At 44.0% G+C, this 121896-nt stretch overlaps 4 protein-coding genes across 5 annotated transcripts; 2 read left to right on the top strand and 2 right to left on the bottom strand.

Annotated features, from left to right (window-relative positions):
- Nucleotides 1–771: 771 nt before the first annotated feature.
- Nucleotides 772–45171, top strand: RHOQ (ras homolog family member Q). Of its 2 annotated transcripts, none has more exons than XM_006125483.4 (5): nucleotides 772–1370; nucleotides 1900–1958; nucleotides 33123–33287; nucleotides 37610–37705; nucleotides 38337–45171. In XM_006125483.4, the coding sequence occupies exons 1-5, from the start codon at nucleotides 1229–1231 to the stop codon at nucleotides 38367–38369; spliced, it is 495 nt and encodes a 164-aa protein (XP_006125545.1). In that variant the 5' UTR covers nucleotides 772–1228; the 3' UTR covers nucleotides 38370–45171. The 2 variants fall into 2 exon arrangements, with proteins under 2 accessions (XP_006125545.1, XP_006125544.1); XM_006125482.4 differs by having other exon boundaries at nucleotides 776–1370; nucleotides 38333–45171.
- On the bottom strand, nucleotides 38667–75503 carry PIGF (phosphatidylinositol glycan anchor biosynthesis class F). The gene is made up of 6 exons (XM_006125480.4): nucleotides 75367–75503; nucleotides 73945–74196; nucleotides 70001–70092; nucleotides 68777–68893; nucleotides 56344–56452; nucleotides 38667–38995 (listed from the first exon to the last, which is right to left on the bottom strand). Exons 2-6 carry the CDS (start codon nucleotides 74170–74172, stop codon nucleotides 38882–38884), a joined length of 660 nt encoding a protein of 219 aa, XP_006125542.2. The 5' UTR covers nucleotides 74173–74196; nucleotides 75367–75503; the 3' UTR covers nucleotides 38667–38881.
- Nucleotide 75504: 1 nt separating this feature from the next.
- CRIPT (CXXC repeat containing interactor of PDZ3 domain) lies at nucleotides 75505–83428 on the top strand. The gene is made up of 5 exons (XM_006125478.4): nucleotides 75505–75714; nucleotides 77301–77366; nucleotides 79374–79428; nucleotides 80848–80951; nucleotides 82586–83428. The coding sequence occupies exons 1-5, from the start codon at nucleotides 75699–75701 to the stop codon at nucleotides 82648–82650; spliced, it is 306 nt and encodes a 101-aa protein (XP_006125540.1). The 5' UTR covers nucleotides 75505–75698; the 3' UTR covers nucleotides 82651–83428.
- Nucleotides 83429–92420: 8992 nt separating this feature from the next.
- Nucleotides 92421–108178, bottom strand: LOC102458456 (GTP cyclohydrolase 1-like). The gene is made up of 6 exons (XM_075925409.1): nucleotides 107826–108178; nucleotides 104694–104803; nucleotides 99599–99654; nucleotides 97939–97970; nucleotides 95975–96059; nucleotides 92421–93258 (listed from the first exon to the last, which is right to left on the bottom strand). Exons 1-6 carry the CDS (start codon nucleotides 108112–108114, stop codon nucleotides 93132–93134), a joined length of 699 nt encoding a protein of 232 aa, XP_075781524.1. The 5' UTR covers nucleotides 108115–108178; the 3' UTR covers nucleotides 92421–93131.
- Nucleotides 108179–121896: the final 13718 nt, after the last annotated feature.

The raw sequence follows: 121896 nt of genomic DNA, 5'->3' as shown, positions 1-121896 counted from the left end.
AGCATATGAACATGAAATTCAGACCCAAGAAAATATTTGTCTCCCTATGAAGACATCTTTAAAATATGTCCAATGCTGGGGGGAAAGGAGGGAAGAGTCATTTTCTGTCCTACTCTTTTCATACTGGTCTCAGCAATTAAGCCACATTTCAACCTGACACCATTTTGTTTTGAAAAGGCTTCTTATTCATAATAGATTATTTTATGGAGGGAAGGGGGAAGGCGGTCCCAGCAAGTCTTCACAGTAGGAAAATTAATTGGTATTAATTTCTAACCAGCCCAAATCAGAGTCAAGAGGCAAGGAGGCTCCCTAAATTCTAATGTCATTTTTAATAAAATCTACCCCTTTTGGATGAAGGGTTTTGTGGAGTGTTTGGTGGAAAAGAAAGCAACTGAGCCACTAGTAACTTATGTTGGAGATGACGTTTTATTGTGCATCGGTGTGTGTGTTTAATATAGGTACGTGTTGTGTGCATATCAGCATCGCTCTCCTGCTAGCTAATCCCTCTAGTTTAAAACTCCCTCTTTCCGATACACAGCTCGTCTAGAAGACGATCGGCTCCAAATCAGCGGGCATGTGATGCTGGGTTTATTTGAGGAAGGGATTTATTTCCCCTTTTCTTTTTCTTTCCAGAAGGAAGCCCTGGGAGCACCTCTAACGCCCTGCACGTTTCTGAGAGCGGCTGGCTCTTTGGAGAGGAGCCCTCCGTTGCTCTTTAGCAATTTGGCTTTGCTCCTCCTTTCGCCTCCGAGTAAAGCTAGTCTGAGATTGCAGGGTTTCCGAAGTGGTGGCAGAAGCCTGGACAAGTTGGGGGCGGGGGCGGGCAGGAAAGTAAAGTGGCAGAAGACTTGCTTGCGGGCGCCCTGCGCTGCAGCCCCTCTGCGGGGCGTTTGTCTCTGCAGCCGGGAGGGAGTGGGGGGGTGGCTTGCCCCTGGGGCAGCGCGGGCCAGAGGCGGCGAGCGCCGCGCTTCGGGTACGGCTGTGCCTGCCCAAAGTTCCCGTTTTCTCGGGGCTGCACGTCTTATGATCCATTGTGTCATCGCGCTCCGCTGGAGCGAGGGGAAGGCAAACCCCTCGCAGCCAAATTTGGCACTGCCCGGGGGAGACATGTCAGCGCCGGCGAGCTGCGGCGCCTGCTGAGCGACCCGCGGCGGGGGGGGCGGCGAAGATGCGGACTCGCCCTTCGGCGCGGCGCTGAGCCCGTGACCATGCCGACTGGCCGCGCAGCATGGCCAATGGGACGGGGGCGCTCATGCTGAAGTGCGTGGTGGTGGGAGACGGGGCCGTGGGCAAGACGTGCTTGCTGATGAGCTACGCCAACGACGCCTTCCCCGAGGAGTATGTGCCCACCGTGTTTGACCACTATGCAGGTAAGCGGGCGGGCGGGCTCAGAAGTGCTGAGTAAGAGGCTCCTCCCCTGCCCCCGGAGAACTTTAGAGCAACTTTGCCATTTTCCCACCCGGAGCCTCTCTCCTCCTGCCGTGACCTTCTTCACAAAGTCTGGGTGTTGTACCCCGGCCGCTCCGGCCTCCCGCTCCCAGCCGGGAAGGAGCCTCCCGAGGACAGGACATAGGAAGGATCCTGCCCAGTGTGTGAAACTGCCTGGGGGAGGGGTAGTGCCGCCTATAGAAATGTCTGGACTAGATGGGTTTTTTTTTAATGCAAGTACCCGGAATGGTAGAAACGGGACTTCCAGTGGTGGCGGGTGTCTGGCGAGGGCGACATAACTATGAAACCCATTCTTTCCAAATCGCCAAGTGCACTGCAGATGTGTTCTTGCGCTAGCTTTTTAGACCTGCTTTTTTTTAATCTGCTTGTGTAATTGAAAACATTCCTCTGAGCCTGTATGCCCTTTCGCTACAGTATTAGCCATGCCTGTATTTTTTTTTCCTTTTACAGTCACTGTTACAGTTGGGGGAAAGCAGTATCTGTTGGGGCTCTATGACACAGCAGGACAGGTGAGTACTTTCAGACTCAGCCAGAACTCGAATCCAGCACCTGCAGGTTTTTATTATTCCAGCCGAAAGCATTTTCCTGTGTAATGGAGGGGTGTTTGCATCTGTTGGGCTGTCTCACTTTAGTACATACGCAACCATGAAAATAACCAAGCCTGGAAGACAATTCAGGCTGGACTCATTGGGGGGTGAGGGAGGGAAATCCGCCCCTGATTCAGTCTAACTCAGGATATTTGTTTATGTCGAACTGCCTCACTATGCTTTAGGGGGTAGCCGAGTTAAGCTGTTACAGAAAAAACCAACAAATGGTCTGGTATCACTTTATAGACTAACAAAACATGTAGATGGTATCATGAGCTTTCGTGGGCACAGCCCACTTTAACTCCGGTCATCTGAAGAAGTGGGCTATGCCCACGAAAGCTCATGATACCATCTATATGTTTTGTTAGTCTATAAAGTGCTACCAGACTATTTGTTGTTGTTTTTGCCTCACTATGGTGATTTGTAGTAATTGCCCACTTTCATGTGCTGCCTTCAGAAAAACATGATGTTGGGTTTTTAAAAAATTATTCAAACTCTTATTCCACTCAGCTGTGATAGACTTTTTTAGTTTTAAATGGCCAGTTTCTCTTGAGTTCTCTGTCTGGTCCCTTATTGGTGACTGAAGTACATGACTGAAGGGTTCTGATTGGTGGCTAATGGCATCATCTTATATTATGGGAAGGCATTTTGTCTGGTTAGGTTTATTACAGCATCACATCACTTGAATTCCTGAAATCATCATTCTGAGTCCAAACAATTGCAATGACTTCTGTAGCCTGTCTAGATTTGAAACCCTCTTTTGATTTGTATTTTGCTGTGTAAGACTTGTTTCTTTTTTGTTTCAAGCGCACCACATTAGACAGAATCCCATATTAATGGCAGTCTCTCTTCATCATGCTTAATTAAGAAAATTTTAAATAACTAGAAGGCGTTTCCAGCTTATAAAAAGGACATTGTAAAATGAGGCAGTGTCACTTCTTGCCACCTCATTTTATAATGATTTAATTGGTGCCTTAACAAAACAAACTGAATTATTTGTGCTTGAAAGCTTCCAACTACAAATCCTATTGTGAAAGGTGCTTTATCTACCTGTGGTTTTAAAAAACTGTTTATGGCAAACACAGTCTGCCTGAAGTGCAAGGGATCTCCAATATTATTGTATTGCTTTTGGATGACTATGCAAATAAAATGCTACCATTCCTTCAAAAGTTTGTGAATGGGTTTGCTGGTGTCTGGTACAAAAAAGGTTGGGAACCACTGCTTTGGAGGATAGGGTCATAATTCAAACTGGTCTGGACAAACTAGAGAAATGGTCTGTGGTAAATAGGATGAAGTTTAAAAAGGACAAATGCAGAGTACTCCACTTAAGATGGAGCTATCAGTTCCACATACAAAATAGGAAATGACTGTCTAGGAAGGAGTACTGCAGAAAGGGATCTAGGGGTCAGAGTGGACCACAAGCTAAATATGAGTCAACAATGTGACAGTGTTGCAAAAAAAACCAACCCATGATGCTGGAATGCACTGACAGGAGTGTTGTGAGCAAGACACAAGTAGTAATTCTTCTGGTTCTGGGCACATTTCAAAAAAGATGTGGAGAAATTGGAGAGAGTCCAGAGAAGAGCAACAAAAATGATTAAAGGCCTAGAAAACATGACCTATGAGGGAAGACTGGAAGAATTAGGTTGTTTAGTTTGGAAAAGGGAAGATTGAGAGGGGACATAACAGCTTTCAAATACCTAAAAGGGTGTTACAAGGAGGAGGAAGAATAATTGTTCTCCTTGACCTCTGATGATGGGACAAGAAGCTTAAATTGCAGCAAGGGAGATTTAGATTGGACATTAATCATTTGACAGGAAGTTTTTCCTAAACACTGGAATAAATTGCCTCAGGAGGTTGTCGAATCTTCATAACTGGAGATATTTAAGAGCAGGTTAGATAGACATCTGTCAGGGATGATCTAGATCTGTGGTCACCAACAGGTCGATCGCAAGGCGTCCTGTCTGCCCTGCCCCCATTTCCCTCCCACCCCCAAGAAGCCCCACTACCTACCTCAAGTGAAAATGGAGGTAGTGTTGGGGACGGACAGAAGTCCCGCAGCTTAGTGCCACTTCCGGCGATTCCGGAAGTGTGCTAGGTGCTCTGCCGGGTATACTGTGGGAGGGAGCATCGGCTCCCTGCACCACACAGGAGGGGTGAGTCAGCCCTGGAGCAGGTGAACGTGGGGCGGGTCGGCCCTGGGGCAGGCGCGTGCGCGGGGCTTCCCTGCTCAGGGAGGGGGGTCGGCCCCAGGGCAGGCATGCACGGGGCTTCCCTGCACTGGGGTGGGGGGGTTGGCGCCGGGGCAAGCACGCGTGGGGATTCCCTGCGCTGGGAGGGTTGGCCCCCTGAACCAGCATGCGCTCAGGGCTTCCCTATGCGGGGGTGGGGCACGTGCGTGGGGCTTCCCTGCGCTGCGGGGTGGGGGGGGGTTGGCCCCGGGGCAGGCACGTGCTGGTTTCCCTCTGGGGGGGAGAATCCTGGGAGGAGGGAGATGAAGGGGACTCTCTGCCTCCACTAGCACCCCGCTCCCCAGCCCCCACTCCCCAGCCACAGAACTCTGTCCCAACTCCCCTGTCCCCAGCTACAGAATTCTGTCCCCACTCCCCTGTTCCCAGCTACAGAACGCTGTCCCCACTCCCGTCCCCACTCCCCGAACTCTGTCCCCACTCCCCTGTAGCTGTCCCCAACTACAGAATTCTGTCCCTACTCCCCTGTTCTCAGCTACAGAACTCTATCCTTATTCCCGTCCCCACTCCCCGAACTCTGTCTCCACTGGCACCCCGTCCCCAGCTGCAGAAACCTGTCCCCACTGGCACTCTGTCCCCTGCTGCAGAACCCTGTCCTCTGCCCTCCCAGCACCCTGTTCCCTCTCCTCTGCCCCCAGCTGCAGAACTCTGTCCTCACAACATGTATAATTATAAATGCTTCATTTTAGATTTAAATAGCAATGAATAAAAAACAGACCATTTATTTCATAACTATAAACACGTGATTTTAATTTTATACATCGCATAATTTAAAAATAAACTGTTTATCAGAGTGTGTAAGTAAGGGCTGGGGATAGCAAGTGATGGACAGGAGGAGAATAGAGAGGGTGGGGCTTCAAGGAAGGGGCCTGGCGGTAGATCTTCACCTGTTCTGAGATTTAAAAAGTGATCTTGGGTGTAAAAAGGTTGGAGACCACTGATCTAGATGGTGTTTGGTCCTGCCAGGAGGGCAGGGGACTGGACTTGATGAGCTCTCGAGTTCCCTTCCAGTTCTAATATTCTATTATTCTGTTAAGATGTCAAAAGTTTTCAATAGCTATTGAGTTTACACTTAAAACACCTACTTCCTGCAAATCTTCAGATGAAGAAACTGTATCACAAGTTAAATTATATGGAGCTGGTTTGGATGACTTATCTAAAGCAAAATAATTTATAAAAGGCCTGACAGTGCAATGTCTTGAACTTCTCACAAGGAGGCACTGTGCATACTGCAGAACTAAGGTCAAATTTCCTATTTAGATGGTCCATAATTTCCCGTTGCAAGGCCTTTTGAAACATGACTATGTGCTTTTTCATTTCAAATATACATAAACTTTTGTTTATTATGATAATTTAGTCTGATCTGCATAATACAAGCCATAGACATAGCCCAGTAACTAGTGTTTGAACTACAGCAGGGTTGGGGAAATACCGGCCCATGGGCCAGATCTGGTCTGCCAAGATGGGCTGCTACTGCTATATTTACCTATGCCTTGGCAGGTATTGGCAGTTGTACCTCCTGTTAGCTGTGGATCGCTGTTCCCAGGCAATGGAGCTGTGGGAAGTGGTGTTCTAGTCCGTGCCACTTCTTGCTGCTCACATTAGCTGGGAACGGTGGTCAACGGGAGCTGCAACGGGAGCAATCACTGGTACCTGTGGAAGGTGCAGGTAAATATAGTAGCGGTGGCCTGCCAGGGCTAACCCTGGCAAACTGCTGCAGTTTTATTGCCCTCCCCTGAACTAGAGTCTGTTTCACACAGATATCCATCTGAAGCAAAGTAAACAACATTCACCCAGTTATTTCATGCCCAGTGAAAGCATATTTTGTGTGAGTGGCAAAACTCCTACTAGCAGAGGCAACAGAAATCAGTATCTGACCTGGTCTCATTTCCAGCAAGACAAAATCATTTATGAAGGGTTTTTATTTTTCTTTTGTTTTGTAGATCAGAAAGTCATATTTTATGACTGATGTCATTGATGTAAATACAGGCGAGTAGTGTAAAAATAAAAGGAAAGTTATTTAGTGTTTCCTTTACCAATCCTATTGTGAGACTCAAATTAAGTCTTTCCTATAATGTCAAAAATGTAATATATGGAATATTTTAAAAAATATATTCATGAAAATAGGTCATTTGACTTAATAAAATATTTATTAACATTCTAAAACCTCTTTTAAGTACAGTAAATATAAAACTGCACGTTTTTGATAGAGCTTAGTGTTAGGTGACATCTGAAACCACTCTCTCTGTTTGTTTCTATTGTAGGGCGCTGACAGTGTACAGCTTTGTCTCAGTATTCTGTACATTTCTGTGTTGCAAGTATGGCAGTATAGAACCTGAGCACCCTATGTCTTCCTGTGTAACTGGTGCAGCATTGGGGAACCTTTTTTTTCATCAGGGTCCATTGACCACAGAAAAATCAGAGGCCACACAAGTAAAAAGCAAACAACCCCCCCAACCAACCAAACCCCCTCATTCTCACCTGCTCCCAAGTGAGAAACCAACAACATCATCAACCAAAACTACCTCATTCTCACTCAACTCAGGGCGCTGTGGCTTGCCCAGTTGTGGCCAGCCAATGCTCTCACTTCATCCCAATGGGGGGAGGTGCTGAGGCTTGAGGTTTCCCCCCACAGCAGGGTGAGCTGCTTGCATTCCAGCCTCAGTGGGGTAGGCAAGACTTCGGGCTTTTAGCCTGTGGCTCAGACTTGCCATGGACTGGATCAAATTAATCAGGGGGTTGGATCTGACCTGCAAGCTGGAATTCCCCACCACTGAACTACTGGGATGCACCACTTAATACGTGGCAAGGAGATAAAGTGAGTTACTCATGATTTATCTCAGGCAAAGGTAGTTAGTGTTAGGAGTCTGGATCTGAGTACCAATTCAAAGAAACTGGTAACGTTTTTTAGTCCTCCGAATTTAAACTTTGAAACTGTTATCTGTTGGAATTCCTCTGGAATCAGAGGACCAGTTCCTGCAGCGTTTACTCAAGCATGATGATTCACTTGACTTAGGGTCAGTGAATCTAAAAAATAGGGGTTAAAAAATGAGGAGAGGTTAAAGCAACTGGGACTTTTCAGTTTAGAAAAGAGGAGACTGAGGGGGATGTGATAGAGGTATATAAAATCATGAGTGGTGTGGAGAGGGCAGATAAAGAAAAGTTATTTATTAGTTCCCTAATAGAAGAACTAGAGGACACCAAATGAAATTAATGGGTAGCAGGTTTAAAACTAATAAAAGAAAGTTCTTCACACAGCGTGTAGTCAACCTGTGGAACTCCTTGCCAGAGGAGGCTGTGAAGGCTAGGACTATAATAGATTTTAAAGAGAAGCTAGATAATTTCATGGAGGTTAGGTCCATAAAAGGCTATTAGCCAGGGGATAAAATGGTGTCCTTGGCCTCTGTTTGTCAGAGGCTGGAGAGGGATGGCAGGAGACAAATCGCTTGATCATTGTCTTCAGTCCACCCTCTCTGGGGCACCTGGTGCTGGCCACTGTTGGCAGACAGGATACTGGGCTAGATGGACCTCTGGTCTGACCCAGTACGGCCGTTCTTATGTTCTTATAAGTGGGCTGTAGAATTTTTATGGTATGTTTATGGGGGGGGTGTCTCAGAAGGAAAGATTGAGAACCTTGTGGTAACAGAAATGTTCCTTTAAAGCTTCTAAAACAATATTAAAATAGAAAAGTTTAAAGCACTATAGATACTGCTTTTGGGTGTTTCCATGTTGGTTACTCCAGGCTACTTCCTAAATATTTCTGCTGCTGACTGATAGTTTAATAATATACTTCATAGGCCAATTATAAAACTATCTCCACTGAAATTTCTCTGATTTACACCAGCTCACAATTAGGGATGTAAGTGACTAGTTGACAGTCCGATAAGCAGAAGCTTATTGGATAGTCGACTAGTCCCTCAACTAGTCACTTCCCCCTTCACTGCCTCTAGCAGAGGCAGTGGAGGGGCAGCAGGAGCCGGTGCTGGGGAGTCTCCGCAGGGGACAGGGAGGTAGCAGGGACCAGGTGCAAGCCACGAATCAGCTGATTCCCAGCTCACGCCCAGTCCCAGACGTTGTGCCTCTGCAGCGGGGGAACCTGGCATGAGCTGGGACAGCTGATTCCTGGCTTGTGCCAGGTCCCCCCCCCCCCCCCCGCTGCGTTCCCCCCTTTTTCACATTTAAGGCCGGTGAACAGCTGGGGGGACCCAGCGTGAGCCAGGAATCCATCTCATGCCGGGTCCCCCACTGTGCTTCAGCCTTTTAAATGTGGCTCTTAATACATTTAAAAGGCAGAGGTGCAGCGTCTGGAAATGGACGCGAGCCAGTGGAAGCTGATTTCCATCTTGCGCCCGGTCCCTGCTACCTTCCCGCCCCCCGCGGATACAGTGTTGGGGGAAGCTAACATCACACTTGTAGCTCCCCCACTTATTGACTAATCGAACTACATTTAACATCCCTACTTACAATCCATCCTTACATTTTGACTTAGTGGAGCGGGTGATTTCCTGTCCCTCCCACTCCAAATTGGCTTGCCATAAAATACTGTCAGCCCTGTAGCTAGGGTTGCTAATCCTCCCGGCTTGGCCAGGAGTCTCTCTTATCCAGTTCAGATAATGATGGGGATTTGTATTCCAGTAGCACCCAGCAGCATCAGTCAGTATCTGGGTGCTGTTGGACAAGGTGTATAAGCTAATATAGAGAGGGCCCTTCTTGCAAACACTTAGGCACATACTGTACTTAACTTTGAGTATTCGCACTGAAGTCAAAGGCATTTATTAAGGTCTTAATGTAGGCCTTGTAATGGAAATCCTTTCTTGAAATCAATGTGATCAGGTTGTTAACAGTTGAGCACATGTTTTTGCAAGATTTGAGCCTACATTACATAAGGCGCAAAAAGAAGTTACTAAGAAGCGAATTTAACTAAGATGCTAATTACCTTACCCATTACAAAGATAGCTTCCCCAATTATCACCCCAGTATCATTATCTCATAGATACTAACTCTCTCCCTACCCCCCCCCCCTTCTGTTCTAAATCTGATTGTCAGTTTTATAATGTGTTCACTTTTTTTCATTGTATTCCTTTGGTATATATGGTCATAACAATTCTCTTCCAGAATTTGATCTGAGGAAGTGGGACTGGCCCACGAAAGCTCATCACCTAATAAACCATCTTGTTAGTCTTAAAAGTGCTGCATAGTCCTCTCTCTTGTTTCAGGAAGAAGCTAGGGGCATGCATGAAGGAGAATGGTAATGGTGACATAAAGGCATGGTTACCTAGTGAAGCTGTGTACACAATCTGCTAAATGAGATTTTTGTTGTTGTTGCTATAAATAGAGATAGTAGTGATTTCTATAATCCCTGTTAGTGACTTCTCTAGCCATTATCAGATGGTCCATATCAGCCATTATTTTTCTTTTCAGTGTTGCATTGATTAGATAATGCAATACATCTTTTCTGGTTAGGACACTTTTGTGTGTTGGAAGATGGCTTTCCTCCCTTACAATCCATTTACTCTTAGCTGGCCCTGAAATGGAGTCTTGGGCAAAATACAACCCTGGAACATGCAAGTGTAACTCTCTCGAACACTGGGCCATAACAGTTAACAACTGGCATCTCTATTATTGTCAAACTTGAAGAAAACTGGCTATTTTAGTAGACGAATTATAGCAATTATCACTTCTTTCTCTAGTTAGCTTCTGAGCTGCAGCTGGCTTATGTACCCATTGTTGGGCACACATTGCCCCATGGGTATTTTGTCTCCTCAATCTGCGTATAGCACGTGATATGCTCCCTCAAATGGTTGGTGTGTGCAGGGAAGCAATTAGCGTGTGGAAATGTGTGTAGAGATTACATTAAAATGAAAATGTGCCAAATGTGTGGTTTGCAATTTAAGCCTTGCAGTATCTACAGGGCAACAAACAAATGTCATTTTGTGAATTCTTTTGCTGGATCAGGCTGAGAATTATAGGGGAGATAGTGAAAGCCAGATATCCTCTGTTTTAGTTCAGGGAATAATAAAAACTGTAGGTTGATTTTAAAAATGCTTTTTGAAGAATAATTCTTATGCTGTGTTTTCCATCTAATAATTTCAAACATCAGTTCAACAAGAATCCCAACACCCTGTCCTCAGAAGGGGAAAATTTGAGGATCAGAAATAATAAGGCCTTCATTTTCAAAAGTGCCTATTAAATTTATATGGTATATTTGAGACACCTGAAGCATTTCTGCCTCTCCCCCACCCCTCAGTTTGTGCAAAGAGGTAGCAGTTCTTTTTGAAAATCTGGTTGTGGGTATCTTTTAATTGAGTACAGAAATATAATGGATGTTTTTGAAAACTACAGATCGAAATTATTTTCTCTAAAGTCACAAAATAAGGGGCAGACCTGAGTAATGACCACAGAGCCAGTTAACCCAGTGTGAGAGGCCCTTCTGTAAAACCCTGATAGCTAAAGAATACAAATTAAATGTTTGAAATACATTTCTGGAATCTCTGATTGAGAGACCCTACTACTTAACAGACTGTTTCATTCTCACTATACAGTCAAGTACAAATTCTACTTTTTAGATTAAAAGTAACTAGATGTCCTTGAATTTGAGATCAAGGTCTATCTGAGCTCCATTCTTAGGTCATACAGGTTTTTGTGATGCCGAGCTAATACACTGTGCACCTACCATAAATTTAAAAGACAGTATTGAACACAGTAATTATTGATCTGTCAGTACAACACTTCCACCTGTTTTTTTATTTCTGAATTGATTTTAACTCATCACATCTACACTCATTTAATAAAGGATAATATGCAGCTATATCATATATCAAATAAAAGGGCCAATTTCATCCCTCTTATCTCCTTGAGTTAAGGTGGTTTAAAAGTTCAGCCAATTGTGGTTGAGATTATACCAAACTTTGAGAATTTCATGCAGGTTTGTAACTTACTCGTATGATCTGAATCTCTGGTTCTAAAATAAAAAGTAATCCATTTTCTGGAGCCAATTTTCAATCCCAGCCAAAACCTGATCTGGACCTGAATACATCTCTTTCAGCTCAGGTCCACTTTCCATAGTTAGATCACATTACTTGTGAGATTCTGTGGCCTGCACTGTGCAGGGGGTCAGACTAGATGATCATAATGGTCCCTTCTGACCTTAAAGTCTATGAGTCTTCTTAGTGTATATATAAAGGGCTGACCCAAATTTCTTTGAAGTCAACCGGATTCTTTCCATTGTGTTCAGCATCAGGCCCTACATCAAGATCAAAATGGCAGTCAGTTTAATTTGACAAAATATTAATAACTGATAATTGTAAACATTCAAAAATCATGAGTCAGCTCCATGCCTTTTCCAATTCATGATCCTTTTGGGGAAAAAAATCCACCTTGGAATTCTTTTTGTCTTCTGATTTTGAGTCTTTAGGGTTAATGTTGTCAATGTTTTTCCTCCACATCTATGAGGGCTAGAAATTCACCTTCACCTTTAATTTACAGCTGTGATTCTTATGTAATCATAAGTCCAGCAGCTGGGGCTTTAAGAATAATATTAGGTCTCATGAGACTTGCAATAACAATCACAAGAGTTAGCAACACTTATGAATATTACTATTTCTAGAATGCATATTTTGTAGTGAGCCTCAAGCATTACTTTTTCTAACTCAATTTTTTTGACACACATACAAAACCCTAAAAAAACAAGCCCACCATCACCACTTCTTTTTGTAATCTTATTGAGAAACTGGAAAGAATGAGAGAGCCCATTTCATATTAGTTGGAGTTTGGAATTGAATGACCTGTTTCTGTTATAAGTATTATTTTTCATAAAGATTGTTGTTTGACTCATGTTGCTACTAGAGTAATAAATTCTTCAGTTGTGCTATGCTGCCTATTCTGTTGCAGTAAATGCAGTAACTCTTTTTGCGATAGCCAGCACTTGGTGATTTGCATATAACAGTAATGGGCAACCTACACTAGTGAGTGGGTCACAGGAGTGACTCTCCTTCATCTCAGTGGGCTACAAGATTGTCGTTACAAAGACAGTCTCCTGGGAGAGGGTAGATTTACTAATTGCACTTGTGTATCCAGAATTTTCAAGGGGTCCCAAATGAATCGTGGTAGCACTTTGATTGGATGCAGAGGGAGCACACAACTCTCATAGTGTTGTGTGCAATCAGCACGCACTTCCCTTCACGTGTCCTTGCTTTACTTGTGTGTCATTTTAGTAGCACCAATTGGAAAAACAAGACTGATGGAAACCAGTGGAATTGGGCAACTCTGTAGGTGGACAACAGTGAACAAAATGTCTTGTGGGCCGCACATAGAGCCCTGGTGGCCTGCATGCAGTCTGCAGACCACAGGTTGCTCACTGGCATATAACAAAACACTGTTTATCTTCCAGAGCAAAGGTATATGAGCATCAAAGGTAAACTTGGTGCTTTATAGGCAAAGCACAAACAGAATCCTGCCTCAAGTAACTTGCAATCTAAATTACATAGCACGGCCAGAGATAAGAGTGAATGCTGAGGGATCATCATCATTTAAACTGCAGAGCTGCAGCGGAGTTAGCTCCCAGGGCTGGCGTGAGCTGGGACTAAGCAGTCCCAGTTTGTACCAGCTCTGGGACACTACCCAGCAGGTTCTTACTACATTTAAAAGGCAGAGCCACAGCGGGGTTAGCTCCTGGGCTGGTGCGAGCTGAGACTGCTTAGTCCTGGCTCACACCGGCCCCGGGAGCTAACCCCACTGTGGCTCTGCAGTTTAAATGTAGCAGGAGCCAGAAATTCCATTGACTACTCAATTAGCTGATTAATTGCAATTTAATATCCCTTGCATGAATATCTGCATTCCTTTTCCTGGTTTGTAGTTCTGCAGGAACAGATTCCTGCCCCCACACAGCCATGACATCCAGGATGCTCCATGCTGGTGCTTGTCTGCAACCCTGGAAACTAATGGAGCTCATGAAACTTGAACTCAGGGTCAAGTGTGCTGCCCACTCTGAGGTCTGCTCACCACACTGGCCATGCAGGAAATGAAATTCATATTTTCCCAGGGCTTTTCCTGTTCACCTGGAGAGCAGTAGAGTTCTAAGTCATGGCCAGACCAGTCCATGCAGGGCACTGTGGGACACGTCTGGGAAGCCAAGGACATCTGTTTTCGCAGCACTGTGTCTGCACTACTGGAAAGTTGACCATACAAGATTCAATTTAGCTGTTACTCCTTGTGAAAGCAGGAGTACAGAAATCAACTTTAACAGCCCTTAAAATCGAGGGGATGGGCTTGGTAGTGTGGACTCATTGTTTAGAAAATCAACCTAATGCAGCTAAATTCAGCCTAAACTCCCAGTGTAGACCAGCCTTAGATCCATTTATCTTATAACTGGTTTTAAATGGCTTAGTGTTGGAATGATTGATTTTGTCTTTATTGGTAATAGGGTCTTTCCCTGTGCCAGACCTATTAGATCACTGAGTCTGTCTCCCAGCATGAGTTAGATATAGTTCCTAAAGAGAATGCTTGTCTGGTATTGGATAATACACTACTGCAGCACACTTCTTTTGTTCCACACCCTCTAGAAAAGGTTGCTTAGCCCCCAGGCCCTATGGCTATGTCTACACTCGCGGCTTCTTGCGCAAGTACAGCCGTTCTTGCGCAGGAATCTGCAGAGCGTCCACACTGCCCGCCCGCTCTTGCGCAAGTAAATTTACAGTACGGCGTGGTAAGAGAGGGCTCCTTGCGCAAGAGCTACGCTCTTTTTTGACAGGTTTAAGCCCTCTTGCGCAAGAGCTCTTGTGCAAGAGGGCAGTGTGGATGCTCAGCAGGGATTTCTTGCGCAAGAAAGCCCTATTGCTAAAATGGCCACCAGAGCTTTCTTGCGCAAGAAAGTGTCCACACTGCCATGGGTGAGCTGTGCTTTTGTGCAAAAGTTCTTTCACAAGAACCCTTGCACAAGATGTTCCTGCACAAGAAGCAGCGAGTGTAGACTTAGCCTTTGAGTGCAGGTACAGTAGCTGTCAGAGATGTCTATAGTGCACCCAACCTCCCAGGAGACAAGAACTGAGTTGAAAGATAAAGTTCTGACCATCCTGTTGTTCTTAGAGTATAGCATTTTTTACGTTACTGTTGAACAACTCAGTGAGTGTCATGTATTTATATTCAAAGTCCAAGAGAGTGATAGTTGCTAGTTAGAATGAGGTTCTTCAAAGGGCTGTCAGAGCTCAGTGGATCTCACTGCTTCTCCTTTCTTAAAAAAATTCTCTGCTGAGTAGTTGAATGAATTTAGCTAGCATTGACCCTTGAGTTGCAAATTTTGGTTGGATGTATTCCTGGAGGATACATCATGTGATAGTCTTCAATTAAAAAGATCAATTTTTGAATCCTGGAGACTCCAGGACAATCCTGGAGGGTTGGCAATCATGGATTGACCCCATGCATAACACTTCCTTCCTTCTTCTCCTTCCCTTGTATTTGTCCTAGGACAGTCTCCATTTTGTTGGCAAGGCTGTAGGCTCAAACATAACATGAACCATGCAGTGCTGGTCAAGAGGATACTGAGCATCATTGAGGCTCAGAGCTTGTTTTAGAAAGCCGCAGACTAATTCATTCTGTGACAGATCCGCACCCGAGTAAACTGTTCCCCACCATTATAGTACTGGAGTATCTTAGTATAGGTTTGAAACTCAGAAGTAGCTCCTCACATGAGGTACTTGCTGGGGTGTTAACCAGCCATAGTGTGGAACGTCTAGAACAGCAGTTCTCAAACTTCATTGCTCCATAACCTCCTCCTCGCAACAAAAATTAGTACATGACCCAGGTGGGGGCAGGGGGAGGCAAGGCTTCAGTCTAAAGGCTTCTGCCTTGGGACGAGGGCATGTAACCTTAACCCTGGGCGGGCCCCGGGGGTGGCTCTTGGGCTTCATTCCTGAGTGGTGGGTCTTGGGCTTCAGGCTTTGCTGGGGCCCAGGGCCAACGGATTGCGACTAGGAATGTTAGACAGCACGTAATGGAATAGTCATGTAACTGCATGGCAACCCGGATAGAGGCAGCAGCACGGGGTGCAGGGGCAAATGGCACCGCGGAACTGGTGCTCAGGGGAACCAGCTTTTAAGCCGGCTCCCCCCAAGCACTAGCTCCTGCCCAGCCCCACCGCCCCCTCCACTGCCTCTGTAGGAGGCAGCAAGGGGGAACAGGTGGACCTGTGGAGCTGGCATATACGGAGAGCTGGCTCCCCACACGTATCGGCTCCTGCCTGTTCCCCTCACCTTCCACACTGCTGCTTCTCTATCAGAGGCAGTAGCAGGGGGTGGGGTTGGGGTGGAGAGCAGGCGGGGGAGATCCAGCTCTTAAGCCAATTTCTTACAGGCACTGGCTCCAGCTCCTCCCTCCCCCATGTTACTGCTTCTGATACAAAGGCAGCGGGAGAGGGGATGCATGTAGTCGACAAATTAACTGATAGGACAAGGCTTATTGGTTAAGGGTGTAGTTGCCTACACGTTGACATCCCTGATTATGACCCACTTTGGGATCCCAACCGACAGTTTGAGAACCCCTTGTCTATAGAAACATTAAACTGAGCTCCTCTCTCAGCTATCTTCTTAAGGTTGAACAATAACAATAAGAGTTGCTCCATCAGTTCTAGCTCTCAAATAATGTAAGAGCTATTTTCATGGGTCATGATCCTCAAGTAGTGAACATGGCTCTAGCTCTTCTGGGCCAGATTCTCAGATTTCAGTTTGGTGCATTGTGTTGCAGACTCCAACACATTTAAAAAAATCTGCCACTGTGGATTTCTATGATTGTTAGTGGCTGTCTATAATTAACAGTGGCGGCATTACACACCATGTAAGTGACATTCACAAGAGATTGTATGGTATGGACCAAACCCTGAGTCCAGCCTCTGCTCAGGCTGAGCAGAAGAAATCCTCCAATGCTCTAATGACTGCAGTGCCATAGATGCTGTATCGAATCTGCTTTACACTGAAGTAGATTTCACTGGCCTTTCTGTATATCCCCACATGATGAAGGGCTGGAAAATTCATGCAAGAATAGATTGTTTGAGTCCCTCCACCCCTGCTAAGCAGGAAACTCAGGCAGAATGATGTTCTGTGTCATGCAGGGAGGTCAGACCTCCACCCCAGCATCCATTTCCCATCCATGCCCAGGGAAGTCATAGAATCATAGAGCTGGAAGGGACCTTAGAAGACCATCAAGTCCAGGCCCCTGCCCAAGGCAAGAGCAATCCCAATTAAATCAACCCAGCCAGGGCTTTGTCAAGCCGAGACTTAAGTCACACCAGTTTAACTTCCAGGGGACCTCTCTGACTACAGAGGAGGTGGCTGGACTTCGTCCGAAGGCTTAAATTTACCTCCCCAAACAACCCTTCTAGTCAGAGTCCAAAGAAAAAGCAAGGTTTGTTCTGGGGACTCTCATGGTGGCTGGGGTAGGGGTAGTTCTACAAACTACTCTGCCAACTCATAGACTGGAATAGCAGCTGTGACCCTTGCACGATGCCTATGTGGGGCTACAGCGGCTGCATAATGGTGAGTGCAGGGAGCGTGCCCCATCCTTGTGGTCCATCCCAGTTCTTTCAGTGGTGAGCCATGCACAGCGGATAGAGAGGTCTGCCACATCGCATATCAAGGGGAACAGAGAGTTGCTGGGTTCCTGATTCATGGCCACCACACCCTCTTCCCAAGCTGTGCATAGATAGGCCTGTAAGTTTCACCCAATGTGATTATTATAAATGCCACTGGTCTCTTCCAGTTGTGTTAGTTTCAATAAATTTAAGCTTAACAGGCAGCTTCTTCCAGCTGCATGTGTCTTTTATAGAGAAACTACTCAGACATGTAAATAATCCCACTCTTACAAATGCTTCAGAATAAAATTGTATCAAATCATAAATCAAATGGGTTTTTTTCATTGTATAATTCATCCCACTTTGGAGGTGGATTTTGGGTATTCTTATTTCCTTCTATAATACAGTAAAGGAGCACTTACCCTGTGCTCTGTGTCATTGCCATACATTAAAAATACATGACTGCCACAAATTGGCAGCTTTTCGGCTTCCCCGTGAATCTAATATTAACCAATCCTAATCTGGGCAAACAGATCACTTGCTCCACAAACACAACCAGGAACCTGAGAAAACAGGTGGGATTTGCTGTGTGCTCTTTCCCTAAATACTTGTCATAGGTCAAAAGAACTTGTTTTGCATGCGGAGAAAATAAACTTTAAATAAAGAAAATAAAGTCTCCACGCTGAGGCTCAGAGACTTGCTGTGGGGCTGGAGTGGAAGCACTGGCTCGCCACGCTGCAGGAGGAAGCCCAAAGCCTCAATGGGATGGATCCAGGGGGCTGGATTTGGCATATGGACTGTAGGTTCCTCATTCCTGAAATAAAATGTGAAGATTTCAGGAAGCAGGAATATTAAATGCAACAGCCAGCATGATGGGCGGGAGGGGGGCAGCCTTGAGCCAAACTGGTGCATCTGAACACTGCTAGAATAGGAGTAACACAGAGTACTGTCAGATAAATTCTGCTTTCATTTAGCGATTGGGGCCTGCTTCATGAGTTCCACATTTGGCTGCTCTCCCTCTGGTGGTGCCTCTTGTGACAGTTTATCCCCATTCCATGCAAGTGGTTGGGGACTAGATAGAGCCAAAGCTGAACGTGTCCAAGCCAGGTCTATACTAGACCTAACAGCTCAGCTTAAGGTACACAACTCCAGCTATGCAGAATATGTAGTTGGAGTTAGCTTACCTTACGCCAAGCTTGGCGGTGTCCCTACAGCGGGAGGCTGATGGGAGGAAACACTCCCGTTGGTTTCCTTTACTCCTCAGAAGAGCAGGAATGCCAGATGCTGGTGAGAGCACCTTCTGAGTTTGACTAGACTCGCTAAATTGAACTCTGGAAGATTGATCCCAGCAGCATCAATCTTCCTCAGAGTGAAGACGTAGCCTCAGTGAGCCTGTGCACCAGGGAAGTAATTTGTACTAGAGAAAGACTGCTCACAGAGTGCTTTCCCACCCCTTCAGAGCAAGTGAGGAAACAGAAAGCAGACTGTGACTGAAACACAATCTTGCTCCTGGGACAGCATAAATACACTCTGACCCTTGATCAGGGTTTATAGCAAAGCTGCAACTTAGCCTTTTATTCTGGGTAACTCTGTTGAAGCCAGTGGAACTATCCTGGACTTGTCCTGGTGTAACTACAGTCCTGTTTAGCTATCTGACATGCACACCAGACACTAGAGATAATACTGTCCACTTATTGTTGAACAGATCTAAAAATATCACACTACCCCTTTTTAAATGAAAATGTTCTTACACAGGAAGACAACTATTGGTGGTATAATCTTTCCTTAACTCTTCAGAGATAGCTTTGAAATAAACTCTGAATGATAAAAATAAAACAAAGTGACTCATCTCAAGTGAGGATTTCTAGATGTTCAGTGCCAACCACTACTAGGGAAATGGATTATAGTTTAGATTTGCAGCTGGGGTTTCTCTTCAGGAGCCAGCACTTATAAGTGTATGTGCTTCACTGATACTCTTTGAACAGCAGTAACAGTTACCCTTCACTAGATGAAGGTTGGATTCCTCCAGCAGCTTTGCCTGATATCTATTTTTGGTTTGCCTTCTAAAAACAGCTGGTTCTGATTTGAGAGCCTCCTCTTATGATTGCTGCCATAAGCCACGAAAGCAACAGATGGTTACTAACAGATCACAAAACCAGAACTGCTAAGTTGCTGTGTTTCTCCACCATAATGGAAGTTTTATTCTTAGAAAACATTTACTCTACACTGTATACATTCCCACGGCATAAAAGAGATAGTTGAGAGAGACCCTGCATTAATGTTATATAATTTGATCGGAGACTTTAAATTCCTCCCCTAGACTGTAATATAGAGGAAGTGTAACGGTGCACACTCATCTCTCATGAGTGCCTCCTGTCCGGTGAGTGCAAATCTTCTGTTTCTACTCATGGTGCCCCAGGTCTACAGATGCCCTTGTCATTCAGGTTCTCAGTGGCTCAGCCCTCCAGCTAAGTCATCCATATTCCAAACACATGAAGGAATCCCTCTGGGGTAAAAGGTGCAGCAGGGCCTTTTCTTGTGCCCTTGGTAATATCTGCAGCCCTTAATTCTCAGCCCCTTTCTGGGCCAGCTTTTTAAGTTCATGTCTGCCCTGATGTAGCATGCTGCCTCCAGGGCTTCCTCCCTGGAGGCTCTTTAAGTCCAGTCCTTCACTTGGGCTTCTAAACAACTGTATTGCCTTCTCGGAGGTTAGGCCTTTCCCCCAGTGGCCGAGGGTGGGGATGTAGACCCACCACTACCCCAAGTCCCAAGCAAGGGGCCCTACAGGTAGCAGTAACATGGTGATTTCTTTAACAATTGTCCCTTCTATTCCCGGGGCTGTGTCCCTTTTAATTGAGCCTATGGTGTTCTGATTGGCTGCTTCCCTGCAGCCTCTCTAGGCAGGTCTGGAGGAATTCTCTTTACTGCTCCTTTTCTGGGGCAGAGTATGACAGGACTGCAAGATCTCTAGGAGGAGTACTCAAAGGGCCTGGTACCCCCTGTCATAGGAAGGTATTTGCTTTTTATTTTCAGTGCCAAAAAAGACCCAGTAGATTGGATTAATCCAGAATTGCTCATAGGTCTGTGCCTAGGACCCTACTTCCTGGACTCACGTAATTACAACAGACTGTCAGTTTTCATTTAAAATAAAGTTTTTAGCCCTCATCATTGTAAAGAAAAGCTTGAAAAAGTGACTCAAGTATAACTAGTTCAGTGACATCTGAAACAATAGCTCTGGGGGGGGGGGTGAACTACTCCATGTATGTCAGTGGCAGACTGCTCAGGAAGGTTCCCACGATACATGGGACAGAAGGAGATGAGAGCAGTGTAGACCAGACTCACCTACTCAAATGGATAAACCTTATTCGTTGGGGGAAACTACTGGAGGGAGGAGAAGAGGCTTCCAGGGGACTGCTGCTCTCAGCTTTTCTGACCACGAAAGGAGGAGGACCTTAAATAGCACATGTGAGAAGAGGGTATTGTGCCCTTGCCTCTTCAAAAGGTGAATGGGGCCCATTGCCACTATCATTTCAAGTTGAGGACTGGTGCCATGGCCCAGGGAAGCCACAAGGGCCCAATGTCTTGGTGGCCTCAGGCCCGATTCTCAGTCCGGCTGTGTAGCAGGTACTGGGAAACACAATTTACTGCAGTCTTAGAGGGGTTTCCAGGTGAGGGTTAGAGGGTTTAACTTAATAAAAATAAAATCTTCCAGTAAATATGTAACCTGTTAATGAAATGTGTATTTGTGCTGCTCCTTTCTTCAAAGGACTTCTGAGCATTTCACAAACCCTGATTCACTGAGCCTTATGACCCCTGTGAGGCTCCGCAGAGCCAGCACATGCAGAGAGCCAGCTTAAAAGCTGCCCCTCCATGCATATTAGCTTCTGCCTGCTCCTGTCCTTTCCTGCTGCTGCCTCTGGTGGAGAGGCAGCAGCACAGATGGACAGGTAGGCTCTGCAGGAGCCAATTTATGCAGGCAGCTGGGTTGAAACCCAGATTCCTGTGTGTACTGACTCCAGCCTGCCCCTTCCCCACTGCTTCCTCTCTATTAGAGGCAGCAGCATGGGGGTGGGGAGGTAGGTGGTTCCATGAGATCTGGGCCATATTGTATTCCACTGTGGGGTCACACATGTGCCCTGAGTCAGATAATTGAAAGTAATGCCCATTGATTTGTGCATGCCCCCTGCTTCACTTCATACCTAATAAAAGGTGGGGCAGACTCACCATGTCTTCAGCTCTCACTTGCCACTACATGGGATGGGTTGGCATCATTAGCATCTTCAGGTCTGATGTTCTGCAAAACCATATTAATCCACTTGTAAATAGTCCATAATTTTAATACGATGCATCCCTGCTAGGTTGGGGAGCACATATAAGCATCTGCATGGCAGAAAGAACATGGATATCTTCAGAACATATCAACGTTGTGAAATTACCTGCAGTAAGGAAAGTATGGGAGTCTCCCATTCATCTGATGCCATCATGTCATCTTATAGTCAGACCATAGTACAGCAGTCTTTTACATCAGCAAGGGGCAGTCCCACTAGTTTCAGAGACTATCTGCAATCAGCTAACCCTATCTGCAGCTTACCTTCCAGAGTTACAAAATGTACTCTTAGGTGTCTTTGGCTGTCACTTCAGATCAGCCACAAGTGGAAAGCTCACAAGATGGTATTTTCAAATAAAGAACTATGTGTATGTAACACTGACAGATGGAACTGAACCTGGGACAGCTGGATTTTAGTGCATGAGCCTTTTCTACTTGAGCTGAAAGCCAGCCAGCTCTCAGCTAAGGCTGTAGACCTCACTCATTCTTATCTCTCTGTAGGTAGTTTTAGTGCCACCAGTTAGGTCAGTATACCACCTCCATTTGTATGTAATTACATGTACACACATTTGTCAGCATCAAAAACCATGTCTATAGTTGAGCTGCTGAGACAGACTATAAGCAGTTCCTTATATCTCTGCCTCTTTATTCCCTTCTCTTCCTATTGGAAGCCACTTTCTCTGGTTACTTACCAGAGTGACACTTTGCAAGTGATGGTCAGTGTCTTACTGCAGTTAATAACATAACATACTTGTGTCTTCTATTGGATGTGTTGAAAACATTTTATAGACATTAAAAATAGAATGCAACTGTATTGGCTTAGTTAAAGGAACTATTATTCTTATTTTCCTATCCCGTTTCTCCTTTTGTATTTGGCTGCTATTGATTTTTTAGTTTTGTTGTTTTTTGGGGGGAGAGGAAGGAGTTAAAGCTCATAATATAACTCTCTCCATTTTGAATGTTAAGTACTCTGAATTGAACCATGTTGGTCCTTATTCACCTTTCTTCTCATGTCCTTGGTTCTTAAAATATTCCAGTCAAATTCTTCAATTGTTCTTAATGCCTATATATACCCCCACACACAGATTAAAATGAAAGTTTAATTGCTGTAGAGTGGGAATGAATGTACTCAAACTGGAATTTATATTGACTTTTCACAAGTATAATTAGATTTTTGCCATTGCACTTAATATTTGAATAAAGTAAATTTCTCTCCTGTACACTGATTAATTAAAAATAATTACATTATACTGTGGCACACTGATTATTCCAGGCTTCTCAAATGATCAGTCTAACTATTGACCATATTTCTAGCTGTTTATATGGAATTCAGACATTTTTAGGCCTGCATATATCAGAAAAAAATGCTTCGGATTTCCTACCGTTACTAACCTGAGTGTGTTAGTAATATTGGGGCTGCTAACAACAAATTAAGCACCATGTCTGTGATGCTATGGCTCCATATTTTTATGGGAATATGTTTTAATATGAATATACATTACTGAAATCTCCTTTTTGAAAAACAAGTCAAGTTAACATCTCATTCAAGAGCCTGTGATTCCCTGTATGTGTATATTCTGTTTGTGTGCATCTATCTTTCTTGTATTTGAAGTTATAAATATGAAGTGTAAACCTGCTTATTAATCTAGAATTTCTAGTAAAAGCTATTAGTGGTATTTAATGCCTGGTGCTCAAAGAAATTATATGTAAATGGTTTTGTTTTTCCTGTAAGCCTAAACTGGTTGATCCTACAGAGAAACGTAACCATGCCACTTGGTGCTGGAATCCATCTTGATATTTTTGGATCCATTTGGTATTTTTCCATAGAGATGGGGAGATTTAAACAAAGGATTCCCACCTGGGGGAAATTCTATTTAAGGGATGGAACACAATCAGTGATCATCTTCACTGACTTTTGAAACTGCCTCCTCACCCTAAGAGGATACATACAAGAAGCTGTTAGAACCAGGACAGAGAAAATATCAGCTCTGACTTGAAGGATTTTACAAGAAATAAGGACTAGGGTGAGAAATATGATCTGTAACAATCTCTCTTAGGCTACGTCTACACTGTAGCCTTCTTCTGCAAAAGCTTATGCAAATGAAGCGTGGAGTGGAATATCGCTATGCTTCATTTACATAATTAATTAGAAGCCACTTTTGCGCAAGAGGCTTTTGCACAAAAAGGAGCTGTGTAGATGGCTTCTTTTTGTGCAAAAATCCCCTCTTGTGCAAGAGCCGTTCTTCCTGAAAAAATTAGGAGGAACGGCTCTTGTGCAAGAGGGGTTTTTTGCACAAAAAGGAGCCATCTACACAGCTCCTTTTTGCACAAAAGCCTCTTGCGGAAAAGCGGCTGCTAATTAATTATGCAAATGAAGTGTGGCGATATTCCACTCCGTGCTTCATTTGCATAAGCTTTTGTGGAAGAAGGCTACAGTGTAGACGTAGCCTTGAGGTGCGTCTGCACAGCAGGGCTTAACTTGAAATAAGCTATGCAAATTGAGCTATGTTAGTTGCATGGCTTATTTTGAAATTGGGAGCGTCTACACAGCACTTATTTCGAAATAGAGCACTCTTCCTCTGACTTCCTCTTACAATGAGGGTTACAGGAGTCGGAGTAAGAAGTCCTCCAGCTTTGACAGTATTTCGACGTTATTTTGAAATAACTGCCTGCTATGTAGACGTGGACTAAGTTATTTCGAAATAACACTAGTTATTTCAAAATAATCTTAATGTGTAGACATCCCCTTAGTTTATTAGGCTTAGCTGGCATGTTTGTTTTGTTGTTGTTGTTGTTGTTTTTAGATTAGCAACTTGCCTTGATCTGTCTGTTTTCATTCGCAATCACTTAAATCCTACATTTTATATTAAAAACACTTGTTTATTATTAAAACCAATGTAAATCATTGTTACTGAGGGGTAGGAGAGCAACAGCTGTGTATCTCTCTCTTTCATTGATAAAGAGCACACTCTATGAGCTTTCTCTGTGTGAAACTTTTATACAGAGTAAGATGGATTTTTTGGGGGGTTTGATCCCTTTTGAGGACTATGCTCCTGGATGCTGTCAAGTCACTGTAGCTGAGCCCTCCCAGAGCAGTTATCGGCATCTGTGTTACTCCACTGGGGGGCTGTTACCCCAACTCTGTGCCTCTGCTGGGGGACACAAGAGTTTCTGGCCAAGCAGGACAGGATGGATAGGTGCCCCAGTGGACAGGTAGCAGGCTCAGTGGTATGATCAGTACCATGGGTAACAATCTCAAGAGGACCTTTGTGATCCAACCCATCACAGTGTTCTCTTGGCTTGCTTAGAGCTTCTCTAAGGGTATGTCTACATTGCATGGTTATAGGTATCCCGAAATAGTTACCACACATCTACACAAGCTGCCCATTATTTTGAAATAACGGGCGCGCTATTTTGCCATCCTGGTAAACCTCTTTGCTCGAGGGATAAGGGATGTCTCGAAATTGCATGTTATTTCAAAATGTGGTGCTGTGTAGACACACCAAATTTCAAAATAAGCTATTTCCAAATAGATTCGAGATAAGATATGCAATTTGTATAGCGCAAATTGCATATCTTATTTTGAGTTTAGGGTGCCCTAATTGACATAGTGCTGAAACTGGTGGAAGCAGCTGGCCAATTGTCTACATTTAGGCTATCCATGGTGCTAATACTGCTGGAATTGAACCACTGTTAGCCACAGTGGCACATTTTTAAAGAATTTCCCTAGCATAGACAAGGTTCTAATATGAGAAACATAATATTGACTGTTTCAAGTGGAGTAATGTGTATACATAAAACCAAATTCCCTCTAGAAGTTGATGGAGTTGATGCTTTGTAGTTTAGGAGACAATTTGATTGTGATGCATAAAATATTCAAATAAATGTTATTTGTCTTTCAGTCTAACACTTTAATTATACAGCATAGCTTGAGACACATAGGCCTCTGTTGTAGAAGATGCAGAGAATACAGTTATATAAATAGATTTGGAGAGCAGAAAGAAGTTTATTCACATAGGCTACTAAAGGAACAACAATAATGCTCCCTTCTAAAACAATGGCTAGCCAGCCAGTTGGGAAGAAAATAAGGTACCAAGATGTATCTAACTGTAAAAAAAATAATGTCTAAGACAGAAAGAGAGAGCCTAAATTCCATGCACACTTCAAGTTTTCCAACAAAGTATACAAGTATAAGATAACTTTGTAATTAGAAAATAAATAGTGTTCATTGTCTGGAAATAGACCTCTAGAATTCATACCAATTGAGAGGCACTTAAGGTCATTGAACTAATTTAATTTTGTGAGTGAGAGTGTATGTTTACCTTGTTAATAGTTAATGGAGTATTTTATTGCTCTTTAAGACACATTGTCATGTGCTTAATGTTATGCTGAATACGAGTAAAGTGATTTCTTGGTGACTTGATTTTCAATTAAAAAAAAAAGGTTTTCCTTATTCCCGAATCTGACTAATCTGCTTATCTGGTTTTTTTATGTACTATCTTGAAGATCCTACACTCCAGGGCCCAGTTTAATTTGTAGTTGGGAAGTTTATTTAAGGATTTTGATCTCCATCCAGTAACTGTGGTTCCTTCCCTGAATAGAATTTAACTGCATACAGTAGAAGTAGAGAAGTAAAATGTACGTTTACAATGAGAATGGATGTTGTAAAAAGGGACATTAACTTCAGTTAACATTTTTGCCTCAAAATTTGGTACCCACTACAGTTACAAATAAATTATTAAAACTGAAAGAAGTCTATTAGGAGGAATAGTCTCTGTATTTTCATTTTGTTTAATCTCTACATTTGGAAACATTTTGGACACAGTCAGCTTACATGCATGGGAATAGTGGTACAGTAAAACTCCAATAGTCCGGCATCCAATAGTCCGGCACTCCTGATAGTCCGGCATCAAAATGGCAAGAGCCTAGTGAATGAGCTTCGGCAAAAAATGAGTCACAAGGTAACAGCGGCAGCAGCTGAACTGAGCAAAAAGGGTAAAAAAGGCTTAAAAAAACTAAAACATTACAGTATACTGTATACACTATGTACAATAAAAAGGGTTTAGAACACTTTATATACAGTATATAATGTATACAGTGTATATATATAACCATCTTATAGTACCTCCTGATAGTCCGTCATATCTGATAATCCGGCACCACGTAGGTCCCATAGGTTCCGGATTATTGGAAGTCTACTGTACTTAGTTTCTCTTCTGCCCCTATAAAAAACATCAAGAAGCACGACAAATATCTCTTACACAGGGTAGGGTGAAAGAAAGTGTGTCCATACCCACTTTAAATAGAATGCCCTATCAGAAACTGAAGGAGGTTTTACATAATTCATGGTAACAGTACCTCTTTTTCTCTCTTCCTAGTAATTTCAAACATTTGAATCTTGATTTTTTTCTCCACAAACTGTGACTTGAGATCCACACCTAATTTTTGCACACATGTGCATGGTTTCTGTTGCACATTTATTTACTACGGTTGTGTATGCAGTGAAAAGAACTGGCATGCTCTCACATGCCCTGATTTGAAAATGCATGTGTGCGCATATGCATTTAATTTGCATAAGTAAAAAAAATAAAATTAAGTAAATCAATCCTAAGTGATCAGAAATCATGGCAACTCAATTATTATTTATTATTGCATTGCAGTAGTGCTGTAGCGGGGATGGACAACTAGTAGCCCAGGGTTGCACTAGCCCCCCAACCAGGGTCATAGCGATAGGTGTGGATGGGCAATGGATCACGCAGCATTCAGCCCCATCCAGATTGGGGCCTGAAACGAGGCAGCTCAGGCAGCCCCAAAGTGAGGGAACGTATACGAAGCTGTCACTGCAGAGCAGAGAGCAGCAAAAGGAGGCAAGATGCAGCTTTTTCTACTGTCTGAGGAGGAGAGGAGGCTGTTCCCTGCTGGAGTAAGGGCAGGAGGCAGCGGCTCCCTGGTTGTAGTGGGCTTGCTTAGGGATAGCTTTCATGGAGAGCACCTGGGATTACTGAACAGGCACTGCCAAGAGCTAGGATGAATGAGGACCAACCACATGGGCTAAACAGTGGCTAGTGGGTCCCGTCCACACAGCAGTAAATGCTAACAGAGTAACAGCAGCCTCGGCCACTAAACATTGTTAGATCCTATGGTCACTGAAGGGCAGAGTTAAGCATACATGAGGGCTGTGTCTAGACTGGCAAGTTTTTCCGGAAAATCAGCAGCTTTTCCGGAAAAACTTGCCAGCTGTCTACACTGGCCACTTGAATTTCTGGAAAAGCACTGACGATCTCATGTAAAATAATCAGTGCTTTTCCAGAAAAACTATGCTACTCCCGTTCGGGCAAAAGTCTTTTTCTGAAAGACTTTTGCCCAAAAGGGCCAGTGTAGACAGCATAGTACTGTTTTCCGCAAAAAAGCCACGATCGCGAAAATGGCGATCGGGGCTTTTTTGTGGAAAACCGCGTCTAGATTGGCCACAGACACTTTTCCACAAAAAGTGCTTTTAAGGAAAAGCATCCTGCCAATCTAGACACGCTTTTCCGAAAATGCTTTTAACATAAAACTTTTCTGTTAAAAGCATTTTCGGAAATTCATGCCAGTGTAGACGTAGCCGAGCTGTTTAGAATGCTGAGTAGAAGTTGTAGTGTATGCTGTATATAGATCTGTGACAGACCTTGTTATCTGCACAGTGAGAGAACCATTCTCAATCAGTAAGAGAACATGCATGGGAAACTATATGTGAAACATAGCTTTTTAGGTGTGGGAAAAACTAGTCTCATGATAGAAATCCACTTATGACCTTAACCCCAGCAACTGACTCAGATCAACTGGACAAACTTGATAAATGGTCTGAGGTATATAGGATGAAATACCATAAGGGCAAATGCAAAATGCTCCACTTAGGAAGGAACAATCAGTTTCACACACAAAGAACAGGAAATGACTGTGTGGGAAATTATTGCAGAAAGGGACCACAAAATAAATATGACACAACAGTATGACACTAAGTCAGTATGAACGTGAGTCTTGTCTGCACAGCTCCATGAAGCTGTCACATAGGAACTCTTTGAGCCTTCTCACAAGGTTTTTGGGGAGGCCAGCCTTATGCCGTCCTCCATGGTAGGACACCTTCCCATGTCCAGCCACCAGTGAGTGGTCTGGTGTCATGGAACCACAAAGCAGAGCAGTATTAGCCCCAGATTGATGGCCATATTCACTTAGCATTCATTCCTGAAAACTCCTGGTGATTTGGAGTAGACTTGATATCTCACATGGCAACCTACAGGGAGGCGGAGGGAAACCGATTAGTACTCTCTCCGGGAGGCTGCATGTGCCAGACATCCCCCCATACACTCCTCCGGGCAGGAAAAGAAGCACTCCCCCGAGGAAGCTGCATTTGCCAGTCCTGGCATGTGCCAGGTAGAGTGGGAAGGCCTTTCACCCCACCCCCACCCCCGCCTGCAGGCTGCTGTCCTGATTGAGAAAAGAGCAGTTTCCCTGGCAAGCCACATGTGCTAGACCCGGCATGTGCTGGACAAAGTGGGAAGCCGCCTTCTGCCTCCACTCCCCTCCCGCCTGCAGGCTCCTGGCCTGGCAGGTCCCTCACACTGACTGCCAGCTTCCGGACAGAGTGTTTCCCAATGCTCCCCTGAGATGTCTGGGCACCTGCTGTAAAGTGCCTGCTTTTAAGCTAACATTTGGTCTTGCACAGAACATTGAAGATTAGGACAGAATAGGGGCAGGCGTCACACAATGTAGCTGCAACGTCTGCCTTTGTAACTTTTCTTTGCAGCTGGGCTGTCTGCCAGCTCTATGTGTCCCCCACCTCCCACTGCATCTGCCCTTCTGGCTGGAATCCACAGGCGAAAGTGGACAAGGGTAGAGATGTTCCATGAGCAGCTGGACTGCATGCATGCCCTCGCGCAAGGGATCTGAGCCAAGCACCTGGATTGGACTGAAGAACGGCTGGAGAAGAGAGCTGCCAGGGATCAGCTCTCGAGGCAGCATGAGACTTATGGTCCCTACCCTGATCTCTGTCATGGAGCGCATGGTGATCTGCTTGAATGGGCCACCACCCAGAACCCCTCCTGCCTCAATGACAACCCTACTTCCACCTGCAGGGTCCCCAGGACACTGTGGGGAGGGAATTCATGGGGAGCTGGAGCCACCAGGAATCGGGAGGCATAAAGCAGTTCCACTGCCATTCCTGAGCACTCCACCCTCCCACTTCCATTTCCCAGTTTATTCCTTTCCCTGTTGTTTTTCCCCAAATAAATACTCCTGTTCATTGCACAATCATCTTTTAATTGCTTGAACTGTATGGGGGAGGGTTAGGGGATTAAAAAGAAACACAGGGGCTGTGTCTAGACTGGCCAGTTTTTCCGGAAAATCAGCCACTTTTCCAGAAAAACTTGCCAGCTGTCTACACTGGCCGCTTGAATTTCCGCAAAAGCACTAAAAATCTCATGTAAGATTGTCAGTGTTCTTGTGGAAATACTATGCTGCTCCCATTCGGGCAAAAGTCCTTTTGCGCAAAACTTTTGCCAAAAGGGCCAGTGTAGACAGTCCAGATTTGTTTTCCGCAAAAAAGCCCCGATTGCGAAAATGGCGATTGGGGCTTTTTTGCGGAAAAGTGTGTCTAGATTGGCACAAACGCTTTTCCGCAAAAAGTGCTTTTGCGGAAAGCGTCCGTGCCAATCTAGACGCTCTGTTCCGAAAATGCTTTTAATGGAAAACTTTTCTGTTAAAAGCATTTGCGGAAAATCATGCCAGTCTAGACGTAGCCAGGGAATGCAGGAGCAACTTGCGGAGAGCCACATGGAAGAGTCTAAAAGAGGCCTTGAATAAAACTGTCCTTCAATGCCTCTCTGATGCACACTGCCCCTTGCTGTGCTGTCCTTTTGGTGCTGGTGTCTGACTGCTCGAACTCTCTGGCTAGGCGCTTTGCCTCAGACCCGCCACCCAGCCAGAAAAGTCTCCCCTCCCCCACTTGTTCTCACACAGGTTGTGGAGCACACAACAGGCTGCCACCACGAAGGCAAAGTTGCATTCACTGAGGCCCAGATGAGTCAGGAGATTCCTGAACCTTGCCTTTAAATGTCCGAACGTACATTCCACCAACATTCTGCACCTCCTCAGCCTATTGTTGAACTCCTCCTTGCTGGGGTCCAGGCTGCCCATGTAGAGGCTGGGTCGCCCAGGATCATGATGGGTATGTCCACCTCTCGGATTCTGATGTTCTCGTAGGGGAAGAAAGTTTCTTTCGTGCATCTTTTGGAAGAGGCAGGAGTTATGAAAGATGTGAGCATCATGCATCTTTCCTGACCATCCCACATTGATATTGGTGAAGTAGCCCCTATGATCCACAAGCACCTGCTGCACCATGGAGAAGTACCCCATGAGGTTGATGTACTCCGAGGCCTGGTGTTCAGGGCCCAGGATGGGGATGTGTGTGCTGTCTATGGCATCCCTGCAATTAGGGAAGCCTATTGCAGTAAAGTCCTCCATGATGGTATCCACATCCCCCAGAGTTACAACTCTCCATAGCAGGATGTTATTGATGGCCTTGGCTACATGTATGAGAACAGCCCTGACTAGTTTTCCTCACCCCAAACTGGTTCCTGATGCCTGCTAGCTGTCTGGCATGACAAGCTTCCATAGAGCAATTGCCATGCACTTCTCCACAGTCAGAGCGGGTGTCATATGGAATCTGGCGCCTCATGGCAGGGGCGAGCCATTTGCAGAGTTCCAGGAATGTGGCCTTCTGCATGCTGAGGTTCTGCAGCCAGTGCTGCTTGTCCCATGTCTGCATCACAATGCGGTCCCATCACTCCGAGCTTGTCTCCCAACACTACAACCAGCATTGCACTATGTCCAGCTGATTGACCTGTGTCTGCACTAGCATGAACATTAGGGCTTGCCTAAGCAGAGCCTCTGTGCCACACTGAGCTTCATCCTTCTCCTCTTCTTGGTGGAGCAACATGCATATGTTCTCAAAGAACAGCACCAGGAGGCGCACCATGACATCCAGGAGCAGGACAGTTCTCTCCGGTACACTGTGCTTCATGGTCACAGACATCCATGTGGGCAACCAGGCCACAAAAGGCACAAGTACACTGTGTCCCCTTTACCTCATGCGAGGGGGGAGAGACTAGAGGAGACCCTTATGGGACACAGCTGATCTGAGCCCCTCTAACCAGTCGCTGCTGATTTTTTGATCCAGTGGACGCCAGAAACATAGGCCAGACTGCCGAGCTACCCATGATGCCTTGCAATCTGAGTCGATGGCAAGCTCCATAATGTGGATGTGCTACTTTGGGCAACATTCGGTGCTTGCCATTAGTAAGGACATGACCCTTCAACTTCTCAAACTCGAGTGGTAATACATTGACCATACTAGATTTGACCTTATCTCGAAACGTAGACATACCCTTCCATTTCTAGTATTCTGTGATCACTGATTGGGGACCCAGAACTAATTTCTGGCAGATATGTGGCCAGACTTGCATGCAGTATGGCCAGTCAAATACACCAGCTTACAATACAGATGCTCCAACAAGTTCAGTACATACACCTACCTGCATCTGAATTTTTCTGAGTTTTTGCGAAATTATGTAGCAGTATATGACAGGAGTGAAGTGCCAAAATCCCTTAGCTGTTCATTTCCAGACTTCTGAAGGAGACATGGTTGGTATAAATCTTCTGTGGAAATTCTCACATTTTCTGGGATTCTACTGACACACTTTCAATTATAACTGTTTACTAATAAAGTTTTTTATTTACAAGTAATGTGCACAACCTAGCAGTTCCAATTGCCAGGGAAAAGCTGTGGCTGAATTTCCCAATGTGTTGAATTACAGCAGGGATTTTAACAGTTCTAATATTTGTGGGACTTAATGTAGCTGAGAATTTGTAGAACAATGTAGTTAGCCCTGCCTTACTGCCCATTGTTGAGGAGAGGGAACCAACAGCTTTCCCTATGCTATGTGGGCAAAATGCCCACATCAGGGCAAAAGCTCTGCGGCTAGTGATTCGTGTTAAACTCTCTAAAATAGGAATGGCACCAGCATGGCCAGCTTCCTTCAGTGTCATCCAGCAAAACAAACCTCACAGGGATGGGGGAGAGGCATGCTGCAACCTATAAAAGTGCTTATGTGCACCTTCCCAATATGGCCAAGTGATTTTGATGCTGTGGCACTAAAAAACTAACCCTGAGTGATTTCTCTATCCACACTGAAAATTCCTCAGGGAGCTTCAGTGTCTTTTGGGTAGTCATTTGCTTTAGAAAATGTCAGTGCTCTTTCGTGCCAAGTCTTCCCCACTGTTTGGTGCACTGGGGTAACATAGACTGTGAATAAAGGAGCTCTGATCCCATGCTATCCTCTAGCAGGATGAGATCATCAATAACAGGACACAATTCCCTGCTGCAACTTTAAAATGCTAGGAGAGGGCTCAGCTACCACTCACATCTGAGGTCCAAGAGGGAATGGTTTCTTGGGTCAGTAGATAATCAGAAGCAGCACTATGGACATCTCAGATTTGCCCTACCTATTTTGCTTTGTATAGGTAGAATGGCTGTGGAATCAGCATGTCTCTGCTTATTTCCACTCATCATGCCAGGGCAAAAGCTAGCCCTTAGGTTGTAGATATGCAAAGGATGCTTAAAATAAGGTTTTAAAGAAGTTTAGTTTCCATACTTATAATATTTAATAGATAACAGTGAATAGCTAACTACTGGTAGCAACATTGCCATGGTATTCACTTGCATTCAGGTATGTATTTACTTCCTATGCCATGTTAGTTGACAGGGCATATCTGTAAAGCAGCCAAGTAAACTGAGTGTGTTTAAATTAGTTTTCTATTTGACATATTTGAGCATAGTCCCTGAATGTAACTGTTAACAATGAACAAAATAGGAGCTTCAGTTCAAGACTGCTGATAACATTTTTCTTCCTCAGGAAGACTATGATCGTCTGAGACCTTTATCTTATCCTATGACAGATGTCTTCCTTATCTGCTTCTCAGTGGTAAATCCAGCCTCATTTCAAAATGTGAAGGAGGAGTGGGTACCAGAGCTAAAAGAATATGCACCTAATGTGCCATTTTTATTAGTAGGAACCCAGGTATGTCTGGCTTCATTTTATTTTGTTTTTTATTTAAATAATTCAGGTTGTCTAATGTTTGTGCTTTTGTTGTCCTAAGTCCCATGTAGCAGGATCCAAATAGCTTTCTTGCTCTGACTTCAGCTGGAAGAGTTAGACCTAACCCACACTTATAACTTAGGTAGACCTAGCTACATTACTCAGGGCTGTGAAATATTTCACGCCCTGAGCACGGTAGTTAGGATATAAGTACTTGAGAATGGTCTGACCCAGTTTGGCCAATGATCCTACTAGCCTGGTGTCCTGCCTTTTGATTGTGGCTGGTCTGATGCTCCAAAGGAATGAACAGCACAGGGCTTTTATTGAGTGATCCATCCCATTGCCCAGTCCCACCTTCTGGCAGTCAGACGTTTGGGGACACCCAGATGATCTTGTCCCTGATGATCTTGACTAAAAGTCATGGATGGATCTATCCTCCTTGATCTTATATAATTCTTTCTGAACTCTCCTCTCACCCCCGGTAAGTTCCACAGGTTGACTGTGCATTGTGTGAAGAAGTTTTTCAATAGTTTTGTTAGTTTAAACCTGCTGCCTCTTAATTGTATAGAGTGACCCTGATTTTTGTGTTATATGAAGGGATAAATAACACTTCTCTATTCACTGTTTTATTCATAACACTGATGATTTTATAGATCTGTCATCTCAGCCCCTTAGGACTATGCAGCTTAAAAAAGAGACAGCTAGGCTACATCTAGACTGGCATGATTTTTCGCAAATGTTTTTAACGGAAAAGTTTTTCCGTTAAAAGCATTTGCGGAAAAGAGCATCTAGATTCACACGGACGCTTTTCCGCAAAAACACTTTTTGCGGAAAAGCGTCCGTGCCAATCTAGACACGGTTTTGCACAAGAAAGCCCCGATCGCCATTTTTGCCATCGGGGCTTTTTTGCGCAAAACAGTTTTTAGCTGTTTACACTGGCCATTTTGCACAAAAACATTTCCAGAAAAGGGCTTTTGCCCGAACAGGAACGTCAAAGCATTTGCGTAAGAAGCACTGATTTCAGACAGTAGAACGTCAGTGTTTTTGTGCAAAATCAAGCGGCCAGTGTAGACAGCTTACAAGTTTTTGCGCAAAAGCAGTTGCTTTTGCGGAAAAACTTGCCAGTCTAGACACAGCCCTAATGTTTAACTTATCTGCATACATAAGATGTTCCATACCCCTAATTATTTTGTTGTCCTTCTGTCCTTTCTCCCATTCTAGTACAGTATATCTTTTATGAGATGGGGCATCCAGAACTGCGCGCAGTATTCAATGTTTAGTTGTACCATACATTTATCTAGGGGCATTATGCTATTTTCTGTTAGATCTTCTCTCTTACCAGACAGTCTAACTCCTAATGCAGAAAAAGGGTGAATGGACTAATTCGTCCTTTGACCTTCGTGCTGCCATCCAGAGAGGTGGATCAATTCCATCAGTGGAAAACTCCCTTCCATTTACTATGCTGCTGTAGTGTAGACATGACCTTGGGCACGTCTAACAGTAGGAAAATAGAATCACTTGTATTCTAAATACTCCGTGCAAATAACCAATTCTTCACTTTTTATACCGAAAAAATTAAAATTACATTTTGGGTACACCTAAAATTATTTTTTTTCTAAATTGTTGAACTGAAAAGTTGAAGAAAATCATTGTTTAGTGGCATGCAAAATATTTTGTTTGACATTTTAATTTTTTTTAAATAAGTAAATTTCAAAATAAATTTGTTTGTATAGTCTTTGTTTAAAAATGTCAAAACAAAGTGTTTCGAATTGATGAAATATTTTTAGGGTTTTTAATTTCAAACTCAATCAATTTGGTGAATTCCTCATGAATTTGCAAAATGTTTCCAAACTGAATCTGCATTTTTCAGTGAAAAGTTTTGGCCAAAAAAACTTCACTCATCTCCAGAGTTACCTTCATTCTTTTAAAACATAATGTACCATGTTACATAAACAGTTAGAGATGTTGGGCAGGGATATTGGTTTCCAAGCATTACTTTTCCAGATAACTCACTGAAATCAGTAACATTACCAGTCCTGGACTGGACTGCAGGATTGGGGCCATGCCTAACAGTCCTATCCAGTACACATTGAAACTCATAAATTAGGATTAGAAGACACCTCAGGGGGTCATGTAGTCCAACCCTCCCACTCAAAGACGGACCAACCTCAATGGAAGACTTCTCTTAATTTCAAAAGATATCAGATTTAAGGGAACCAGTTACGGCTGAGCTGGTGTCCATATGTCAAAGATGGCCATGAAGAGAAGGAGAGTCAGAGAGAAGGATCAGAGTAGTCAGTACAGCTGGTACAAACAGGAAATAGTTAGGCTGGGGTTGGAGGCCAGAGATTAGAAAACAAGGTAAGAGGTGGAGTCTCAGCATGCCAGAAGAGTGCATGACTGCCTAGACAACTTCCTGTGGACCAATCAGAAGGCCTCAGGGTACTGTTGCTCTGGGCCCCATGGGCTGGCCCAGATCAACTCTTCTGGTGGCTAGGGGCTATTTGATTTTGTAGGGCCCCCTAAGCTTCAGGGTGAGGCCAAAAATGAGGGGTTCAGAGTGTGGGAAGGCACCATCTGGGGGGTGCAGGCTTTGGAGTGGGGCTGGAGCATTTTGAGAGTAGAAGAGGGCTCCAGGCTGGGATGAAGGTATTTTTAGTATAGAAGGGGCCTCAGGGTAGGAGACTAGGGTGGGAATGCAGAGTCTGGGCAGATGCGTGGGGGAGGCAGGAACCATTTTCCATGGGTAGCCAGCTTTTAAGCCTGTTCCCCCCTGCTGCCTCCCACAGTAGAGGGCAAGTGTGAGCCAGTGAAAAGCCGGCTCCCCACGGGCACTGGCTTCCGCAGAGATACCTGTCCTCTCTCCGCGCCCCAGCGCTGCTGCCTCTGATAGAGAACTTTCTGGGTGTCTGGCTGATGAGTCTTGCCCACATGCTCAGGGTTTAGCTGATCACCATATTTGGGGTCGGGAAGGAATTTTCCTCCAGGATAGATTGGCAGAGGCCCTGGAGGTTTTTTGCCTTCCTCTGTAGCATGGGGTACAGATCACGGCTAGAGGATTCTCTGCATCTTGGGGTCTTCAAAGTATTTGAAGGCTTCAATAGCTGAGATATAAGTGAGAGGATTATTCTGGGAGGGGTGGGTGAGATTCTGTGGCCTGCACTGTGCAGGGGGTCAGACTAGATGATCATAATGGTCCCTTCTGACCTTAAAGTCTATGAGTCTATGATAGAGAGGCAGCGGCGGGGGGGTGGGCAGAAGCCAGTACACATGGGACATGGCTTTCAACCCAACTCCCCACGCATATCCGCTCCTGTGGAGCTGCCTGCTCCCTGCACTGCTGCCTCTTTCTCAGACACAGCAGAGGGGGGCAGGTGGGAGCCAGTACATGCAGGGAGCAAGCATTTAAGCTGGCTTTTAGTGTGTGCTGGCTCTGTGGAGCCTCCTGCCCCCTTCCCCACCTCCTACAGAGGCAGCAGTGCAGGGGGAGCAGGAGGGAGCCGTTCTCCCCCATGCTGCTGCCTCAGTAGTAGTGTGGGGGGGGGGGAGCAGCTGGGATCTAGTACACGTGGGAAGCAGCTTTCAGGCCGGCTCCCTGAGCGTATTGGCTCCTGCAGAGCTGTCTGCTTCCTGCACTGTTGCCTCTTTATCAGAGGCAGCAGGGGAGGGAAGGCAGGCAGCAGCTGGTGCTCGTGTTTACACATTCACACAATTACACACTAGTTAACATCCCCAGGAGGAACAGCAGCATGTGGAGTTGCATTCTCCTTCCAGGCAGAGTCAGAATGCAGGGACTTTAGTGGCTGCAACTCAGGGCTCTGGAAAAGATCTGCAGTTTGGTGGCCTGGAGATCTTTTTTGTGGGGACCCCATTAGCCTGGGGCCCTGGTCTGTAACCCCTAAAACTCCTTTCTTAATTTGGCCCTTCCTGGCAGCAGTACTTTCTGAGGTCCCTATCTCCACAGTGCTCCTTGGATGTAGTGCTGAATGGCCTCTTAATAGCAACCTAAAGTCCTGAGTACCAGGTTCTAGTCCCATGGATTCTTACAGGATTATAGTCTAAACAGAAGCAGCTCAAGCTTCCCCAATATGTATTGATTAATTCTACCATTGCTGTGTTAATTGGTGATTCTGGAGCAGTCACACTTAAGTTAAGGAAAAATAGCTGGGAATAAATAACCCATCTTTTTGGATAATCAGGATTTGGGAACCTGATGTATGTCTTCAGTGTTAAGGCCTCATCCAAATTCCCCATGAAGGCATGATATGGCTCAATTTCTATCTATCTACCATCTTTCCTACTAGATTGATCTTCGTGATGATCCAAAAACTTTAGCAAGATTGAATGATATGAAGGAGAAGCCTATATCTGCGGAGCAGGGACAGAAGTTAGCAAAAGAGGTAAAGGGGACACTCGGGTGAGGGGAGAGAAGTGCTCTGTCTTGACTGCAGTTTTTCTCTTTATTAGCTAGTATCATACTTATTTTATAAAACCGCTATGTTAAATACTGTGAACAAGCAGACTCACTTAGGTGTTTTCCTTTCAATAACTGTGTAAATCTTTTCAATATGGAAGTGAATAATTATTATGAATTGGATAATTAATTAAAATAGGGAGGGGATGTACTAGATGACCTTTAATCATTACAAAATACTAACTTTTTTAAGTCAGGTAGATGTTACACATTTTTATTTACAGCCCATTTTCAGAAATGAATCTACAAGTTGGCCATGTAATTTTTTCTTCTTGTTAGGTTATTTAGCTGAAGTGTTTAAGAGTATACAGTCAATTCAAAACAAGTGCTCGTAACATGCTTTTTTCAGAAACAGAACCTAACTAAATGAATTCAAAAACTATTGCCAAAAGACCAAGGAAAGGAGTAATTTTCTTTCCAGAATAAGAAAAATATTGGGATAACTTTTCTAGGTCAAACATGACTTTGGGAGTGTTTCAATATGCAAACAAAAAAACCTCAAGAGCTAATGAATAAATCTGAATATACAGCTATTAATTTTTTTTTTTGACAGATAGGAGCCTGCTGCTATGTGGAGTGTTCAGCTTTAACGCAAAAAGGACTGAAGACTGTTTTTGATGAAGCTATAATAGCCATTTTAACTCCAAAGAAACATACAGTGAAAAAAAGAATAGGATCAAGATGCATTAACTGCTGTTTGATCACGTGAGAGACATTTGACAATGGCCATGCCTACTGTGAATTTCTATCAAAATGTAAATGATATAATACATAAGGGTGCAGAACATAGAAGTTTGTAAGCTAAACTTGGGTATTTAACCTCTGAAATCAATGAAATCCAGAGGAAGAAAACTAAAACCAACCAAACTCTAGTAAGAAGCAGCCACCATCTTTTACAAATACTTTATTTGAACTGTAAGGTACAATTTCTCAGGGGTTAAGAAGTTTAGCACAGGCAACAACAGCAGCATATAATGCTGTAAGTGGAAATACTCGACCTAAAAACATTGAATTGATTTCAGTAGTCTCTTGGTCTGACCACAAACATTTCTGTCCAGTCTTTATGGAATCTGCACAAAGAAATACTTTCTCTTTGCCCCAGTTATCTGCTCTTATATGTAAGCTGCTTCCGATTCCAGTATATCCACAGAGGTGCAATAATGAGGCCAGCCACGTAGCCAAAGGTAGCTCCGAGGGAACAGGAAATGGGCCATATCTGAGGGCAGAAAACATGGTAAAAATAGAGAAACAAGGAAAACATTGTTTGAGCACAAGTGCAGTGCAATTTAAATACTGAAATGTGGTACATCTTCTAAAGAGAAGCCGGATGTGCTTTCTTAATGAATGCAAAAAGTGTAACAATCATACATGCATTTATCATGAACACTAAGTATTGTACAGTTTTTAACTAATATTCATTAAAATGTAACCAGCATTCTGGCTACTGAAGATTTAGTGTGATACTCCTAAAGCCATCTGAGAAACTTAAATGTTTGTGTTACATGAAGTTTGGGTCAGATTTATTGAAAAATGATTCAATTTTTCTGTATACCTTTTGAGACTTTATATCTGCTTTAAGTCGCAGATAACCATATCCAGATGGAAATGTGGATATCCATGGCTCAGTTTTTTACAAATACGGATGTGGATGCAGATACAAATTTTGTATCTAGAACCTGCAAATTTGCAGATTTCCACTTTACATCCACATCTGCAAATGTGGATTCAGATAACCATGGATCATTTTGCAGATGTGAATACAAATGTTTTATCCATGCAGAGCTCTACACATTTTACACATAGCTCATCAATCAAAAAGCAGGCCCAGTTAAATGCAGTTCCCCCAAAGGTTTAGTGCTTAGAAATTCATTTAATTCCCTAGTACAACAAGAATTGGCTCAATATGGTCAAAACTCATTCTCACACTGCCTCCGGTAACAGGGAAGCAGTAGAGAGGATTTTTATTTGGAGCTGCGGGGTAGGGGGAATCAAAAAAGTATTTAAATTAAAGACTTAATTTGGCTATGATGTGGTGGCTAGAGTATAATTACTGCCCAATAACATCCAGTCAAATGAAGAGCCTCACTGTATTGGCGACAGATACAAGTTAATTCCTTTTGCCGTTACAATGGTCACTCTAGGTTTTGCCAGGATAACCTTTATTGTGCCTACTGAACAATGGTCTCCACTGAGGCAAGTATACCTTGCACTGTTGTTCTCCTGTCTTGAAGCTGGAGAAGACAATTGGGCATCATAGGAACTACCAGTGCCTCACTCCCTAGCTTTTTACTCCAGATTTTGGCTTGTGATTCAGGAGTAGGGTCCTGCCAAATTCAGAACCATGGAAAAATATGCCATGGACTATGGAATCTGGTTTCCTACTGTGAAATTTGTAGAGCTCTGCACAAATTCAAATCTGTATTCATGGATGCAGATACCAATGGATATAAATTAGCATCTGCAGAACTACAGTGGCAAAAGGAGCAGAAGATGGGGCCACTGCTCCCAGGAACCAGTGCCCCATGCTGGTAACTCCTCTGGCACAGCTATACCATCATCAGCCCTGCCTCAGTTCTTTCCACACAGCTTTATATGCTCCTGTCCAGAGGCATATGCACAGGGCTGGGGGCAGTACAGCCACACTAAAGAATCTACCAGTGCTGGCTCATGGGAGCAGCAACTGCCTATTTTGCTCCTTTCAATTCCTGGGACAGCCCTGAGGTTCTATGGATACTAATTTATATCTGCAGATATCTGTATCTGCAGATCCACATTTGTATTCATGCAGGGCATGAGAAATCTGGTCTTTTGTGTCCTTTTACCGTATATTACATAGATTTCATGGGAGAGACCAGCATTTCTCAAATTGGGGGTCCTGACCCAAAAAGGAACTGCAGAGGAGGGGGAGGGGTCACAAAGTTATTTAAAGGGAGTCACAGTATTGCCATCTTTTCTTCTATGCTGACTTCTGAGAAGCGTGGCTGGAAAGTGGTGGCTGTTGGCGAATGCCCAGCTCTGAAAGCAGTGCCCCACCAGCAGGTGGCAATAACAAACTATGCCATCCTTCTGCATTGCTGCTCATGGCAGTTCTGCCTTTAGAGCTGGAACCCAGGCCAGAAGCTATCGCTCTCTAGCAGCCCAGCTTTGAAGGCAGTGCCATCACCAGCAACAGTGCAGAAGTAAAGGTAGCAGTACCACCCCTTCACTCCAAAATAACTTTGCAACCCCACAGAATTCCTTTTGGGTCCAGACCCCTCCAATTACACCACTATGAAATTTCAGACTTAAATAGCTGAAATCATGACATTTACAACGTTAAGGTCATAGGATGTTTAGCACTCTTCTGAAGTCAGCTTTTTCCTAGCTCTGTCCATTACATCCTTCTGGTTTGGGAAAGCATATTTCCCTCCTAACATCAGATGGGAAATTTAACTGCGAATAAGTATGCTTTGGTCCTTCGCTGTTTCACCTTCACATTCCTTATTGTGTGCAGTTTTATAAGTATTACTTGGAAGCCTTTAGGAGTGTAGCAAAGATGACTATAAAAGAAAGAGGTGCCTTAGGTACTGTTTTACTGACCCTGTTTCACTTTCCATTCATGGACTCAGTTTCTTCTATTTGGTACTTTTCTTCAATAGTGTCATGGCTGCTGCCTCTTTTAAACCAAAGACTCGCTCATTTTCATTAACAGCATTGCATCTCTCTTGTATAAAGCCTTGATGTGTTCACATTTGGTAATTACATATATTTAAAAATAGTGTGCTGCATTTTGTAACCATGAATAAGACCATGCTTCAACTGGATCTTTGCATTCCCATTTTAAGGTTGGAATGAACTTCAACATGACATGTTCCAGGATTTCACAGGTCATTCTACATGTTTACTAAGCAAAGATTTCTGCAATGTCTTACCTTCTGTAGGAAAGCGCCTCTTGCAGTACCTTTAGTGGTAAGAAGAAACCATTTGTATCTCAGCCAAGTCGACATTTTCTTGATTAACTGGGCATTTTTTCTGCGTCCAGTTCACCAACTGAGGCTATGTCTACACTATGGGTTTTTTCCAGGATACCAGAGGTATCCCAGAAAAACTCCGCTACATCCAGGGAATACGTCTGCTCTTCTTTTTTTTTTTGTGGAAGAGCAGATGCGCTCTTTCAAAGTCCTGTCTTCCTCCTCCCACGAAGAAGAAGGGCTCTTCTGAAAGAAGAGGATTTTCCAAAATTTGGCCCAGTGTAGATGGGCCAAATTTCAGAAAAGCCTCTTCCGAAAAAACTATCGGAAAAAGGTACGCAAATTGCAGAGTGCAATTTGCATACTTTTTTCTGATAGATCATTGTAGTATAGACATAGCCTGAGTCATTTGTGACCCCTTAATTACAAGTCTTACCTACATTAGGTAAATTCAAGTCCATAAGGCCTCATCAGCTTTTCACAAGTACAGGTTTGATGTTCCTGGTGCATTTTGAAATCTTTAATATTTTCCCTTAGGGTATGTCTACACTACCACCCTAGTTCGAACTAGGGTGGTAATGTAGGCAACCGGAGTTGCAAATGAAGCCCGGGATTTGAATTTCCCGGGCTTCATTTGCATATTGCCGGGCGCCGCCATTTTTAAATGTCCGCTAGTGCGGACTCCGTGCCGCGCGGCTACACGCGGCACGGACTAGGTAGTTCGGATTAGGCTTCCTATTCCAAACTACTGTTACTCCTCTTGATATTGTATTGCAGAAGTTTATATAATCCATACTATTAATGTTTAAACCGGGGCTCTTTGACCTCTGGAATCCTTCTCTGGCATTTAGCAACTGGCAGAAATGAGAGGGAGAAAAGTAAAAAAATGCACACACTTTTCCTAGCAGCTAAGTGGAAGGGGGCAAAAAAGATAAAGAAATGCCACCCTGCCAGTAGCACAAAGGGAAGGATAATGGGCCAAATCCTCACCCTGATACAACCTTTGCACCAGGCATAAAGGAACTGTAAAGACAGCTTTACTTAGCCTCCTGAGGATTCCCCAAACGGGGAAATAATCAGCATGTACAGATTGAGCATAAGTACGTTGTACTCATCTTCCTCAGAGCCTCTTGGATAAGGAGTGCAAATGGGGTTAAGAATATTGCCAAAGCCCTTCTGCATGCACCCTCCTGACCCTAATCTTCTGGAACGGCCCCTGAAATTGTCTTGGGAGCCAGGTTCAATTTACAGGTGCCCAAAGGCTCTTCTAAGTTGAATTAGCTGCTAGTTGGCCCTAGGATTGAGAAATTGTAAAGATGGCAAAGTGGATCTGTACACCCTGAATACTGCATTAACTGGAGCCATTAAACAATTATAGCAGAACTTCCTCCAATTGTGATATCTGTGTCATGGCATAAATGACTCATAAAAACACTGTCATGACACAACAAGCAGCAACTCTAACTTCATTGAGTCCATAAGGGCTCTCCTGATCTTCAAGGCTAAGTATCACTGCTCTCGATTATCTCTTGGAACCCCATTCTCATGGGTTCCAATCATTTTCTGCTTTGCCTGTTTGAATCAACTTAATTGTCTTGGTCAGGCTGGATTCTCTCTAGTTTATTCATATACCTTCTGTATTTGATAGGGTTGCCAAGTGATTTCAGAAAAAAATACCGACCAAAAATAATTAAAAAAAAAAAACCCACGCCAGGAAAAATTTGTTGGGGGAAAAAAAAAGGACCCCAAGAGTTGTTAAGCAACACCATGGTCCCTTTAAAAACCACAGGGGAACTGTCTGGCCAGGCACAGGGAGGCAAGATGGCAGGCGAAAAAGCCTCACCACTTGATTTTTAAAGCGGCCACGGTGTTTTGTTTTGTTTTGCTTAACAACTCTCGGGGCTGAGTGATCATGCAAAACAAACTTAATTAGACTTTATAACAGGTGTGTGGGGGAGTTTCCAGTTAAATAGCAGGGGGTTAAATACGTTTTTATAAATACACTGTCTTTGCTGAAAATACCCCAAGCTCCCAGAGCCTGCACCCCCTCCTGTCGCCAAATTCCCACCCCAGTCTCTTGCCTCAGCCCAGATCCTGCCTCCAAACTCCCTCCCAGAGCCTTAGGCAGGTAGAGGTGGATGGTCTCCAACGTGCCCCCCCCCCAGCTGGGAACCGCTCCAACCCCGGGCAGGGAGTCCCCCACCCTGCTCTGCACTCGCTAGGACCCAGGAGGCGCTGGGGATGGGAGTCACGGCTGGAAGTCCTGCCGTCTCAGCAGATACGAGGAGAGCAATCTCTGGCTCCAGCCCAGTCGCAGGAATCGACTTGCCACCGCTGCTTGCGGGGACTCTGGGGCCAGGCTCCAGGCCGGATCCCCAAAGCCCGGCGGGGGCTGCTGTGGGGCCCCAGAGCCTGGGCTGCAGCCAGGAGGGGGAATCTCCGGTAGGGCCAGTCCCGCTGCTCCCCAGGAGCCTCTCCCAGGGCACTACCCCCAGCCTGCCCAAGCCCTGCCTGGCCCAGCCCCTGCCCCAAGGTGGGCAGCACTTGCAGGGGGCAGGTAAGAGAGACGACCCCCCCCCCCCGGGAGCAGTGTCCCGGTGCCCCCAGGCTGCAGGGGAAGGGTTTGGCTCTAGGCTGCTCCTAGGCCTCCCAGTCTGCAGGGATTTTGGCTGCCTTGGTTGAGTGGGAGATTAGTAATCTCCACCCTTCTGGGTTGCCAGTCTGTTTCCATATTGATCCAGACAGCCCAGCATTTTCGCCTTCTGGCCGGGAAAAAAAGCAGAAAGTACCAGACATTTTAGGTATCCGGTATTTTCTGAATTATTTTTTACTGGACAGAAGGCGAAAATACCAGATTGTCTGGTTCAAAACCAGACACCTGGCCAGCCAAGTATTTGAGTTAGTTTCCCTTTGCTTCCCCATACCATGTATCAAATATCTTGTTGGATACATGCGAAAAAAATCTAAGCAGTAAGTACAATAAGTCTAATTAAAATATATGTGAGTATTAAGATCATACAGATTGCAGTTCCCCCTCAAAACTTCTTCTAGTCCTCGGAATTGTAGAGGATTGGACACAACTTAGTTTATTTTCTATTCACTGCTCAACAGGAGTTAGGCAGCTGTCTCTGCAGCCTCTATCTTCACTGGTTTCCTTATGAAGGTTGGGTAGGCACAGGTAAATAGGAAGGTAGGCTGTATCACGGCTTCAGGTCAAAGAGAGGGGGAAACTGCTTGTTGTGAGGTGGGAAAAGCTGGGCCCTCCTTCAGACAACTATCAAAAACTGTCCTGCTTCTGAACTGCCAGAATAAGTATCATCCAGCATTACCACAAAAACCCAAGAAAACACCCAAATCCCATAAGATCTATGGAAGATGGACAATTCTAAGGTGTGTGAGATTATGAATCTGAATTGAACAGCTGCTTGAAAAAAAACCCTAACATCCAGCCACCAATTATCAGCACAAAAGCACCATTTTAAGGGAAAGAGCATTGTCCAGTGGCTAGAACACAAGACAGGCATTCCTGATTCTATTCCTTGCTTGGCTACTGACTTATTCTGTGACTATGGGCAAGTATCAGTTTCTTTGTGCCTCTACTTTACCATCTATAAAATACATATAGCCAGTGCTTTTTTTGTAAGAAAAACGGTGCTAGTATTCCTGGGGCAACGTTGTTGAGAAAAACAAAACCAAAAAAGGAAGCTTGCTGAGCAAAAAAAAAAAAAAACTGCCTCTTTGAAAGCCAAAATGCCACGCTGGGAGCCGGTAAGAAAAGCGCCAAGCATCCAGGCTTCCGTCAGGAGCCAAGCCGCCCCAGGAAAATAGGTGCCAGTACACGAGAGAAATGCCATTCCTTTTCTTTGTGCTGGGAAGATAGGTGACGGTATGCCGTTCTGGGCTGTACCATCAGAAAAAAAGCACTATATTTAACACTTGTCCTTCTATTCAGTTAAGACTCAAGAAACCCTTGTGAGAAGGCATTATAAAAATGCAGGTTACTATTGGTTTTCGCTTCCAGGGGCTATTAGCAGTCCATAAATGGCTGCTCTGACTTATATTGGGTATCTGGCCCTGCACTCAGAAGCCTCTGTATTTGGGGAAGGTAAAGATAAACACTGCTCCCATCATGCACTTGGCTTGCATTGCATGCTTGTTGTCTGCAGCTGGGAAGATCTGGACGAAGATGACAGAAGGGGTAAATATTTTATATTGGTTATGAACTTTTATTCCATAAAAGCACGCAAACATTCAAATTCTGAGTGAGGGTCCTTTGTAGTGTCCTGGACACCTATCAACTCCCACTGCCTTCAGTGAGAAAGGAGTATGTTCAGTATATCTCACAGGCAATTCTTAGTAGTTTGTAGGATTACATCGAAGTAAATAGCTCCACAGAACCATATACCTGGATAACAACACTGGAATTCATAATAACTGCATGATTATTTTGCCATTTAGGAAATGGAAGTTGCATACAGGCAATGCTGGCAGCAACAGCTATCGTTAAAATTGCTTAGTGTAGTGCATATAAAACAGGCAGTTATGTACTAGGAAAACAGGGGGTTATTTTTAAAGATGCAAACAGTAGATAAAGTGAGCAACTGTTAAGTGGTACTTACAATTTTTAATAAACTAAGTCCATTCTTTAGACTTTGGAAAGTGCACTTCTTTGATTCCTGAATTATAACTTTAATTTTTGTGCTTATTACTTGACAAGATCAAGCTACAGCTATCAATTAGGGAGCTATGTAATACAATTACATAAAATTCAGTTAGAAACTGACTGAATTACACAGTGATTTTTTTCCCCTTGGCACTTATTATGCCTCATAGGTTTACATGTTTAACTTGTAGTGTTATTTCAATATATGCTTTAACTTTTTTTTTTGGAAGGGGGAATGGTTTGTATGCATTTCTTCACTAAACTTTGTGTGGTCACTGTTTAAACTGGCTTTTGCAAGATACCCATTTCCCATTATTAAAGACTGACATTAACTAAGGAAAAAACCATTAAAAAACATACCCCATAAAAGGAAAAGGTGGTCCACACCTCCTACTGCATCTCAAAGCACATTTGGGTCCAGTTTTTCACTTTTTCTATCCAATACCCTTTTAAAAAAGCCTTTATACTAATTAATAAACCCAGGAGTGAATACAAACTCAGCAATATTGTGCTAAGAATAGCACTACGAAGGCAATTTCCCATACCTTTTGATATTCATATTTCCATATCAAATAGTGTGTATGAGACTCATCCAGCCTGACTTAATTTTCTTCATTTAATGCTGATCCTACAATTGATTGGTAACTGCTTTTTACTATTACATATACCCATTTCTACTTCATCTCATTTGATTAATTTGTTTTTACCCATGAAAGCTCATGATCTAATATAGTTGTTAATCTCTAAGGTGCCACAAGAATTAGAGTATGTCTAGACTAGAGTTGGTGGTCCAATTTTAACTCTACTTGATTGATTGCTTCAATTTTAGTTAACACATAGATTTACTTGAGATGCTTCACTGATGTTTGTTCCAGAGTGTATCTAGGCTAGTATTTACAGTTAAAGGAGTTAAATGAAGCTTGATGGCAATCCATTCACTTGAATGAAAGCAGAATCACAAACTCTACGGCTGCGTCTAGACTGGCATGATTTTGCGCAAATACTTTTAACGGAAAAGTTTTTCCGTTAAAAGTATTTGCACAAGAGAGCGTCTATACTGGCATGTGCCTTTGCACAAAAGATTTGCTTTTGTGCAAAAGCATCCGTGCCAATGTAGACGCTCTCTTGCGCAAGAAAGCTCCGATGGCCGTTTTAGCCATTGGGCTTTCTTGCACAAGAAATTAACTTGGCTGTCTACACTGGCCCTCTTGCACAAGAATACTTGCGCAAGAGGGCTTATCCCTGAGCAGGAGCATCAGAGTATTTGCGCAAGAACCACTGATTTTGTACAGTATAAAGTCAGTGTTCTTGCACAAATACTCGCGGCCATTGTAGACAGGCAGCAGGATTTTGCGCAAAAGCGGCCCAAAAACTATATGTATTTTAGAAAATGTGTCTGAATATGTATGTGTCTGTTCAAGAACTCCTCCTAAACAATAAGATATAGGACCACCAAATTTGGTATACAACTTCCTCTTATAACAAAGCAAGGTAAGGGGTTGATTGTGCCAGGAAAATGGGATTGCTTCTCATAAAACCATATAGAAAAGAGACAGAATCAGGCAGGTGAAAGGGGCTGGTTGGGAGTCCCCCAACCCTGAGCCTCCCCTCTGCGCCCTTTAGGGAGGGCAGGGGAGTTAAAGCCCTCCTTCCCTGTTTTATATGGTCACATTGCTGGCTGTTCCCCAGGGGGAGAGTGCACAGTTTTTTCCATTCCTCACTCTGGCTGCGGAGTGCAGGGAACAGAGGAACCTGGAGAGGCGCTTCTCACCTGGCCCCAAGGTGCTGTGGTGAGAGAGCAGGCTAGAGTAGTCTTTTTGCCCCAGGGCAGCCTGTATCAGGGATGTTAACTAGTGTGTAATTATGTAAACATGTAACCTCTGGAATTTTTAGCAGACAGACATGGGGAGGGAGAGTAGGTGGGAGCTGGTGCTTGTGGGGAGCCAGTTTTTAAGCCTGCTCCCTACAAGCACTGGCTCCCGCTTGCCTTCCCCTGCCGCCTCTGAAGAGGGGCAGGCAGTTCCAGGTGAGCCAATACGCATGGGGAGCCGCTTGAAAACCACTTTCTGTGTTTAGCAGCTCCTACCTGCCTTCCCCCTCAAGAACTGGCTCCCATCTGCTGCCCCACACTGCTGCTTCTGTGAGAGGCAGTAAAGGGGGAGGGGACAGGCAGCTCTGTGGAGTCAGCATGCACAGAGGCACTGGCTCCTGCTCCCCCTCCCGCTTCTAATACAGAGCCAGCAAGGGTGCATGTGTAGTCGTTAAGATTAACCGATAAGCTTGGCCTTATTGGTTAATTGTATAAATGACTACACACTGACATCCCTAGCCCACATACTGAATCTCTCATCCCCAACCCCACCTCAGACCAATGATTTAAATGAAGAAAACCAAAAATTAATTAAGGACCTGAGCAACACTCAGTAAATCTTCTAGTACTGTATAAATAGGAGTAGCACGAGGGTCTCTTCATTCCTTTCTGATGTTTTTATGAGAGAAGTTACCACAGTAAGTGAAATATCGGTTTCCAGATCTATTAGATGCTAACAATGATGATGTCTAAAGACTGCACTAAGTTACGTATGTTAACTTAGGAACAGACCTAATAACTTATCAGTTTGGTGTTGAAAAATATAATAAAACCAAGACGGTCACTTTGATAATCCAATCTCTGTCAGAATCTCTCTGCTTAGGACTAGTCTACATGATAAAGTTATGTTGGCTTAGCTATTTTGATCAGAGGTATGAAAAATCTAGTCTCCTGAGTGGCGTAGTTAAGTCCACGTCTCAGGGAAAGTGGATTACTTACACTGATGGAAAAAACCCTCCCTCAGCCTTGGTAACATCTACAGTGTAATGTTTCAAATATAGATGAGCCTTATAAAACATTAGAGCTGTTGCTGCTGTAGCACTTCAGAAAAGACACTCCACGACAGTGATGGGAAAGGCTAATCCATTATAGTTAATTCAACCCCTCGAAAAGCAGTAGCTATGTCATTGGAACTGAGCTAGCACTGCCTTCAATAGGGGTTAAGTTAGCATAGCTACGTCTGTCAGGGATATGGATTTTTCCCACTTCAGAGAGAGATTATGCTCATTTAAATCAATGAAGAATGGGTTGCTGGGAATACTAATTGTGCCTATGGTGTTGGTTTGTAGCTATGCCACCTTGTGGTGCAACTACTGGGTCTCAAGCTCTTCAGTATGGAGGTGGTTCAGTAACCTTGCTGCGGCAAGAACTTATGCTGGTGATTGAAGTAGAACTCTTGCCTTTGAGTCAGTACCGACCTGTGTGCAGGCTGCCCCGGGGAGAGAGAACTACCCCAGCCCTCTCACACTGCAGCAGCTTGAGGCCTGGTCACAGTGTTAAAAGGCACTGTGCTCCGCTTTCAAGTGAAACATAAAACAGAAGTCTTACCATCTATGGAAGTGGTAGGCAATAAACGGCCCATAGGCCAGATGCAGTTTACTGGGGATATACCCTGGAAGGCTTCCAGACCTTTTATTTACTTAGGAGGCCAGGCGCTAACTCTAGCAAACTGCATCTGGGCCATGGGCCTAGCTTATTATCCACACCTAATTTATGGCATCCTTCTAAATAACAAGTAACCTGAAACACAGTAAATTTTGAAAGAATGTGCAAGTACTAAATCTTCCTACTTTTTTATTGTTTGTAATCCCATTTTCCTATTTTAAAATGTTTTCTCCCCCTCTCTCCAGTTGCTGTGTAAGACCGCAGACTGACTGTATCCACAGTGCTATCCAAGTAAATAAACTGAGAAAATACTGAAGTAATTTTGTCTCTAGGTTTAAGTACTACTTTAACAGGTACAAAAAAATCCAGACACCAGTGAGAATTTTAAGATGACTGTATTCTTTTAAAGGTCTCACAGCACTTTGTCAGACTAGAGATATTAAAACCAATGTCTGGCCAATTTCCAACTTCAATAATTATTTTGCCTATTTAAATTCTACAGGTACCAATAGTCTACGTTATCCATCACCATGCATGACTCTTATATCAAGCAACTATGTGCTATCACATTCTGCCTCAATAGTAATATTTCCATAGTGGATAAAAATTATTTCCTGTACCTATCCAGGAGGATTTTGTGAAGCTCACAGTAATTAACTAGTATATATAACATGAAATTCTGACATGGAAAATATTGAGAGAGTCCTGAAACTTATCAACACCTGCAGAAAAGGAAGTTTTTCTGTGTGTTAGATCTATCACAACATTACCATTGTGTATCATGGAGTTAGAGGCACCTAGATTTTGCATACAACATTCTTTGGATATTTTCAAAACCTATGGTAGCTTTATTTAAAAAAAAATACAATTCTCAGAAAAACAATGCATCCTATAAATCTTACTTAACAAAATCTTGTGATGTGTATCAAATCCTTATTTTACTATTCAGGTAATATTGTAATGTGCTGAAATATTTATCTTGGGAAACATACCGCAGATATCTCTGGATTTTACAGAAATGAAATTTACAATACTGATGTGCAAATCCTTACTTTTATACAAATTTTACCTGAGTTAAGATGGCAAGATTGGTCCCTGTGCCCATCAAACATTGTAAGCCTATGCCTATGTCTTGCCATTTACACACTTATAGGAAGATGAGGTATTGTTTATTTGTTGCAAATATTGGAAAGGCACTAAATCATACAAGAATTTGGTTACATTACATATTTCTGATTAACAGAGGGTCTAATAGAAAGACACAATCATTAAGACCCCACTTTTGATTTTCTGTCTGTAGTTTAGAAGTGCTTTACATGAATCATTTAAAAAAATCATTTCCATTTGAAAAGATTGTTCAGACAGTGAAAGAATGTTAACATTTTATTTTTAAAACTATATTTTGTTCCTGTTAGTAAAGCTGATGATTGTTTATAATGTAGGCTTTTAAAAATCAATGTATGTAATTTTTTTCAGATATAAACAGGCCCACTAGTCTGTATATCCCCTTGTATGCGATACTTTTTCAAAATTTAACTCTAAAAAATAAAGTGCAGATTTTTGGAGACATTTGTATTCTGTTTTTATTTTAAAACCTTGGTTTTTCTGTTTAGATGACATATGTGGTTCATGACGAGGTAATGTGTCCAAGATTAGTGGTGTGTCCAGCTTTCTACGTTTTTTGAGACTACAAATCCTTCCTATTTAAATGCAGAGCATGTAAAAGTTTGTAGCATTTAAAAAAAGTTAATTATGGTGCAAAACACTAAAATATCTCATCTTAATTTTAAAATTGCTCAGTCATGGTCTGCCTTTGTGATTAGAGGCAAATGGTTTAGATTTTCTGCACTTCCGTTCCCCAATTGTACACTGGAGATACTGCATAAGGATATTGAGGATAAATACACTAGAAAATATGATGCACTTTTGGAGATCTATTGATGGAAAAGCACTATAACAAATATAGACATTTTTAAAATTAAATCTTAACCATTGGTGATGAAGCTCCTAGATCCTATGCTTCTGGTAGCGGTAGGTTGAATATTATCTCACCCCATCTGGAGGATACAGCAACTTTCTGTCTAATTGCTCACCTCAGTGGTTCACTATAGCACTAAATCAGGGCTTCTCAACATGCGGCCCATGACCTGTTTGCAGCCCATGGTGCAGTTTGGATTTACGCAGGACTCAGCACATGGCCCGCGGGTGGGATCCTTTGAACATGGCCTCCACTAGGAACACACTCTATAACGGTCAATATAATGGTCGTCTGATGTGTGTTTTAATAGGTAAATTCTTAGACTATCATTGCTCATTAAAAGTGCTGTCGGATGGATAGAAATGGGGTAAATATTGCATTTTATTAATATTAGCAGAACTGACTTAAATGGGGCCTGCGTGTTGTGAAGTCTTGCCGTAATCTTTGTATTCATACCCATCAGTGTGAAAGAAGCTATTTGCAAATATATTTGCCTGTACATGCAACCACACTAAAGTTGCGGCTCTCAGCATGTGTTGCTGTGAGTATCATTGTGGCCTTTGGGGCTTCCAAAGTTGGGTAGCCGTGGTCTAAAACCTTTACTTCAGGGGCAAGACATAGTCTGATTTAGCCACTCATATCATTGCCATAGCAGAGGAAAAGGGAGTTGAAAAATCTCCTGAGCAGTAGTAGCCTCTCTGGACAGATAGGCAAAAGATAGTATCTGTCTTTTATTACATTCTGGTAGCCATCTGACTTCTTCCCATCACACACTGAACAAGGTATAAAAACAGTTGAACTGTAAACTTTATCCACACAGCCACTGGCAACATATCTGAAAGAAAACTTTCTTGCCATTCATTCCTCAGTCTTTCTACTGAGATTATTAATCAGGGTGCCAGATGATGTGAACTAGTGTCCACAAAGAATTAAACTAACAACTCATTTAACATAGTCACTTAAAATTACTTTTAAAACGGGACCTCAGAAAGATGGAAGTGGCAGCATGAGTATTCCCGTGTTAACTGCAGAAGCACACTCATTCACCTGACAGAGAGAAAGCTAGGAGAGAGTACTCTATTCAAATTAGTACACTGGAAACTTCTACTTCAACAATGAGAAGAAAGAAGGGGAAAAGATGGCAGTAATTGTCAATTGATACTAACTTTACTTGGGGCCACTTTTGTTGGAAAATGCCTAATGAGAACTTCAGAGGTAGATCTAGAGATGACTTATTCTGACTCTCACATCCAGATAGTCTGGAAAAGGATTTTGGATTTGGTGAAGTATTTGCTAAATCCTGAGCTAATGAAAATACACATCTGTCAGTTATACAAAGCTTGTTTTGAGATATACATCTGCTTATATGTAACTGCTCTAACTTTGATAAATAGATACCATTTAATACTTATTTTAAATCAGAGCAGTACATTTGTGCACTTGCTGAACTTCAGAGACTGTAGCAGTTTTGAGGTTACCTAATCCCAGGATTTGTAACAGAGCCAAAGGTCAGCACTTAAATTCTGCTTGTGATGCTTCTCCACACACATGGTTAAACATAATGCACTATTAAATTAGAGTTAGACCCTTCCTGCAACATTCATTAAAGCCGTGGTGTCCAACCGGTTCTGAAGCAGTAACCATTGTAGTGGCCACTGCTATAGCCAACTAGCCACATTCAACCAGCCAAACAGCCATATTGTTCAAGCCAACTAACCACACTCAACTGGCAAAATAGTCCACACGTGGCCAGTGGCTAGCGTTTGTACACCATGTCATTAAAGAAAGAATGGCCTGATTTCTAATGCAAGACCAAAGTCCTGTAAGCCATTTTATAACACAGCAAAGCTTCAGCTACACTAGCCAATGAATATCTGTTAGCTCCTCCTTTTGCAACAATTTAGTTTAAATATAATCCATTGGAAAAACACTAGAAGTGTTTCGAATCTTGCTGTGCACAAGCCAAATAAGTAATGTTTCTGATAAATTCAGTTCATTATTAGGGTTAAAGTGAGCAGAATGCAATGAATTTTGTATGAGGGTCACAGAATGGCCGTTTCCACACAAGTGTTTCACAACCAACATTCTCAAAGCAAATAAAGGTCTCTGGTTTTCTCCTTTAGTCCTAACAATCACAATTTCATAATGCTGAAGTACACAGTCTAGATGTGAGTATTAGTTGAGGAACAGCTTTTAAACATAAAATTATGGAAAACAGATTGTGATTTTTAGTATGATACATCTTTATGAGGAAAATTATTTTTTGCTGATTTCATTTTATTATCACTTACTTCATAGCTCATCTCCATAGAAAATGCTCTTTATTTAAGACTGCATTTTTAAAGATATTTGTATGGGGAAAGAGGTTTGTTCCATTTGTGGATTTCATGGCTTAACTTTTTACATAAAAAAAAGAAAGTTAACAGATTAATACTAAGCAATGGAGGAAAAGAAGGTGTGGGCCAGTGCTAGTGGCACACAATTCTGATCAATTTTCGAAACACTGATTTCTATTACCCCTATAAATTCAATCTTTGTAATCTGATTACAATAGAGTTGCATCAGAAACTACAACAACATTGTTTAAAATGTGTTTTTACCATGCTCGTGAATTGTGCTAAAGCCTCTAAGAAGTATAAAACCCATACAAATCCTTGCTCATAACAAGAATTTAAATAATCACTAATCTCCTGCACTGAAGCAAAGGAGCTCCCATAGCACAGAGATCTGTGACCACTGAGTTACAGCAATAAAATTCCAGATACTAAGCCAATTTCAGTGTAATTAAAGGAAGTTTGGCATAGAAAGTAATGCAAATTAATAAAGAGTTGCCCTAATTCTGCCCATATTAGGTCTTATCCACTATCCAAAACAACTAAGGCAACAACTGGTCTACCATATGAATTTAGGTCGAATTTAACCACAGATTGAATTTGTAAAGAATGAGTCCATGCCACCAAGCCCATTTCATTTATTTTAAGAGCCATTAAAGTCAATTTCAGTACTCCTGCATTTCATGAGAAATAATGCTAAATTCGACCTTGCATGGTCAATTTTACAGTATTGAAGACGCAGTGCTTTGAAAGTCAAACTTCTTGGCCTCTGGGAGGTGTCCCACAATGCTCCACAATGACCACTTTGGACAAGACTGTACTGTATACTACTGTAAAGTTGGCCATGCAATACTAAAATAGATTTTAAAGGTCCTTAAAGTCAATGAAATGCGGTTAGTGGTGCGGACTCATTGTTTATAAATTCAACATAATGCGGCTTCACATCAATTCCCAGTGAAGTAAGCAAAGGAGGATGCCCAGAATAAAGTACAAGTTACAGGACTGAGCGCACTGATTTTAAGCTTTCATCAAAGGAACCCCATAAATTATATAATAAATGATGCTACCAAGCACCTACCCTCATGAGGAGGGAAAGGAGGAACATGCTCTAAGGTTTAGAATATGTAGTTGCAGGGAGTCAAGTCAAACTTCATTCTTAAGCTACTAAATCGCACATCTGTTACTCTAATTTCTTAGGACATTTATGACATTTTAGTAAAGATGTAATTATACTAATATAAAGAAAGGCTTTTGACACAAAGGTAACCTATTCGGCTGCTGCTGGAAAAAAACTGAGGATAAATCACTAGGCTTCAGGAGAATGAAAGAGATTTGAACACTGGCTGCCCTATTAGATTCTGGAAGAGGAGATTTCTGACCTCCATCTGTTTAATTGCTGAAGGATTTAGTGAAAACAGCACCTTACTAGTATGGAATGCAGCAGCATTTTCTTTCTAATTATACCAATAGATATTACTAAGAATCATCTCAGAGCATTTACATAACAGCTCAAGAGATCATTTCGTCATGTCAATTTAAGTCAAATGGTATCATGCAGACTGCTGAATTTACAGATTTTTCTGCAGTGCCAGCTTCCCATTTTTTTACTATGCAACAAAGTAGCTGTTATTTGCCAGTGTTTCCTTTGAAATCTTAAGGTACATTTTCAGCAGAGGTATTTGGCCACACGAACTCCACCAATCAATATTAAGCCAATAACAAAATGCATTTAAAATTGCTAAGTGCTTTAATGGAAGTATTTCCCTGCTAAAACACTTGGAAAGTACCTCTCTTCTCTTCCCCATAAATAAAAGCAGTGCTTTCTATCCACAAAGTGAGCATGGATATACTCTCTGCTCTTCTCTCCCTGCTTGTGGCACTCCCCAATATCAAACTCTTAATATTAGCTTTCAGTGTTATCTTCAAGCATCTACTGGTAATATCAGCGCACGCACACTTCAGAACCTACTGAAAAAAGTAGTAAAAATACATAGATACTGAAAAAAGATATGTATTGCAGAGTTCTTAAATGGGATTTGACTACATTAACAGTTTCATGCTATCACCTCTGATGTACTTTTATTGTCTCCCTAATGTACTTCTATGATCTCTCACACTGCAACAAACAAGCGTATACATTTATAATAAAAGGTATGAAGACTAACCTGCCAAGGCCGGTCCCAATCCAGGGGAATAGGAAATGCTCCAAACCATGCTCCCACTATGCTACACATTGTTGTAATCTGTAGACTATTATCCCAGATGGACATAGCTCTGTAAGATTAGCACATATTACAAGGTTTTAACAGCACAGAAGTCATACTTTCACAGTTTCAGAACAACTGATCTGATCTTTGCCAGCTCTGCACGTCAAAAAAGATATAAAAAAAAGTCTACTATTTTTGTATATAATGGTCAGATTTGATGGATTGGGGTGATGTCTACCTCCCTCCACTCACCCCCGCTTCCCTTGCTTTCTTCACTGTTTTCAAGAGGGTTTGTTAGGAAGGAGCATTTTTCATTTCTCCCTTTTCCTGCTTTAACCATACACCATGCACAAAGGGGTAGAATGTACTATTTCCATATTTCTATCAGCTCCTGACAACACAAGAATTACAGATCAGGCACCAAATCTGGAGCTGCAGCATGCAAAAGTTTAAGTTTTGTATACTGTATTTAAAATTATAAAAACTGCTATAATGTTTCAACTAACAATTCTACTAATGCTACTTCCTACATTCAACTCCAATCCCTACGGAAACGTCACAGACAAAAGCATTCAAATCACTAACAGATGCTGCTGGATACTGTGACTTTTAGCCTTCTGATGGAGGCATAACAATTAAATACAAAAGTTATTTAATAAAACTTTATGGACCTAAAACAAGTTTTATTTTTGCTAAAGGATACTTAATTACTCTTTACAGGACTATGTAGCACTTTAAAGACTAACAAGATGGTTTATTAGATGATGAGCTTTCGTGGGCCAGACCCACTTCCTCAGATCAAATAGTGGAAGAAAATAGTCACAACCATATATACCAAAGGATACAATTAAAAAAAATGAACACATATGAAAAGGACAAATCACATTTCAGAACAGAAGGGGGATGCGGGGGGGGGGGGAGGAAAGGAAGGTAAATGTCTGTGAGTTAATGATATTAGAGGTGGGGAAAGGTAGATGTCTGTGAGCTAATGGTATTAGAGGTGATAATTGGGGAAGCTATCTTTGTAATGGGTAAGGTAGTTGGTGTCTTTGTTGAGCCCCCCGCGGTGAGTGTTGAATTTTAGCATGAATGACAGTTCAGAGGATTCCCTTTCAAGTGCAGATTTGAAAGTCTTCTGGAGTAGGGTACAGGTGATTAGGTCGTTGAGACAGTGTCCTTTCTGGTTGAAATGGCAAGAAACTGTTTTTTCTTTGTGATCCTGTCTAATATCTGTTTTGTGGGCATTGTATTATTGTATTTTATACAAGAAACAGAAAAACATCAAGAGGGGATGTTTTGGGAGGGGTGGGGAAGAGGATGGTTTTGGTTAAACCATCTGGCAACTCTACAGCCTACATCTCTCCTTAGCAGACTCAGATATTTCACTCTTTTGTTAATGTATCAAACATAGATACCTCTTCTGCAGTTGTTGTCTCTGAAATTATGGAAGACCAGCTGTATGTAAAAGCTGTGATGAGAAAGGCCTCCATGTGCCAAAAATTGTTACCACCACCTTTGGAGCCTTAACCATGACCGGCTGACACAATGTTAAATATAACAGTCCTTGTGTGCACTATTTCACACTATATTACTTGCCACAATTTCTCAGGGTTGTAAACTAACATGATATAATTTCCCAGGCTAGAAAAGCCATTCGGAAGGTTATTTTTTAACCCAAACGGAGACACGAACAGAAGAAAGTTGAGAATATTTTGTATGGCGTTTATCAGAGCATATACAAAGGACTTTTCACAACAGTCAAAGTTTTCCCGCTTGTAAGTGTAAATCTTTCCAGTATGCAATTTCCAATCAACTAGGATGACTCAGGTTACTACCACTTTATCACATCAATAGGTGTGCTAATGTGGAAGGAGAATCCAGTTAGTCAGTTCTGGTCCAGTTATAGCAGTATCAACAACTGGTTTCTCAAAGGTTTGAGGTAAGAATGAGCTGGTTGTATTTTCTGTCATAGAAACAAAGAAGCATAGGCCTTGAAGGGACCTTAACAGGCCATCCACTCTAGTCCTCTGCCCTCAAGACAGGAGGAAAAAAATGACTAGACCATATTACAAATATTTGAATTGTAAAAATGATAAAGCTTTTTTCAATTTACCTTTACAAGTCCTGGGGTGAAATCTCTTCTTTGTGAAAACAGAACTTAGAAATGTAGATTGTCACAACTGCATTCAACAACACAATAAAAACTTTAGAGATTACAGGTCCAATCAGTCTTCACTAAGAGAAACAAGTTTGTTTACATTTGCAGGAGATAATGTAGTCAGCTGAAAGTGACAAGGGCTGTTTTATAACCAGAATTACAAAGTATTTACATATCAGATATACTTAATATTGGTATGTCTTTTGTGTGATGGCCACCATGCCAGAGGATATGCTTCCATGCTAATGATGCTTGTTAAAAAAAAATGCATGAATTAAATTTGTGACCGAACTCCTTGGGGGAGAGTTGTATGTTTCCTGCTCTGAGTTTTATCTGCATTCTGCCATATATTTCATGTTATAGCAGTCTCAGATGACATAGCACATATTGTTCATCTCAAGAATACTTGCACTGCAGATTTGACAAAACACAAAGAAGGTACGAATGTGAGATTTCTAAAGATAGCTATAGCATTTGACCCAAGGTTTAAGAATCTGAAGCACCTTCCAAAGTATGAGGGACAAGGTGTGGAACATGCTTTCAGAAGTCATAAAAGAACAACACTCTTATGTGGAAACTATAGAACCTGAACCACTAAAGAAGAAAATCAGTCTTCTGTTGGTGGCATCTGACTCAGATGATGAACTTGAACGTGCATTGGTCCATATTGCTTTGGATAGCTATCAAGCAAAACCTCTAAGCAGCATGAATGCGTGATCTTTCAAATGAGGAAGACTTCCCTTATCAACTAACTGCGTATTTGATAAAAATGTTATTGACTACATGATTAGTGGATTCCCCACCTCTTAACATCCTTAAGACAAGCACAGTTCATTGTTTATTTCCTAAAACATATGTACAGTTGTAAAGGGCTCACCCTCTCTTGAGCACACCCTCTGGCCAAGGATGTGTGTCCAACTAGCTCCTGTTCCTTCTCCTGGCTCAGGAGTGGATGATATCCCAGATGTCCCTTCTTTTAGGTTTCCTTTCTTCCCCCTTTAGAAGCTACAGGGGGTGGGGGGAGGAAGAGACCCAGGCCCAGTCACTCTTCTGGGTCCTAGCCCAGGGACCCTGTTCATAAGTAATTGTCTGTTTCATGTTAGTCCTTAAGGTTTCACTGCTACTTGCTCCCTGGGCCACTTCCCCATAGATATGCACTGTCCTTGCCCTCCCTCAGGGCTTTGCCTTAAAGTCTCAATAGCATCCTCACCAAGCTTCTGCACCTCTTCCTACCCACCACATCGGGTCTTCAGCTGCCAGCCCTGGGCTTCAGCTGGGTCTAAAATCTACTCTCCACACTGACTTGTCAAAGGTACTGCCACTCTCAGTCAGCCCACCCATAGGTCTGCCTAACACAAGCTCCAAAGAGGAACTGGACTGACCTTGACCCAGCAGTTTCTTTGTACTCACTAGCTGGGTCCTGATTAGATGCAGCTGAAGCAGCCACTCTAGCATGTCTGGAGAACTTCTCCTCTACTCTTTTTCCTGGAGTGAGGTGTGACAAGCTTCAAGAAGGGGGTTTTGGGGCCTAGTCCACCCTGTTACAACTGCAAACTTTGTTTGTATAACTAGATGTTTAAGTGATTGTTTGAAACCTGAAAAGCTATTCCAGTTAAAGAGTTAAACTAAATGTTTCTTTGTTGTCAAAAATAGTAAGTAAAATTCAACTTAGAAATACTCTGCATGCTACACTCATAAATAACATGCCTCAAATCCCTATATTAAAAGAACATTAAGGTTGTAAAGTAAAACATTCACAAGTTAAGAAACACCAGAATTAAGATTGCTTGTGTAACCTGAATTTGGACCTCTGCTGAATAAGCATTATGATACAATCTTTAATTACATGGTCATGTATTTTTTCCCATAAGATTTCTGTGTCTCAGTTCACAGGGAAGGCACTCCATGGAATGAATTAGGGTTATGTAGTGAATGAGATTGGTTGTAGGATCCTGGCCTCATTTGCTGCAGAAGCTGGGAGGTAAATACAGAACTGCAGTAAGAGGAAAAAAAATCTTCTATTTTAGACAAATGAACTTCCCAAAGGGACCTCAGTTCTCTTCCTGCCTCTATCACAGAGTTACTATGTGATGCTCAGCAAGTCACTTAAAACTAAAACTGACAAGTGGACATAAGAGTGTGTTCCCCAATTTGTGTGTCCAAATTGAGACATAAGGGGCATCATTTCCAGAAATACTGAGCACTTGCAAATACAGCAGAAATCAACAGCAATTGTGTATGCTCAGCACTTCTGGCTGCAAGGAACTAATCAAGAGCTCTGGAATTCCACTTCTGAATTGCCTCCCCATTATCCTGAAGCTGATATGTCCTCCCTCGTGGGAACAAAATACTTCATGGGAACCTATCAATGTAAATGTTACAATCTGCTGGATCCGTTTATCCTATTTTTCTGCATCTATCATTCTTGTATGTGAAGTTAGAAATATGTAGTGTGAATCTATTTATAATTTTAAATGTGATAATCACTGTGTTCTGGAAATCTAATGGCTTGGTGGTAAACTGAACAACTTGTAAACAGCCTTGTTTGTCCTGCAAGTCCAGAAGGTGGTTGATCTAGAAAGACCTAGTATTGAAATCCATTTTGAACCTGGTATTTTTCTATGGACAGGGGGATGTGAAACAAAGGATTTGCACCCTGTGGGAATGTCTATTTAAGCAATGGGAAGGTATCCTCTTTTGTCTTCAACTGCCTTTTGAAACAGAATGGTACTCACTGAGGCTACATCTAGACAGCAGGGCTATTTCGGGATACTGGAAGTATCCCGAAATAGCCACGTCTTTAAACGCGCCCATGATTTCGAAATATATTTCGAAATAATGGGTGTGCTATTCCAGCATCCCTATAGCCCTCGTTAAGGAACTTGTCGGAATAGCACTTTCTTTCAAAATTACCTTAAAATAAGCTGCGCAATTTGCGTAGTGCAAAGTCTGTAGCTTATTTTGAGGTATGGGTACTGTGTAGATGCACCCTGAGAAGAGACAAAGAACTTTGAAGCTCTGGAGATCCACATTAGAATAAAAGAGTTTCTTTTATTTGAAGCTGATACCTGAAATAAAAACAGCAGTTTAGGGTAAAAATCTGCATTCAGAAGTCTCTTAGGGTGCATCTACATAGCACCCTAAACTCTAAACAAGATACGCAATTTGCACTACACAAATTCTGTATCTTATTTTGATTGAATTTTGAAATAGGTTATTTCAAAAATTGGCACATCTACATGGGACCAAATTTCAAAATAATGTGCTATATCAAGACATCCCTTAATCCTCATGGAACAAGGGTTATCAGGATACTGAAATAGCACACCCGTTATTTCAAAATAGCCACGCAGTGTAGACATACCCTTAGTGAATTAGAACTACCTATCTATTTTCTATTCATTTTAATGTATTAATTTACTTTGATCTGTCTGTTTTCATTTTCAGCCACTTAAATCCTGCCGTATATACTAATAAAATACTTTTGTTTACTATCAGGTTCAGTGTAAATAATTGTTACCTGGGGGTAGCAACACTGCATATCTCTTTCACTGATAAAGGGAATTTACCTAATGAACTTTCACTGTGTAAAACTTTTACACAGAGAAAGACAGTTTTATTTGGGGTTTTGATCCCTTTTGGGTGTTGTTTTCCTGAGTGCTGTGACCTAGAACCATGTCCTCCCAGAGCTGAAGTGGTTCAGTGTCTGAATTAGGGATGTTAAATTTAGATTAATCGGCTAATTGAATAATTGATGCAATCTGATTAGTTGATAAGGACACCTTTCCCTTTGAAGTACACTCCAGGATGACCTGTCATCAACAGTGGAGCATCCATGAGGACACACATTTTTAAAGAACAGACATTATAGGTGAGTAACTCCCTTTTACATCTTACAAGAAACTAAATACTTTTATTTTCAGAATCAGCATCAAATAAACACCTTCTTTCTACTCATTTTCCATCAGATGTTAACACTGCAATTAACGTCAGCTACGCAATCATTCAGGGTTTGAAACAAAGACTCAAACAGGAGGAGTAAAAAACCCAAAAAACAAACAACTCCCCTTCCCCTCCGCCCCCCCAGCAATTGCTAGCTGATTTCTGAAGTCTTATTTAGACTGGTATTTTAACCAATAATTACTGAAAAGCTCTGTAAATAGTAGTTTCCAACCTCCTTTAATGCTGATGACCTTTTGACAGTTTTTCTTTCCCACCAACAGCTTGTGACAGTATACAATTAGCTTGGACCATGTCTATATTTACACAGAAGTTCGAATTAACATTCATAACTTCAGCCACGTTAATTGTGTAGCTGGAGTCAACATATCTTAATTCAAACTTTGGTGCCATGTCCACAGCAGTAGGTTGATAAGAACAAATGCTCCCTTATTTCCCTTACTCCTCGTGATTCGAGGAGTAACAGCATCAATAGAAGCGCCCCCCACCATTCTATTTACCAGGTCTTTACTATACCTGCTAAATCAAACTCCAGAAGATTGACACCGCTTCCCACCACTCCCACTGGCCATGAATGGTGATCCGCGGCCGACAAGAGCTGCAACTGCCCAAAACCTGCAGAGGTGCATGTAAATATAGAAGTGGGAGCCTGCCAGGTACTAATCCTGCAGACCAGATCTGCCCACGGGTTGGAATTTGCCCGCCGCTGGCTTAAACCTACAAGTTGTCAGCTCTTTAAAATTTTAGAAAGACAATTGCAGTCGAATACCATATTTTTATTTGAGAACATTATGTCCACAATTCTTCTCTGTGCATTACACACTGAATTTTATGTATAATGGAAAATTCGGAAGTAATTTTTAATTTTCAGAATATACATCTGATCTATGTGGCTTCAAAAATTACACAAGTCATTACATAAGGGCAACAATTGTTTTAAAATGAGAGACTTCTATAACATCAGGTTTTAATTTACTTAATTCATAAGTGATTTAATGGGAACTGAGGATGCTAAGAACCCAGGAAACATTACATATCTTATAGACTCAGGTTCAAACACATAAGTAGTAAGAGACTGATTCATCTGTAACTATTATACCAATAAGATATAAAGGATTAAATGTCAGAAGTACAGTACAGGTTGGACCTCTCTGATCTGGCACCCTCGGGACCTGACCAGTCCTAACCAGGAAATTTACTAGACCAAAGAAGGTTCCCTTCCATAGCCCCCAGCTGCCAATTCTGCCAGTTGGGAGAGGATAGGGACATGACCTCCAGCCCTAGCTGGACTGCCTGCTGAGTTGCTGGCCTTGCTGCTGCTGCACTAGCCAGACTGCACTGATGTAGGAGGCCACGGGCTGTGGTCCCACTCTGCCTCCGGCTGGATCTCACCTGGTCAGGCTCAGAGGCTCGGGCTTCAGTCCCAGCACTGCAGCAGCCCGTGGGCTCTGGCCCTGCGTCCAAAGGCTGCTTGGAGCTCTGGCCCCGTGCTGCCACAAGCCTGGTCCTGCACTGCCAGGGGCTGTCTAAGTGCCTCAGGCTGATGCGGGCTCCAGCCCAGTTGCTGTCAGGTTGCCGCCAGCCCCCACCCTATAACACTGCTTCAGCCCACCTCCTCCTGGATTGCCTTCCTGCCAGTATGCTATTGGGGTTCTCTGATCCAGGAACATCTGTGGTCATCTGACCAGAGAATTCCAGTTTTGGGGGATGCAACCTGTAGTCACCTGAAAGGTCCTACAGGTGGGACATATTAAACATGTTACAATAGTTATGTGAAAAGATATTCACATCTAGCTCTTCATTTTAGGAAACACTAAAATAGTAGGAAGATTTCATAAAGATCCAAAGTGAATAATTTGGCTAGATGAATGCAGAATAAAACTGTAAACCTTCTCAGGCTAGATTTTTGTACCTAGCTATAAAAGCTCAACTTTCATAGCTTCCTAATTTCAAGCTCTCTTTTTCTGTCATTGTGATAATTAATACCCTATTGCATTCCAATTACAAACACATGCATCTTGAACAGAGCTTGGGTTTTTTATTTTTTTAAATCACATTGCTGAACAAGGGTTACAAATATGAGGTCACATGGTTATTTAGAACCTGAACCACAAAACTGAATGAAAAGATTACCTCTCCTGTTCTAAAATACATTTCTAATATGTACAAAATTCTCATCCTTTTCCCTCCCCCTACAACTTAGCATACTAAAACTTTTTAAGGAAAAAGTGTCCCTCATCCTCTCCCACTATTCAATCCTCTATTCTCCCTCACTGTCCAATCACATACTCCTTACTCCCCACTGTGAACCTAATAAATCAACCTGGGAACACACTGCACCTAAAATCAGTCCATGTTAGTTCATGTCCCCCACTTCCACCTTGCTCCTGCGAGCATAGGAACTGTTGTTAAATTAAAAACTAAGGAATTAATTACTGTAAAGGAGAACTACTGAGATACTAGATCAGCAATAGGCAACCAAGACTAGTGAGTGGCCCTCCTTTGTCTCAGTGGACTGCGTGATCCAGTGGTGGGCAATCGTGAGGCCTCCTAGAGTTCCACCTACAGCCCGTGCTACCTCACTCTGCCTCCTTCCCCCACACCTCTCTCACACACACTGAAGCCCTGCAACTTTCTACTCCTTTCCCCTTCCTCCCAGCACTTTTGGAGCGCCATGAATCCACTCGTCCTCTCCCCGCTCCCAGAGCTTGAACAGCCACAAACAGTTGACAAGACAAGCCTGCCTCCTGCAGTATAATATAGCCCAACAAACAACAAAAAGCTAAACTGAATCCTAGAATAGAATGAAACTGTCAAAGCTGAAATCTAACCTAGCAGAACAAGGAAATCTTTTTAAATGTGTGGTAGAAATGTAGCCGTGTTTGTCTGGTGCAGCTACACAGTCCTGTTTTTTAAATGTGTGTCACTTATACTCATCAACTGTTTGCTGAGCTAAAACCTCCAAATACAAAGGGGGGGATTGACAAAATCTGTAGTAATTAGTCTTGTTTTATTTTGGCTAAAAATATTTTGTATTAAATCTTTCAGAGACTTAATTTCTGTTTCCCTATCTAGTCTTTAGACTGAAAGGAGAAAATGTCCTATGCAACTGACCTGAATAGGATGGTTAATGATTACCAAAGCCTATGCACAGCTTATAGGCTAATATAGGTTGCGACTAATCTGGAGGATAGGGTCATAATTCAAAACGATCTGGACAAATTGGAGAAATGGTCTGAGGTAAACAGGATGAAGTTTAATAAAGACAAATGCAAAGTGCTCCACTTAGGAAGGAACAATCAGTTTCACACATACAGAATGGGAAGCGACTGTCTGGAAAGGAGTCTGGCAGAAAGGGATCTAGGGGTTATAGTGGACCACAAGCTAAATTTGAGTCATCAGTATGATGCTGTTGCAAAAAAAGCAAACATGATTCTGGGATGTATTAACAGGTGTGTTGTGAGCAAGACATGAGAAGTCATTCTTCCACTCTACTCTGTGCTAGTTAGGCCTCAGTTGGAGTATTGTGTTCAGTTCTGGGCACCACATCTCAAGATATGGAGAAATTGGAGAAGGTCCAGAGAAGAGCAGCAAGAATGATTAAAGGTCTAGAGAACATAATCTATGAAGGAAAGCTGAAAGAATTGGGTTTGTTTAGTTTAGAAAAGAGAAGATTGAGGGGGGACATGATAGCAGTTTTCAGGTATCTAAAAGGATGACATAAGGAGGAGGGAGAAAACTTGTTCATCTTGGCCTCTGAGGATAGAACAAGAAGCAATGGGCTTAAACTGCAGCAAGGGAGGTTTAGGTTGGACATTAGGAAAAAGTTCCTAACTGTCAGGGTAGTCAAACACTGGAATAAATTGCCCAGGGAGGTTGTGGAATCTCCATCTCTGGAGATATTTAAGAGTAGGTTAGATAAATGTCTATCAGGAATGGTCTAGACCAGTGGTCCCCAACCATTTGAGGTTGCCGGGCGCCAGGAGGAATGGCCGTTCACCCGCTGGACGCCAAAGGGCGGGGATACTTGCTCGCCTGGGAGCGGGGCCCCCCCATAGCCGCGTGCCTGGGGGCAGGGCCCCCCCCCATGCGCCACGCACCCCCTCCAAGGGCCGCACGCCCGGGGCCCCCCCCATAGCCCCGGACGCCAAAGGGCGGGGATACTTGCTCGCCTGGGGGCGGGGCCCGCCCGGGCGGGGCCCCCCCCATAGCCGCGTGCCTGGGGGCAGGGCCCCCCCATGCGCCACGCACCCCCTCCAAGGGCCGCACGCCTGGGGCCGGCGCCCCCCCTCCCAGCGCCGCGTGCCTGGAGCCGGTGCTTCCCCCCAAGTGCCGCGCGCCCAGGGCCGGCGCCTCCTCCAAGCGCCATGTGCCCGGAGCCGGTGCTTCCCCTCCTCCAAGCGCCACGGCCCAGGGCCGGCGCCCCACCCCCAAGCGCCGCGTGCCCAGGGCTGGCGCCCCCTCCAAGCACCATGCACCCGGGGCCGGCTCCAGCACCATGCATGCACCACGTGCCCGGGGCCAGGCTAGCCCCGAGCACCTGGCGGGCGCACACAAATGCCCCCGCAGGTGCCATGGCACCCGCGGGCACTGTGTTGGGGACCACTGGTCTAGACAGTATTTGGTCCTGCCATGAGGGCAGGGGACTGGACTAGATGACCTCTTGAGGTCCCTTCCAGTCCTAGTATTCTATGATGATTCTATGATTACTACATAGGTTACTACAGATTGGACCTCCCTGCTCTGGCACCCTTGGGACCTGACCGGTCCTAGATGAGGGATTTTGCAGAATGAGGGGAGGTCAGATCTGCCCCGCCTTTCCCCCGCCAGTGCTAGACCAGCCGCAGGCCTTGCTGCCATGGCAGACCCCTGCCCTCTCCCCCACCTTGCCTGCCATGCTGGACAACCCAGTGCACTGTGCTCCCGCCCTGCCGAGCAGCCCAGCTGGGCCATGCCAGGCAGGCTAGCTGAGCAGCCCCGCTGCGGCTCACTATTCCTGGCTCCTCCAGGCAGCTCCGCTGTCGTATGCTGGGCTTCCAGACCCTCCAGACAACCCAGCAAGGGCACACTGAGCAGCCTAGTTGACCAGCCCTGATGCTGCACGCCGGGCTCCCAACCCTGCTGAGAACACCCAGCTTCTTGGCTGTGAGGATCTAGGCTCTTGGTCCCACTGGTAGCTCGCTGCCAGCACCCCACAACCCTCCCAGTCTGCAGGGCTCCTAGGCACCAGCACTCCACCAGGATTCTCTGGTCTGGGACATCCAGGGTTGTTGCAGGACCAGAGAGTCCTGGTTTACAGAAGTTCAACCTGTATCACACACACTATACTTAATTTTAATCTTCTCTAGACTGGTATAAACTACAAGTAACACCACTTCACTCCATGGTGATTCGCTTACATGTAAAAAGAAGGTATGATCAAATTTCAGCCTTATGGATCTATTGTATGATATACATAATAAAAATGTGTGTGTAAAGACTTGCTTGTATTATGTTTGCAGTTTTTAAACTTCAGTGTCTCCATCTTCTAACTGAAGTTATTGGTTATCTGGGAGCCAGTTGGTGAGTTATAGGGTTTTTTTTTCTTGAATTAACAAGAGGGGAAAGTAATGACCTCCATTATTTCATTATGCAACAAAGCTGATTTTACTTCCATAATTAGTTAAAATAAAGAATGATACCAGAACGCCTAATTCTTCCTACAATGAAAACAGATTTATTTGGAAATTGGAAAAAGATTATTTACTGGCAAAGATCATATGTATCAAATTTCTGTTTAAGACCAATTACATTTTTCCACAATTACGTTATAAATATCTTGGAATCAGATGGTGAAAAGTGTCAATTTAAAGTTGTGTAACTTCAACACTTATCAGGTGAGGAAATTTTAGGTGACATGCAAGAATATTAGACAGAATTTAGCTATGGGTCTCATCTATAAAAAGTGATGGTCATGCAAATAGTGCAATGGTTTTGCACTATGAACAAATGTTCACTTAGAATCAAACTATTTTAAAGATGTGAGAAATTAGATTTTGAACTCTGGAGATCAGAAACAAAAAGCTAGCTTACTAATTGACTGCACCACAGACACTTCAGTGGGAAATAATGACAACCCTACATAACGGATGAGGTAAGTTTGACTAATAATAATGACCTTGTATATCAGTTCAGGAGACTTCATTTTTTTATAAGAGACTGCAGGATGTGTTGCTTATTGTAATCACATCTGTGTATACTGTTGTAAAAAAATGGAGAAAAATGAAAACATACCCATTTTTACTGAACACCCGTATCCAAGCTTGGATGTTTGGTCCCAGAATACACAAACAATGTAAAGTAGTAAATGTAGATAGGAGGACTGCAAACAGGAATGTCTCAAGCACTGACCTATAAAGGAAGAACATAACATAAAATTAGGTAAAACAGACTCATTGCTCCGAGAGTCTTAAATTTAAAAAAAAAGCCATCTCCGTTAGTTTTAAGAAGGTGCACACATTTTTTAATGTAGCAAGATATGTTTTGTCTCTTCAATCTCTGGGAAGAAAGGGAAAGGAATACAATATCCACAGATAGCCCCATTGCCCTTAAATAACATTAAAAGCTATAGTAATGCATCTTAAATATTTGTGTCCCTTTACAAAGTACACGCTGATTTTTACTTTCACAAGTCTTTCATCCTTCTAGTTTGACTGTGGAAGCAGATAATTAAAGTTTATCTTCATGATAATATCATTACTCAGCATCTTAATGCCACTTCAAAACAGCTATTATAACAGATGCAAAGCAGCTTTTCCCCCTGTAACTTCAGCTACCTCTACATTGGAAAGATTTGGCAATGAAAGTACTGAAAACTCATCAAATATGGTTTTCTGCCACTCATTGTCAACATTTCACAGTCACATTGTTAGTTCCCCTTTGGACAGAAAGAGCACAGCAACGTGAGTAACCACTGTGGGAATATGCAATGTAGTGTTAAGGCATTTTGGGAATGTGAAAAATTCCCGGTCAGTCACCTCACTGCTTCCCAGCCCTGGACTTCTGGCTTACTTTCATGCCACTTGTATGGCAGTCCTTGCTGCGAACTAGAGCATCTGCCATGAGAAATCACGGATCTCAGAATTTGCTCAGTGTTTTGTTCAATGTGCTCAGGACATCACACATTGCAGCGCAGCTACTTACTCAGTTAATAGCAGAGGACAAAGATTTGGATGAGGACAACAATGTGAGTGACAGAGACAGCACCAAACTGGCATTGCGTTGGGCTGTCACAGATCAGCTGTGAACAACAGAGCATTGCTTTAGGGCTAGAGAAACCAGCACTGAGTCATGGGACTGCACTGTCATGCAGGTGTGAAGATCACTGGACACAGAACTTTCAGATGCGTAAAGCAACATTCCTGGCTGAGCTGGCCCCTGAACTATGGCGCAAAGACACAAGAATGAGATCTCCATTTATACCAAGATTTTAAGTGAAGATATGGTTTTCAGACTTACTCTATTAGTGGTGCTCCATAAAGAACAATAATTCCATGAAACAATATACATGATATGAAGAAGAACACACAGCATTTCAGAAATTTGGTTACCTAAAAAAAAAGAAAAAAAACACACTAAAATATCAGAATAATGATCTATACATTCTCCATTTTATCAACAGTAACCCACTATGCCTGTCTTGCAAACACGAATCACAGAATCATAAAAGAGCCCTCAGGAAGTCATTGAGTCCAGCTCCCTAGGTAACCCATTCCAGTGCTTCACCACCCTCCTAGTGAAATAGTTTTTCCTAATATCCAACCTAAACCTCACCCACTGCAACTTTAGACTATTGCTCCATGTTCTGTCATCTGTTACTACTGAGAACAGCTTCGCTTCATCCTCTTTGGAACCCCCTTTTAGGTAGTTGACTATCGCTATCAAATACCCTCTCACTCTTCTCCCCTGTAGACTAAATAAGTTCAAAGCCCTTAGCCTCTCCATGTAAGTCATGTGCTTCAGCCCTTAATCATTTTTGCCATCCTCCACTGGATTCTCTCCAATGTGTCCACATTATTTCTGTAATGGGAGGCCCAGAACTGCACACACTATTCCAGATGTGGCCGCACCTGTGCCAAATAAAGGGGAATAATCACTTCCCTAGTTCTGCTGGAAATGCTCCTATTAATGGAACCTAATGTGCCAGTAGCCTTCTTGGCTACAAGGGCACACTGTTGACTTATATCCAACTTCTCATCCACTGTAATCCCCAGGTCTTTTTCTGCCAAACTGCTGCTTAGCCAACCAAGCCCAGCCTGTAGCAGTGCTTGGGATTCTTCTGTCCAAGTGCAGGACTCTGCTCTTGTCCTTGTTGAACCTCATCAGACTTCTTTTGGCCCAATCCTCCAATTTGTCTAAGTCATGCTGGACCTTATCCCTACCCTCCAGCATATCTACCTCACCCCCTATCTTAGGCTGTGTCCAGACTCAGGGGGTTTTTCGAAAAAAGTAGCCTTTTTTCGAAAAAACTTCACCTGCGTCTAGACTGCAGCCGCGTTCTTTCGAAATTAAATTGAAAGAATGCGGCTTTTCTTTCGACAGTGGTAAACCTAATTCCACGAGGAAGAACGCCTTCTTTCGAAAGTGCTCTTTCGAAAGAAGGCGTTCTTGAAAGCAAACAGGCTTTTTAGAAAGAGAGCATCCAGACTCATTGGATGCTTTCTTTCGAAAAAGCGGCTTGCTTTTTCGAAAGTTCCGCATGCAGTCTAGACGCTCTCTTTCGAAAGAGGCTCTTTCGAAAGTATCTTTCGAAAGAGCCTCTTTCGAAAGAGGCTTGCAGTCTAGACATAGCCTTAGTGTCATCTGGGAACTTGCTGAGGGTGCAATCCATTCCCTAATCTAGGTCATTAATGAACATGTTGAACAAAGCCAGCCTCAGAACTGACCCTTGGAGCACATCACTTGATACCAACGGCCCACTGAGCTGTTGATCACTAAACATTGAGTCCAACGATCTAGCCGGCTTTCTATTCACCTTACACTTATCCAATCCATAAATCTTTAACTTGCTGGCAAAAATACTGTGGGAGACCATATTAAAAGCTTTGCTAAAGTCAAGGTTTATCATGTCTACCACCTTCCTCATATCCACAGAGCCAGTTACCTCATCATAGAGAGCAATCAATTTAGCTAGGCATGACTTGCCTTTGCTGAATCCATGTTTATTGTTCCTAGTCACTTTCCTCTGTTCCAAGTGCTTCAAAATGGATTCCTTGAGGATCTCCTCCCTGATTATTCCAGGTACTGAATTGTGGCTAGCCCCAGATTCTCCTCCTTCCATTTTTAAAAGATGGGCACTACATTCGCCTTTTTCTGAAGTTATTACATTGGACTATGGTTGAAACTGATTATTATGCAAGCTTTTCTGTGTTTAGTATTTTAAAGCTATATCAATTTAAAAAATAAAATTCTACTTCAGTATGAAAATATGTTTTACTTACTGTGGTAATATTACAAGTAACAACTATGATACCTCTAACTGAGGATAAGAGAAAAATGTTCCTCAGTTTGTTCCTGTTCACCTTTGAAAATGCCTGATGTTGCATAATGCTTTTTTTGGAATGTATTTGACAAAGTACAATGGGGAATTAAAAATATTTTTTAACAGGGAAATGTGATAGTAATACAACAAAAACTAGCACTCGGACATCATAGTATATAAAGCTATATTTGACTCCATCAACTACATTTTAAAACTGACTAGATTTCAAGATGACAATGCTGCTCATGTATCTAACTTTCTAGAATCCTGTTATATACATTTTTAAATACACAATATTCTATAAATGTAGATGGTACTCAATTGTTACCTGTTTTTCTTTTGTATTATAGAAATTTTATGAGCAGTTTTAATTAAAGAAGCACCAACCAAAGTTGAGTGTTTCTATCTAAAACAAGTCACAAAGAAAACTTCAAACATTAGTTAAGTTTCAAGCATCATCTGAGTTTTTTTAGGTATTTTTTCCCCCACGTCACAAACTTTATAAAGGGGATTTTATTTTTCCCCCTTATCAAATAAATCAATGTCAAACCACACACTATATGTGAAAAACTACTCAATATATTTGGCTTGTCAAGCTATTTGATCATTAGTTCTTAGTAATAGTGGTCTATCCCCTCAACTCAGCAAATCAGGTGCAGAAGAAAGTTGGTGACAACCTGCCTTTGTGTTTCCCCATTCTGAACTCTCTGAGTATTGGTCTAAACTCCTATGGTAGTATTCATTTTATGAGTTTCATGTTCCCAATACTCCATCAGCAAAATGTAATATTATAGTGTCTTCTATAAAACTGAAGTGTCTATGGGGGGATGGCTTTGTTGTTCAAAAAAATCTTAACTAACCTTTCTCAATTAATTTTATTGTGCTTTACCTGCATTTAAATTTCCATGGGTTTACAGTTTTTCCTTGAATTACTTCTATGTATTAACATGTGTTAACTGCAGAGGAGACCAAACTTTTGAACATAATGCTGGCTTAGGCATGATCTTGCAGTGACATGTGTGCACGTAGACTTCTGCATTCAGAGTCTCACTGATTTCTGCGAGCGTGGAGCTTATCAGAGTAATGGTGGGCATCCCATGACCTGCATACATCCATTAAGGTTCTATGTGTGACCCACAAGACATTTTGTTTACTGTTACCCAGGTGCAGTGTTGCCACACTCTGGTTTCCATCTGCATAGCTTTTCCTATTGGTATTACTAAATGAGAAGTAAAGCAAAGGGTATGTGAAATGATGTGTGCGCTGACTGCTGACTGAACACAACACTGACTATGAGAATCATGCACTCCCTCCACAGCCAAAATACTGCTATGGTTCAATTAGCGTAACCCAAAAGTTTTATGCACACAAGAACAGCTAGCAAAGCTACCCTATCCCAGGAATGACAGTCTTGATTACGACAATTTTGCAGCCCATGTAAATGAAAGAGAGCCACTCATACTGTCTGCTCACTAGCATAGTTTGCTCATCACTGAATTGGAGGATGATGGTTTTAGGCTATAAGCCACCAGCTCTTGAAAAGACACTAAAGATATAATACAACCAGCACTCCTGGGTTTGCTGGAAATGTCAAAGGTAGAAAGAGACCAGTTGGAGTGGAATTGGCAGCATCAGGACTGTTAGATCCTTTCCCTGGCTCTGGGAGAAGAATGTGGTCCAGTAATGCTCCCCTCTGAAAAACTTCAATGGAAAAGAAAGTTTTAACACTGATAAAAATACTGGAAAACTCATTTCAAAAGGTAATACACACTTACTCCACTCATTTACAAAGGTGAAGATTTGACAACCATGCATTTGACTGTACTTTGTCCTTTTACTTTCCTAGTTGACTTCTTCAGGAAAAAGATAGTCAACCCTTCCTCAAAGCTATTAGCATTAAGTTAATTATACAAATTCTTACCTTGTGAGCAAGTGAAATTCTCTTAGAAGACGGATTTGGTTTAAGTATTATATACAATATTATATTTACAGTAGTTACACATATAGAACAGATGCACAGCCAGATAAGGTGTGTTCCCAAAACTGAGAAGTTCTCCAAAAAGAGAGGTGGAACAATAGTTGTTAAGATAATGGAAAATACACAAATGATGTGGGCAAACAGCAGTCTCTTTATTTCTGTATCTTTCATGGTGTTTTATCTTGAATAGTGCACCTACAATAAAGCAAATGACATTCCTGTAGTTAATTTCTGAAAAATTTAAGAGGGAGGGTAAACTTAAAAAAAAAAAAAAAAACGTTGAAAAAGATAAATTGTGTGCTACTTTAAAACAGAAAACCTAGGAGCAACCATGATGTTTCATTCCAATTTTTTTTTTTTCAGATATTGTACTGCATTTTGTGATTGGCAGTGAATTGTGATGTTTTCTGCTAAAACATCTGATTCACTGGCTTTGCTGATGTTTACATTCTCAGGCAGACACAGCCTATACCACAGGCTTTGTGCCATCAGGCAATTTGCAGAGGAGGAAAAAGGTTTGACCTTTGTGCAACATGCCTCAGTCTATGTCTAGACTGCAAGCTTCTTTTGGAAGTTTTTCCAGAAGAGATCTTCTGGAAAAGCTTATTTTGAAAGAGTGCATCCACACAGCAAAAGCACAATGAAAAAGTAATGTGCTTTTTCAAAACATAGCACCCACATTAATTGGATGCTATCTTGCATTTAAGTTGTGATTAATATGGACGGAGTGGCCACCAGGGCACCTGTGTTATTTCCTGGAAGCCTTTTCTTTCAAAAGAACTCCCTCTTCTACGTCTACACATGCATTTTTCTGGAAAAGCTTTTTTGGAAAAAAGCTTCTGCCTCATAGAAAGAGGTTTACCACTGTCAGAAAAGCCCCTCTGTTCTTTCAGCTTTCTGTCGAAAGAAAGTAAAAGCAGTGTGGACGTAAGTATTGTTTTTCCAGAAAAATGGCCATTTTTTCTGGAAAAACGCTGCAGTGTAGACATACCCTCCGATGGCCCGAACCAGGCTGCATCACCAAATGGTTCGCTGGGAGGATCATTGGGTACCCAGAGTGGCACTGATGGGAGTGGCGAGGTGAATGCTGCCCCACGTCCCCCTTGTGACCTGTGACATCGATGCCACAGGAGAAGAAGCCCAGCAAGTACTGGCAGGGGCAGAGGCTTGACTGCTCGGCTGGAAAACGCACCACAGCAAGGAAAGGCAGCGGGCGCTGCCCAGGATGGGATGCTGGGGAGCCCGAGGTGGGGCCGCGTCACGGGAGGGGAGGGGGAGCAGCAGAAAGCGGGGGGAGGAAGACAGTCAGCGGGGGGCGGGCAGCAGCCTGCTGGGAAGGAAGAGCACAGACCGTTTGTCTCTTACCCGAGTCCCTGTCAGCAGACAGTGGGCGGGACTACGCCGAACACGAGGTCAGAGGTCGCGCGGCTCTCGGGCCCCGGCGCTCAACTCCCTGCGTAGCAGGCGGCGCTGCGCGCCTTGCTCAAAGGAGAAGACACAAGGCATGAGAGTGACGGATGGTGGCGACCAGTCAGGCTGCGGGGGACGTACATTGAGCAGCCCCATAGGTTGGCTCCATAGGGAGGCGGGCGAGCGCGGAGGCCGGAAGAGGAAGGGACTGTCCGGAAGTGGCAGTTTGTTTTGGTCTGTCGAGCTGTTGGTGGTCTGCGGCTGCCCGGCGGCGGTTCCAGCTCAGCATGGTCTGCGAGAAGTGTGAGTCCTCGCGGGCGCCGGTCCCTCCCCGCCACTTCGGGCAGCGCCCCGCGCCTGGGCTCCGCCAAGCCGATGCGTGCCTGGAGTCCTCGCCCACCGCCTGAGCCGCGAGACCATCCCCCCTCCCCCCGCCGCAGCTGGGTGCCCAGCGGGGCAGGGGATCCTCTTTCCCCGCCCCCTACCATCTGCGCAAGGGGGGAGGTTGAAGTTCCATGATTATTCATAGAGCCATAGAGCTGGAAGAGACCTCAGAAGGTCAAGTCCGGCCCTTGCTCTAGGCAGGATCAATCCCAACTAAATCAACCCGGCCAGGGCTCTGTCAAGCCGAGACTTAAACACCTCTAGGGATGGAGACTCCACTACTTCCTTAGGTAACCCATTCCAGTGCTTCACCACCCTCCTAGTGAAACAGTTTTTCCTAATATCCAACCTGGACCTCTCCCACCCCAACTTGAGACCATTGCCCCTTGTTCTGCCATCTGTCACTACTGAGAACAGCCTCCCTCCATCTTCTTTGGAACCTCCCTTTAGGAAGTTGAAGGCTGCTATCAAATCCCCCCTCACTCTTCGCTTCTGCAGACTAAACAGACCCAAGTCCCTCAGCCTCTCCTCATAAGTCATATGCTCCAGCCCCCTAATCATTTTGGTTGCCATCCACTGGACCCTCTCCAATGCATCCACATCCTTTTTGTAGTGGGGGGGGGCCCAGAACTGGACACAGTACTCCAGATGCAGCCTCACCAAAGCCGAATAAAGGGGAATGATGACATCTCTGGATCTGCTGGCAATGTTCCTCTTAATGCAACCTAATATGCCATTAGCCTTTTTGTCAGTTAAACACTGTCTGACATCTCTCCTGAGTGCACCAATATGGAGCTCATGTGCAGCACATCTCCTCCGTATTGATGCACATAACATTCATTTTGCACAGGGATGATCTGAAGGCATGTTAAAGTGTGTGTAACTGCCTAACTGCTGAAAATTACACAGTTACACACAGGGCAGCTTTTAAGCTGGCTCCCATCAAGTATAGGCTCCCGCCTGCTGCCCCTGCATCTCTTCCCCCAGTCTCTGGCAACTCCATGCACAGTAGCCCTGAACCCTTGTGAAAGGATTTTTAGGCAGCTGTTTAGCTTAGAGGGAGCTCTGCCAGGATGGGGGCATGATGTATCTCCCTGTTCGGGCTGGGTCTCATCTACACACACACACACACACACACGTGTGTGTGCATGTGCACTCACTCATTCTCCTCCCTCTCACCCACAGCTGGGCGGTCATAACTGAGATGGGCATAGCTATTGGTAAACTGCCTGGGTTTGTGTGGGGTAGCTGTCAATATTCACATCACAGCTTCCTGGCTGCCCCTGCTCTTGTCTCATCTGTATCATTGCCTCTATCAATGAACTAGCATCTTTCACAGGGGATCTATAGGGTCTAAGCAGAGCCTGGCTTCTCATGTGGAGCTGCTAAGCACTGATTCCAGAAATATATATTTAATAACATTTGTATTAATAAGAACCATTTGCTTAGAGGCTTTAATGAAAACTAAGTCTAGTTTTCTTCCCCTGCTGTGTGTTCTGTTACAGGTGAGAAGAAACTTGGCACTGTGATTACACCTGACACATGGAAAGATGGAGCAAGAAATACTACAGGTGTTGCATTCAAAGACTAACTTAATTGAGGAAGACTTTAAGCTTTTATTATGCAAAGAACAATGCCAATAGATGAGCAGCTTCCCCATTTCTGTCCTTCACTTCAGATTCTTTCCTATGATAATTCAGTCTATTGGACTATAATTATTTTGCTCTTCTGTAGTGCAGTTTGTAGAGATGTAAAATTCCATTTAATTGGTTAACTGATTAAATGTTACATGTATCTAATTAATGGATTAAAGGGGGTGGGGGCATTCCCTCAGTCCTCTGCCACAAGCAGGTCACCACAGCCAGAGCAGTCCCCTACCCCCAGTGGGCAGGGAGCTGCTCCAACCCCCACCGGTTAACCTTTCGCATCCCTAGCAGTGTGTATTTCTACTATATCACAATACGAAATAATGAAATGTGGATTAGGTGGTCCTGTTATCCAAATTCAGGGTGCACTATATTCATTTTTCCACCCATTTGCTTTAGGCCACTCATCCTCAACATTTTATTTTCACCCACCATCAGGCTAATAATCCTGGTCATTATTTTATTTGGTCGTTCTGAGATATTAGATACTTTTTATTTTCTGTTGTACTGCTACATATTTAGCAGCTAAATGGACTAGGAATACCAAACTGATAAACAGTAGGTTAACAATGCGGTATTGGTTAGGAATGTTAAAATGTGTGTAATTAAGGGTACATCTAGACTACAGACTTTTGTCGACAGAAGTTTTGTCGACAGATACTGTCGACAAAGCTTCTGTCGACAAAGATCGTCTAGACTACATCCAGTTCTGTTGACAAGCAAGCCGCTTTGTCAACATGACAGTGTAGACGCAAAGGACAGTGTAGATGCAGAACTCTGTCGACAAAAGGCGTTATTCCTCGTAGAATGAGGTTTACAGCCGTCGACAAAACTGGTGAGTTCTGTCGACATTATGTCGACAGAACTCAGCGGCAGTGTAGACGCAGGTATAGTTTTGTTGACAAAAGTCCGCTTTTGTCAACAAAACCCTGTAGTCTAGACACACCCTTAGTAACCACATAAAGTCCTAAAAATTTCAGTGGTTACATGTGGGATGGCTGATGGCTCCCCATGTGTGCCATCTCTCATCTACCACCCTGTGCTGCTGCCTCTGTATCAGAGGTAGTAACACAGGGTGGCAGGCAGCTCCCTGGGAACCAGCCATACCCAGAGCCTACATGTAACCATGAACATTATCCGATGAGAATGGGCTCATCAGTTTACCATTTACGTGGTTTCCCTTTCACATCCTTCGTATTAGTTCGTAATTAAATATGACAGCTTACCCTTTTGGGGGAGGAGGAAAGAGAAGAAAGAACTTCCTGATGGTGAAGGCACAGAACTGGAGTCAGAACACTTAGGTGTTTCTAGCACTGCAACAAAGTTTCTGTCTAATATTGGCCTAGTAACTAAGGCCCCTGGTGTGCAATGAATTCTGTACAGTGCAGTAGTCTACCAACCTACAGCTTTACATGTCAATTCTTTCAAGTCAGGAAAAAGAAACGGACATTTCCCATTTTTTCCTACCTTGACCAATACCAGTATTGAATCTTATTTCTATTTTACATTTAATTTATATATTAAGACCAAAATTCTGGAGATTCTGGAAATGTACAAAATACTGAATATGAATTCTCTAAGAGTTTTATGTTTCCATACACTGTCTCCTGGCAGGCTGATTGAACTTAGTCTTACATTAGTCACAGCTGCTTATGTTCCGTAGATAACTTTTCATTGTTTATAATATATTGCATTTCTGCTATTTAGTGCATATTATATTAGTAATAATATGAGAACGTGGTATGTTCTATTGGATTGTTAAGACCTATAATGTTCCTGGGCTCTTATTTTGAATGAACTTTTTTACTCCTTATTTGATCAAGTCTGGGAGGGGAATATGGGTGTGTGTTTTTTTCTTTAATTTGTTAAATGAGCTTTTTACAAATGACTTTGATTTTAGTCAGTACATTGGTATATCTTTCCTCTATAAAGAAAGTGGCGGACGAAAATTAAATGAAAATAAGGCACTGACTTCAAAGAAAGCAAGGTTGGTATTGCGATTTTTATCTTAATTAAAAATAAAGATCTTATAAATTTTGTACTGGAGCCAAAACTTGTTTCGTGTATTGCTGAGTGCTTTCTAAAACTGGTATACAATTTTCATTTTATTTGTCTTGACAGAATGCAAGCTATTAGAGGCAAGGACCATCCAGTGTTATGACTTTATAAATATTTGTATACAAATGTGCGCATCTTCAGACTTGTAGGCTACGTCTACACTGGCCCCATAAAACGGAAGAGGCATGCAAAGCAGGTAAGTCAGAATAGGGAAATCCGCGGGGGATTTAAATATCCCCCGCGGATTTAAATAAACATGTTCGCCGCTTTTTTTCCGGCTTGGGGAAAAGCCGGAAAAAAGCGTCTAGACTGGCGCGATCCTCCGGAATAAAGCCCTTTTCCGGAGGACCTCTTATTCCTACCTGAAAGTAGGAATACCTGAAAGTACGAATAAGAGATCCTCCGGAAAAGGGCTTTATTCCGGAGGATCGCGCCAGTCTAGACGCTTTTTTCCGGCTTTTCCCCAAGCCGGAAAAAAGCGGCAGACATGTTTATTTAAATCCGCGGGGGATATTTAAATCCCCCACGGATTTCCCTATTCTGACTTACCTGCTTTGCATGCCTCTTCCGTTTTATGGGGCCAGTGTAGACGTAGCCGTATTGTTTTGTGCTAGGGAGAAAACAATATACAACTGGCCAAACTGCAATGCTTCAGTCCTTCCTAAACTTTTATGTATCTGTATAGTCAGGGGTCACCAAGTGGCGGCGAGCCCTGCTTGCCAGCCGCATGGAAGCGCGCACTGCGCATGCACACACCGCGCTGTGTATGCGCTGACCGTGCTGCGCAGCCCCGCCGGCTTAAAATAATTTGTCGAGCCCTGTGCATAGTTGACTTTTAGATTTGAAGAGGAAGTGTTGGACATGGTTTAAGAGTTGGGAGATGTGAGTTCTTTTATTGCCTCTGACAAAACTTCCTGTGAGACCTAGAGTGACTGAGAAACGTCTAAGTATCTGTTTGTCCCCTTATAAAATAGCATGATAATTGTTGACCTCATAGGTGTGTTGAGGATTAATTCACTTTTTGCAAAGTGCTTAGTGACCATAAGTGCAAAATATTCTATTATTGATAGTTTACAAATAAAGACTTCTTAAAGTAAAAACTTGATAAAAATATATCAGCTTTGTCTACACATTGCAGGTGTGCCGTGGGCCATATTATTAGTTTCCATATGTGGTCTTAGGAGTCTTTGAATATCTCTCTTGTAGACTGCAGACTCTCTACATTCTCTGTTCATAATCACTCTAAGTTCAATGATTTTTCAGTCCTAGTGATGAGACAAATAGTATTTTCTCCCTATGGCTTTTACATGTCATTTAATGTTGGACTATTTAATTTTTTTTATCTGAGGTTTGATCCTTACGGGAAGAACAAATTTGCAATATGCCGGATTTGTAAGAGTTCGGTTCATCAGCCAGGGTCTCACTACTGCCAGGGATGTGCTTATAAAAAAGGTGAGATTTGTGTAGCATAAGTTTTACCCATCTTGAATTTAGTGCACAAATGGAACTCCACTTGTTTTAATTTTAGGCATCAAAAATAGAACTGAAGAATAATTCAAACTTACCTTGCTAAGAAAAGTGTTATTGAAATTAAAGGTTGCTGTTGCTGAGCATTCTTACTATATAACATCAGGTAACTGTGTGAAATTCATTTATAGATTCAGAGATTCCAGGCTAAGAAGGGCCATAATGATCATCTAGTACAGTGGTGCTCAACCATTTTTTTTCATTCACGACCCCCAGAGTGCACCGCTGATATCTCGTATTAGGCAGGCTATAAACTTCCATTCCAGAATTCCTAAAGCATATATATAGTCTTAATTTAAAATTCCCATTGATGATGGTGAATCCACCATGGCCATTGTTCAAGTGTGTACCAATGATTAAATAACTTTGCTGTTAGAAACATACACCTTATTTGCAGTCTGAGTTTGTCCAGTATAAATTTCCATCCATTAGATCTCGTCATGCCTTTGCTGCAGATTTCCCATATAGTCTCAAATATTACTTTGTATTTAATAATCTCACTCCAAAATAAGTTCTCTTTAGACATCTGTACCATACAAGCTTCACATTCTTCTACAAATAAATTTCACAAGCCAACTACAAAGAGAGTGTGGAATTGACCTTCATATGCAAATGAAACACTGTTTCCCTTGGCTTGAACAATGACATGAACTGAATGGCCCATTATAAAACCAGCTTCCCTTACATTTAACATTTCATTGACATCAAAAGCTAAGTATGGGACACTTCCAGCCCACTCAATTAGTCTCATTAGCACTGGCACTTCCCCATTTGTACAATTGACAGGTACATCCCCGTTTCTGTTAGAATTCTGAGGTCCGTCCCCCCTTTTTCTTCTCTACCCAAGCTCATCTGAAGAAGTGGGTTTGCCCATGGAAGCTCATGATACTGTATATATTTTTGTTAGTCTTGTAGCATCTTGGAGACTACAACTACAGGCAGTCCCCGGGTTACGTACGAGATAGGGACTGTAGGTTTGTTCTTAAGTTGAATTTGTATGTAAGTTGGAACTGGTACATATTGTAGGGGAAACTCTAGCCAAACATTTCTCCAGAGCTCAGTTTTATTCTCCCACACCTCACTTCCCTCAGTCCTTTATTCTCAAGCTGAGGTGTCTGCTGAGAAAAGCGCCAGTCTGGACGTGATCCACCGGAAAATAAGCTCTTTTCCGGAGGATCTCTTATTCCTACTTGAAAGTAGGAATAAGAGATCCTCCGGAAAAGAGCTTATTTTCCGGAGGATCGCGTCCAGACTGGCGCTTTTCTTAAGAGATCCTCCGGAAAAGAGCTTATTTTCCGGAGGATCGCGTCCAGACTGGCGCTTTTCTCCGGCTTATCTACAAGCCGGAAAAAAGCGGCAGCCTGAAAATGCAAGTGCCGCGGGGGATATTTAAATCCCCCGCGGATTTGCCTATTCCCAAGTGCTACATTTGCATCCCTATTACGGAATAGGGGCCAATGTAGACGTAGCCTTGATATATAGAGATTTACAGCTATGAAAATTGTTGATGAGAAATGTATCCCAAAAACTTAATACTTCACCTTATTCTTTATTTTTAGGCATATGCTCAATGTGTGGGAAAAAAGTCTTGGATACCAAGAACTACAAACAAACATCTGTCTAATTATGTTGCGTGAGAATTTTATGGATTTGTTTCTGAAAATCTTTGTACGGTTTAACTACTATAACTTATGAATGTTATTAGAGACTAATATATGTCTGAAGAAAAAACTGAAAGACATATTAGACCAGAAGTCCAAGAGATCTGACTTTTATTATTTTAGTACTAAACTTACTGATGTTTAAAAATAATGGTTTTACAGACATTGATATAGTACTAAATTGTAATGAGATGTCTTAGTGTGCAAATCAATACTACCACCATCATAGCTCATATTATCAGACTTTGTATTTATGCTATTCCACTGTTAGGTTTTGACTTGACCACTTACATAATGGTGTAAACATTTTGTAGATGCTTAAAATATGAGATCATGTCAGCTCGTTAAAGTTGTCCCAGTTTAGCTTTCATTTACTTAATTTTATGTATTTTTAAGTTTCTATATTAAAAAATCAATGGTTACTATTTTGTCCTGCACAGAGGAATGTTGCTGTGTAGGTATAAATAACACTTTACTCTTGTTGAGCCTTCTAATTGGTTTCCTAACTGGGGTAATATTGGTCAAATTACGACAAATGATTCTAATACTAAATAATTTAATAGTAACTTGTTGGGTTTATTTTTTAACTGCCAATGTACTTCAATTAATGTTACCTTTGCAACTGAGGCTTGATAGTGGAATGCTTTAGAAATATCAAGTCTCCTCTTTGAGATGAGTTATTACACCTATTTTGCACGGGAATGTCTACTTGTTCAAGACAATAAAACAAATATAATGCTAGTCGTACTGTGGTTGGAGTGTGGTGTTAAATGAGCTGTTTTGGAACTCAGGTTTTTGAATGCTGTGCTAGTTCTTCTGAAACATTTATACCATGAAGAGTAACCTTTATAAACTGAATAGGAGGGACTGAAGCTGTGTATCCAATCTCCTAAGAAAGAGAGTGCTTATTTGAGAGAGAATCTAAAAGTGGTGATGTTTGTAAAAGTGAGCTCACAGATCTGAACTTTAGCTGGTGCTGTTCCTTATAGTATTCTTACTGGCCTGCAGCTAATCTCCATTGCGTACAAGAAATATTCATAAAAGTGCTACAAAGCTAAGGGATGGATAACTATTTGTATCATCCTAAATTAGGAGAATGGTAACTTTGGAAATAGCATAAGTCTTTAGAACCCTCTTTTCTGCTCTCCCTGAAGTATCACTTAAGCACTGATAATATTTCATGGTCCATATGCATCTACATAAAGATTTGTTTTTGTTTCCTTATATTTAATCTGTAAATATTTTGTCTGTATTTTTCTAGGGATCTGAGTGTGGGTTTCCCCCCTTCTGTTCCTGGAAACCCTGGCTGGTAAGCCTTCCTTGTGAGTTAAACTGTGCACACAATCCATCAGAGTACCTCCACCAAGCATCTTCATTATTGTTTATATTGAAAGTGTATCACAGTAGTTCTAAAGAGCCCCTTTCCTGCTCCCCTGGTTCAGCCTTTTATATTGTTTGCTTTGTTCTTGGAGCTATCTAGCTGATGAACTAATTACCTCATTAGCTCATCAGGCTTTGTACAGGTCATCCTTTTTATCTTTCCATACCCAAATTACCTCAGTCACTTCTGCTCCAAACACACCCAGTGCCCTCGGTATTCTAAGTGATCAAGGTGCTGGCTTCCAATGACCTCAAATCATGGCTGCCAACATCAGCCCATCACAAGGTCCCTTCCATTTCCATCACTATCCCTTTTTTTTTTTCTTATTTGCAACTTGCTTCAACTATCACTCAGTTATAGTTTCATTCTGTGAATAAATATCCTTGATTTAATTTTTCTCTTGGTGTCACAACTGTTACTGAAACAACTTCATGAGTCACCCAAGAAATACTGTAAACTGTTGATGGTGATATTTCCTGATGGAAGGTAGAGAAAATTGAGCTATGACAAAAACTTAGGTGTGGCAAGCTATTCTGTTTGCAGCTTTTCTTCTCTAACTGCTCGAAGGTAGCTGAGCTGGATGCAGGTTTTGTGGGGTGCTGTAGTGTTGACATAAGCCTCTTCTGGCTGTCAGTATTCTGTATAGAGCATTTGCAGAAGTGTTTGGCAGCCATGCCAGGGATCAAAGAATTATTTAAAGATTGGTATTCACAAGATTGTTATAGGAACAGTAATTTTTTTTAAATGCCCTAATATCTTCTTTTGCTTCTGCCAAACCATGCCTTGACCTTCTTTAAAGGCAGTCTTGGATCTTTGTCTCCAGTGTGCTGATTTACACCAAAAGAAAGTTGGGCCCAATGGAAGAAAATCAAGTCCATTAAGTGACCGAGATTGCATCATTAGAATTGGATAATACTCAAAGTGTCTTCCATTTCACATCCTAGTCAACAGCTTCACCCATGTAAAAGTTCAACTTAACATAGTTTATGTAAAGACTTCTTTCTGGATAACCAACTCCAATACATAAGTATCTAATTTGGAGGGGAAAAAATCTTGCATGTTAGGAAATGTATGTTTTATCTGTCCATTGTTAGAGAGGAAGTTAGTGGCCTATTCTGTAAACAAGGATGTGATGCAGTATCTGCCCTATATAGCTGAATGAAAGCTTAACATGAGTCTGAGATCTCAGCCCACTTTTCTGAAGTCTTTTTAAAGACCATTACATACATTTATAAAACTGAAAACGTGTTTGGGATATTGAACTCAGCTTAAAAACAAAACCAAACATAATGTTATGAAGTTCATGAACTCGTTCAAACTCCTTTTTGTTAATTTCCTACTTCATATTGGTCTGTTGAAAAATCGCATGAAGATGACAGCCTTCAAAATCATGGAACAGGGGGGCAGTGTATTTAAAGGGGGTAACTATTAGGCTTCTCTATTTTAAAATGTTTTCATAAAGTATCAGATCATTTGAAATGTAGACTGCAATACTGCAGGATCATTTGGATCTGAATGTATGAGTTTACCCATATTTTATCATAAATACCACACTCACTTCTGGGTTTGAGGGACTTTTTTAAATCTCCATTCTATATTACATGTGTTTCAGCTGCATTTTGTTTCTTGTTTCTCCATTCTGTCTGTCTAATGTAAAATCAATTTGAGAGAGCAAAGCATAACAGTAATACCCAGCACTAACTATTTTAATATTCAGAGAACTTGGCAAACATTTTTTTATCATTACAACACCCCCAACAAGGTAGGTAAATAGTAGCATTTAATCCATTAAAGGAAACCTAAGAGAGTAAATTGTCCAAGGCTACAAAGAAAATTTGTATCTTCCTTTGGAAATAAAACTCATTGAAAATTCATGGCTCTTAGATCGCTAGACACATTTGTGTCTCTGCATTCTTTTAATGCAAAATAACTAGGGCAGTCAATTAATTTTAAAAAAATCACAATCAAGAGATTAAAAATTACAATTTGCAGTTTTGATTGGACTGTTAATAGAATGCCATTTAAAAATGTTAGGATATTTTATTCGGTTTCAAATATTAGAGAATACAAAGTGGATAGTGCTCACTTTATTTTTTATTACAAATATTTGCACCATAAAAATATAAAAGAAATTGTATTTTTCCCTTCACCTTTTACAAGTACTGTGGTGGGGAATTACAGATAGAACTAAGGATGTTAAATTTAGATTAATTGGCTAATCAAATGTTGATGCAATTTGCATCGAGTATTTGATTAGTCGATAAGGGTGCTTTCCCCTTTGAAGTGTTGCAACAGCCTCAGGACTATTGCTACTCTTCAAAGGCGAAAGAACTGCAGGGAACACAGGGCCATCGGGGGACTCAAGTAGTCCCCTGCTGGCCCTGTGCTCCCTGTGGCGTTACAAAGCAGAAGCATCACATGCAGCCTGGAGTCAGCTGGGACTCTGAGTCCTCACTGACCCTGGGCTACATGCGGCACTGCCGCTTTGAAATGCCCCTGGGAGCCCAGCGTCAGGCTCCACATGGCGTTTCAAAGTGGCAACGCCAAATAGACCCTGGGGTTAGTGGGGAAGTCCATGCCAGCTGAGGACTTCCCAGCTGGCCCCAGGCTGAACACAGTGTTTCAAAGTGGCAGACCCCATGCTCCATGCGGCACTGCCGCTTTGAAACACTGCATGCATCCCAGGCGTGCTGGCCCTGGGTTGCATGTGGCATTTCAAAGTGGCAGTGCCACGTGGAGCCCAGGGTCTGGCCCCAGGCTCCGTGCAGTGTTGCTGCTTTGAAGCACCCCCTCCCCATTGCTGACTCTTTCTAATAGAGGCTGCAAGGGTGGGAGGAGGAAAGCAACTGGTTCACATCCTTAGGTAGAACCCCATAAATGCAAAAAACATGTATAAGCAGGGTCTGAACCACTGCTTTCAATGCAACCAGCTGAAGGGGGAGAGCAACACTGGGTGTGGTTATGCTCACTCAATTGTTTAGCCCTGCAAGATAACTAACTGTTGATATGTAAATACAGCTCATACTGGAATGGGAAAGGAATCTGAGGTGTGGTTATGTAAATCCAGTTCAGCCAGTGCTATAGACCTGATGGATGGTCAATTGTTGGAATGGAATGTTGTGTATTATAACTAATTTTACGGTAGTAGCAAACCATGTTAACCCTAAATGTAGGAATTGTAAAATATGACCATCAGTGCTTGCAGGAGAGACACCATCATTGTAAAGAGTCTCAGATGGACAAACCTCCCCTTTCCAGATTCAAGTGGACTGAGTTGCGGGGGAGGGGCTTGAACCAGCCAGCTACATGCCCATCAGGTGTGAGCTGTAAGACTGGTTCAACCTGTCTCCCTTCCCCTCTGTTCTAAGGATAGACCTAGAACAGACTCCATATGCAGTCTCTTTGTTATTCCAGTGGAAGCTGGAATCTTTTGGCTAACCTAGGTAGTGCCTAAGAGCTGAAATCACTAAGAGCTGAAGTCTCTAGTTTGGCCTGGAGCCAGATCCATTGCGACCAGTGGGAGTGACCAGCAGGCGGCCAGCAGGTTGTCTGGCAGGAGTGACCAGCAGGCAGCCGGTCGGAGCGAGCAGCAGCAGGTGGCTGGCGGGAGTGACCGGCAGGGTGGCTGGCAGGAGCAAGTGGACCACAGGAGCAGCACAAAGGTGGCACTGCCTCTGGCTCAGTGAGTGAAGTAATCAGGGTGATGTGTCTGGGTCTGCACTGACTGGACAGAGCTGTAAGTGGGGCATTTGAAATAGGGTTCAGAGAAAGTGGGTATGTGAATGGGACCCTTACATTGTTGGACTGGTGAGCCTGAGAGGCAAAGGACATTGCTCAATCCATCTGAGCTGGGACAGTTACTTGTGGGTTGGTTATGAACTCTGGTATTTTCCTAAGCTAATGCCATGTGACTTCTCTCTCTGTTGCATTAAAAGTTTCTTTTCTACACTCAGACTCTGTGCCTGCGAGTGGCGAAGCATTGCCTCTCAGAGGCGCCGAGGAGTTTGTGAATTTCCCAGGCTACAGGGTGAGGGCTCGAGCTGATTCTGTGTGAGATGGATGAAAAGGAACCCCTAGATGTTAAACCCGGCAAAAGTGCTACCTGGCAAAAGGGTTGCTCTTGTTTATCTTACAGGTGGGAAACCTTTTTAGGATTGGGGGCTATTGACCACATTCAAATTAGTGAGGGACCACACACAAGCGAGGGAAAAAAACTCACTGATGTGGCTTCCACTGGAGGAGAGAGACTCTCCCTGCATTCCCCTCACACCAGAGCCATGAGGGGCCCAGGCTAGTAGATTTTGTGTGCTCCAGCTTTGCAGGGGGACAGAGAGAGGAGCTGGAGCACCAGCACGGGCTCCCCAATGCTGGGAAGAAGGGGGAGCCTTGAGCCTCAGGGATGGATCCAAGCAAGTTGGGGGGGCTTAGGTTCCCCACCCCTGGTCTTAGTGATTAGTTGAACAAGAAGTAGGGCTGAGTAGATATGGGGGGCTCTAAAGTTTGGCGTTTTTTGTTTTGAGTGTAGTTATGTGCCAAAAACAAATCTAAGGTTGCCCTTCCACATTGAAGTGACTGCACTCATGAGGCGAACTGAAAAAATACTGTTTCTTTTGTTTGTTGTTAGTGTAAATATTTAATCAAAATATAAAGTGGGCCGTTTGTATTATAATTGCATTTAAGTGTAATTAAAACTGCCATTAATTGTGATTAACTCTTTTTGAGTCAGTTTGTTTTGAGTTAATAGGTAGAGTTAACTATGATTAATGGACAGCTCTAGAAAGAACAAATCTGATATGTGAGAATAGAAAGACAAGTTGTGTGAGGTAGTATTTTTTTACTGGACCATCTTCTGTTAAAGAGACAAGCTTTCGAGTTTGCACAGGTCTGCCCAGACCTGAAGAAAAGCTCAGTGTAGCTCAAACGCTTGTTTCTTTCTTTCACCAACAGAACATGATCCAGTAAAAAAAAAAACTACTACCTCACCCACCTTGTCTCAATAGCTTGATCCAACACACCTACAACAACATTTACATATGTGAGAACAGGACACACAAGAAAAGTTTGCTACATAATCCTTATGTAAGAAAGCAAAAGGCTAATAAAATAAACATAAAATATAACTGTTCCAAAACATTTTTTAAAACTTATAAATGCAGTTTCCACAAAACACTCATATAAAGGTTTTAGCATCACTATTGAACACTAAGTTATACAGCTCTTATTGATTATAAACCCCTTTTTTAAGACAGTCCAATGCTTCGTTTTGAATAGTGTGAGCTGCAAAATGTTTATCTTGAACGTTTCATTTGTAAAACCAATATTTACCAGTTAACTGACTGCTAACATTTACTCAGACACATACTGCATTTAATATGTTCCCCTATTTTTGCCAAAGGTTAAGTAAGGCACATTCACAAGCTGTTTTGGCATGTAGATAATCATCACTCTACATTTAGGATACTGTATTTTCAAGCAAATGTATTTTGAGATACATCTCTGTGTATCTGTAAGGCCCTTTATGGTTTTTATTTTATTTATAGTTTCCCAGTAATTTTTCACTGCTTATTTCTAATACAAAAAACAGCTGAAAATCAGTACAAAATTATAATTTTTATGGGTAAATACTGGGATTTATTTTGGTGAATGGGAGGACAGATTTTCATTTTCTTCCCATTTTAGTATGTCAAATCTTTAAACTGTATTTGATGGCAGCTTGGATATGTATGTGGTGGGCATGAGCTTAATCAGTGTGTTCAGATGCATACGCACTTCAGAGCTTGCCCATGCCAGTTTGTGTGAATCTTCTAGAACAGGCATGTCCAAAGTCCGGCCCGCGGGCCAATTGCGGCCCGTGTTCCGGTTTAATACGGCCCCCAAGGTAATTTGGCAATATCTATCTTTTATGGCCCCCAACGAATCCATATGTATTGAGATGAACACATTGTAAAATTTCAGTTAATGTCAGTTGGTCTAAATCAGTTATAAATATATTTGGACACAACATGTATACTTGGTGTTATGTTCCTGTTCATATTTTTTGAACTTAAAAGTTGACAGACAATCTTTATTACCAATAATATGTAATGTACTTTACAATGTTCCTGACATATATTTCAGCTTCCTGGATTTTTTTTTTTCATCTGGCCTTCAGATATGAAAGGCAGAGTGATTTAACACCTGTTTAGATTTGTCATCCATGTGACGAAATGAAAAGTATGCCGTTTGCAATAAACGTTGCATAAAATAGTTAATTTGCATTTAATTTTAATGGTTCAAAGAATGTCAGGCAAAATGGCCGGCCCTCACGCATGTTCACTTCATCAAATCTGGCCCTCTTTGAAAAAAAGTTTGGACACCCCTGTTCTAGAAGATTAATACTAGCCTTACTTCAACAGGCAGCTTTGCATGTATACACAGACTACTGTTTTATCACAATCCTAGTGCCCTATCATCTGCTGTTTCTCCAGAAGGGATCAAAGCAAGGTTTAGAAGGAGTTGGACTGGTGACTCAGCCATAAACAATAGATCTTTCCTGTGGGTGAGAGATGTTTGGGATATTCTGCATACATTGAAAAAAGTTGCTGGAGTACTAATGGACTGAAAAATGTAATGAACCCCCATTGCTTGGCAATAACAAACCTATGCCTTCTGGGAGCCTGTTTTAGATTAGGAGAAAGAATCAGGACATTTCACTGGGAGGAATGCTGAACAAGTACAGCCTCATCCCTCTCTTCTGATCCTGCAAAAACACTCCAAAAATGTGGTATGTGGTATGTTTGCAGCTTCTGAATTGCAAGGCATGGGAGCTTAGCTGGCCGGAAAGAGGCAGAGCTACAGCCATGCCACTCTCCACACTGTCACCTCCAGGCACATTCATAGGGATGTTAAATATCGGTTAATTGAATAGTCAATTAACCTAATGAATTTTTATCAGTTACTCAACTATTCTATAGTCCATGGGGGTGGGACTAGTAGCCAGTGCGCTCCTGCCCCACTCCCAAGGAGCACTCTACACTTCTGTGTCTGTATCAGAGGCAGCAGTGTAGGATGTCAGGTGGCAGTAGGTCCGTGAGGAGAGCCAGTTTAAAAACCAGTTCCCCTTGCAGACCGGCTACCTGTTGCCCTTCATTGCTGCCTCTGATACAGAGGTAGCAGCACAGGGTGGCAGCAGCCCCTGTCCAGGGAGGGAGGATAAGCTCCCAGACTCGGCACGAGCCGGAACTGAGCCGGGTTACCTGCCTGCCTGGCTCCTAATACACATTAAATGCAGAGTTGCGGCAAGGGTAGGTCCTGGACCCCTGCTAAAAAATTTACTGGCAGGGGAAGGAGGGAGAATGTGTGTACTCTATAACATCAACCTTTAAGCATTTGCTGATCAGTTAATTGACTACACTATTACATCCCTAGTGGGGACTGCCTGCCTCCCGATTGTATCCCTAGCTCTGGGGATTGGCCAGACCTTGGGTTCTCTGCTATTCCATGCATCACCCTGCTGGCTATGACCCCAAAGATCGGTGATTGCTAGAGCATAGTGGTCATAGTGGCCTCTTCCCATCTGGGAATTCTTCTCTCATGTCCCCTACTTTGGGCACCAGAATAGGATCGTGTAGGCTCAGATAACAGCAATTTTATGCTTCCCAGACCTTACACTAGATCAGAGTCGACACTTGCGAGAGAACCAAATGTGGCTCTTTTGGCAGCTGCTGGAGCTGAAGCCTGGGCTTTGGTGTGGTTGCTCTGTGGCCCCAGCCCATGGGGCAGCCACCTGCCACACAGCCCCACCCCAGGAACAGCTGGGCAGCCACCACATGGCCCTAGCTCCAGCCTTTCCTCAGAACATGCAGGGGGAGGACATGCCCCCCCCCCCCCGAGGACATGCTGGGGGACTGCAAACTGTGGCTTGCTGGCCCTCACCCATCCCATGACATGCTGGGGGACTGCAAATTGTGGCCTGGCAGCCCCACCGCCCCAGGACAAACAGCCTCACAAACTCCCCACCTCCAAGACATGCTGTGGGGGAATGCAGTGATCCCCTCCCAACCCCAAGGGACATGGGAGGGGGGTCAACCGGGAACCACAGCCCAGCATCACCCTGCCTCTGGACATGCTGGGGGAGGGCTAGAAACCACTGCCTTCTGGAGGAGATGCTGGGGAAACTGCCCCCTCCCCTCTCCAGAGCAGCCCTAGTAAGCCCTGGCCCCAGACCTTCCGGTCCCCTACTCTGTGCCCGCTGCCCTTAATCCTCTACCCACTGCCCTGATTCCTACACCCCTTCTGCACTAAACCCCACACATACCCAACCCTAACCCTGCACCCCTCCACCTCCTGCCCTCAGCCTCCCAGCCCCCTGATCTCATTCTTGCATCTCCATGCCCTGCTCTAGCCCCTAAGACTTATCCTGACTCCTGCAGCCCCCATCCCCTACTCTGAGCCTGCCCACACATCCAACCCCTTGCCCTGAGCCACCCACCTCTGCCCCAACTCTGGTGCCCCCCATCCTCTGCCCTGCCTCCTCAACCCCCTCCCTGACTCCTGCATTCTTATCTGGCTCTTTGTTGATCACTTGTTCTGAATTTTGATGTAGTCTGGCTCTTTGGTTTGAAAAGGTTGCCAACCCCTGCACTAAAAGAATCACTGGTGGGGGAGATTTGCTGGTTTTCTGACCCCTTTACCTAATACAAGGGGCACAAAAGTACTGAAGATTGATTCATAAAAGTCACAGGATTTTGTGCTTAATTTCATTTTCCTGTGGTGATTGTTTTTTGGTTTTAATTTTCTGGGTAGGATGGCTTGATTTAGCTCTCATCTAGCAACATGTTTATATGGCACTTTATGGTTAGCATTGGGAAACTGCTAATTTCAGTTCAGCAATTTTGATTTAGGCATGTCAATTCTTTACCAAATATTTTACAACATTACAAGACATTAATGAGAACCAGTATGTCACATGGTATTTCTAAAACACAAACTCTATAAACAGTCTGCGTCCCACACGGTAATTAGTTTCTTGCAATTGATTTTTACTTTGGAGCCAACAAACCATGAGTGGGAAGCTCTTTCCATTTAATTCTTAATCAGCGTAAGAAATTCTCCTCTGGTTTTTGGATCTTCTCGCAAAACTCCAAGCATGGTACTGGTGACAGTTCTGCTGTTCATTTTCTGAACCCCTCGCATAACCATGCACATGTGCCTAGAAGGTAATTAGTCAACCTTAGTTTAATATGTTAATAGCCTGCACACTGGGATAACTAGATATAATTACCATTAAGACAATAAGCGATGCACGGTGTGCCAAGTAATGCCTTTGACTAATTAAAGCATGTCCAGTTCACGCCAAACTACTGATAGGAAAATCATTCTTGAAATCCATTTTATTTAAATAAATTTCAAAACAACATTCAGGGGGGCAGGAAGAGCTGGCAGACTTTCCTGACGCCTGGGCAATATGGTGGGGGGAAGCAGCTGTGCACTCCTGGAAAAGGCAGGGCTTCAGGTGGAAGTGGCAGGGCTGGGGCCAGCCAGCCCTCAGTGCTGCCTGGACCACATCATGCCATGCCCTCTCACCAGCGCTCAGAACTGCCTGGAGTGTACTTCACAGCATACAATGGTAATTTAAAGGGCCCATGGTGCCAGCAGCTGGGAGCTCCAGGCCCTTTTGAATCACCTGTCCCCGGGGTGGTTGTCCACTTTACCCCTACTTCCCCTCCTGACTACCCGGTAGTGGGCCTGTCAGTGGGAGGGTGGGGGAGACGTTTGCTGTAAACAATGTTTGAGTGAAGTTGAAATAAATGAATAAATATTGGCAGGAAATTTAAGCAGACCATGTTTGAACTATTCAACACGGCAGCTAAACGCCCATGGTCAGACTGCAAACTGACTCAGGACTAGGGCTATGTGACTAAAATTGCAATGTACATGTTTAGGTTTGAGTACCCTGTGAGAAGGGAAGCTCTCAGAGCTTGTGCTCCCATCCAAGTTTTAACATCTACACCAGGGGTGGCCAACTCATTTAACAAAGAGAGCTGAAACAGTGGCGGAAAAAATGCGAAGAGCCGCACCAGAATTATCAAGCAAAAAAAACCACAAAAACAAAAGCAAAAAAGAAGGCTGCCCCTTTAAGAAGCAAGCAAACTTAGGCTTTTTGGCCCTATCAGGTGCCTGTCAATGGCCGCCATCTTGGGCAACATCTTGAATCGTCAACCTGGTGAGCACAGGGAAGGCGGGAAATGAGCAAGGAGCCAGGGGCCGTTGGCAGAGGCACAGGAGCGGCTTCATGAGCCACACTTTTGAGGGGGGAGAAGAGCCACATGTGGCTCGTGAGCTGGGGGTGGCCGTGGCTGATCTACACTGTCATTAAACAGCCCTTTAACCTAAACCTTGCAATCCCGAGTTGGCTGACACAAGCCAGTCATGGCTATTTAATTACAAGTCAGACATATAAGTGTGTGGGTGCCAACTATGATTAGTCCACATGTTGTTTGCCTGAAAAATGTACACATACATGCCTGCATCTGTGTGAATGACTAAGCATCATCATGTACAAGTTCAAAGACTTGTACTAATTTGAACAATGGAAAATGTGCCAAAATCTTTATATCCCATTTTTAGTCACTTTTCACTTAGCTCAAGCTAAGTTGCCCATACACACGCTGCAGCATTTGTTAAAGTGTGGGGGGGAAAATGTCAACAGAGGTCACAATTTCTTATAAGCTAGTATCTGAAGTTCTGTCATATTTATCTGTACCTAAAAGTTATCTATTGAGGTACTTTAATGACTAAGGTATATATGAGATGCCATTTATGAATGAATCCTGACATGTGCCCAGTGTAAAGCAATAGTATCTGGATCCCCATTTTACAGACAGGGAATTGCACCAGAGAGATTAAATGGCTTGTCCAAAGTTCCATATGAAGACTGTGGTAGGAATGGGAACCCAGCTCTCCCCAGCCTGGTTAGTGTTTGGGTAACAATAACATCTCTGGTACTGTGATGCAATAATTGTTTAGAGCAGGCCTGGGCAAAATACGGCCCTTGGGCTGGATCCGGCCTGCTAAGCCACCAATATGGCCCACAGATGCAGTGGAGAGCCCCAGACAGGCTTCCCTGCTTGCCCCTCACGCCGCTCAGAAAAGTGGCTATGGAGCAGTTTCTCTTTAAAAACTGTGAGCCTGGAGGGGGAAAAGGGGAGCCTTCAGGCATAAATCCCTCCTTCAGCACAATCCCGCTGGCCAGAAACTGGCCAATGGGAACTGTCTGTTTGAATAACAGATAGTACACGAAGTACCACGCCCTTTGCCATCTGGCTAAGTTATTCACACAAGCACATGGCTGTGCAGGCATAAGGCAGGCAGGCTGGCTGGGATATGTTTTAAGCTCTGCAGGCAAGCAGACTGGTTGGGCTGGTAAGTCTCCTAGCCAGAGCCTGCCTCTGGCACTCCAGCCCTTCTCTTCCCCAACCCTCTGCCTCCCCACTCAACATATCCAAATCTTCTGCCTCCTTCCTGCACCTATACTCTCTCCCAGATCTGGCACACTAGTCTCCTGCCCCAGATCACAATCCCCTCCTACCCTAGGTCACAACCCAAACTCCTGCATCCCAGTCCTGTGCCTCTAGGTCACAAACCAAACCCCTGCAACCCAGACCTCTGCCCTAGGTCACAACTGCCTCCTTCACCCAAACTCCATCCCAGATCCCACTCTCCTTCCTGAACCCCAGTCCCTTATCCCAAGCTCCCTTCTGCACCCAACCTCCATCCCAGAACCTGCACCTTTTCCATTAATAACATGGAAGAATGTGGCTCTCAATCACTTTCCAAAATCTTGGAGTGGCTCCCCGTCAAAAATTATTGTACACCTCTGGTTTAGAAGTTGACTTTAATGGGACTAACAATAATGGATTACTTACGATGCTTCTACAATCACAGCCACTCCAGCAGGTTTCAGAGCCTCAGTAATTGCCAGAGCAATCTGTCTGGTAAGCCGCTCCTGAACTAAAAAGAGAACAGTGTGATTTTTCTATAGGTAATTACCACTCTTAGTACACCTTAAGAATTTTTAAAGAAAATACATTCCTAAGGTGTTCTAAATACAGTCTATCAAATTCCCCCACTAGCTAACTAAAATAAAATGAGTCCTTGTGCTAGAAATGGTTTTTTAAAATTAATTTTTCAATGTGAACTTAAAAGTGTAAAAAGTGCTTGTAAAAATGCTGAAAAGACACCTTTGGAGTCCTGAAATTTATTCTTTATTCAGTCAGCCTATATTTAGCCACCTTGATTGCACACAGGATTTTGAATCCCTTACTCCCTGTGAAATACATCACCAAAAGTCCGTTTTTCCCACGCTGCAGAGACTTCTGTCCTCCTTGGCTACCTATCACAGGTGTCCTATGCACAGAGTACACTTCCTCATTCTTTCACAAAAGGGGACCCAATGCATTTCATTAGCACACCTTCCCCATTAGACTAACCTAGCTGCTGAAGTGTAAGTACTGAGGCTCTGAACTTGGCCACTATACTGCCATGGGATTGACATCACAAGCTTCCAGCCGAGATTGAGGAGTAGGATCAGGCTGTTTTAATTTGTTTTCTGCCTGGTCCTATGACAATTTTATATGCCACATTTATTATAGTCCCAGTTCAGAGGAGTGCTTAGGCCTATACCTACCTTTAAATATATTTACTTCAACAGGACTAGTGACAATTCAAGTTAGGCATACACTAAGAGACATGCTGACCACTTCCGGGAGTGGCACGAGGCTAGGGCAGGCAGAGAGCCTGTTTTAACCCTGCTACACCACCGACTGGGACCTGGCAATGCCCAAGGTAAGTGCTGCTTGGCTTGAGCCTGCATCCTCATCCCTCCCCCAACCTAATCCCCCCCATCTCACCCGAGCCCCCTCCTGGAGCCCACACCCTATCTCATACCCTGAATCTCCTGCTCCAACCCTAAGCCCCTCCCAGAGCTCATACTCCCTCCTCCCCTTCCAGCATCCCAACTCCCTGCTCCACATCTGAGCCCCCATTGCACCCAAATTCCCTCAGAGCCCTCACTCCACTGCAACTACTATACCTCAAACCCTTGTCCCATCCCTCAGCCCCCTCCTGAAGCCTGCTCCCTTCACCCCCCTGCACTCCAACCCCCTGGCCCAGTCCTGACCCCCCTCCTGCATCCAAACTCTACCCCAAAGTCTGCACCCCCTCCTGTACTCCAACCTCCTGCACCAGGCTCAGCCCTGCGCTCCCTCTCACACACCAAACCCCTCAGCCCCGAGCTCCCTCTCACACACCAAACCCCTCAGCCCCAGCCTAGGGCCTGCACCCTAAACTCCTGCCTCATCCTGGTGAAAGTGGGTCAGGGAGAGCGAGTGATGAAGGGAGAGGGATGGAGTGAGCAGGAGCAGGGCTGTGGAGAAGGGACAGGACAGGAGTGTGACCAGGGTGTGTAGGTTTGTGAGATCAGATAGTTGGCAACCCTATATGACTCCCTTCTGACAACGAAATGTACTACATGACCCTGGGAGGGGCACTGAAGCCTGAGTCAACCCAAGCCCTGTTGCCCCAGGGGGAGGAGGAGCCAAAGCCTAAGACCCACAGCCCTGAGTGGGGTTCCTAAATCAAAACCTAAGGGCATCAGTCCAGGCAGGGGGCCTGTAACCTGAGCCCTGCAACCCAGGGCTGAAGCCCTTGGGTAGTGGGGCTTGAGCTTTGGTTTTGGCCCTGGACCCCAGTAGGTCTAAGACAGCTCTGGTGACCCACATTAAAATGAAGAAGCGACCCACTGTGAGGTCTCAACCGACAATTGAAAACCACTGCTCTAGCTGAAATACAGTTCAGGAGAACAGAGAGATACTATAGAAAGGATACACACCTTGCAGTCTTCGACTAAAGATTTCAACAATTCTGGAAAAAATATAAGAATAATAAATATTCTTTCCTGATTTAAACAAACTTTAAGTTTAGCTTAATAGACTCTCTGGGTATCACAGAGGATAATGTAGGACAATGTCATCTTGGCTATTTAGAAGGCTAAAACATACTGTAATATAAGTGATTTTACATTACAATGTGCAGTATGATTTAAATACAGCTGATAATATATTTCTAATTTGTACCACTTATTTTAACCCAAGTACCTTATAAATGGAATCCCTTATAGAAAGCATACCCTTTTAAACAATTAAGTATTACCTCAAAAATCCTATTTAACCCCAAAATAATCTATTTTCAGACTGTGGATTGTCAGCCTTTGTGTAACATTTGTAAAGCAGCCTTTGACTGGTCATTAACATGCTTGTGCTCAGAATGCAGAAGAACAGATTATGGATTATAACAGGGCCACTATTTGACACTATTTTATAGTCTGCTATTGATAACTGGATTGTTCTTTAAAGATGTGTAGGCCATCAGCTTTTACTTAAACTCAGCCTGTTGAATAGAAAAGTTAATTTCATTTATAAAAAATGTTAGATATAGAAAGAGGCACATAGCTGAAAACAGTAGACAACTATGATATGTGCTAACAAAACATATAAATGAAACCCAAAACCTAAGGCAGCCAATACAGTGTAGAACTCGATCAGCTGCCAATAAAGTGTAAAACTGCCAGCTACCCACTCTTAGCTGCCCCGTTCACATGAGTCCTCAGGGATGCTGGAACAATTTGTAAAACAGGTGTGCTGAAAATCACTGAACCAAACTATAAAACCTGCATATGATGGAAACCACTTCAGGCTTGGGGGCACAGCAGCATCCAAATCATACTAATTCCAGCACCTATATAAGTCCATAGCCATGCTCAAGTCCCTTCTTCCTCAGAAGCAATACCAAAGCACTGCAGCTTGCCCACGAGGCTAACACACTAAGGCTCCTTCAGTCCAAAGTGGGGAGCCAATGCCAAAACTGACAGCTGTCAAAGAGAACATTCTCCCACTAACTCCTTTCTATTAGCAGGCGATCAGGAGTGCTCTGTATGCACAGATTGTATGAATAGTTGTGGGGATTAAAAAGTCAACATAATTAGCTGCAAACACTTGTGCAGGTTCTGTTATAAGAAATTATCCTTAAGAGTCACAGTGGGGAAATCCTAATTTTCTGTAGTGAATCATCCTTCCCAGCTCACCTTCATAATCCTTGTTACTTGCTTACATGAACTGGGGAAATCCTATCTCCTGAAACCATAGGGACCTAACCCACACCATAGGGAGATCAGAATGCAAGAACACCATATAGGAGTTCCACATCCCTCTGCACTCTGAAGCAGCTTCACAGTAGACTCCATGCACTCCGATGTGCAGGGCAAGTGGGGACAGGGGATCTGCTACTGCAGAGCCACCAGTCAAAGGAACGCCAGGGCTTACGGTAACCCTAAAACTTCAGCAGTGGCTCTGTGTTGCTGCCAGACATCCTAAGAGAAGTATTCCTGTCCCTTTCCCTCTGCAGAGCATCCCAGTTCACCTCACTTGGGCTGTGCACTGAGAACAGGATTTGGCTCTTACACCTTCACTATAACATTGCATACATCCACTTACCTTGCAAGCTTGCTTAGTCCAACCACTTTCTTTGTAGGTAAGTATCCAATATGTACCTGCAAATATGAACAGGACTCTAAATGCTGAATGATTACTATACACCTGATTCTACAAGAAAGGTGAAGGCCTGAAACTAAATTCAGAGTTCCAAAATGCAATGTACAATGCACAGATAGCTGTGTCTGTGAGAAGCTCTAGCCATGATGGAGCTTCACATTTCATAGCAGTCTGCCCACTCAGTGGAAACTGCAGGATCAGGGCTTCCAGAACCTAAACCTTCTGGTTTTGGTCCTCATCCTTCCTCTAGTGATAGTCAATGGGAGTTTCAGTGCTGCTTTTAATGGGAGCAGGACTGGATCCTTAACACAGACAAAGGGGGCATCTATACTGCACCATAGGTTGAAATAAGATACATAATTTGAGCTACACAAAATGCGCATCTTATTTCATAATTTGGTGCGGTCTACATAGTGCTAAATTTTGAAATAACCTGCTATTCCAAAATGTCCCTTACTACTTGTGGAATGAGGTTTACAGGGACGTCGGAATAGCGAGTTCGTTATATTTCAAAATAACGGGCTTGCTCTTAAGACACAGTATAGCTATTTCAGATACCACCCGTATCCCAAAATAGTGCTGCAGTATAGAAAGAGCCAAAGTGCCCTGTGAAGTCAGACCAGAACTATGCAGCAGATGTAGTTAAAGGTGGAGAAAGTGCATATGTATAAGAACATATGAACAGAAGAACGGCCATACTGGGTCAGACCAACAGTCCATGTAGTCTAGTAACCTGTCTGCCAACAGTGGATAATACCAGATGCTCCAGAGGGAGGGAACACAAGAAGTAATCCTCACGTGATCCCTCCTCAGTCACCCATTTCCAGATAAACAGAGGCTAGGGACACCATTCCTACCCATCCTGGCTAATAGAATCATGGAGGTTAGGTCCATCAATGGCTATTTAATTCTTTTTTGAGCCCTGTTAAAGTCCTAGCCTTCACCACATCCTCTGACAAGGAGTTCCAAAGGCTGACTGTGCACTGCATGAAGAAAAATTTCCTTTTGTTTGTTTTAAGCCTGCTGCCTATTACTTTCATTTGATGACTCCTAGTTCTTATATTGAGGGACTAGGTAAATAACTTTTCCTTATTCACTTTTTCCATACCAGTCATGATTTTATAGACCTCTATCATATCTCCCCTCCCCCTTAGTCTCCTCTTTTCTAATCTGAAAAGTTCAAGTCTTTTTAAACTCTCTTCATATGGGCCCCATTCCAAACACCAATAATTTTTGTTGCCCTTTTCTGAACCTTTTCCAGTGCCAATATATCTTTTTTGATATATTGGCATTGGAACCACATCTGTATGCAGTATTCAAGATGTGGGCATACCATGGTTTTATATAGAGGCCACAGTTTTATATACCTGGGATTCAGCAGGGCTGGAGAAAGTATAAATGCTGTGGAACTTATAGGCATATATAGAGCAAGTAGATTTATTGACAAAGAAGAAAACAGGCATTCATTTTGCTGCGCATTCCAGTTTGAGCTGTCAAGAATTATCAGTCTTTATGGAATAAGAGTCAGAGAAAGGCACGTGAAGAGAAAGCAGCAAGTAGGAAAGGAGGTTTATTGAGAAAGAAACAAGAGAAAGGAAAGAAGGAGATTGTTATAGAAACATCCTTGTAGTGGGAGAACACTACCGCAGCCCAACACTATAGCATTTAATTTCAGAAAAGGGACTTCAGAAAAATAAGGAAGTTAGACAAGCAGAAATTAAAAGGTACAGTACCAAAAGTGAAATCCCTGCAAGCTGCATGGAAACTTTTTAAGCACATCATAACAGAGGCTCAACCTACATGTACACCCCATTAAAAAAATATGGTAAAAGAAAGAACAAAACCAAAAAAAAGTCAAAGCTAAATCCAACTGAGAAAAATAGAAAGGAGGTAGTTGTGCAGGAAGGGGATTACAGAGGAGGCTTGCACAACACTTGCCAATTAGGGTACGTCTAGACTACAGGCTTCTGTCGACAGAAGTTTTGTCGACAGATACTGTCGACAAAACTTCTGTCGACAAAGCGCGTCCAGACCACATTGAGTTCTGTCGACAAAGCAAGCTGCTTTTGTCGACATGGTAGTCTGGACGCAAAGGACAGTTTCCATTCAATAACACCTTCTGTCGACAGAAACTCTGTCGACAGAAGGTGTTATTCCTCGTAAAATGAGGTTTACATACGTCGACAAAACTGCTGAGTTCTGTCGACGTTATGTCGACAGAACTCAGCGGTAGTGTGGACGCAGGTATAGTTTTGTCGACAAAAGTCCACTTTTGTCGACAAAACTCTGTAGTCTAGACACACCCTTAGGGACAAGCTGGGCCCTATAAAAGGCTGTGAGAGCTGAGAAGCTAGCTTCTGGTTGTCTGGGAAGCTACAGAGGGTACCTGGGATAGAGCAGGGCTGGGGCAAGACAGGCAGAGCTGAGGAGCTTTGGCATGACCCAATTCCCAGACTGCAGGCCTGAGGGACACTAGGGCTGCAGGGAGGCAGCCGGGACAGGAGAAGGTAGCAGGTCCACACTCCCTTCCAGATGATGAGCAGCCATTTCAGACTGCACTTTGCCCCTGGGGCAGAGGCTAAATGATGACTGGCCACTGAGGCAAGGTATAGGGGATTAGGGTTCCCTGAGCAAGGAGAACCCCAGAGTGTGATAAGGTCACTGCAGAGAAACTAATTATTTGCATTGGTCTTCACAGCTGTGAGGGAAATTCCCAAACCTGAGCCATTCATTTTAGGTGACAAAACTGCGGAAATGCCCAAGATTAAGGCATCATTAGAGGAGGTTTAGGAACAAATTGACAAACTAAACAGTAATAAGTCTCCATCAACAGACAGGATACACCCAGGCCCACTGACAGGTTGGGACAAAGAGGGCAACTGCGGCATTGGCGGCCAGAGCCTTGGGCCCTTTAATTTGATGCTGGAGTCATATGTGACATGCTCTTGTCGGCTCTGAAAGGGTCATGGGGGTGGCTAGCCCTCGTTCCTTCTGCCTGAAGCCATGCCCCTTCCAGAAGTGTGGAGCTGTTGTCCTACACCTTGCCCAGGGGACCAACAACTCTGTCAGCCTCCCTGTATGCACCCAAGAGTGCTAAAGGAACTCAAATATGAAATTGCAGCTCTACCATCTGTAGTTTGTAACCTATTATTTAAATTAGCTTCTGTATCAAATAACTGGAGGATAGCTAATTTTTTTTGTTTTTTTTAAAAAAGCTCCATAGGTGATCTTGGCAATTACAGGCAGATAAGTACTTCAGTACTGGGCAAACTGGTTGCAACTATAGTAAAACCAATATTGTTAGACACGCAGGTGAACACAGTTTGTTGGGGAAGAGTCAATATGGTTTTTGTAAAGGGAAATCATGTTTCACCAATCTACTACACTTCTTTGAGGGGGTCAACAAACATGTTAACAAGGAGGACTGAGTAACAGTTTACTAAATTTTTTATAACGCCTTTGACAAGGTCCCTCACCAAAGGCTCTTAAGCAAAATAAGCTGTCACAGGAAAAGAGGGAAAGTCCTCTCATACTTTGGTAACTGGTTAAAAAGGTAAGTATCAAAAGATAGGAATAAATAGTCAGTTTTCCAAATGGAGAATGACAAATAATGGTTCCTCCAGGGGTCTGTACTGGGAATAGTCCTTTTCAAAAATGATCTGGAAAAAGGAGTAAACACTAGACAGCAAAGGTAGCAAAATTTTCAGATTATACAAACATATTCAACAAAGTTAAGTCCCAAACAGACTGTGAAGAACTACAAAAGGATCTCACAAAACTGGGTGAAATGGAAGATGAAAATGAGTGTTGATAAATGCAAAGTAATGCACATTGGAAAACATAATCCCAACTATACATATAAAATGAGGGGATCTAAATTGGTTATAACACACAAGAAAGAGATCTTAGAGTCATTGAGTGGATGTCTTCAGAGAATTATCCATAATGTGAAATAGAGATAGCTAAGAGAGGATATAATAAAGGTTTATAGACTCATGAATGGTATGGAAAAAGTCAATAAGGAAGTGTCATGTACTCCTTCTCATGGCACAAGAAATAGGAGAAACCAAATGAAATTAATAGGCAGCAGGTTTAAAACAAACAAAAATAAGTATTGCTTCACACAACACAGTCAACTTGCCAGATGATGTGGAGGCCAAGGTTATAACAGGGTTCAAAAATAATTTGATAAATTCATGGAGGACAGGTCCATCAACAGCTATTAGCCAAGATGGGCCGGGATGGTGTCCCTAGCCTCTGTTTGTCAGAAGCTTGAAATAGCTGACATAACATGGATCACTTGAGAATGACCTGTTCTGTTCATTCCCTCTGAGACACCCGGCATAGGCCAGTGTTGGAGGACAGGATACTGGGCTAAGAGGACTTTTGGTCTGACCCAGTATGGTCATTCTTACGTTAAATTTAAGAAGTATTAAAACATGAATCTCTATATCCCACTGCATATCTTCTGGAAAGAGTTTACTGGAGTATGTTTAACTGTGTAGATTTAAAATGTATTAAAAGAATCAACCACAAGAGTGGGAGGCTGGACACATTGGTACGTTCAATAAAATTTAGTTAATACTATACTTAATACATTTTTATTTTTTTACAAAATGTAAAATCTAAAGATTCTCCGTAAAATGAAATGTCCTTGTTTTTTTATAGCAAACTAATTTCTAAGATTCCTATTAAGGAGCCTCTCCAAGGGTAATCAATTTCCTGTTACCTAATTATAGAAAATGTGGCTTTTCTTTTCTGCCTCTAAAATGCTTCATACTGCAGATGCAGTTCATCCACAAAATAAAACCTTTTCTGATCACACCAAAATGCTCACATAATAGTTGTCATGTATTAAAACTTTTCATAAGATTTTTTTATTCAGGATTCTAGAGGACTACACTGGGCAGGAGTAAAGTTCACCCTAATTTTTCAAAACACATTTTATTTCCCTTTATTCAGTACAGCTTCTAAGAATGCTGAATGACAAATATTTGCTGAATGACAAATATTTGCCATAAGGCAGATGAATAACTACCTTGCCAAAGAAGGGTACCAAGTGGTGCTCACAAAGGGAAAACATATCAATATCCTTGACGATCACCATTTCATTATGATCTTCATCAAAGATTGCATCATTGAGTATATCTGAAAGGACAAAATGAGCAGTTAACTGAAGATTCTGCACAGGATTCTATCCTGAACAGGGTTATACATGTACTGCAATTGGAAAATCTCAGAGAGATAGCTGTGTTAGTCTGTAACTTAAAAATACAAGTAGTTCTGTAGCATCTTAGAGACTAACTAAATATATCTGACATGAGACTAGTAGAACCTCAAACCTTTTAAAAATAGTTTTAATATAGACATATTCTCAGTTGCAATTCAATGGTTGTATAAAACTAAAAGTATAATTAAAATAATCAGTTTTAAGTACAGCTGAAATCCTTCATTCAACTCACTCACTCCATCATACATGCATGTAAGTAACTTTACACACAGGAATTTAGCAGCATCAAGGAATGCTTAACTATTTTATGCTGATGTACTTTTGTGGCCCAGCTCCCAGTCACAGACAAGGGTGAGAGGAGCACTTATCACAGCACATGCCCATAAACAGAAAGAGGAGAGTACCCACTGTTTAGATGTTTAAGAGCTTATTGCCTAGTAGATGAGTATAAAATAGTATCTGTTTGTAGAAGATGGGTACCTAGTACATGCATTCTTTATGAAATCAGTATTTCAGAAGCTGCAAAGCCTTATTTACATTCATTAGAAAGAGAAAAGTCTAAATACTGAAGATGAGAAAAATTTGTCATCTCAGAGACCAGATACTATTGTGCATATTACGATACAGAATGGCTGTGTCTACACTGCACCCCTTTTCCGGAAAAGGGATGCTAATGTAGACACATCGGAATAGCAAAATCCGCGGGGGATTTAAATATCCCCCGCGGCATTTGCATTTACATGGCTGCCGCTTTTTTCCGGCTTGGGGTAAGCCGGAGAAAAGCGCCAGTCTAGACGTGATTCTCCGGAAAATAAGCCCTTTTCCGGAGGATTTCTTATTCCTACTTGAAAGGAATAAGAAAGTAGGAATTAGAAATCCTCCGGAAAAGGGCTTATTTTCCGGAGAATCACGTCTAGACTGGCGCTTTTCTCCGGCTTACCCCAAGCCGGAAAAAAGCGGCAGCCATGTAAATGCAAATGCCGCGGGGGATATTTAAATCCCCCGCAGATTTTGCTATTCCGAAGTCTACATTAGCATCCCTTTTCCGGAAAGGGGTGCCAGTGTAGACACAGACAATTTGTACAGTATCAGAAAAATACAACATGGGAGGAAACATAAGTAATATGTTGTCATGGCTCCTTCCCCACTCTGGCACAATAAATGCAGAAGTGGGGGCCAGCAAGTGTACTCCAAAACCTTATCTACCAGGCTTTGATATAAAAACTTCCCCCCAAAATCTTAAAACCCTAGATTTTGGGGATAGGATCTCTGCTGCCACCACCCAAATTAATAAAGAAACCAGGGGAGAGACCATTTGGGAAAATCTCACCCCTAAAGTAAAAAGCAGGACACCACCATTAAACAATACCAGGTTAAGAAAAGAAAGTTAAAGAACTTTTATTAGCACCACAATATTCCTATTGCAAGCATAATAACTAGATGAAAAAGTAACAAATAATATACTCATGGAGAAACTCCATTGGCCTAGAACTTAGTTACAAAGAAAAGCCAAACATCTTTTAAAAAGTGCACAGACAGCAGATCCCATACCCAAACCATAAAACAATGAAACCTAACGGATTTAACTAAACTTTACCCTACTTACAGAAAGTGAAGAAAGAGTCTTTTCTTGGAGGGAGACATAGTGTCTGTCCCCCTCAATACCTGAAGATAACTGCCCCCAGAACAAAATTTCCTCTGTCCCAGTTTGAAATTCCTACCTACATTCCTACTGACATATGTCAAAAATGGAAAAAGAAAAGTTCAGGATAAAAATCCCTGAAAAGTAAAACCGAAACTGATTCTTACTCTTTGATATAAGTGTTTGCATAGTATTATATCATCATTCTTGCAAAGATAATATTAAACTTATTCACACACCCCCAAAAATGTTTGCAGGCTCAGGGCCTTATTTTTGTAAAAAAAAAAAAAAAAAGTTAACAAAGGTACTATTTAAGTTTAAACTTTAATAATATGCCTCAGGAATAATTCATACACACCCACTGAACCTGCTGCTGCCACTTGCCTTTCCCCTCTCCCTTTTGTAACTGATGCTCAAGCTGAAAATCTTTTTTCTGGTTATTTGCATCAAGGTAATGCAAGGCGCCCCAGTCCTGTATGAGGATTCCATTGTGCTAGGCACTGCAAAAATATAGCACAAAATGGCACATTAGTTTTCTATAATGCATCTGACTGTGTGCAGATTCATTTATTTGAAAATTACTTCTCTCTTCTGCCTTCCTCAGGCTATTTATACCTACAATCATCATCATAAACCTGAAAGGTAAAATGAAAAAAAAATTCCCTGTTTTTAATTCCCATTACTTGTACCGCTGATAGGACACTTCCTATAGTCAAGTTTATGAGACAGGGAATAGTTCTGAAGGTTTACAGAGGTGAAGTCTGTTAAAAGCAAGACCTGAAAACCCACAAAGCAGTAGGTGAGAATTTGCTCCCCAAATTAAGTGAACAATTAAGTGTTTTGTATCCCTGTTGGTTGGTCACAGGAGATCAGAGAGATAAGATGGGTGAGGTAATAGATTTTATTGGACCCACTTATGGTGAGAGAGACAAGCTTGGGAGCTTACAGTACCCTCTTCCATGACTGGGAAGTCATCTGAAGAAGTGTGCTGTGCCCAGGAAAGCTCATGATACCATCCGACATGTTTGTTAGTCTTTAAAGTGCTATTAGTCTATTGGTTGTTTTTTAAGTTTTTCCTATTCACAGTGTCAAAGCTAAATGCAAGATGGAACAGAGTGTTTAGTCGAAGTAGTTAACCCGTACTTCAAGGGGCCAGGCCAGGTGCTCTATTAACCCTCCAGTTCAAGGAAGCACTCAGCTGCCGAGGTGAGGGCCCTGCGGGGTGAAAGTGGCTCCGGGCTCTCCAGGAGCCGGGCGCTCGCACTTTTCCCTTCGCATCTGCGCGGAGCAGGACTCACCCTCGATGGTCTCTTGGTAGCCTTTGGTGAGGAACTGCATGGCTTTGGCGGCCCGCTTGGGCGTCAGCAGCAGCCCCTGCCTGGCAGGGTTCTCCCCCACCCCCTTCAGGATGCTCAGGTAGGCGTCCTCCAGGGCAGGCAGCTCGCCCACCTCCGGCGCCCCCAGGCGGTACTGCACCAGGGCCCGGCGCATCTCGGCCGACAGCTCTGTGTAGCCATTGCAGCACGGGCGCGGCGTGGCCCCGCTGCGGGCGCAATGCAGCTCCTCGCCCGCCCCGTGGTACTCCATGCTGCTGGGCCGGGCTGGCCGCGGGGAGGCGCCGTGCGAGGCCGGGGGCTGCCGGCCGGCCTCTATTTATCCCCGCTGCCTCTTCATGGCTATTTCCCCCGCTCAGCAGGTGACGTCCTCGGGGCTGTCAGCTGGGCAGGTTCCTCTGAGCTGCCATTGTCCCGCTGCCCCCGTGCCCGGCGGCCACAGCCCATCTGACCTGCCGGCAGTAATCAGAGGACACGGCTGGAGTCACGCTCCACGCCCCTGCCTTCCAGCGTCCTTTCAGCCGCTCTAGGACCGTAATCCAGCCGTGAACTATGTACACATCCGCCCTGCTCCCTCTCGCTGCGGGGGGCGCTTTCCCGGGGCGCTGCTGGCTCCTTTGCCTAAGTGAAGAGGCTGGCGCTGGCTCCTTGTCCCCAGCTCCCCTGATTTGTGGCGCCCATGTCCTTATCGCGTGGTCAAAACTATGTAAAATACATCCGCGTGGGATCTTGCCCCATCGCCTTGCTCTAGTCTTTGTGGCAATCATTTAAATGACCAGTCAAGGCGCTGCAGTGTAATGGGTCACTCGGGCCACGCCAAGTGACACGTCCCCACAATCATCAGCTTTTTCTGAAGGAGCTGGAACATGCCATTCCCTGGCCCAGCGCTTGGTTCCTGCAGAATATGCTGCCACGTGTCACCCTTCTGGCCCCTTCTATACACGAGAGAGCTTGAATAAGAAACTGGGATTTGACAGACTGTGTGTCAAATTGTGTGGTAGGTCACCTCTGGCTCAACTTCCCCACAACTTGTCTTCTGGACACACTGTTTCTGACCTGTAAATTGCCATCCTCGGGGGAGGGACTTCAGATTGACTGCAAGGAAAGTGTATTTGGCTAAGCTGGAATTCATATGCACAGTTGACACCTTGAACAAAGGGTTACATAGAAAAATGGAGTGGTTCTTACATCACAATAGGTAATTTCCCCTTCAGATACTCTCACCTTCTCATCAGTGTTGGAGACGAGCCACATCCACTCTGACATAATTAGCACTAATGTTACACTCCCATCTGTGTCCCTTCCTTTTTTCTTCAGCATCTGAGGAAGTGAATACAGGCAGTACCCGGGTTACGTCAGTCCGACTTAAGTCGGACCCCTAATTACGAATGGGGGGGCACAGCTAGTGCGGGGTGCCTCCCCCACTGTCGCCACCTCCGGAGGCGCGGGGGGCGCTTCCCCCCAGCAGACCAGGGAGATGCGGAGCAGCTTTTCTCACCACGGAGGACGCGGGCGGTGGGACCGCGGCGCGTCTCGGCAGTCCCGCTGCCCGCGTCCTCCGCGGCAAGAAAAGCCACTCCGTGTCTCCCTGGTCTGCTGGGGGGGGGCGTAGCTAGTGCGCCCCCCCCCCCCCCAGCAGACCAGGCTTTTCTTGCCACGGAGGACACGGGCGGCGGGACCGCGGAGACGCGCCACAGTCCCGCCACCCGCGTCCTCCGCAGCGAGAAAAGCCGCTCCGCGTCTCCCTGGTCTGCTGGGGGGGGGGCGCAGCTAGTGTGCCCCCCACCCCAGCAGACCAGGCTTTTCTCGCCGACGCCTGGGGTAGAGCAGCTGGAGGGCTGCCGGGTTGGTCCCGCCGCGCCAACGGTCAGTTTCAACAGCGGCTGAATCTGGATGCCAGTTCCAACTTACATACAAATTCAACTTAAGAACAAACCTACGGTCCCTATCTTGTACGTAACCCGGGGACTGCCGGTAGTAGCTCAGGAAAGCTCATGCCCCAATGCCCTAATATATTGGTTAGTCTTTAAAGTGCCACCAGACTCCTTTCTGTTTTTGTTAGAGGAATTAACCACAGCAAAAATAGTTGTTTACTGAAGTTCCTTTAATTGTTTTACAGATATAAACATATTTGGTATGATTAATGTGTCTTTTGCTCGTTACACAACAAAATTAGCAAGACTGTGTGAGCACAATTGGTTCCCAAATAATCATGTTTATTCAATATACTGAGCAGTTTATGCATACAGCTGCTCTGAATGGTTTCCAAAAGCTTCTAAATTAGAGAAAACAGTGAACCACATGCAGGGCCGGATTAAGGCATGGGCTAGCTGGGCAGCTGCCCAGGGTGCCAATCTATGGGGGGGCACCTGATGGCAGCTGTAAAGGTAGCACAGCACCCCTTATAGCTGACATCAGGCGCTGCATGCCCGGCTCCCAGATCGCGGGCTGCAGCAGCTCCCAGCGGCCACCCTGCAGCGGCCACCCGGGGCGGGGGCCGTGTTAATCCCCGCAGCGCCAGCCAGCAGCATCCTTCCCCCCCACGGCTGCGGGGCCCTGCATGGCCAGACTCGGCCCACCTTGGACGGCCCTGGGCTGCATGCCAGCTCTGTGCGCCCTCCCCCACGTGCCGGCGCAGAGGCGGGGCCGTGCATGTGCTCTCCCCCAACCTGGGGCGCAATTAAACTGTCTTCCCGGGGTGCCGGGATGGCTCAATCCAGCTCTGACCACATGCACTGATCCCATGCGCACTCCAGGGCTGGAGCACCCATGGGGAAAAAATAGCAGGTGCTGAGCACCCACCAAGCAGCCAATCTCCCCCCAGTGCCTCTTGCCCACTGGTGGCCCTGCTACTCAATTCCTCCCCTCCCTCCAAGAGCCCAATCACTGCAAACAGCTATTTTGTGGTATTCAGCATTTTCAGGGAGGGAGTGGGAGGAGCAGCGATGTGGGGGGGAAAGGTGGGAAGAAGTGGGGATGGTTGCTTGGAAGAAGGGGGTGAAATGAGGACGGGTGCAGCGTGGGGATGTAGCAGGGAGAGGAAGAGGCCAGGCAGAGGCTGGGCCTAGGATTGGGAAGATCAAGTACTTCCCAGTTAGAGGGAAAGTTGGCACCTATGCAATGGACACCACTAGAGCACTGTCCAAACTAGTTTTAAAGACATGCTACTGTATTCTTATCTACTATTATCAGGTGAACTAGCGAATGTCTTTACTCCTAGGGGAGTTCTGCACCATTGCACATGTACAGAATTTATTTCCCCCACAGATTGCTTTGCTTTCCCACAGAAAACCAAGGAAAGCCACAAGAGTAGTCATCTGCTGCAGTATGTTTTAGGTGCTCAGGGCAGCCAGCAGTCAGATAAATTGCTGTGTTGCAGGGAACAGGACTGGAGAAGGCCCTGGAATTGGAGTGACTTTTCTGGCTGTGTTTTAGGTTGATTTTTTTATACCCAGGGGCGGCCCATCCATATAGGCGAACTAGGCGGTCGCCTAGGGCACGAAGTTAAATGGGGCACCAAATGGCAGCACAATATCATTGAGGGGCTTGGAGGTGGGGATGCCGATTGCATGGTTCGCCTAGGGCGCCAGTTGCTGGCAGCTAGTCTAGGGCCACCCCTGTTTATACCCTGGGGTCTTTCAAGTCAGGGGTCTGGCAGTGTGTGTGTATGGGGGGGGGGGCGTGCAGGAATCGGGGTTGGGGCTGAGGAGGGGTTCAGCAGAGGTGGGAGGGTGCAGGAGTCAGAGCAGGGGGGTGAGGAGGTACTCAGGGCAGGGAGTTGGGAAGTAGGGGAGCTCAGGGGAGGAGGTGGGGAGCTCAGGGCATGGGATGGGGGTGGCTGCTGGCTTCTCCTTGGGGCCAGCTTGTGCAGGCAAGGGCCATGCATCCTCCCAGCAGTTTCTCCCTGGGGCAGAGGGGACCACACACTCCACCCTTCAGCTTCTCCCCGAGGCTGGCCGGGAGCAAGCAGGGGGGCTGCACATCCTGCCCACTGGCTTCTCCATTGGCCAGCTTCTCCTGGAGCCGGCCCCAGGGTGAAGGAGGCCACAAGACCTGCCTCTTGCCATTCCCTGTGCCCAGCCCTCTGGGGCACATGCAACTGCCCACCGGTGGTGCCCAGGGCTGTCCCAGGGACAGCAGGGGCTGTGTGATGGCCAACAGCTTCTCCCCGGAGCACGCTGCGGTAGCAGGGGCTGTGCTGCTGGCCAGCAGCTGCTCACTGGAGAGCTTGCTGCCCCTCTGTGGCATTTGTGTCCCCATGCTTGCTGTCCCCCTGCATGAGTATAATTGTCCTATCAGACCCCTCCCTTTCTGTTTGATACGAACCAATTGCACTCCATGCACATCCCATTGTCTTGGCACAACTAAACCCTGATCTTGTTTTAAGTCAGGGCTGGGCAAGAGCCTGTCAGTGAGTCTCAAAGAGCCCAACTCTTTTATCCAGCCTGCGTGGTAGCTCCCAGCACCGAGCAATGCCAAGCACCACAACACCGAGATCTTCAAGCGCATGGCCATGTTCCTGGCAGAACACGGACATCCACCCTGGACCTTGGAACAGATTTGGAGTAAGGTGAAAGAGCTCCATGGGGATATGTGAGGGCCACAGAGCGCAGCTCACGTTCAGGGGCAGGAGCCCACACATATCCCTATTACCAGGAGCTGCACCAACTCCTGAGGGGCTGGGGAAACGTCTTCCCCACCCATCATCATGGACTCCGGCCTCCAGACCCCCGTCATCGCCCAGCTGGAGGTCACGTCAGAGAAGGAGGAGGAGAATACGGACACCGTCACCCTGTGCCTGGAGCCGGTGCCTGTCAGCCAGGACGTCTCTCAGGCCTCGTCTGATGCCAGGGAGAGATCTTCAAGTGAGTGCTCTTAGTTTGCTTGGGAGTCTTCTGTCCCAAGAGCAGGATTCTGCATTTGTCCTTGTTGAGCCTCATCAGATTTCTTTTGGCCCAATCCTCCAATTTATCTTGGTCACTCTGGGCCCTATCCCTACCCTCCAGTGTATTTATGTCTCCTGCTAGCTTAGTGTCATCTGTGAATTTGCTGAGGGTGCAATCCTTCCCCTCCTCCAGGTCATTAGTAAAGATGTTAATGTCTATCACATAAGGTGAACTGGAGTGGCAAGCTGGGTGAATTTTGGTGGGAGTTTTAAGAGGAAATGTGATTCCTGTTTTAGGTATGACCCTATACCTGATAGCAGATATGGAGGGAGAGAGAACAACTGCTGTGAGATGCTTTGAATGTGCAACTTTTCCTTTCTGCCAGAAAACAGATATGATTTCTGTGAATATGCAAGCTGGTGATCATAGTGGTGGAGAAGATAAGTGATCTCAAATTATACATTGTAACACATCCAAGAAAATGAAGACTTTTTTGGCAACCAGTTTTGGAATCATTCTCACACACAGCACAAGGGGAGAGATTAGTAATAGGGGAATTGTAGAAAGTCGAAACCAAAAAAGAGCACAAACAGTTTGTGACCAAGAGGAGTGAAATGGGGTGACTAATCTACACTTGAAACGTTACAGCAGCACTGCTGCAGCACGTCAGCATAGACCAGTGTTTCCCAATTGGTGCTCTGCAGAACCAGTGAAAGTAGGGGTTCTGCGAGGAGCCGGCACTCCCCCAACCCTTCTGAAAGAGAGAGCCCCTGCTAGCCAGCTTCTTAAAGAAGCAGCACACTGGTTTCCCCTTCCTCCCTGATGACACAGAGGCATAGTGAGGCGGGGGCAGAGGAGAACAGTTGCTCCCAGCCAGCACACTAAGGGGGTGCCGGACAGGGGGGATCCCACATGACCCACAGTGGGGAGGGAAGCACTTCCCCTCCCCAAAGGAGCCAGCACACGCTCCCTGAACAGCTGGGGCTGTGGCACCCAGTAACTTAGGGTATGTCTACACTACCCCGCTAGTTCGAACTAGCGGGGTAATGTATGCATACCGCACTTGCTAATGAAGCCCGGGATTTGAATTTCCCGGGCTTCATTAGCATAAGCGGGGAGCCGCCATTTTTAAATCCCCGCTGCTTCGAACCCCGTGTAGCGCGGCTACACGGGGCTCGAACTAGGTTGTTCGGACTAGGGTCCTATTCCGAACTACCGTTACTCCTCGTGAAACGAGGAGTACCGGTAGTTCGGAATAGGCACCCTAGTCCGAACTACCTAGTTCGAGCCCCGTGTAGCCGCGCTACACGGGGTTCGAAGCAGCGGGGATTTAAAAATGGCGGCTCCCCGCTTATGCTAATGAAGCCCGGGAAATTCAAATCCCGGGCTTCATTAGCAAGTGCGGTATGCATACATTACCCTCCTAGTTCGAACTAGGAGGGTAGTGTAGACATACCCACAGTTCCATGGCCTTTCTGCGCAGTGGGGGAAGGGGGAGGTCAGGAGACCCGGGTCTGCGCAGCTCCGACTGTGCAGGCAGCACTCTCTACCCTGGGACTCCCCGCACCCTCCACCTCCCCCTGCCCCTCCCCCCCCCCCACCCCCGCAGGACGGCATCGTGGAAGTAAGTTGCTGGAGTGCAACAGCCTCTGCTGTTCAGGCAACGCGCATACCAGCTGTTTGGGGAGAGGAAGTGCAGTCGCACACTTCCTGGAACCCAGAGGTGCTGCAGGATTGCCAGGTACTGGTCCCAGCTGCCCTTGTCCTCTGCTCAGACCCCCCATGAGTATCCTGTCCCCTGCCCCCACCAGCACTGTCCCCAGCACCCAGCAGCACCCTGTCCCCGGCCCCAGCACCCTGCCACCCATCCTAGCACCCAGCAGCACCCTGTTCCTTGTCCCAGCAGCCTGCCACCCACCCCAGTGCCCAGCAGGACCATGTCCCTGATCCCAGCATCCTGTGCCAGCACCCCACCAGCTGTGCCAGCATCCTGCCACCCAACAGCACCCTATCCCTGGACCGAGCACCCACTAGCACCCTGTCCACTGCTCCCACCTGAACAGTTGGGACCACATTAGTGAGGCTTGGGGGTTTTGGAGGGGTTTTTTTGCATCTCACTTGTGCAGCCCCAACTGACTTTTCTGTGGGTCAGTGACCCTTGACTCAAAACTGGTTCCCCGCTCCTCTCATAAATAAAGACAATGCTAAAATCTTTTGAGTTTGACATAATATTGTCAAATGAAGCCTGGCCAACAAGCCCGTAATTGGGGCCAAACTCACTGCAGCATCATAACACTCCTGCACCATCTGACCCCAAATCTGAGCCTATCATACACTGGAAACCCCTGTCCTGAGCCTCTCACATCCCCAAACTCCTGCACCCCCACATCCTAAGTCTTCTGCCACAACACTCCTGCACAATCCACACATCACAAATCTGTGTCCTGAGCCCATCATACTCAGAGCCTCCTTGCCCTGAGCCCCTCACATATCCAACCCTAACTCCTGCACCCTCACATGCACAAGCCTGTGGCTTGTTCAGCACCCCAACCTTCCACCTGAGCCCAACACTCCCCAGCCCGGAGCCCCCTCCCCAAGCTAGTATCCCCTTCTCCTGCATCCAGATTCCCCCCCCCCCCCAGAGCTTGTACTTCTCACCCCTTCCCACACCCAGATCCCTCATCACACCCCAGAGCCTGCACCTCCTGTCTCAACCCAGTGAGAGTGTATAAGGGCTGGGGATAGAGAGAGGGGAATACAGAGGATGGGGCCTCAAAGGGGTGAGGTTTTGGGGAAGGAATGTGATTGATTTTCATAGGTGGGTTCCCCTCCTTTTTTTTTTTTTTTTTTTTTTTTTTTTTGCTTGACAAACCTAGGAGTTCCTTGAAATTCGGAAAAGCTGAAAAGAGTTCCATGGCCAAATAAAACTGGGAAACACTGGCATAGACAGTACTCATGCTGTCCCACAGCTGTATTTTCTGTGGACAACTGTACCAGAGCATGTCTCGTGAAGGCATGCAAAGAGCAGCTGGGTGGTAATTACTAGACTATTGATACAACTGGCAGTATCTGGGGGGATATAAGAGTGAGAAATAGGAAGCAGTGGGAAAGGAGCTCTGAAGGTGAGCAGCACAGGGATGGCGAGTTACATGGACCTGTGACACTTATCTCTAGGAATATTCCTGATGTTAGGGTCTGGATCCAGCAAAATTTGGGGCCGAGTCTCTCCCTCCAGCCACCCCCGCTTGCCTTCCATGGTGCATCCCGTGGCCCTGACTGCCACCTCTGGGCAATTTAAATGGGCCCAGTGGCCCCTGCTGCCACCATTGGCAGCAGAGCTGGGCTAGAGCAGCTTCCTGCTGCTGGCACATCCCTGTGGCCCCTGGGTGAGGTGCATGTCTATGTGTGCTGCACCCCTGTGGCCAATGGGAGCTGGGGGGCTGGTGCCTGTGGCAACATAACAAAAAACCCACCTGGCCCTGCTTCCAAGGAGCTGCTGTTTGGGGAGGGAGTGCCCCAGGTAAGTGCTGCTTTGTCCTGTTCTGTTGGCAATAGAATTGTGGAATAAAGGTGCATGTGGGAAAGTGAAATAGCATGTTTGTGACTGTGAGACAAAGGACACTGGCTAATGAGTGCGGCACACTGGATACCGAGGAGGCACCCTGTGACATATGGCAACTGACTTAGGGTATGTCTACACTACAAAGTTAGTTCGAACTAACTTTCATAGGCGCTACACTAGCGCTCCGTTAGTTCGAATTTAATTCGAACTAACGGAGCGCTTAGTTCGAACTAGGTAATCCTCATTCCACGAGGATTAAGCCTAGTTCGAACTTACTAGTTCGAATTAAGGGCTGTGTAGACCCTTAATTCGAACTAGTGGGAGGCTAGCCCTCCCCAGGTTTCCCTGGTGGCCACTCTGGCCAACACCAGGGAAACTCGTCTGCCCCCCTGCCGGCCCCGGACCCCTTAAAGGGGCACGGGCTGGCTACCCTGCCCGTGCCAGGTGCAAGCCTGCCAGCACCCAGCCAGCAGACCCTGCACCTGGCACGGATCGAGCCACCCACCCGATGCCCCCCAGCCCTCCCCCTCTTCCTGGGACCAGGCTGGCGGCTCCCGGAAGCTTGCCCGGGACCACAAGAGGCGGGCACCCGCCTGGGCTAGTGCGGACATCGTGGACCTCGTCCACGATCTCCGCACTAGGCACAAGAAAGTGGCCGGCTAGGGCAGGAGAGCTGCCAGCCTGGCCACCCAGGAGCAGTTGTGCAAGAGAATCAAGGGGGTCCACTGAGACGCCCGACCCTGAGCCCTGAGCTTACAATGGCCGTACTGGGTCAGACCAAAGGTCCATCTAGCCCAGTAGCCTGTCTGCCGACAGCGGCCAACCCTAGGGACCCTGGAGTGGATGGACTGAAGACAGTGACCAAGCCATTTGTCTCGTGCCATCCCTCTCCAGCCTTCCACAAACCTTGGGCAGGAACACCACTCCTACCCCCTGGCTAATACCACTCCATGGACCCAGCCTCCATGACTTGATCTCACTTCCCTTTAAACTCTGTTCTAGTTGTAGCCTCCACAGCCTCCTGCAGCAAGGAGTTCCACAGGTTGACTCTTTGCTTTGTGAAGAACAACTTTCTGTTACTAGTTTGAAGCCTGCTACCCATTCCTTCCATTTGGTGTCCTCTAGTCCTTCTTTATGGGAACTAATGAAGAACTTTTCTGTATGTACCCTCTCCACCCAACTCCTGCTTTTAGAGACATCTATCCTGTCCCCCCTCCGTCTCCTCTTTTCTAAGCTGAAAAGTCCCAGTCTCTTTAGCCTCTCTTCATATGGGACCTGTTCCCAACCCCTGATCATTTTAGTTGCCCTCCCCTCTCCTAGCCTCTCTTTTCCCCTCTCCCACCTCCTTTTCCCAGTCTCCCCCAGTTTTGTTCAATAAAGACAGATTCCATTTTGGAAGACATGTTATCTTTATTTTGTACATCAAGAAGAGGGGCTAGGGAAGGGTAAGTGGAAGGAGATGAGGGAGGAATGGGGCACGAGCCCCCAATGGGGAGGACTGGGCTGGCTCTGCGGGCTTCTGGGGGTGGAAGCTCTCCCACAGCCCCCCAATTGCCCCCTCTCCCCAGATGGCAGCCTGCGGCAAGAGCAGCCAGGCTGATGGCCAAGTGGTGTGATGTGCCCAGTGTGGGTAGTCCGGGCAATCCAAGCCAGGGCTGCTTTGCAAGCGGGGCACCCCTGAGAACTGTCTGTCCGGGGTGGGGGTCGGGACCCTTTAAGCACAGCCCTCGGCTAGCCTGACACAGCATCTCCACGCTCTAAGTCCTCCTCTGATGCCCTGCCGGCACTGCTTCCGGCCATCCTTAATCCCGGTTCAGGGTCCACTTAATGTGGACATGCTAGTTCGAATTAGCAAAACGCTAATTCGAACTAGTTTTTTAGTCTGGATCCGTTAGTTCGAATTAGCTTAGTTCGAATTAACTAAGTTAGTTCGAATTAGCGCTGTAGTGTAGACATACCCTCACATACTTAGGACTGCTGTACACTGAGAATTTATATCTGCATAGCTATAGCATTCAGGGATGTGAAAAATCAACACTCCTTCAGTGACATAGTTAAGTCAACCCAAACCCCAGTGTAGACAGTGGTAACTATACCTTTGGAGGAGCTAGATTATCTGCGCCGAAGGGAGAACCGCCGCTCTCAAGCATGAGTAGTGTCTACGCTGAAGCTCTGCAGTAGTGTTGCTGTAATGTTTCAAACATAGTTTAGCCTTAAGTCTCAATGATCAGTTCCCACCCCTGCCAAAGGGGAGGAAATAACCACTCAGGGTATGTCTACACTACCCCGCTAGTTCGAACCAGCGGGGGTAATGTAGTCATCCGCAATTGCAAATGAAGCCCGGGATTTGAATTTCCCGGGCTTCATTTGCATGAAGCCGGCCGGCGCCATTTTTAAATGCTGGCTAGTTCGAACCCCGTGCCGCGCGGCTACACGCGGCACGGAGTAGCTAGTTCGGATTAGGCTTCCTAATCCGAACTAGCTGTACTCCTCATTCCACGAGGAATACAGCTAGTTCGGATTAGAAGCCTAATCTGAACTAGCTACTCCGTGCCGCGTGTAGCCGCACGGCACGGGGTTCGAACTAGCCGGCATTTAAAAATGGCGCCGGCCGGTTTCATGCAAATGAAGCCCGGGAAATTCAAATCCCGGGCTTCATTTGCAATTGCGGATGACTACATTACCCCCGCTGGTTCGAACTAGCGGGGTAGCGTAGACATACCCTCAGAGACTTCAAATATTGGCTCTGTTCAAAGCCCCAATGGTCTCAGTGCCAAGGCCTTCTCTGACACACAAACTATCTCACTTTGCCAGTTCAGGAGCCCATAGCATAGCTCAGCCACAAAACACTCATGGAGAACAAACAACCTATGGAACAAAGACAATATGTACAGGTCCCTCTGCCCACAAGCATAGGTTCCACAGCTTCAACCTTTAAAGCTCTCTTTGTGACACTGTGCCCTAAAATTATACTCTGCACACAATACTTCTCATACTGGTACGATATGTTTTGTACAAAGTATGCCTTGTGAGGTATCATATTAAAAGTTTCAATCTGTTGAACATTAATATCCTGTTAAATTGTGTGTGCCGGCATTCAATATGAATTTGCTCTGTATGTGCCACTGACACATGGTATAAGGTTGCAAAACAACCATGAGCAGCCTTTCATGTACAACAATTAGGAGGCCTGACTACATTGATGGGACTACAGACACACAAGGATTACCCTAGCAACTGAGTTCCATGGAAACCCCTCAGATATAGCATGTGCCTAAGGGAGACTGATTCATGTCACACCAAAAGATCTTTCTAGCACACCGGGAAAAAATATAAAAGGGGGAAGTGGTATAATGACTGGACTTTCCTCTACAACACAACACCTGGAAACTCTTGAGAAAAAAATATTGAACGGGGGAGTGCTAGTCCCAAGCAGGAAAGATGGATCCCTGCCTGTATATGTAATAACTGTAACCTACTTGTACTAGCTCACGGAGAGATACTCCTTGATTCAAAACCTGTCGAGTGGATAAGACTTAGACTACAGTTTTGTTTATTTCTTAGTAATAGTCCTTGATTTTTACATATTATTTACATTCACTTAAAATCTATCTTTCTATAGTTAATATATCTGTTTCATATTTTTACTTAAAACAGTATATTGTTTAAAATGCTAAAGGAAAATCTGCTCTGGCGCAAGAGCTGGTGCATTGTCCTCTCCACATTAAGGGGAAGGGTGGACTAGATAAGTGCACCGGTCAGTCTTTTGACCAAGATGAGATGGTAGAGTTCAGGGGTGCAAGGCTGGGAGCTGTGAGGAAATTGTTTGGAGCCTCTCTATTGTTGATTCATGAGTAACCCAGATGGGTGTGGCCCCTGTCTATGGATGTGGTGTGAGTACAAGTTGGGAGAGCCTTGAAGCTTATCACAGAATCACAGTGTGAGATGGAATCCAGGCTGGTGAGACATGGATCAGAAGTAATCCAGTTTCAGATTGCACCCTGGAAATCTGTCCAACCCCCATCTGCAGCTGCTGGTAGTGTTTGGCCGTGAAAAAGGATTGGTGACATTAGACACACTTTTTGCAAAGCAAAAGTTTCAAGAAAGGGATTTTCATGCCTCAGAATAGTTAATAGTTTAATAGTTGTGGGGATATGTCACCTGAAGTAACCCAAGACTTATATTGTCACATATAGCCTGTCAAAATCCAGTTCCTTATTCAATCACTATTTACAATACAGAAGAGGGGTGGGAGCAGGGTGTGTGGCAGCATGCCGTGCAAGAACAGCATTTTGGGTTGGCAACTAGCATATCCCAACTCCTTCAAAGCAGACTGACACTCACAGGGACATCACTTGGGATGACCTGAGATGGATTTTATTCCACACTCCTACCCAGAACCCAACTTCTTATTCAATCCCTATGAACAATAAGGAAGTGGGGTTGTGAGGAGCAGTGGTTCATTTCACAGCCTATGGCCAAGAACAAAACCTTAGATTGGCAAGTGGCCTGTCCCAGATCCTTCACAACAGTTTGATGGTTGTAGGGATGTTTTAGTTGGGTGAACCAAAACTTATTTTGTCACAATCAGTTTGTCAAAGCCCAGCTTCTTATTTGATTATTTAATTAAGTATTTAAATAATTATTAATTTAAATTTTTATCACATTGCTTTTATTACATTTCTAAAAATTTAATCTTACATTGATATATTTGTATATAATTTTGGCCTTTGAATTCATGGCTGGTACCATGAATACAGAACTGGGAATAAAGAACAAAATTCAACCTCTTTATCAACAGAAACTTCGTGAACAGGGCATAGTCTCTCTTTTACCATGGTTAAACCCATGAAAGGGAGGATACTTCCTTTCATGGATTTACTGCTTTATCAGATGGACCTTTTAGAGGGCATAAACTGTGACTTCAATTTAGCAGGGTTTCTCCAGTTATTCAACAGATGTATTGTTCACACCAACAGCAACTAATTCTTGATCTAAGAGTGATTCACTTGTCAAATTGATCAGAGTAAACCATTGCACATCTAGGGCTGTTTAAATTGTACTTTTCTAGTTTACTCTTTTTTCTTAAATCAGTTTTGTCTCATTTTAAAATAAAGTTCACTGCTAACCTGCTTTTATGGCTAAAGGTCCAGCTGGTTTAAATTGCTGTAGCTCCTCTGCAGTCAATGGAGCTACGAAAATTTACATCAGTTAAACATCTACCAACCGGTACAAAAATTAGGTTCTCTCTCTGATTTTCTCATTCGCCAAATATTTGGCAATATTGGTTAATAAGTAAAATACTGGCTTTAAAAAATCAAAAATATATCTCTTTGAATGCCAGGTCCTTAAGTTCCCAGATTCAGTGTAGATTAACACAACATATAGATACATCAGAAGTGTTCTTTTGGTAATTGCTCTGCACAAAGGACATTAATTAGAAGGTTTGCCAGGTGAAATGAAAAGTTTTTTCAGTGGCAAAGTTAGAGTTTAAAATGCATGGGGGTCATTATGTAAATAAGGAACTGTCACCGAGGTGCGGGGGAGTCACTGGGCCCTGCAGACAGATAGGACTCTTGGCCAGCAG

The sequence above is a fragment of the Pelodiscus sinensis genome, chromosome 3 (assembly GCF_049634645.1).
Source record: "Pelodiscus sinensis isolate JC-2024 chromosome 3, ASM4963464v1, whole genome shotgun sequence".
NCBI classification, from domain to species: Eukaryota; Metazoa; Chordata; order Testudines; family Trionychidae; genus Pelodiscus; species Pelodiscus sinensis.
This window is presented reverse-complemented; position numbering and strand designations above follow the sequence as displayed.

Excerpts from the sequence above, each read along its gene's own strand:
- CRIPT (XM_006125478.4), top strand. Across the intron at positions 77,367-79,373 it reads TGGAGCAAGAAATACTACAG|AAAGTGGCGGACGAAAATTA; the intron begins GTGTTGCATTCA and ends TCCTCTATAAAG. Across the intron at positions 80,952-82,585 it reads GGGATGTGCTTATAAAAAAG|GCATATGCTCAATGTGTGGG; the intron begins GTGAGATTTGTG and ends CTTTATTTTTAG.
- RHOQ (XM_006125482.4), top strand. The coding sequence starts at position 1,229 with ATGGCCAATGGGACGGGGGCGCTCATGCTGAAGTGCGTGGTGGTGGGA. Across the intron at positions 1,371-1,899 it reads CGTGTTTGACCACTATGCAG|TCACTGTTACAGTTGGGGGA; the intron begins GTAAGCGGGCGG and ends TTCCTTTTACAG. Across the intron at positions 1,959-33,122 it reads TCTATGACACAGCAGGACAG|GAAGACTATGATCGTCTGAG; the intron begins GTGAGTACTTTC and ends TTTCTTCCTCAG.
- LOC102458456 (XM_075925409.1), bottom strand. The coding sequence starts at position 108,114 with ATGGAGTACCACGGGGCGGGCGAGGAGCTGCATTGCGCCCGCAGCGGG. Across the intron at positions 96,060-97,938 it reads CTTTAGTCGAAGACTGCAAG|TTCAGGAGCGGCTTACCAGA; the intron begins GTGTGTATCCTT and ends TTCTCTTTTTAG. Across the intron at positions 93,259-95,974 it reads GCTGTGATTGTAGAAGCATC|GCACATGTGCATGGTTATGC; the intron begins GTAAGTAATCCA and ends ATTACCTTCTAG.
- PIGF (XM_006125480.4), bottom strand. The coding sequence starts at position 74,172 with ATGAAAGATACAGAAATAAAGAGACTGCTGTTTGCCCACATCATTTGT. Across the intron at positions 70,093-73,944 it reads GAATTTCACTTGCTCACAAG|GTAACCAAATTTCTGAAATG; the intron begins GTAAGAATTTGT and ends CTTTTTTTTTAG. Across the intron at positions 68,894-70,000 it reads TATGGAGCACCACTAATAGA|GTCAGTGCTTGAGACATTCC; the intron begins GTAAGTCTGAAA and ends CTTCCTTTATAG.